General features: G+C 40.2%; 2 protein-coding genes and 3 pseudogenes across 5 annotated transcripts; 1 reads left to right on the plus strand and 4 right to left on the minus strand.

The window, feature by feature from the left end:
- Positions 1 to 24,447: 24,447 nt before the first annotated feature.
- Positions 24,448 to 24,779, minus strand: LOC308529210 (synaptophysin-like protein 1; annotated as a pseudogene). Its single transcript has one exon. The product of its transcript is annotated as a synaptophysin-like protein 1 (transcript).
- A 17,888-nt stretch (positions 24,780 to 42,667) lies between these two features.
- TFAM (transcription factor A, mitochondrial) lies at positions 42,668 to 55,565 on the minus strand. Its single transcript, XM_081105133.1, has 7 exons — positions 55,353 to 55,565; positions 54,707 to 54,825; positions 52,693 to 52,763; positions 52,140 to 52,289; positions 49,222 to 49,317; positions 44,473 to 44,529; positions 42,668 to 43,799 (listed from the first exon to the last, which is right to left on the minus strand). The coding sequence occupies exons 1-7, from the start codon at positions 55,451 to 55,453 to the stop codon at positions 43,656 to 43,658; spliced, it is 738 nt and encodes a 245-aa protein (XP_080961259.1). The 5' UTR covers positions 55,454 to 55,565; the 3' UTR covers positions 42,668 to 43,655.
- Positions 55,566 to 73,185: 17,620 nt separating this feature from the next.
- UBE2D1 (ubiquitin conjugating enzyme E2 D1) lies at positions 73,186 to 107,704 on the minus strand. The gene is made up of 7 exons (XM_081104807.1): positions 107,440 to 107,704; positions 84,857 to 84,920; positions 84,732 to 84,763; positions 82,395 to 82,472; positions 80,988 to 81,093; positions 75,889 to 75,982; positions 73,186 to 75,200 (listed from the first exon to the last, which is right to left on the minus strand). The coding sequence occupies exons 1-7, from the start codon at positions 107,461 to 107,463 to the stop codon at positions 75,155 to 75,157; spliced, it is 444 nt and encodes a 147-aa protein (XP_080960933.1). The 5' UTR covers positions 107,464 to 107,704; the 3' UTR covers positions 73,186 to 75,154.
- Positions 76,237 to 77,808, minus strand: LOC308528922 (mitochondrial import inner membrane translocase subunit TIM14-like; annotated as a pseudogene). Its single transcript has one exon. The product of its transcript is annotated as a mitochondrial import inner membrane translocase subunit TIM14-like (transcript).
- LOC308529139 (phosphatidylinositol N-acetylglucosaminyltransferase subunit P-like) lies at positions 85,208 to 85,620 on the plus strand (annotated as a pseudogene). The gene has a single exon. The product of its transcript is annotated as a phosphatidylinositol N-acetylglucosaminyltransferase subunit P-like (transcript).
- Positions 107,705 to 143,003: the final 35,299 nt, after the last annotated feature.

The raw sequence follows: 143,003 nt of genomic DNA on the forward strand, positions 1-143,003 counted from the left end.
TCTGGATGATTAATGGAAGAGAAGATTATACAATTATTTGGAGAGGGCATTGAGAGCCAAGCTGGGGAGTTTGCACTTGATTTCATAAATGATAAAGAACCAGTAAAGATTTAGTGACATAATCTGAGTTGCATTTTGGGAATATCAAGCGTGAATGATTGCCAATTTCACAGACAGTTTTGGTAGTTTCTGCTGAGATCTGAAAAGATAAAGGCGATGGTGTGTGTGGCCACAGCACCTGGCCAGTCAGGACTTCGCCTTCCTTCCTAGGGATGATTTACCTACAAAGCAGGCAGCATATATTTTTCTGAAGCAATGCGAAGTCTTCTTCTTCCTTTCTCCCTTTGCTATATTTTGGCTCAGAGTCGTTCTATGTAAACAACCTTTGAAAACATCCCAAACCAACTCATTCCAGTGAGTCTAAGAGTTATCTAGGAATGAGAGGGATATATTAAGGCTCATTGAGATAAGCCTGCCTCCACATCAAGGTCTGTAATATCTTTGCCCAAGTTTTGGGGGGGAAACCAGGTCACTAACAATAACTTTTCACATTTCTGATTATCTTATGTAAGAGGCAACGTGGGGTGGTTTTTGTTTTTTTTAAGTTTGTTGACACATGAAGCAAATAAGCTGTTGGAGAAGTCTGTTGCAAAACTGGAAACAAAACGTATCTCAAATAGTTTACAACTGCTGGGAATCGGGGTTGGGAGGTGGCCCAAAAATTCCTGCTTCCTGCCGAAAGCACATTCAGCTCAGTGGGATACGTTTGTCTGGTGTGATATGTAAATGATCTCCGTTGTGTATTTACCCTTTAAGTTTTCACCGATTCCTGTTATTTCAGACCACTTACGCCCACACAACTATGGTTACTTGGAATCCTTAACTGGAATCCATCAAGAGTAATTGGATTGGTATGCCATCTTTTGTTGATAATTGGAAACTTTTGGACACAACACAAGAAGTTAACAGATTTCCCTGAATTTAGCAATATGTTTGATGAGTTATAGCAACAATTTTCTGCACATTCCTCACTGGAACTCAAGGACTTTGTGACTACTGCACAAGTCTAGCCCTAATGGTCTCCAGAATATTATTCATAAACAGAAACAAGTTTCTTGTCTCATGAATTATTCATAGACCTCGTTGAGACCCCCAGATTGCACAACATCTACTCAAAGGGCCTTTCTCTTATTGAACTACAATCGGGCCGCAGGGCAAAGATAAAGGTTTCCACTGCAGAGCAAATTAAATGCCCCCTTGCAATTTATCACGTGTACTGATTTAAACTGGAGGGTCCACTGGGATGTTAAATATTTTCCACATCTGATTATAACAAATGAAAGGAGAAACACAGATGGAGATGATTGATTGTGCTTTGGATAAATTTGGAAAACCAAGGAGACTTTATTCTTCAATATACCATATTTTTCTCCCCTAAATGCCTAATGAAAGAGATATTTCCTTAAATCTATCAAATCATAACTAGTCAGTCAAGCCCGTGGCTCGGTGGTTGAGTGTCGACCTATGAATCAGGAGGTCAGAGGTCACAGTTCGATTCCCGGTCAGGGCACAGGCCCAGGTTGTGGGCTCTATCCCCAGTGTGGAGTGTACAGGAGGCAGCCAATCATGATTCTCTCTCATCATTGATGTTTCTCTCTCTCTCTCCCTCTCCCTTCCTCTCTGAAATCAATAAAAAAATATATATTTTTTTAAAAAACTAGTCAGTCAAGATGAGGAAGCAAATTTGAGTTACACACATAAAAACAAAAATCTAATTAAACAGTAAGGATAAACACAATAAAAATTTTCTTAAAAATACCCCCAATATTGGGTATACATCAGAGAACGCAAACTTACATAATGAAAACATGGTGGAGGAATTGTGCATATAATGTGAAGTAACAGCATTCTCAATATGAGATGAGGTCAATGAAAACCGGAAAGGTGAAAACTGTACTTAGGTCTGGAGTAGGGTCATAAGTTAGTGGAAGGGAGGAACCATCATTAGTCTAGTAGACTAATGTAGAGAGAGTTTGGGACTGACAGCCAAGAGACAAAGCTTCCAGTCTTGCTTTGCCTCTAACAAGCTGTGTGATATTGGGTTACTCACTTATCCTTTCTGAACCTCAGTTTCCTTCTCAATAAAATGAGGAGGCCAGGGTACATGATCTTTAATCTCTCTACCCATGCTAAAATTTAACTTCTTTCCCTCTCCCCCTTTCCTCACATTTCTTTTTTGTTTGTTTGTTTAAAGTATTACAGATAGTAGTACAGATGTCTCCTTTTTTCCCCCCATTGACCTTCCCCCGGCCTCCCTTACCCCCTCACACTTCTTAAAAATAAATGTTTTTAAGAAAATCAAGAGTGTATCATTAATAGGATTTTATATTGCAAGCTGTGTGCAAACAAATGGCTTCTTTCATTCCCGCATTTTATTCATTCTTTCAATCATTTAACAAAAAATTGATTTCAAAACCAAATGCCTACTGTAAAAAACTAGCTACTGTACTATCCCACAAAAGCCTTCCATATAAGGTATAAGAGTGAACAAAATAAATTATCTGTCTTCAAAGAGTTTATACTCTGGTAATGGAGACAGACACATAAACAGATAATTTTAATAAAAGGTTGAAATAAGCACAGAAAGCTTTGAGAGGATACGAAAGGAATATCTTCTCATCTGGAATTGGGAAGGCTTCTTAGAGGAGGCAACACCTGAGCTAGAGAATGAGTGGGGGTTGGCTATTCTAAGTAGAGAAGACCAACTTATAGAAGAGTAGAAGTAGGAAGAATTACAAGCTGTTAGGAGTTGCCAGAATGTACAGCACAAGGTGATGCCAGCATAGGAGGGAAGTAAGAACTAGATAGTGGCCATCCTGGAGCGCCTTGTAAAGGGGCTTCATTCTATGCCATGGATCAATGCGTTTCAAGAAGCCTAAGAGCAAATTCACCAGAATTACCTGAGACTCTTGTTTTTAAAAATATGATCTGTGGTCTTAACCTAGGTCTACAAATGCAGGATCTCTAGGGATGAGGTCCGGGGTTCTATATTTTAAAAGAAGTATTCCAGGTAGAAGAAGGTAAAGGGAGGATAAATGGTGTCGGAAGGAGACTTGACTTGGGGTAGTAAACACAATATACAGATGATGCACTGTAAAGCGTATACCTGAAACCTGTATAATTTTATTCACCAATGTCACCCCAATAAGTTCAATAAAAGAGAACTATCCCAATACTTTAGATTAAATGTAAAGTTTGAGAATAGTTTGTAAATGTTTTTATAACCATTATTTTTATTTCATTTCCATTATAATCCTCTAAGTTATAAGAGTTGGAATTCAAAGCAAGATTTCATTCCCTAGAGAACTGATGAGCACAAGATGGATATTAAATGCTGAATAAATATTGGGATAGATATATGGGTAACTATCTCATCAACAGACAATAAAATGGGGATGTGGGTGCCAGAAATGTTTCAAAACAGGGAATTAATCTCCACAGCAAGGCAGACTATCAAGGCTGTAAACTGAAGTAAAAGATCAGCTATAATAAATACTAGAAGTTGAAAACATCTCCTCAAGTCCCTGTTTCTAGTCTATAAAGTGGGAATAATAAAATCTTTCCAAGGACTGTGTAGAGTCCCTGTTTGCAAATTAATAGGTCAGCCTGCCACAGTTTCATGCATGCTAGTAGAAGATACAAGATTCCTGGGTCAGAGACAAAGGACAGCTTATGACACATGGCAACAGTAGGAGCCAGAGGATCAGCATTTCTGTGCTGGCTTCCTGAGTCCTATTCCCAGAGAGATGCAAAGTGGGCTGTGTTACCAAAGGGAGCCCAGAATTTAAGGAACCTGAATCTTTTCTAATGGTCAATAAACATGCCTGTCCTTTGCTCTGACAGAAAACACTATCTCCATCTTTCAAAGCTGTCATACAAGCATCCTTCAAAAAGTCATCTGGAGAAAAAAAAAATCACTAAATTTAATAAAAATAACTAAACCCTGAAAAAAAAAAAAACAAGTCATCTGGAACAAAGGGGAGCCAGTGCCTCATTCAAAAGGTGTGCAGAAATGCAAGAGAAACACAGAGAACTGTCTGTCCTTAATATATGCCTCATAAATTGATATAATAATTAAATAGAACAACACATACACATATTTTTAAAGTTTTTAGAACACAGAAAGAGCTCAGAAAAAGTAATTGCTATTATTACCATTACATTAATTGTCATTTTGGTTTTTGTTGTTGCTGTTAAACATTACAAATTAAAGCTGGCTTGTGGTTTCCCTACTTACCCTGCAACTTACCTAACCAGGAAGAGGATTGGTCCAAAAGCCTGGAGTAGGTGAATCCTGCAGGTGGGGCCAAATGGCGAAGGCAGGGGAAGGAGAGTAAGAGAGATGAGGTCATTAGAGATGTGGCCCCTGGGAACCTCAGTGGAGGCAGCAAGTTAGTCCTCTGCAATCTGTGGTAACGGAATAAATGATAAAGCTGGTGACTGTTGTCCAAGGCTTCGACTTCTGCTGTTCTGTTTCTTTCTCTGCCCAAAGAGAATCTGAAATTTCCTATCACAGCATCCCATCCCTGGAATGTCTTTTCCTCACCTGTCTACCATCTGTTTTCTGAAAGGTGACATACTGTGAAAAGAACCCAAGAAGTCCTAGATTTGAACCCAAGTTTTGCAACTTATAAAAACTTTTTAAAATATATATGTAAAACAGAATAACTGATATTTTAATCTTTTGTATTTCCACTAACCCAGAAGAAGCGTTAGGGGAAGTGATGAGTTTTGACCTAGGGCTTCCGTCTCTTTGAAGTGCAGCCTTGGTGGCCACTGCCCAGGTGATGGTTGGCCTAGAATGTAGGTTTTTTTTGTTTGTTTTTTTTTTTGTTTTTTTTAAAATATATTTTATTGATTTTTTACAGAGAGGAAGGGAGAGAGATAGAGAGTTAGAAACATCGATGAGAGAGAAACATCGATCAGCTGCCTCCTGCACATCTCCTACTGGGGATGTGCCCGCAACCCAGGTACATGCCCTTGACCGGAATCGAACCTGGGACCTTTCAGTCCGCAAGCCGACGCTCTATCCCCTGAGCCAAACCGGTTTTGGCTAGAATGTAGGTTTTACTGCTCTTTTATCTGCCCAGGCCATTTGGAATTTGTAGTCCTTGCTTAGCTTCTCCACAGGATTTAATCCTTGCCATCGAAATACGCAATGGTGCTTTCAAATAGTTCAGGACCCACCCCAGAAGCACAGGCCAATTGCTTGGCGATGAGCTGGCCTATTTACAATTTAAGGACTGTCACAATGTATTATTTTCAGAAGTTATTCCTGGACATGTAAGTCATTTCCCAGTGGAAATGGTTCTTTTCTTCTGGCTGCTCTTGATTCATCACCAGATATTTGCTTGTTCTCCCCTTTGCATACAGCAGAGTTTGAGGCTGGAGTAGTATGACATTTTAAAATGGCAACCACTGATCGGCCGGTGTGGCTCATGGGCTGAGCATTGAACTATAAACCAGGAGGTCACAGTTTGATTCCCAGTAGGGGCACATGCCTTGGTTGTGGGTTTGATCCCCAGTAGGGGGCATGCAGAAGGCAGCCGATCAATGATTCTCTCTCATCATTGAAGTTTCTTTCTCTATCTCCCTCTCCCTTCCTCTCTGAATATAAAATTATTTTACATATATTTTATATATATATATAAAATAAAATGCAACCACTAGGCTTGGGGTCAGACAACCTGGGTTCAAGACCCAGCTTTATCACTTCCTACTTCTCTGGGAGGCTGCTCCTAGGCCGATGCCCTCTGTCAGCCCTGGGTTTGAACAATAGCTATTCACTAACTAGATGACTTCTGGCTGACCACATACACTTTCTGAGCCTCACTTTTTCATTTGTAAAATAGGAGTGATAATACCTACCTGGTAGAGTTTGCTGTGAGTAGTTAACGAGGTATCATGCCTAGCACAGTGCTTGTCACACTATAGAAGCCACTCAACAAGTGTGACATCCACTCCATCCCCCTGAACTTACAGCACTCGAGGACCCCAGCAAGGATGGAATACTCAATGCCCATGGGGCCCAGCACACAATTAAAATCAATGAGTATAAGAAAAATAATACTGTGATGTTCAGCATACAAGGCAATTGGGAGTTGGCCTTAGCAGTGGGAAGAAAATGGGGAGTGCTAAAGAGTGTGGAAAATTGGGCATGTGTGTTTCATATAATACACCCACCACTCCAGCCCGTAGTTGACCCATATTATCAGATCTTCAGGTGTTTCTTTGTTTTTGTTTTTTCAAAAGAAGTCAGAAATGTGGAGGATAAAGTTCTCAATTTTTAAATATTGGCTCACTAAAATAACAAACACAAACATAGGCAAAGTTGGAGCCCAAACAAAATATTTCTGAGCTTAGTCCAGCCCACAGACAAGGAGACTGTTCAATTGCATGTACTTGCTATCATTTAAACACTGAGCGTCTATCGCCCCTTCGCTTTTTTTATCTGATTGTGTAATTTTCAGGGCTCCAGTTCTGTCTCCAATTTTGAATGAGACCTTGAGAGCAGGGTTGGTGTCTTGCTCAGGAAACTGCTGCAGCGGGTAAACTCTTTGTGGGTTATAGCCTTTGAGCTCTTGAGACGGCTTGCTTCCCTCCAGAAAAACTTATTGATGTCTTTCTGCCATGACACAGGCATACAACAGCTGGCTGCCTCCGGGAGGTTGAAAATAAACAGGTTCAGGAGCTCTGAGGACAGCAAATGGGCGTTATAGGTGAAGAAACAGCCCAAAATAAATACAGCTGTTGAGGCGGAAAGCTCTATTTACTTTGGCTCTTTTGAGGTCTACGCTGGGAGAGGAAGAGTTGCTAATCCTGAGACTTTTCATACACCGACAACTAAGACCCCACTTAGGGCCTGGCCCCCAGCGCTCCGCACATGTGTACAGTCAGTCAGCATATGTTTGATGATTAACAGATTCACTAGGTATATCAAATGATGGAGGACCTTTTAACAAAGTGATGAGTTCAAGTTCTCTGCACTGGAGGGCCGTGTTAATCTTTTCTGGTTTGGAATATAACTCACGTGGAGCATTCTTCAACAACCAGCTTTTGTTTGCCACGTAGACATAATAGAAATGACAACTAGCTTGGGAGGCAGAAGTTCTGGGCTGTAGTGGCCGTTTGCTATCTAGCTGTATGACCTTGGTAAAGCATTGCAGTGTTCTGAGGCCCAGGTTCCTCAACTCTAAAGTGAGGGATTCAGAGAGAAGATCTCCAGGAAGGAGTGGGAGCAGCAGAAAGGGCATGAGATGAGGAACCAGAAAGTCCATATTCACACCCCAGCTCTCATAGCTCCTCCCCGTGTGAACTTGGTTGGCAAAGAACCTAATTTCTGACTCTCTGTCTCTACCTCTGCCGGGCAGGACGAATCACAGTCTCCTTCCTAATGTTGCAACCATGAATTAGAGCACAGAACTCACATGAATGTGCTTTGCAAAAGGATATACAAACAATGACATTGGAATCAGACCAACCCAGTTCTGAATCCTGACTTCACTACTTCCATGTGCTTATGGAAAGGTGACTTAAGATCCTTAAGCATCATTTCCTTAATTTACAAAATGGTAATAACATCTACTTCATGGGGTTGTTGTGATGATTAAATTAAGTGGAAAAATGTAAGGGAAGTGCTAGAAGAGGGCCTGGCACAGAGTGCCAGAAACAGTAATTATTACTGTTAGTAAAAGACAAATAACGTTGATAGATCTCCATTCTCTAAGTCTATGACTGATTAGTTGAATCCCAAACCAAACTTCTCTTTTACACTTTGATCTGAACCCAAATTGTTTCTCTTCCTTTACAGAAAAAAAGGGGGGAGGGGAGCATCAAACAACAAAACAAAACAAAACAGAAACAGTGATAGAGTTCAAGTTGAGCATGAACCTAGTTGTTTTCTGAAGCCCAGGAACCAAGACACACAAACATTCTGGCCCAAGGTTGAGCCTGCCCGGCATGGGCCTGTTGCACTGAGGTAAAGAGTGATTGGAAAGTTCCCTTCCGAAAGAAAAGGGAGCCCATGGAAATACTTGGGTCTGTAGTGGTCCAGGAAGCAAAAGCAAAAATCCCAGACAGATACTGTTGCAGATTGTGTTCTCAGGGCGACATTCCAGATTTCTGTAAAATCCAGTTCACAGGAATAACTCTTTATCTAAATGGCTTTAAAGACCTTGCCAATATCGCAGGGTACACTTGAAATCCAACTGCATCCTGCACCAGATGGTGAGAAATGAGTGGAAACTCTCCTCTCAAGGCAACTGAATTAATCATATGTTTATTCATTGATTTATTAATTCCAAACAAGCTATTCTGAGTCTAATAATAGGCACTGTGCTAGATGCTAGTTGCTATGACCATAAACAAGGCAAAGTCCCTTCTCTCAGTAATGACCTGAAATACAAATGATTCTCACATAGATCACTCTAAGGGCTTTGCAATGTCAGGACTCTAGAGAGTACATATTTAGATAGATGGAACAATATTAAATGGATATACTCTATCATAGTATCTTACTGCTGACAATCTATCCCCTGCCCCACAAAAGGGAAAGACTAATTTTATACATAAGCATGTTCATGAAACATTATTTATAGTGTTAATATCAATATAAATGTCCAAAAAATTGAATAATAATTCAAAAAATTAGGGTGCATGAAATAATGAATACTATGCAGACATTAAAATGGATATAATTATGAAGACCAGTGAGAACTGCTTATTTGTGTGAGAACTGTTATCTTTACAAGATCATGTTTTAGTATGGAAACAGCCCAAGTGCCCATCAGTAGATGAGTGGATAAAATGGTGGTGGTACATATATACAATGGAATATTAATCAACCATTAAAAAGAAAAAAAATATTATCATTTGTGACAGCATGAATGAACTGTAAATAGCCACAGACATGTTCAGGTCACATATTGCTAGGTGAAATAAATCAGAGAAAGACAAATACCACATGATTTCACTTATATGTGAAATCTAAAGAACAATATATATATAAAGAAACTAAACTAACAGACTCATAGATACAGAGAACAAACTGATGGTTGCCAAAGGGGAGGGTTTTAGGGACTGGGTTAAAAAAAAAAGTTGAAGGGTTGAGAAGTAGTTTGGTACTTACAAAATAGTCATGGGGATGTAAAGTACAGCACAGGAAATATAGCTAATAGTCCTATCTAATAATAGACAAACATGGTAATTGACCATACCTTCACTACGCCTCCCATTGGCTAATCAGCGCAATATGCAAAATAACCGCCAACAAAGATGGCGGCTAATTTACATACTGCAGGCAGGGCGGGTCACCGCCATCCTGCTTGCCCTGCCGCCATTCGGGCCTGCTTTTAGCCACCCGGGGAGGTGGGGCGGGACAGTTCCATCCCGCCTGCCCTGCCGCCATCCGGGCCTGCTATCTCAACCCGGGGTGGCAGGTGTCCTGTGTGCGACCCAACCTGGGGCAGCCTGGTGGGGCAGCAGTGATCCACCCGCCCACCTGGGTGTCCCGTGTGCAACCCGACCCAGGGCGGTGAGGCGGGACAGCGTGGCTCTTCTGTCACCCCAGCTTCCTCATCACAGCTCCCTTGGGGGCCTAAGCCTTTAGTCGGACATCCCCTGAGGGCTCCCTGGCTGCCAGAAAAATGTCTGACTGCAAGGCCTGACATCCCCCGGGGAGTGGGCCTAAGTCAACAGGTGGACATCCCCCAAGGGGTCCTGGACTGCAAATGGGCGCAGGCCGGGCTGAGGGACCCTCTCCCCCCCACCCCCCACCCCCCACCAAGTGTACAAATTTGTGTGCACCAGGCCTCTAGTATTAACTATGTATGGTACCAGTTGGATACTGGAAATATCAGGGTGGACACTTTGTAAAATATAAACACTACACTGTACACCTGAAACTAATACATAATAATGTTTTAAAAAATAAGACATTATTGGGGCAATTTGAAAAACTTGAATGGAATCTGAGGATTAGATAATACTGTACAATGCTAATTTCCTGCTTTTGATGGTCATACTGAGGTTATGCAAGAGGACATTTTTGTTTATAAGAAATACATACTAAAGAATTTCGGACTGATGAGGCATTATGTTACCAATTTACTCTCACATACTTCAGAGGGAACATTTCAACTTTCCTAGATATTTGAGTGTATTTCAAATTTTTAATGGAAAAAGAAAGTCAGCCACAACAAGATATGTAGTGTGTGATTTCATTTATAAACAGCCGAAACCGGTTTGGCTCAGTGGATAGAGTGTCGGCCTGCGGACTGAAAGGTCCCAGGTTCGATTCCGGTCAAGGGCATGTACCTGGGTTGCGGGCATATCCCCAATAGGAGATGTGCAGGAGGCAGCTGATCGATGTTTCTCTCTCATCGATGTTTCTAACTCTCTCTATCTCTCTCCCTTCCTCTCTGTAAAAAATCAATAAAATATATTAAAAAAAAAAAGTTCAAAAGCAGACAAAAATATATTGTTAGGGATGGATAATTAGGTGGTAAATTTAAAATAAAAAACAATGAAATTAATACATAAAAGTTAGGTTAGTGGTCACCATGGGTGAGGACTGTGATTGGAAGGGAAATGTGAGGGGTTTCTTGGGTGTTGGCAATATTGCATTGTTTGACCTGGGTGATAACTCAATAGATATTCATTTTACAACCATTCATTAAATCAGACATCTGTTTTATGCACTTTCCTATAAGTTTTTTTGTATTTCACAGGGCAAAGGTCCTGAAAAGGAAACTTAAGAAACAGACAAAAAAAGGATACTCTCAGTTACAATAAACCATTGGGGAGGGATGAGTTTCAAATTTTAGATTATTTTTTCAGATTTCAGAAATATAATATGGTGCATGTAATCTGTATAATTTTACTCCCTACGCAGGTTTGAAACCACTCCCTGTAATCAAACAAATCAAAATTTCTGCAGCATAGCATCCAAACAATCACACCAACTGGTATAAAAACTGGTATAAATAAAAACTGTAAGTAGCCACAGACATGTTCAGGTAACAGAGTGCTGTCAAATAAGTTCGTTACCAACATATAATTTTGTTTTATTTTGTGAACCTGGCCCTGGCTGGTGTGCACAATGGTTAGAGCATCAGACTACATACCGAAGGGTCATGGGTTCATTTCCTGGTCAAGGGCACATGCCTGGGTTGAAGGTTCGATCACCAGCCCCAGTGGTGGTGCATGCAGAAGGCAACCAATCAATGTGTCTCTCTCACATGGATGTGTCTCTCTCTCTCTCTTCCCCTCTCTCTGTCCCTGTCCCTAGTTCCCTTTCTCCTCTTCTCTCCCTCCTTCCACTCTCTCTAAAAATCAATGGGGACAATATCCTCAGGTGAGGGTTAACAAACAAACAAACAACAAAAAAAGAAATTGTGAATCTATATTAACTTCGAAAATATGCAGAAGAGGAAAAGTAATCATCGTATTCCATGCAGTTCAGCTATGCAAAGCATTTATATAGTAACAATGACATAAACATTGAATATTATCCAACTCAAAACAACGGTATAATCATATTGGGAAGCTTGTGCTAAGAGTACACTTTAATAACTTTCATTTCCTGAAATTTGGAAGTTTGCATGTATGTAAAGAGGGCCAAGTCCCTCACTTCCCTGTATAGATATTGCCTAAAATTGAAAAATCAAGAGGTAGTAATGCATTCATATTGTTTAGCAACATGGGTTTAGCAACCAAATTCTTTGGTTTTAGGAAGTGGGGAGAGTTGTAGGAGAGAGGAATAAGGCCTGTTACTTTTTATGAACAAACCTCAGGGATTTATTTGACTTTGTATTGTGTAAAAGAAATGATGTAAAAGTTCCTTTAAGTAATTGTTAAGTACTGAGTATGTGCAGGGTACTATACATAATCAGATATAGAAACTATTTTCAAAGCACTTATACCTTGGACATTCTACCTGGGGTGTCAGCCAAGTATCCATAAATAAAATGACCAATAATGCCAGGTGTGTGACAACTGTCAATGAGGTTTAGTCAACAGGAGTTCAGGAGAGAAGGAAGGAGCTCACAAAGGAGTAGGCACAGAGGTGTTCCTGGAGGGAGTGGGCTTGAGTTGAACCGTGCAGATGGGTAGAAGCAATACTTTTTCTCTCAGGTACACCCAGCCCTTGCTGATGAAAGGCCTTCTGCTCTGACCTCAGGTTTGGGTATCAGAAATGAAGACTTGGGTAAATGCTGTTGTCAATGGGGTCTTTCACTGACAAAGGAATGCCATTAAATACAAGTCGAAGGGAAGTCAAAAAACCACAACAAAATTATGTCCTTCTAACTTATCAATTCCAGAAATAGGTAGTTTCCACTTCATTCTTTTAGAGCGGTGGTTCTTACCCGGGGGCTACATTGCTGCCCAGGGTGTATTTGGCAATGCCTGGAGATGTTTTTGACTGGAGAGTGTGCTCCTGGCATCAATGGGTGGAGATCAGGGATGCTAGTAGTGCAGGACAGCCTCACACAACACAGACTATGCCGTGAAACATGTCAGCAGTGCTGGGATAGAAGAAACCTGCGCTAGATCACCCAATCCTGTTCCCTGTGCAGTGGTGGCCTTAGGAAGAGGGGAAACTGGAAGCTACACATACATTATATCTTGAAAGATCCAGGAAAGCCTCCCAAGTACACTTGTCTCCACAGGCTGGTTACAGGTGCTCTCACGTTTAACATTCAAAGCATTCCTTGGGGTTAAAACATTACATCTCCAGAACTTCTCAATTAAAAAGGAAGAGGTGTCCCCTTAAAGCAGTGACATCAAATAAGTTTCATCTTAATGCCAAATCTGATCAGTTGGAAGTGGTTGCCAAGAATACCATGCTAAATGGGATTCTGAAGGCTCATCTGGCTTCAGTATAGAAAAAACACATGGTTGACTCATGATATGTAAACAAATATAGGAGAATAAGTAGGAACATGTCCAACAGATTTGCCTTTTTAAAAACATGAGGTATAATTGACTATATAACATATGTTAATTTCAGTGGTAAAACATAATGATTTGACATTTATATATAGTATGAATTAATCACCGTAATAAGTCAACATCTACCACTACACATAGTTACATTTTTTTCTTGTGATGAGGACTTTTAAGATCTACTCTCTGAGCAACTTTCAAATATACAATACAGTATTATTAACTATAATCTATTAACTATATTTCCCTTTAACATCTTCCATTGGGTTTGATGATCAAGTTTACTTTTCAGCTTAGTAGGGAGGCATTTAAGAACATAAATGTAGCCCTAACTGGTTTGGCTCAGTGGATAGAGCGTCACCCTGCAGACTGAAAGGTCCCAGGTTCGATTCTGGTCAAGGGCATATACCTTGGTTGCGGGCACATCCCCAGTAGGAGGTGTGCAGGAAGCAGCTAATCGATGTTTCTCTCTCATCCATGTTTCTAACTCTCTATCCCTCTCTCTTCTTCACTGTAAAACATCAATAAAATATATTTTTTTAAAAGAACATAAATGTAAATGCTGATAGGATTGAAGGTGAGTGTGGTAGAGAGATGAGTGACCCCATAAAGATGTCCATGTCCCAATCCCCAGAACCTGTACATGTGCTATGTTACATGGCAAGGGGGAATTAAGGTTGCTACTAGCTGGCTTTAAAATTGGGAAATTGTCCTGGCCAGTGTGGCTCAGTTGGTTGAAACGTCATCCCATGCACCAAAAGGTCACAAATTTGATTCCCAGTCAGAGCACATATCCAGGTTGTGGGTTCCATCTCCTACCGGGGCACGCATAGGAGGCAACCCATCGATGTTTCTCTCTTCTCTCTTCTCTCTCTCTCTCTCTCTCTCTCTCTCTCTCTCTCTCTCTCTCTCTGTCTCTCTCTCTCCCCCTTCCTCTCTCTCCAAAATCAATAAAGAAAACATATCCTCAGGTAAGGATTAACAAATAAAATAGAGACAATATCCTGAATTATTCAGGTGGGCTCAATGTCATCACAGGGTAATAAATGAAAGTGGAAGCAGGAAAGTAAGAGTCGGAGTAAAAAGTGATGACAAAAGCAAAGTCAGAGATACACAATCAGAGAAAGACTCAATGGACTATTGCTGGCTAGGAGGGAAGCCTCTAGCCAGGTAGGTCTCCACAGTGAAGTCAGGGCCTCTGGGGCAGTAGGAAAATCCTGAGAACTAAAAGAGAGGAATAATAGATCCATGAAGCGGAAAGGAAGGGGTCCCGACAAAAGAGCCTGTGACAAACCTGACTTATGTCACTGTGTTCCAAACCCTGGACTTGGGTCTCCAGAGAAAGACAGGAGAGAGCAGGTTTTCCTTCTGGAATCTGGCAGAAAGATGGGTAGGTAGAGATCTGCTGAGTAGCCCAAGGGAATCAGTCATTTCATTGTTCCCAGCTGGTACTCTCATTTTCCTAGCATGAGCCCAGACAGCATCTTACCTGAATTAACATGAGGGACAGCCTTCCCAACCAGCGCATGAGCTGCAAATCTGGGACATTTTTGAGGTTTGACTCCAAGCTATTCCTGCAATCCTTGAATAATAGCCATCCCCACTCAAACCAATGCAAGTGTGATTTGTGTAAAAACTCTTAGCCAGAGTCCTTTATTACTCTCAGTTATATGATTGATTACCTTAAACTGTACTAGGAATCGGATAAGGCATCAAAAACAGAAAAATCTGCTTACACAGTCTTTGGATCTGAAAACCAAATGGAAACATTAATATCTTAAAGCTGAAAGCAGTTACTGGATACACTCCTAAGGAACCTTGAACAACCTATTGAACCAAAACAACATCCTGCCCCACAAATGCTTTAAATTCATGTTGTGAAATAAAACAGACATCATGTTTTCACCCTTAGAACATAAAACATAGTATTGAGCTTCCAGCTCTATGAAATAGATATACAACTTCACAAAATAGGATGAGTACCCCTCCTTCTGTTGAAAAATAATTATGGCTTCATGTTTATTTTTTTCAGGTTGAACCTATTAGCAGATAATTATTTCAAAATGAATCTCTTTCCCAATCCCCTGGCAAAGAATGCTTGGTATGTTTTGATTGGTCGGTGTGCCATCATGCATTTTACGAGCTCTTTGCTTAATCTGAAGTTAATGTATTCTTTGCAGGCGAAAGAGAAAGACCATGCCCAGTGGCAACTGAATTGCTCAACAGATCTTCATTTGGTTTACTATGCCAAAGAAAGGAAGACAATTCTGTCCTCTTTTTAAAAAATCATATTCTTCCATGAAGTCTTCCTTGATTGACTAGCTTCAATAGCACCAGGCTCTTCTCCATCATGACCCTCAACGCACACATTCAATGTCTGAATGAGTGATAACCTATTCAAGGTCAGCAAGAGGGTAAGGACCATGTTATTCATATTCTATGCCCCATTCCTAGTGCCTAATACTGTGCTTGGTACATAGTAAATCTATTTAAATATATTTTGAGTTAATGAAAAAATAAAGAAGCAACTACTTCCTTCCCTGAGGGCTGGCCAGTTTAATTCCAAGACATCTAAGTGCTTTTGAAGTAACTCTTTCTAGGCAAGTACAAATGACATGGAAATTTCCTAAATATACTGTTTGTTGAGGAAACATTTCTTTGTTTCTTCTGCCACACTACAAAACACTCTTACCCGGCAATTTCTTCAGCACGTCTACATTTTTTGAACATGTACTTAATATTTTTTCTTTCTAACATTTGTCAAGCTTATATCTTATTGAATCACACTATTTCTATGTTTTTACCTTGTATGCTCTTAGACTTCCTCTCTGCCTCTTCTGGTTTTTGGAGACTGCAGATAAAGTGCCTTATCTGTCCTAGCTTTAAGTTAGCATTAAATGCTGGCATTGGCCCATCCCTGGATTGATTTTAACAGAAATGTTTTCCTCAGGCATTAGACATGAAATAGCAGAAAAAATGCCAAACTTGAGCTTGAAATTCTGTTCTTCAAAAGTAAGTAAATTTCCAACGAGATGACTTATTGATATAATCCTGAGATCAAGAAACAGAGCTTCCAGGGAAAATTATCGGCATGTGTGATGTCATCAGAGGAGGGAATAAAGTAGGTCTAGGCAGAATTGTATAACTGCTCGAAAGTGCTGTTTATATATTTTTTAATATATTTTTATTTATTTCAGAGAGAAGGAAGGGAGAGGAGAGAGAGATAAAAATGTCAATAATAAGAGAGAATCATTGATAGGCTGCCTCTTATATGCCCCACACTGGGGTATGTGCCCTGACCGGGAATCAAACTGTGACCGCCACCCCCCTAACCCCCAACCACTGAGCCACGCCTGCCCAATGCTGCTGTTCACCATATACCACATTTCAACTCTTTCCCTCATCCTTTCCTCCAGTCTTCAAAACTGTGGATTTTGGTAACTCTGTTGGCCTGACCTCTTATTAAAGAAGAAGAAGAAAAAAAAGTCTTGCCATTTAGTTGCTGGAAAACAGTCTGTTGTATGGATTATATTTAAAAAAAAAAAATATTGTCCAGGTGGGGCTAAAAGCACTACTGTATGAGAGTTCACAACTTTGCCTCTCTGTGACTGTGTGCTTGCCTCCAGGCCTTCAGTGAAGCTAATCGGGACCATGGGAAAAAGGTCTGAAAATTGGAAGATAAGAGACAGACTAAAAAAAGAGAAAACCTTATCCTGGGAGAACAAAAAGAGAAAGACCAGAACCATGAGTGCATGCAGGGATGAGGAAGAAATTTGGTGAGCTGACAGTCTTTGGGAAGAGCGTTAGAGTGGGTAGGGAAAGGAAAAAAGATGAAGAAATAATTTTAAAGACTTCTGCTAGGTATTCTTTTGACATTCTTTGAAAGTCCCTGGTAAATATTTGAATTACCTTGTGATTAGTTTCGATTGTCAAACTTGTGTTTATTTGAATGTAAGGCATCATACAGACTGGGCCACATGGGGCCCCATATTTAATGGGCTTTCTCTTTTGCTCTCATCCTTCATCCCTAAATATAGGGAAACCAATATAAGCAGAATCCAACTGATAAGAATTTTCTTAGCTAATTTTTATGTTCCCAGAGAACTCTTAGGGAAAACTAATAAAGGGAATTATACAAGATATTCTGTTAGAACACCCATACACACAACTGTTACAGTATATATACATTCCAACATTTAATACTTTCTATATCTACAACTCTAATCTATAACAATGAACACCCAACTAAAATTCAGAATGATCATCCTGAGATACTTTGGGTGGTAAACACACAATGCAATATGTAGATAATCTACATATATAAAAGCCTAAGCTACCAAACAACCAAACAACTGAACAACTGGTCGACTGGTCACTATGATGTGCACTGACCACCGGGGGCAGACGCGCAATGCAGGAGCTGCCCTCTGGCGGTCAGTGAGCTCCCAAGGCCAACCTCCCGCAGCCCCTCCCCCCCCCCGCCCCCCGGCCAACCTCCCACCTCCCCGATCAGCCCCTATCACTGGCCAGGCCAAGGGACCCCAACTGCACATGAATTCGTGCACTGGGCCTCTAGTGTATATATAATTGTACACTTGAAACCTATATGGCTTTATTAACTAATGTCACCCAATAAATATAATAAAAATATGTTTAATTAAAAATATCTTGCTTGGCCGGCATGGCTCAGTGGTTGAGCATCAATTGATGAACCAAGAGGTCATGGTTTGATTCCAGGTCAAAGCACATGCCCAGGTTGCGGGCTCCATCCCCACTGTGGGGTGTGCAGGAGGCAGCCAATCAATGCTTCTCTCTCATCATAGATGTTTCTATCTCTCTCTCCCTCTCCCTTCCTCTCAGAAATCAATAAAAATATTTTTTAAATAAAAAAAACCTCATCTTTTGTACATACTAAAGAAAAAAAAAATAACCAAAAGACATCCCTTCTAGCTCTGGGCATTGTGGTTCAGGGCAGTTAGGCCACCTTAAAGACACAGCATGCAATCCAAGTAGAGATGGGCAATGAGTCACTTGTGGCCCCATGTATACAAAAGGAAACCTCACCTTGCCACACCAATCATTTTTGCTGTTTCTTTTCTTTAAAGACAGGACTTAACAAGCACCTGAAAGAAGCTCTCCGCACACTGAGGAAACGCTGAAAGGCAAATCAACTAGACTTTTCTCTTTTCCACTGGAAACTTTTTCCCAAAATGACCCATTTCTACCAGCTTTGTTTATACTTCCTGAATTAGGACAAGAGGCAGACCCTCACACCCACACAGCATTTGTAGGCATAACTGTGGCCAAGTTTCTTCTTCTTTTTTTCTTGTGTTGCCTCTTTTCATTTCTGTTGCGAAGAAAGCCCTAAATTTCAACCCAGCTGATGGTTTTCATCCCAGGCCACACAACTGGCAAAGCCCTGAGTCCCAAGACCTCCCAAAAACATAAAGATGCCTGGGAATCTGAAACAGGTACCACTGATGACTTTAGCAGTAGAGGCCTTGTTTTCTCTTGATGGATTTACCCTGATTCTCCTCTCTCCTCAGGCTTTGGCTCTTGGCCTCTCTGCTAGAACTGATATCAACACCATGGCTGTGTTTATGTCTCCCCCAGTGCCAGGCTCACTGATGTGGTGAGTGGAGCTCTGGGAAGTGGAGCCGAGGAGACTGAGTCATCAGGCATGATCTTCTGTCTCCCTGGGTCTGACCGAAATGACAGAGGCTCCTCTCACTACCGTGTCACTGGGAGACCACAGCAGAAAGGAGGCGGAGGACTTGTCCCCTTTCACTCTCACCACTTTAAGAAAGGACACATATTCGGCAGAGTAGTGGAGAGATGATGGTACAGAATTCTCCATGCAGCTTCCATTCCCTTTTGTCCTTCAGGCCACAGCCTAACTGGGACCCTTTCTACCAGTAGATGGATAAACCACTTTGGAAAGCTACCAAGTGGCAAGCTACTAAAGCTGAATGTATACATACTCTGTGACCCAGCATTTCCACTTATGAGTAAGTACATATGCATATGCACATATATATAATATGTTTATAGTATATATCCATATTTCATATCACATATTTAATATATACATATAATTAATATATAATACAGGTAGTATAAATTCATTCATATGTTCACCAAATACATGTGCAAGAATGATCATAGCAGAACTACTTATAAGAGCTAAAAACATAAACTGCCTAAGTACCTGCCAGCAGCATGGGATAAATGAAGGGTGGGATTTTCACATGGCAGAACACCACGCAGCAACGAGAATGAAAGAGCTATAACTATACACAAGATGAATACCACAAACATAATATTGAGCAAAAGAAAGCAGAGAAAAAGAGAGTAAATACTGTGTGGTCTCATTTATTTAAAGTTAAAAACTAGGCAACATTCATCTACGCTGTTAGAAGTCAAGACAGAGATTGCCACTGGGGGTTATGACTGTAAGGGAGGAAGAGGGGGGTCTTCTGTGGTACTGGTAACTGTAGCTTCCTGAACAGTACAATTTTAAATGACTAAAGTGGTGAATTTTATGTTATGTGTAGTTTACCACAACAAAAAGTCATCTTCTCATATACTTTCCTGAATACCTCACAAAAAGAACCATACTTCCAACCATTCCTATCACAAAGTCATGTTCATTTCCACCAGTAGCATTTTTACTACTTGCTACTTCCTTGTTCTTTATCTGTCCTCATTATCTTTATTGTCAATGTCTACTAGAATGTAAGCTCCACGAGGATAGGTATCTTGTCTGTGTTTTTCAACTCGATTCATCTGCCAGTTCGTAGATCTCAAAAAAATGTTTGATGAATCAACAAAATTTCTGGGTGACCTGAAGCAACTTATGAAATACTTCTGTAAACCTTTTATTTTATTCATTCATCCTAGAAGTATTAAGTATTTATATGCATATTGTACGGGATTCAAAAGTGAAATGAGGTAGCATGTTCTTACAGAAATGAAGCTAGCTCTTGCAAACAGCAATGCATTCCCAGTCTTTAAAGCTTGGGTAGATGCTAGATCAGAACAGCATATAGATTTAAACTCATTGTGACAGATCAGATTGTTTAATGTTACCTGCTTCCAGAATTTGTTGAAAAGTATTCTAAAGCCCCATCTGGACTCAGCAGAAAAAAAGAAATTCACCAAAAATGAGTGATGTCTAGTGATACTGTATATAGAGAACCACAAAAATTCCATCAAAAAAATTACTAGAACTGATAAGTGAATTCAGTAAATTCGCAGGATACAAAACAAGTATTCAGAAATTCACTACATTTTTGCACACCAATAATAAACTATCAGAACTAAGAAAATAATCCCATCTACAATTGCATCAAAATAATAAAATACCAAGGAATAAATTTAACCAAGGTGATAAAATACCTGTCACAAAATAATTATAAGACACTGAAGAAAGAAATTGCAGAAGATGCAAATAAGTGGAAGTATATACTGGGAGAGGAAGCATTAACATTATTACAATGTCCACACTATCCAAAGCAATCTATAGATTCAATATAATTCCTATCAAAATAACAATAGAGTTTTTCATAGAACTTGAACAAATAAACCAACAATTATTATGAAACCATGAAAGATCCTGAATAGCCATAGCCATCTTGAGAAAAAAGAACAAAGTCAGAGGTATCAGGCTACCTGATATCAAACTATACTGCAAGGCTATAATAATCAAAACTGTATGGTACTGGCATAAAAAAACAGACATACAGATCAATGGAACAGGGTAGAGAGCCCAGAAATAAACCCATGCCTATATGGTCAATTAATATATGATAAAGGAGGCAAAAACATACAATGGGGGTAAAGATGGTAATTTAATAAATAGTATTGAGAAAATGAACAGACACATGCAAAAAAAAAAAAAAGAAACAACCATTTTCTTACTGTATATACAAGAATAAACTGAAAATTGATTAAGGACTTAAATGTAAGACTCAAAACCATAAAACTCCTAAAAGGAAACATAGGGAGTAAAATCCATGGCATTTCTCTTAGCAATATTTTTTCTGATACATCTCCTCAGGCAAGAGAAACAAAAGAAAAAATAAACAAATGGGACTATATCGAACTAAAACATTTTTGCAAAGGAAACCATCAACAAAACAAAAAGACAACCTACTAAATTGAAGAACATATTTGCCAATGATACATCCAATAAGGGCTTAATATTCAAAATTTATTAAGAACTCAAACAACTCAACACCAAAGAACCCCAAACAATCCAATTAAAAAATGAGCAGAAAACCTGAACAGACACTTTTTCAAAGAGGACACACAAATGGCCAATAGACATATGAAAAAATGTTCAACATCATTAATCATCAGTGAAATGCAAATTAAAACCACAATGAGATATCACCTCACACCTGTCAGTATGGCTATCATTAATTCATCAACAAAGAACAAGTGCTGGCGAGGATGTGGAGAAAAGGGAACCCTCATTTACTGTGGGTGGGAATGCAGACTAGTGCAGCTACTATGGAGAACAGTACCATGGCAGTCAGTGCCGTGGCCTCAACCTGCAGGATGTGGCCAAGGATTGAAATAATAAGCCCTAGAAGTTAGGCTTGTTCCTAGAGATACTAGTCAAAGGGCACAGAGACTCTGGGGTGAGAGTTCAGTGTGTCAGCCTAAGATGTTCTTTTCATGCTTTCTTGCTGGTGGTGACCCTCAACCCTAAGCAATGCCACCATTCTTCCCAAAAAGGAGGGAAGCCATCCCTGCCCCTACTGCTTCTTGAAAGAACCACTGCCTTCATTACCAGCCATTCATCAACTTCTGAGACCTGGGTTGGCACAAGTGGATCACTGCCCCCAGACGGTTCATGGCAAATTACTGCCACGGAGATTGTCTTTTCTCAATGACCACCTCCCTCAGCAGCTCCACTTGTACTTTCGTGGAAGCACCAATACATGCAGTCGACCCAGTGACTCTCCAGGCTTCTGTATTCCCACCAAACTGTCCCCCAAGTCCATGCTGTATCAGGGTGATGATGAGAATGTCATTCTACAACATTATGGAGACATGATAGTTGATGAATGTGGGTGTAGGTAGGTGGCCAGAAATAGGAATTGAAGGAGTGTTCTTAGGGTACACTTTTAATGAAACAACATATCTGGTTTAAAAGTGGCGTGTGTGTTTTGGTGTTTTTTTTTGTTTTTTTCTTTTAATTAAATCTTTATTGTTCAGATTATTACATTTGTTCCTCTTTTTTTCCCCCCCATAACTCCCCTCCTCCCAGTTCCCGCACCACCCTCCGCCCTCACTCCCCACCCACTGTCCTCATCCATAGGTGCACGATTTTTGTCCAGGCTCTTCCCGCATCTCCCACACCCCTTTCCCCCCCCAAGAATAGTCAGTCCATTCCCTTTCTATGTCCCTGATTCTATTATAATCAACAGTTCATTCTGTTCATCAGATTATTTATTCACTTGATTCTTAGATTCACTTGTTGATAGATGCATATTTGTTGTTCATAATTTGTATCTTTACCTTTTTCTTCCTCTTTCTCTTCTTAAAGGATACCTTTCAGCATTTCATATAATCCTGGTTTGGTGGTGATGAACTCCTTTAGCTTTTCCTTATCTGTGAAGCTCTTTATCTGACCTTCAATTCTGAATGATAGCTTTGCTGGATAAAGTAATCTTGGTTGTAGGTTCTTGGTATTCATCACTTTGAATATTTCTTGCCACTCCCTTCTGGCCTGCAAAGTTTCTGTTGAGAAATCAGCTGACAGTCGTATGGGTATTCCCTTGTAGGTAACTGAGTTTCTTTCTCTTGCTGTTTTTAAGATTCTCTCTTTGTCTTTTGCTCTTGGCATTTTAATTATGATGTGTCTTGGTGTGGTCCTCTTTGGATTCCTTTTGTTTGGGGTTCTCCGCGCTTCTTGGACCTGTAAGTCCATTTCTTTCACCAGGTGGGGGAAGTTTTCTGTCATTATTTCTTCAAATAGGTTTTCAATATCTTGCTCTCTCTCATCTTCTGGCACCCCTATAATTCTGATGCTGGTACGCTTGAAGCTGTCCCAGAGGCTCCTTACACTATCCTCGCATTTTTGGATTCTTTTTTCATTTTGCTTTTCCGGTTGGGTGTTTTTTGCTTCCTCGCATTTCAAATCATTGACTTGATTCTTGCGCTCCTCTGGTCTGCTGTCGGGAGTCTGTATATTATCCTTTATTTCAGTCAGTGTATGCTTAATTTCTAGTTGGTTCCCCAATATAAGATCGAGGGTCTCATTAGTTTTCTTGTAGATCTCATTAAGTTTATCGGCGGCTTCTAAACAGTTATTGAGAGACCTTAAAAGTGTGGTTCTGAACTCTATATCTTCCATTGACAATTTTGTCCTGTTTCTTTGTCTCCGCATTTTGTTGTGCTTTCTTGGTGCACCCCCTAGTGGTCTTTGTTCGCAGTCTTATAATTAAATCTTGATTGTTGTAGCTAATTCCAGGGAGGGTTTGACCTCCAGGCCAAGTGGCTATGAGAATCAGCTGTGTCAGCAGTGAGAGAACTTCTGTCCTCTAGGGAGGTGCTAATCTGGCGTTTGCCTGAGGCTATCCGGCAAATGCCTGTGTGCAGGGCTTGGGCGGGGCAGGTCGCACAGGATCAACAGGGTGGGCCAGAGAGAGCAGTAATGGCGGTTCTCAGTCCTGTCCCCAGGGGCTCTGCCTCTCTGAGTCCCAGCAACGGCTGCAAAGCTCGAAGAGAAAGCTGCACTCGCTCTGACCGAAGCCAGACAGTCCCGCTTCTCCCGTTTGAGTCTGGGCCCCTAAAGACTCGCCCGGATCTAGAGCTCAGAGTCTGCAACTCCCTCCCGATTGAAAACGCCAACCGTGCCCTCCGCCGCCAGCCCGCTCCGCGCTCTCCGCACCTCAGAATTTGACTTCAGCACGGCGCCTCCTCTGAGTGTCCGTATGCGTTTCTCTTTCCTCCTAGTTGTAGGACTTCCACTCAGCCAGCGTTCCTGTGGTTTTGGGTGATGTCCCTTCTGTTTTTTGGTTTCACTTTTGAAGTAGTTGTTCAAAGCAGCAAACTCCGGCGTTAACCTATGCCGCCATCTTGGTTCCGTGTTTTGGTGTTTTTAGAAAGCCATTACTGGTACTTTTGTTTTTAATTCTCACCTGTGGATATGTTTTTATTGATTTGAGAGAGGGGGGAGGAAGAGAGGAGAGAGAGAGAGAGAGAGAGAGAGAGAGAGAGAGAGAGAGAAACATTGATGCAGTAGCCTCCTGAACGCGCCCTGACTGGGGATCGAACCCACAACATTTTGCTGTACAAGACTAAGCTCCAACCAACTGACCCATCCGGCCAGGGCCCATTTCTTTTATTAGAAACAAATAATGCTTCTGAAGATGTTGGCCACAGGTCATAGTATAGACATACTTTTAATATAGTGTACTTCTCCCTTAATTATATTCCGGTAGTAAGTGAAATACCTTCTTGGCTATGAGAAACAGAAGTATTTGATGGACAATGTAAGCTGGTCTCTTCGTACACAAACCATGTATTTCTTCCCAAAATATCATATTCAGAAAGCCAAAGATCACAGATACAATTAAGGATCCCATACTAGTCACAGAACCAAAATAACACATCATTCTTTGAAGATTATAGGGTGCAAGTCCCTGGACAATATTGTGACCAGTGGCTATTTTAATATCTGTCAGAGCTTTAGCCCAGGCTGAAGTGCTTACCAGCCACAAGAAAGTGGCAACAAGAGTAACAACAAAGTCAGCCACGGGAAGTGTTTAACTATCCCAGTACAGGTTTGGGGAATTCCACAGAAGAAGAAAATTAAAAACGGAACTGCCTGATGACCCAGCAATTCCACTTCTGAGTAAATATCTGAAGAAACCCAAAACACTAATTCAAAAGAATATGTGTACCCCTAGGTTCACTGCAGCATTATTTACAATAGCCAAGCTATGCAAGCAACCCAAGTGCCTATAAATTAACAAGTAGATAAAAAAAAAGTGATGGTACATATTTACAATGGAATATTACTCAGCCATAAGTAGAATAAAACCTTACCATTTGTGATAGCATGGATGGAGAGAGACTTATGCTAAGTGAAATAAGTCAGTCAGAGAAAGACAAATATTACATGATTTCACTTATATGTGGGATCTAAAGAACAAAATAAATTAACAAACAAAATAGAAATGAACTCTTAGAGACAGGGAACAGACAGATGGTTGCCAAAGGGGCAGAAGTTGGGGGACTGGGTGAGAAAGAGATTAAGAACTATACATTGGCAGTACAAAATGTTCACAGGACTGTGAATTGCAGCATAGGCAATATAATTGATAATGTTGTAAATAACTATGTATGGTGCCAGGTGGGCACTCAAAATATCAGGGGGGGACACTTTGTCAAGTATATGATTGTCTAAGCACTAAGCTGCCTTAACTTGCAAGCTAAAGCCATGCTCTCCCAAAGCCTGGCTATTTCTGCATATTCCTCTGACGTGCAATCTGCTATGGAGCTCCCTGTTGAGTTGGCTGAGGTTCTGTCAAATCGGAATCATGGTCTGAGGCTCTCCCTACCCAATCCTGCCTCCGCCTCCTCTCCCTTCACAGGTGTCAGAGCTACATCACAAATCCCGCTTCTTTCCCCGCTTATCTTTCACAGATACGACCTCCCAATAAACCTCCTGCACCCCAAACCTTGTCTCGGGGTCTTTTTACTCTAGGACCCAAATGACACAAACGGTTTCAAGTAGAAGCTCCAACTTTCATGCCACAAGGGCAACACTGCAAATTACAAGTGCTCATTTGGAAACAACTTATTTGTTTTCAGGGATTTACCTGTTCAATGATTACAAACAATCCTTTCGAGAAATGTAAGGAAGGCCAGGTAGAAATAAAAATCACAGTTGAAATCTACTGAAGAGTTGCTCTGTGCCAAACTCTTCACATGAATTCCCCACCTATTCCTCACATGCCTCATGAAGTGTGTAGACTTTCTATTATTTCCTTTTACAGAGAGCAAATAGAGATTAGTTTGATTGTCCAACGACATAATTAGTAAGCGAGAGAGTCAGCATCTGTCCCCAGGAAAGCCTACCCTAGTAACCAATACACCATTCCAGTTATCCACAGTTGATTTATGTTGTTTTCAATGGAAGGATCCTAACACATATGAACATTGGTTCCAGGGAGCAAGGTGTACGGCAGTGATGGCCAACCTATGACACGTGTGTCAGAGGTGACACGCGAACTCATTGTTTTGGTTGATTTTTCTTTGTTAAATGGCACTTAAATATATAAAATAAATATCAAAAATATAAATCTTTGTTTTACTATGGTGGCAAATAACAAAAAATTTCTATATGTGACACGGCACCAGAGTTAAGTAGGGTTTTTCAAAATGCTGACACGCCGAGCTCAAAAGGTTCGCCATCACTGACCTATACAAACAAATTTGGCCTTATCTAAGAGCATCTATGCTTCTGAGCCACACAAAAAACTGCAGTTGCTGATATAAATTAGCCAATTGCTACAATGCTTTCAGAACATAAACTTTCTTTTGAAGTGTCCAGTTTTGCCTATGATCCCAGGAAAAATGGGATCTAGTCCTAGTCCCCAACCGGCTGAAAATAGATGTAGCATGGAGGGGACCATTAGCTTCCTCCTGGAAGAGAGTCTCAGGTTGGCAGAAAGAACAGTTTCTGGAGATAAGGAAGGTAGAACTGCTTATGCAATAGCATTCCAATGGTGTGTGGAGGGATGTTTTTTATATGTTTTTATTGATTTCAGAGCGAGAGCGAATCATTGATTGGCTGCCTCCTGCACACCCCACACTGGAGATTGAGCCCCACAACCAGGGTATGTGCTCTGACCACAAATCAAACCGTGACCTCCTGGTTCATAGGTCAATGCTCAACCACTGAGCCACACCAGCCGGGCTCAATGGTGGGTTTTTAAGCGGGATTTGAGTGCTTGGAAATCCCTGAGTCCTTTTCCAATTCTTACAATAATCTTAGCCCCATAGTTACAAGACTCAGAGATTCTTAGTGAATGCTGGTCATAGAAAAGTGAGGAATTTCCTTTTGTGACTCCCTGAAAATCAAACTCTAGAGGTTGACTTTGTGGGCTGTAGGTTGAATTAGCAGTCTTTCCACGTATCTTATGTAGAAAGTGTGCTTCTCAATATACCAGCTACAGTAACTGGGTGCCATTCTAAGAGTGGTGGTATCCTGGGGGTTCATGTGAAAGACCCTTGGACTTCAAATGCCCCAAGAAAAGCTGTTGAGCCCAAACCGGTTCGGCTCAGTGGATAGAGCGTCGGCCTGTGGACTCCAGGGTCCCAGGTTCGATTCCGGTCAAGGGCATGTACCTTGGTTGCAGGTACAACCCCAGTAGGGATTGTGCAGGAGGAAGCTGATCAATGTTCCTAACTCTCTATCGTCTCCCTTCCTCTCTATAAAAAAAATCAATAAAATATATTTTAAAGAAAGAAAGAAAGAAAAGCTGTTGAAAAGCACAGATAAGCAGATGTATTTTGTTGAAAAGCTATCCTGTGAGGTCAGATGGGTTTTCAGTGGTTCTCAACCTTGGCTGCACATTAGAATCACCTGGGAATCTTTTTGAAATCCTAATTTCTGGGCCTCATCCTCCAGAAATTCTGTTTCTTTGTTACTAATGTTGTGGCCCCACCCCACAACAAAGAAACAATTTCCAGAGGATGAGGCCCAGAAATCAGGATTTTAAAAAGATTCCCAGGTGATTCTAATGTGCAGCCAAGGTTGAGAACCACTGGTTAAGATAGTTGTCCTGCTAGTGTGTGAGTAGTGCCAGTGAACTCACCCCAGCTGTGCCTCATCCACAGAGCATGTACGTAGAACAGCTGAGGAAGCCGGCAGGCAGCCCTGGATCTGTAGGTGCCTCAAGCCACGGATTTCACAACCCGTCAGGCCATTTGTACCTGTGGGACCAGGGAAGCTGCCCTTCTTAGAACGGTTCCTATTAAGGCTTTCGAACTGTCCCGTGTCATCTGCTGGGGAAATGATGATTGAATGAACTACAGCGGTGAGCCTGATAACCCCCCTCACACCCATTACACTAGTGGCAGTGGTGGGGTCACAGTCACTTGCCTTAGAAGTGGGACAAGCCACACGGGAAGAAGAAACTTGTCACTCCAGAGGTTCCGGGGTGGCATTGCATTTCCATTCACCTGGTGGCTACGAAGATCAGAGAGAGAGCGGGATCACGGTGCTGAATTTAGGCTGCAGCTGTTGCTTACCTTCAGCCAGGGCATCATTCAGGGGCCAGTTAGAAAACAGAAACCACTTCAGCTATTTTAAGCAGGGAGGCATTTAAGAAATGCAGAGAATTGCGCGCATATAAAATATTGGAAGGGCTAGAGAAAGCAAATTTGAAGTGGCTCCCAGATGGCAGAGCTGGCCTGCCAAGGAGCCAGCTACCCTGCCATAATCAAGAAGCCAGAGAATCAGGACACTGCTCTGGAATTGATAGCTCCAGAAACTCACCGCCTAAACAGCAACTGGAAATCACCAGGCCCCAGGGCTGCAGCTGTTGCCTTCAAAGGCGCACTGCTCCTGCTAGACCGGCGTCAGCCAAACCTGCATGCCCAGCGCCCGCCTGATGCCCTGGCGCCCATGGAGCTGGTGACTGGATGTTGTGAAGCCACGGCCGAGGGCCCAACCCTTCCACACCACGCCAGCCCGCAGCAAACGGAAGCAGCAACAGTGCTTCTCCGTGCACACATTTGTCTTCCAAATTCCCACAAGTGCATCTGATTGTCCACGCTTCAACCTTAACTACCAGGAAATCGAGTTTTTGGCTTTCCAGCCTGTTTGGTACAGACAGGCATCCTGAAAGGAGGGAGGAGGGAGGCTGAGCACTGCTCCACTATGAACCAGCCAGCTCGCTGTGTCCTGGAGGAAGAAGGGGACAGGGCTAGCAAAAAGCCACAGGGGAAGGCATTTCCTGGCTTGAAAATGGAAGTGGAAGCAGGAAAAAGGAAGGGAAGGCCTACCTAGCCCAATGGAGCATGCAGGCAGGTTTGACCTGGAGAGAGGTTCGGACTTGTGGAATCCTTGTCCAATGCTGCCCTCTGATGTTTGTGGGATAAACTGCTACCGAGAGATGCTGAGGCACCGCCTGAGAGGGGACGCATGGAGATGTCGTTTTTCTGGAGTAAACAGCGATGGGTGTCTGAACTTCACCAAAATGGAAAAACCCACTGAATTGGACATCAAAGCTCTGCCAAACGATGCAGCCAATGGCCATCCAGGTCAAGTTTACCAAGCTGTTCTTGACCCAGACCTCTGGACACAGGGTATTTTTTTTCCTTCGTAATCAGAGTGGGAACGTTGTAAGTATTCCTGGGGGTTCGCGCAATGATCAGAAAAGCAGATGATCAATTAAATTATGACTCATTTACACAAATGATAGATAAAAGTGTAGACCTCAAACCAAAGAGTTTAACTGTCAGTATCGTTAATTTGACTTTTCTTAATCTATCTTTACATGATGCTTGGAACATGCCTTCCCCCAATACTGCACTCATGGAAGTGTGCTTCTCTTGTCTTCCTTCCAAGCTGTTAAAACGCTAAGGTCCAGGATCTATGCTCACAAGAAGTAAGTCATAGTCACCTCCCTCTCTTCCCTCTTCCTTCCTCATGGCCACGCTGCAGTAAGCCAGAACTGCAGTTTGGGATCTTTGGATGAGAGAAGCTGGGTTAGAATAGGCCTACTCTTTAGAAAACTTCTTTTGAGTTGTTTATATTGGGGTTGGGGGGGTCAAAGCATATTTATCCATCAAGCATTACTATTTTCCTTTGCTTACTTTCCTTGACTATATGACCTTATTGGTTATTCGTCAGTAGGATTTAAATATGCATGGGTCTCAGGCCAAAATAATTTCTAGTAGCATCTCAATCTCACTCTGATTTCTAATTGAGAAGCCCAGGAGAATCATGAGGAACGGCCATCATGGCTGGCGTTGTAGCACTCTTTCCCGCAAACTCTCTCTACCTAAGGCCGCCATCTTTGAGAACCTCTAAATATTTGGGAACTCTTTAACAAACAGTATGAAACCATCCAAGTTTGAGGCTAGAGAGGAACTAAATATGACAAGCTGGAGATGCTCAGCAGGAACCACTTCTTGTATTGTTCATACTGATAAGCCTTCCGCTCCCTGGGGCCAGCGCTGCCCCCTTCCCACTTCTCTGTTGGGTCCTCTGGCATGAAGGGAACGGGATTTACAAACAAGTCACTGCGGAGATCAGAGAGCTCCCCCTGGCCCAGCCTCTGGACTGGACGTGCATCATGCTCTTCCCACCCCACTGTTTGCTTTCCCACTGGGGAGGAGAGGGGCTCATCTTCAGGATGCAGGGATGAAAGGCCGTGGAAAACAACAAGCTTGAAGCTGTGTGGGGTCAGGGCTGTGTGTAATCAGTCATTAGGGGGCCCTGATCTGCTGATCTGCTTCAAAGCTTTGGAACTTGACTTGAGGGATGTCATCCTGCTGGGTTCACAGAAGAAAGTCCCAGGGGCGAGAGGCGAGGTGTTGCCACAAAAATGAGATCATAGATGGAGAGACATTTAGAAAATAGTTTGCAGCGCTGTTGTTATGATAATGACAATAACAAGTCAATGACAAGAATCCTCCCAAGACTGTCCAATCCCCCATGTTGAATAGTTTGGTCATAATAGAATAAAATAGTGTAGCTTTGAAAGCTCAATACATGTAGGTTGGAGAATCAGTTTTAATATTCACAAACAGGAGACAGAAAATAAATTATGGTAATCCCTACAATAGAATAATATACAGCCATTTAAAAACTATGTGGTAAACACATATTGCTAGCAGGTATGTAACTGGTACTACCTCAGTGGAGGGCAACTTGGCACCACAAATCAAAATTACAAATGCCTATACCTCTAATCCAGCATTTCCACTTTAAGGAATTTATCTTACAGACATATTCACAGAGGAACAAAATAACATGTACATACAGGTACAACTCTATTTATGGCAGCATTTTTTGGTAACAGCAATCATTTAGAAACCATCTTTAGGGAACCTGTTTAAAAAGTTATGGTATAACCCAGCTGGTGTGGTTCAGTGGTTGAGCATCAATCTATAAACCAGGAGGTCATGGTTCAATTCCCAGTCAGGGCACATGCCTGGGTTGTGGGATCAATCCCCAGTTTGGGGTATGCAAGAGGCAGCCGATCAATGATTCTCTCTCATCATTGGTATTTCTATTTCTTTCTCCCTCTTCCTTCCTCACTGGAATCAATAAAAAATATATATTTTAAATAAAAAATTATGGTCTATCCATACAATGGAATAGAGTGCAGTCTTAAAAAAAAAAAGTAGCAGCTCTCTATGCCTTGATATGTGGCTAAATGTAAAACAATACCAAAAAAATCAAGGTGCAGAACAGCATGTATATTACACCACCATCTGAGGTTGATAAAGTGAGAGAGAACCTGGGGTGAACATTCGCTGGATGAAAGACACCCAGAGTCCAATCCAGCTCGCCATCTGCCTCGGATGCCTTCAGCCTCCACCAGTGGGTACTGACTGGTCCCTGAACTGCGCAGTCTTATCAGAGGAAGAGGCATATGTGTGCTCTCTGTTGCGGTAGATTTAAATATCAGTGGACATGGCATCATCTGGATTAGTTGCTGAAAATGAAGATTGAAAAGATCTATCCTTAAGAGATTGTGATTCAGTAGGTCTGGGGTTGGAGCCTAGAACTGGTGGGGGGGGTTGTTTTTAAAAATAGACTTTATTTTGCCGAGCAATTTTAGGTTTGCAACAAAATTGAAGGTACAGAGATTTCCCATATACCCCACCCCCACCCAGGCAAGGCTTCCCCCATTATCAGTATCTCCCACCAGAGTGGTGCATTTGTTACAACTGATGAACCTAAAGGACGCGTCATTAGGGTTCACTCTTGGTGCTGCACATCCTATGGGTTTGGACAAATGTACAATGGCATGTATCTATCAATATCGTATCATATAGAGTGGTTTCCCTGCCCTAAACATCCTGTGTGCTCCACCTGTTTATCTCTTCCTCCCCTTTAACCCCTGGGAACCACTGATATTTTCACTGTCTCCATCGTTTTGCCTTTTCCAGAATGTCATCTGGTTGGAATCATACAGCATGCAGCCATTTCAGATTGGCTTCATTCACACAGGAATATGCATTTAAGGTTCCTCCACGTCTTTTCATGGCTTGATAGTTAATCTCATTTCAGCGCTGAATAACATTCCATTGTCCCACTGTCCCACGGCGTATTTATCCACTCACCCACCTCAGGACACTTGGTTGTTTCCAGGTTTTGGGCAATTATTAATAGCTGTCAATCAACATCCATGGCCAGGTTTCTGTGTGGACATCCATTTTCAACTCCTCTGAGCAAATACCAAAAAGCACGATTGCTGGATTGTATGGTAAGAGTAGTTTTGTAAAAAACAAACAACTGCCAAACTGTCTTCCAAAGTGGCTGAACCATTTTGCATTCCCACCGCACCGTATGAGAGTCCCTGTTGCTCCACATCTTTGCCATCATTTGGTGTCATCAGTGCTCTGTGTCTTGGCCATTCTAATAGGCATGTAATGAATAGTATCTCGTTGTTGTTCTACCTCGCATTTCCCTGATGACATGCGATGAGGAGCATCTTTTCAGGTGTTTATTTGCCATCTGTATACCTTCACCCCACCCTTAATTGGGCCATTGGGTGGGACCTCCTAGAGACTGTTGTCTACTTGATTTGTTCCAGAGTTCAGTAGCCCCTTTAAATGCAGACAATCACCCTGCAACTGGGCCAGTTTCTCCTGACCCGCTTCTGGCTTTCCGCTCCATTTCTCGGGTTTGGGTGCTTCATGTAAGCAACACGGAAATCTACTTAAGCTATGACACTTTTCCTCTGATTTGGAAATGAGAAGGGTTCTGAGAAACTGTTCAGTGGTGTGACTGAAAACACAAAGCTCTCACGTTACACAAAGAAAGAGTTGAAATGTAACAGAAGCCGCACCGGAAGGTTAACCTCCTTCCCCCACTCCTCCTGCTTCCGAGTTGTCTCCTGCTTCACATCTGCTCTACTCTTTTTTTTTTTTTTAATATATTTTATTGATTTTTTTACAGAGAGGAAGAGAGAGGGATAGAGTTAGAAACATCGATGAGAGAGAGACATCGATCAGCTGCTTCCTGCACACCCCCTACTGGGGATGTGCCCGCAACCAAGGTACATGCCCTTGTTGGGAATCGAACCTGGTACCTTTCAGTCCACAGGCTGACGCGCTATCCACTGAGCCAAACTGGTCAGGGCCTGCTCTACTCTTTTGGTTTATGTGAACAACCAACTATTTAGAGGCTGTAAGAATTTGGACCCTCCCTAATGATGCTGCATGTACTTCAAGTTGGAAAACTCAGCACATCTTTACAGCCCATCCTAAATTTGCCTTCTCTTAAATGTACTTTTCCTCCAGACTTTGGCATTCTCATTGCAAGGAAGAAGAGTGCTTAGCGTCACAGAACTCTGCCTCATATTTAAGACCCTGTGTTTTCACTGAAGTTAGTTCATCCCACGGCTATGCTGAGTTCTCCTGAACTCCATTGAATCAACCTCTTTGAGCTGAAGGTTTTCTCTTTTTATTTTTGCTTCAGACAGGGTACCCTCAGAGAAATCCCTTGAGAAGTTTAAAATGTTTAATGAGGGATCTTATAGACACAAATATATACTAACTTTAAAAGTCTTCCGTTTTAGCCCTGGCCAGTGTGACTCAGTAGTTAAGTGCTGGCCCACACACCGCAGGGTCACGGGTTCAATTCCTGGTCAAGGGCACGTACCTGGGTTGGGGGTTCCCTCCCCACACCTTGGTTAGGGTGTGTGTGGGAGGCAATCAGTCAATGTGTCTCTCTCACATTGATATTTCTCTCTCTCTCTCTCGCTCTCGCTCTCCCCGTCCCTCCCTTCCACTCTCTCTGAAAAGCAATGGAAAAAAATATTCTCTGGTAAAGGTTAACAAAATAAAGTTAAAAATTCTTCAAGTCTACTTTCATTCATTCCTTTATTCAACATTTACTGAGTGCTGAGTGTGTGCCAGGTACAATAGCAAACCAAACAAAGCAGACCTGGTGGAGTTTATACCTAATGGCAATAAGTACTAAATGTAATGAGCAAATGACACAGTATTAAAAGGTGTTAAGATCTACGGAATAAAGAAAAAGAAGAGTGAGCAGACGAGATGGGAGCATGAGGATGGAGGTTCATGTTACCATTTTAAAGGGTGTCAGGGAGGGCTTCACTGGAAAGATGACATTTGGGAAAAGACTTAAAGAAGAGAGAAGCATGCTGCAGGAGTGGGCACATGGCCTAGCGAGTGAGAGGTGGGTAAGATGAGCCGAGTAGAATAGGAAATGAAGTCAGACATGGGGGTGGAGGGGTGAGTCGACAGCAGCCCTATTATCTTTGGTTCGAAATTGAGAGATTTTTACTATTTTGAGTAGGGATTTATTCTTGTTCATATTTCCAATAAAATTTTGCTTTTTAGTACTTATAAAAACTTGGAAAGTATTTTACTGACTTTATTGACATCAAAGGGTGGAGCAAAAGTGGGTTTACAATTGTGAATACATGAAACAGAGTTTATTCTTGTATTATTATCAATTATTGTATTATTTTCCACGCAAACTACAAACCTGCTTTTGCTCCACTCTATATGTAATAATTCTATGAATTTTGATAAATGACTAAATCTATAAACTCACCATCTCATTAAAGTTATAGGACATTTTCATCATCCCTAAGAATTTTCTCATAACCTTTTTCAGTCTGTCCCTCCCTCCACTGCCAGTCAGTCAATGACCAGTCTGCTTTTTGTCACTATAGATTGGTTTGCATTTTCTAGGATTTTTATATAAACGGGATCATATAGTATATACTCTTTTATGCCTGGCTTATTTCACTCAAATGATGCTTTTCAAATCCATCCATGCTAATGTATATATATTTCATTCCGTTTTTTGTTGCTGTACATCCTATCATATAAATATACCATATTTAGTTTATTTTTCACTCATTGATGAAAATTTAGATTTTGGTCCCTCAAAATTATAATATATTAATGTTGTTTTTAATAATTGTGTTCTAATAGTTATTATCCTGATCACACAATCTAGAAATTTTCAGTTCCTAAAGCCTCGAGGCCACAGGAAATTTTAAAATTTAAATATATTTTTGCTGCAGAGAATTACGAATGGTAATTATAAGTGGTAACAAATAAAAAACAGTTAAGCATGAAAACATCTGACATTGGTAGGACAAAATTTTACAGGGGAAGTGGAATGGAGAAAAACGATGGGAAATGTCCCAGTGCTAAGAAGTTACGTGGTAACACTGTGGTATTTACAGCCCATTACATACATTTAAAGAAGTCATGTGACTTTTATCTTTTTAAGTCAATATGTACAACATGCTAGGAATTTAATGCTTTACAACTCGTTAAATTATTTTACACGTCAATTTTAAAGTGTGAATGTGAAAAATAAAAAATGAAAGGAGAAATGCTGGAGTATTCCTTCTCTCAGGCCCCACTCCCAGAGGCTGTTCTTTAATTGTTCTGGGGGAGGGGGAGCAGGAACATTATGGTCTTCAAAGTTCCCCAGATAATTCTAATGTGCAGCCAAAGTTCAGAACAGCTGGTCTAGCAACAGTAGTCACTCTCAACAGAATGACACTTGAAAAAACAACAGGCATAACACTTACCAAGGAATAGAAAAAAATGAAAGCGGAGTTGTTTACCACTTGCCTGGGAGTGTCAGGGATCTAGCAAGTAACTATCCGAAAGGTTTATAAAAACATCAACAGTCCTTATAGAACTTAAGCACAAAAAACATGAACTGGAAACCATGGCTGATCACTATGATGCCTTCCAATGATGAAATGCTATTATTTGCAAGGCACTGTGACAGTTGTTGTAAGCACATGGAATTATCTTCATTGTAGATTGTTTCAGGCCTGGGACACTAAACCAGAGTATGGTAACAAAGAAAGACCTCAGAAGGGTATAATTATTAACTGGTAATTGCCCCTGGACTGATCTATCGGCCTCCTTTCACAGCGGTATTTCTTTCTGCTTACTGTCAGAGGTCGTCTGCAATTTAATTTTGTTTTCTACTTCCCTATTTCTCCTCTATTCTGTTTTTGTGCCTTAGCTATTTTTTCCTCTCACTCTTGTTTTCTGTTATGATTTATAGTATAGTGATAAAAGATGGGACGAGGATTTGGGCTCAAGGACAAATTTCACAATTAATTACAGTGACCTGGTAAGACTATGTAAAATGTGGGTCATTGTGATACCAGTGTAATTAGCTAGTTATTAATAATAGGAGGGAGCAAAGGGAAGGCCAACCATTATAGAAGAGAGACCAGACATGTCATTTGGAAGCTGCAACTTTGTACTCCCTGGGGCAACCACTGGCCCATTCCCTGCAGAATTACTGGGGGAAGGGGTCCAACGAAGGAGAGACAGATGCATGTGCAGTGAAGCTGGGGTGAAGTTACTTGCCTGTCAGTCAAGCCTGGGGAACCATGCATTGGCCACAGTGGGCAAAGCCAATGCAAACCCGAGAAAATTTGGGACTACATAATAGTTCACGCTCTTGTTGCTCTGGGCTCCCTCTTGTTCTCCTGTGTGGCTCTTGGCTTGTGGGTCTCTCTTGTACCTGTTTCCTTATATTTGCCCTTATGGCCATCTGGACCGCACATGCAATAGACTAACGGACTGCAGCTAAGCTAGCCTGATGCTGGACTGGACTGTGCAAATATGGAATGAAAATTCTGGACACTGGCTCCGATTTTAGCCCTGCTAAAAAGGGACTATTTCCTTGGCGGGACTGGGGGAAATGAAACCTTTGAAACTCAGGGGTTTGACACCACAGAAATAAAACTCTCCACTATAACTCATCCTCCTGTGCAAGTCTCAGAAATTTCGTTTTCTCAGGCTATTGCAAGAAATCCACCCCCACTAGCAACCGGTGTGCGTTGAAGGGCTCTTTAATCCTGTGAAGTGGGCCGACTGGTACCTCTAGAAGGAAATGTTCCATCCTAATCCCTGTGAATAGTACCTTTTCCAGCAAAAGATGTGATTACATTAAGGATCTTGAGAGGAGAGCCTTATCCTGGGCTATCAGCATAGACCCTAAATACAATCACATGAGAAAGGTGGAGTGAGTTTTGAGGCACAGACACAGAAGAGAAGGTGATGAGAAGACAGAGCAGAAAGAGATGCAGCCACCACATGCAAGGAATGCCGACAGCCAACAGAAGCTGGAAGAAGCAAAGAACAGACTCTCCACTGAATCCTTGACGTCAGACTTCTGGCCACCAGTACTATTAGAGAGCAGATTTCTATGTGTAAAGTCACCAAGTTTGTAGTAGTTGTTACAGCAACCACAAGGAATGAATACTCTGGTAATCTCTTCAGGCAAAGAATAAGCTAAGGAATGTGCAAGTGCTTTGTAAACAGAAGTGCTATACAGATACAATCTCTCTTTACTGCTCTCTTTCTACACAAACCTCTAAGACCATGCAAATAGCCATCATCATGAATCAGTATTCATGGAACAGATGGAAGGGGAGTTCCCAATGTTGGTGCTCCTTCTCCAACATTTCCCATCTTGTTGTCTAAAGAAATCTGGGAGTAATTTTTTATATCTTTCTCCGTCTTATCTCACACACTCCATCAATTATCAAGTCCTGTGGATTCAACTTCATATGAATCTCTTGAATTGTCTATTCGTGTCACCCTGAACATAAGGCCTTTGAATGTGCTGTTTCCTTGGCCTTCCCACCACAATAGAAGATTAGCTGCAGAGTGGCCATTTCACTGTTAGGTTAACCCATAATCATGCTCTAATTATGTAGATAACAAGTTTATATATCTGCCAGGTGCAAGTTAATATAAAGATGGCACTGATGACACAGAAAAATAGAAACTAATATCAAAAAGCACCAATTTTACTACAGATTCAATGAAATCCCTATCAGAATCCCAGCTGGCTTCTTTGCAGAAATTGACAAGCTAACCTTAACATATGGAAACACAAAAGATCCAGAATAGCCCAAACAATCTTGAAAACGCAGAACTAAGTTGGAGAACGCTCACTGCCAGTTACAAAACTTACTACACAAAGCTACAGTGTGACGGCAATGTGGTACTGGCATAAAGATAGACATATAGGTCAGCCTAAAAGAATTAAGACTTCAAAAAATATACCTATGGTCAACTGATTTTTTACAGGGGTAGCAACAAATGGTGCTCGGACAACAAATATCCATATTTGAGAGAAAGGAGCTGTACCCCTACCTTACACCATATATAAAAATTAACTCAAATGGATTATCAAAACTTAGAAGAAAACGGGGTAAATCTTCATAAACTTAAATTTGGCAACTCTTTCTTAGATATGACATCAAAAACATAAGCAACAAAAAAATAACATCAAAATTAAAACTTCTGTGCTGCAAAATGATACCATTAATGAGTGGAAATGGGCTTAATCTCACTATTTTCAAACTTTTTTTCCTCATTACTTGGTCTTTATAGAGAAGAACGGCTAGTTCTAATTTATTTTTGTTCTTACATTTTCTTGTTCTTACTATTCAGCAACAAATTGAATTAACAATCAATTCCCATTTTTCATAAAGAGGAATACTTCCCTTCTGAATCCAATATAACGCTTCAATAATAGTATTGGCCAAGGGTTGTGACATGTCTCAAAGACATTCAGGTTCTTATTACAAATGAAAAGTAGAAGCCCTACAAAAGCAAAAACTGAGGGCTAGGAGATAGCTTTGGGGAAATATCCTGAAGTTTTTTTTTTTCTGTTTCTTTTTTTTTTTTTTTTTTTTGTGCCGAAACCCGGGAGCGAACTGTTTCTTTTTTTTCCCTCTTGATTCTAAAGAGTGAGGGAGAGGGATAGAGGAACATTGATCGGTTGCTTCCCACACATAATATCCTGAGTTTTTTAGGTCAAAGTAATATTTGATACAGTTTATATAAATTCAGGTATTATTCAAAATTAAGACAAAATTTCTACACTTTTAACAAATCTCCACTATCCTCACCTAAGTAGTCTTATAGTCAGGGTATAAATTCCAGCTTGGAAAAAACTACTGGGCATCTGTACGTACCAGTAAAATTCCTATTCACTTTAGTTACGTAAGTATTGAGGATCTGTTCTGACTGGTGACCAAGGGGAAAAAATCCAAAATTGAGTAGACTGGTCCTAAGGCTTCAACAATTTCTGAATAATTAATAAAAAAAATTTGGAGCCCTGGCCAGTGTTGCTCAGAGTGCAGGGCCATGCACCAAAAAGGGCCAAGGGTTCAATTCCCGGTCAAGGGCATATACCTGGGTGAAGGTTGGATCCCCAGCCCAGTAGGGGCACATTTGGGAGGCAACCAATTGAGGTCCCTCTCACATTGATGTTTCTCTCTCCTCCCCTTAAAAATCAATGGAAAAGTATTCTCAGGTTAACAAAAAATAAAAATAGTAACTTGGAGCCCTCTTCTCATCACATAATCCTACTCACGATTCATTGCACAAAATTTCTAATAAATATACAACCTTAAAGATGGGTATAATCAAATCAAGTTTTCTAATGTAAAGGCCAGTAGCTGACAGGCGGTAAGGTCAAAATTATGTATTCCCTTCTTCCCCTATCTTTTATACATGATGAGTGCGGGAGAATGAAATTGGACAAACTTTAAATACAGGCAAAAAAATAATACATTCAAGTATTTTCTTACACACCACTTATATAAATCAGAAACCATTATGTAAGGATGATTTAAATATTAGGGTGATTTTAAAATGTTTATTTAAAATCCTTATTTAGAGCTAATTGTATTTAGCTCCTTAGCCAGTAAAATATATACATTCATGTTTTCATGTAGTAGGCCCTCCATTATCTGTGGATTCTGCATGCATGGGCTAACTGCATTAAAAATATTTGGAAAGTTCTTGTTGCTGATATTGTGCTAAGCAGTTATAGGCCTGGATGGTTGTGTATACTAAATATGTACCAATGTTTTGTCATTATTCCCTACACAATACATTATAACAACTATTGAGTATAACTATTTTATATAAGGGACTTAAGCATCTACAGGTTTTGGTGTCGTGGTGAGAGGTCCTGGAACCAATTCCCCACAGATATGGAGGGTCAACTCTCCTAGAAAATGTTTTGTTTTACGTATTTTCCATTAAATATAATTAATGATCTAATCAATTACCAAAAGGACTTTGTGAACAATGTGAAAAGTAATGATAATATGTTCATTTTCTTAGTCTTTCCTTCCCAAAGGTTCAATTTTAAAAAGAATATTACTGCTTTAAAACTTCAACAGTTTGTGCTTATAATATTTTCAAATTTGTCTGTAAGAGTTTGGTGCTATAAAAAGGGCGAGTGGCTGTGAGAGAAAGAACGGAAGAGAATATCCTCACAGTTAATACTGATAAAATTGATCCACCGTGTTAGCAAGAAACATCAATGTTTCTTGGGAAAATCAATGGGTACTATCACTTAATATATAAAAACTTCCTGGTGGTGATTAATTTTATGTAAGGTAAATGTCAGAAAAAAAATCAGTAGAATTCGCTAGTTACTTTAAATCAACTTATATTTTAATTCAGAAATTTAAATACACACATTTGTAGCAACTATAAAAAATACACCCTGTTTTTTAAAAATGGCATTTTCAAGAAGGGAGTTTTAGCCAAAAGCAATAGCAAAATTAACATGATTACGGTAGGCTGAATCTTCACACAATATCCTTTAAACATCAGTAAGTAGAATTATCACACAACCCTCTCCTGCCATCAAATTATTTCAAACCTAATACTAGTCTAATGAACGAAAGTATAGAAATCTCTTTATGTCTCTGAACAGCATATGCTCAGAAAAGCATAAACACCACTTTCAATTCTTCAGCATCTTTCCCTGTAGCAGACTCTTCTTTTAGCTCCTACAGCAATTACTCTGTTAAGTCAACTTAGGTCTAAAAAGTAAGGCTTTAGATGAGTGGCCACTGGTGACTGACCTAATTGCTTATTCTTCATAATAGAAAATTTGGACATACTGTTAAACTGGAAGGCATTTGGTATACGCACACCAGTCTTCAACATGTACTTAAATTTACTAAGCAAGGCGTGGACTCAGATTATCTTAATATTTAAAGCATTAAAACTGACATTCTTTTAGAAACAAAGGAAACCAAATAAAATTTGATGTTATCATAAAATGGTTTTGCTCTAGCTCTTTTCACACTTTTTTTTCCCTTTATTAAATTATCAATACTTGAACTTACTCATCACTGAACTTCCTAATATAACTGGGAAGATATGACTTGAATGTTTTCTGTATAAAACAGTTTATGTAGTTGGATGCTAAAAGAGCACAGAAAAAAGTAATAGCAAAGATGTTTACATAACTCATATCTTAACCTCACCCAACCTACATCACAAACACTGACTCCCACATGCTCCTTGGGCTCATCTGAAGCACAGAACACAATATACGACTTGAATGAGTTCTCCATTCTCCTAAATATGGTACATAATCAGTACCATTCTATATGCCACAGGGAATTAGGGCTTAATCTCTCCCGGAAACCCCGTTGAGGAAGGCTGCAATAGACACTAGCACAACTCTTCTTCCCCAACTCCTCTCCTCACAGTATCTATTTAATTCGTAGCCAACTTTGTCCTGTATTCATAACCACAGGAGAAAATTGTTTGAAAACACCTAACTTCAAATATTTAAATCTTAAGCTTCCTCTTATATTTTTCTCTTCAGTACATACTTTTGTCAAGTTCAGTATAGAACAAGTCATGACTTTTTACTTATTTTCTATCCACAAACAACAAAAATCCTCAAAATTTTTCTGTAGATCTAGAATCCAGAATTCCTAAATAGTTTGCATAATATAAGATACGTATAAATTTTGGGTTATCCTATTCTTATGAACTAATGATGAAAGATGAATTGTTTTGCTCAAAAAGGAAGTGTGAATTTTGAAAACTTTTGCTGACTCTCAAGAGGATAAACAAGTGGTAAAAGATGGAAAGGTTTTTGTGATATGTTCTAACTGGAAAACTCTTAAGATTCACTTACTAAGTCATAGGAAATAACTGAAGAGAATTTCATTCACACTAAATGGAACTCTATTATCATACAAAGTAATTTGAAACAAGATTATTTTTCTTGCTAACACGGTGGATCAATAGTTTGTTTAGCTTCTTCTGTGACTTGACCTTTTTCCTCTTAAGACAATGGTGACAAAGATTCTAAAACAAGAAACCTCTCAATCAGTTAAAAAACCTATCCCAACATATTATCATACTACACTATACTGTAGATCATGGGTTAGCAAACTTGTTCTGTAAAGAATTAGACAGTAAAAATTTTAGGCTTTGCAAACTAGTTTTTGAAGCAACTCCTTAACTCCGTCACTGTTGCACAAAAGCAGCCATAAACAACAGATAAATTAATGAGTATGGCTGTATTTCATACTCATTCATTATGTATGAACATTGAACATATTAATTTTCATGTGTCTTGAAATACTCTTTTTTTAAAATGGCCAACACCATTCTTAGCTCATAGGCCATGAAAAGCAGGCAGTGGGCTGGATTTGGCCCATGGGCAGAGTTAGCTGTCCCTTATATAGTCTTTTATCTTATATAAAATGTTTTAAAATTACAGGTTGTAAGTCTAAAGACTTTGGAAACTTGTTTCTGGATCTCTCATTTTAAAACTTACCAAACAAGTTCTCTCTGGATAAATATACTCACATGAGAGAGAAAAAATAATTCAGAATATAAATCCCTACTTAAAAAAAAAAAAGACAGAAAGAAGCTGTAAATCAAATGTTTTACCTTAAACATATAATTAGGAAACAAAAATTGTATTCTATGAAATATAAAACAATATGTATTGATTTAGTATATACTTCTTAGTTTTTTTTTACTTTAGGAAAAAAGACAATGAAGAAAAGGTTCACAAATCTCTCCATCTTTTGTACAAAAAATTACAACTGAAACCAGCAAGCCCTTGCCTGTAGAACCATCAGCTCTGAATATAAAGTACACCTAGGGATTGGAGCTTACCTAAATGAGCTCTGGGTGCTCTTTAAAAAATGCACAATTAATCATAGAACACTCTGGCTTTACAACTTGGGACACTTCTGAATAGGAAACCCCTGCCTCCATAATATAAGGAAACAAGAATACTCTTTCCACAATCATCAAATATTATAAAAAAACTTCACAGTCTGACTCACCTTTATCAAAGGTAAAATGTTACTGATACATTTCATGATTATTTTGATCCTCAGTAGTTGCTAAACACAAAATAAATTTTGGATGAACTTTTCTATGTTTGAGTTTTCCAAAGCAAGATACCAATACAAAATGTACTGAACTGGCAGAAGTCCATGGGCTAGAGAAAAAAGAATTATAAAATGTTGACCAGCTTTATCCTTTTAATTTTATAACAGTTTCAGATACTGAGACCTAATTGGTTTCTTGTGTCTATCCATTATGGACATAACTCCATCTTCTATTTAATATTCCTCAGAGCTTTTTGATTGGGGCTTCACTTTGCGACGAAGAAGATCTTCACGTCCAACTTCAACCATTTGTTCTTCCCAAGATTTTATTTCACTGTAATAACGAGCTTTATCATCTTCAGCAAGTTGAATATATACCTGAGAAAAAGTGTAATTGTTAAAATGATTTCTTCAGAAGAATCTTCACCATTGATGTCTGAAATGCTTCCATATATACTATGAAAATTACCTTCTTCTTCTACATGTATAAAGGGGGACTGGAGAAGGAATGTTTTTGTGAGATAAGGTAAGAGTTAAAGATTTGTATTAATTAAATTGTTACAATTTTAGGGCTTGAGCTGTGGGGAAGGAGCAGAGGCACAGTGTGACTGTCACTGCATACACTGGACACTGAATTTGGTGTGACATTGTTTTAAATATCAATTTTATTTGCAGTTAAAAACTACCAAAAGAAAAAAGCCAAATTGATTCTAGGAATATGAAATTATTTAAAAATACTTTAACTGTATTATAAGTAATATAAGGTCGTTTTCACATGAATCAAGCCTTGCCCTAATACAGCGGTTCTCAACCTGTGGGTTGTGACCATCAGAAAACACATATAGCATATCAGATATTTACATTACGATTCATAACAGCAGCAAAATTACAGTAATGAAGTAGCAGCGAAAATAATTTTATGGTTGGGAATCACCACAACATGAGGAACTGTAGTAAAGAGTCGCGGCATTAGGAAGGTTGAGAACCACTGCTTTAATACATTCTCTCACAGATATTCTAACTAGATATTTGAGACTAAAACCATACTTACTTGCTTTTCAGCACTGGAGAGATTTTTCCAGCTTTCATGTATAGATTTCAGCCTTACCTGTAAAATAACATATGTTTAAATAGCAGATCCAGGGACTTAAGTGATTAAAGAAAATTTATTTTTTATTACTCATTTCAAAAAAACTCATAGATACTAAAAATCATCATTTTTACATCATTTTATCATACTCAGATATTAATGCCTCATCAATTCTTAATATCTTCTTTCTAAATTAAACTTAAAACATACAAAATGACTGGAATAAAGATACTTATCTTTTTTACTGAGATATAATTTTCATATAACATTGTATTAGTTTCAGGTGTACAACATGATTCAATATTTGTATATATTCTAAAATGATCAACACAGTAAGTCGTTAACATTTGTCACCATAATTTTTTTCTTCTTATGAGAACTTTTAAGTTCTACTCTCTGAGCAACTATCAAATTTATTAACTCTAGTCACCATGCTGTACATTGCATCTCCAAGACTTTTTTATAAGTGGAAGTTTGTACCTTCTAACCACCTTTACCCATCTCATCCACCCCCATGCCTGGCAATCACCAATCTGTTTCCTTATCTATGAGCTCAGTTATTTTTTTAGATTTCACATATAAGTGAGATCATATGGTATTTGTCTTTCTGTGGTCTGATTTATTTCATCCTATATAAGAAAAGCCTAATATGCTAAGTGTCTGGTTGACCAGCTGGCTGTTCAACCAATCAAACCATAATATGCTAATGATATTCTAAGGCCACTAAACTGCTCGCTATGAGTGCACTGACCACCAGGAAGCAGACAGTCCATCAGTCGATCAGTTGCTATGATGTGCACTGACCACCAGGGGGCAGACGCTCCAACTACTAGATTAGCTTGCTGCTGGGGTCTGGCCAATCGGGACTGAGCAAGATGGTCCAGACATGCATGCCCTGGAGCCCTCCCACGATCCCTCCCCAACTGGCCAACCTCCCGCATCCCTCCCCCGGCCCCGACTGCGCACCAGTGGAGTCCCTCAGCCTGGCCTGTGCCCTCTCGCAATCCAGGATCCCTCGGGGGATGTTGGAGAGCCGGTTTCAGCCCAATCCCACAGGCCAGGACTAGGGACTCCACTGGTGCATGAATTTGCACACTGGGCCTCTAGTTTAGTATAATGCTTTCAGGATCAATCCATGTTGTTGCAAATGGCAAGATTTATTTCTTTTTTTTATGGCTAAATTACTTCATCTAATGAACATTTAGATTGCTTCCACATCTTGGCTATTGTAAATCACGCTGCAATGAACATGGGGGTTCAGATATCTTTTCAAGTTAGTGTTTTCTTTTTTCATTGGATACATACCCAGAAGTAATATTGCTGGACATATGATATTTCTAATTTTAAGTTTTTCAGGAACTCTTTTGTCTTCCATAGAGGGCTGCCGCAACTCACATTCCCACCAACTATGCACAAGGGTTTCCTTTTCTCCATATCTACACCAACACATTTCTTTTGACACCAGTCATTCCAACAGGTGTGAGGTGAACTGTGGTTTTGATTTGCAATTCCTTGATAATTAGTGATGTTGAACATCTTTTTCATATACCTGTTAGCCATCTTTATGTCTTTCTTGGAAAGATGTCTATTCAGATCCTTTGCCCGTTTTTAATCAGATTTTTTTTTGCTGAGTTGAATTCTTTATATATTTTGCATGTTAACCACTTATCAGATATATAATATGCAAATACAATAGAACCCACCTACATAAGCACCTACATCACTCACATGGAGCACATACACAGCAGTAATGAAATGAAACAGTAAAAAATTTAAAAGATAACAATTCCTGACCTTTACTTGTGGTAAATAAATAACAAAAAACATAAAGCACATATGTACATACGTCAAAATGATGGTATATTTCTTTTTATAAATAAATGGGAGATGGCGACGCAACCACAAAATGACATACATGGAGTCTGACGTAACCCGAGGACTGCCTGTATTTATTCCCATTTGATAGATTGCTTTGCATTTTGTTGATGATTTCCTTTACTGTGCAGATAAAATTTATCTTTTTTTAAATTCAGAAATACTAATATTCAAGTATATTACGTTGTAGTCTAACTTCTTGTAACTTAATGTTTTGTTCTAAAATGGGTGCCAAAGTGTTTAGGTGTAGTCAAAAGAACAATACAACACATCTTCAATTCTACTTAGCTAAATTTAATTAAGTGACTCAGAAAAAAAGACCTATTACCTCCCTTAGGCTTGGTTCTTCTATAAAATTAAAGGGATACAGGGACCCCATGGCTGGAAGAGAGGCAAAGACGAGTCAGAGTCAGTGTACATCACGCTGCCTATGCTATTGCTCCCAGAGCTCAGAGAATAAAGGGAAGGTGGGTGGGTGGCAAATGAGGGGCAGAAGGAGGGGAATGTGAAGGAGAGCGGGCCATTATTTCTGAGCAGAACTTTGAATGAATTTTATTTTCCTATTGACAAAAACAGAGGTAACCTGCCCTGACCAGTTTGGCTCAGTGGATAGAGAGTCAGCCTGCGGACTGAAGGGTCCCAGGTTCGATTCCGGTCAGGGGCATGTACCTTGGTTGTGGGCACATCCCCAGTGGGGGGGGGGGGGGTGTAGGAGGCAGCTGATCGATGTTTCTAGCTCTCTATCCCTCTCCCTTTCTCCATGTAAAAAATCAATAAAATATATTTAACAAAAATAAAAAATAAAACAAACAAACAAAAAAACAGAGGTGCCAGATAGTACCTCAGACTACATAACCGTTATGTTCTGAACATTTTTAACTGATCTTCATAAACATTTCTAATATTCAGGGACAGTTAATCATGAAATAACTGCTCTGACTCTTAGATTTGGAAGGAATTACTTTAATGCTTTCAATTTTTTCATATTCTTTTTCTTTTAAAAAATTTTTAAAGTTATATATATATATTTTATTAATTCTCACCCAAGGATATTTTTCCATTGAGTTTTAGAGAAAGTGAAAGGGAGGGGGAGATACAGAGAGAAAGGAACATCAATGTGATAGAGACACATCAATCGGCTGCCTCCCCCATGAGTCCGGATCAAGCCTGCAACAGAGGTATGAGTCCTTGACCAAAATCGAACCCAGGACCCTTCTGTCCACGGGCACTCTATCCACTGAGCCAAACTGGCTAGGGATATATATACATTTTTTTTAATTGATTTCAGAGAGGAAAGGAGAGGGAGAGATAGATACATCAATGATGAGAGAGAATCATCAATCAGCTCCTCCTGCACGCTCCCTACTGGGGTTCAAGCCCGCAACCCAGGCATATGCCCTTGACCATATCGAACCCTCCTAAACCCCATTAAATGAGCCCTTCCACTACGTAAGGACATACTGAGAAGGCACCAGCCAGGAACCAGGAAGAGGGTCCTCATCAGTAGGCAACTGTGATGGCACCCTGACCTTGGATTTCCCAGCCTCCAAAACTGTGAGCAATAAATTTGTTATCTACACTAATAAAAGAGAAACATGCAAACTGGTGTCACTCCGCTAAGCCCACCAGCCAATCAGAGCGACTATGCAAATTAACCCAACAAAGATGGCGGTTAATTTGCATACGCAGGCACGGAGCAAAGACTGAAGGCTCCGGCTGGAGTGAAGACTGAAGACTGAAGAGGCTTGGCTTCTCCGCTGCGGCCGGAGGGGAGAAGCCAAGCCTCACTGCGGCAGGAGAGGAGAAGCCAAGCCTTGCTGCGGCCCGACCAAAGGCCTGGGTCCCGGGTGCCGGAGGAAAACCGGTGCCGGCAGCCAGGGGAAGGAAGGTCTATTGCGCGAATCTTCGTGCAACGGGCCTCTAGTTTTAAAATAAAAAACATTAAATGAATAAACAAAAAAATTTAAGGCATAAACCCACACAGACAAAGAAAACAGGAGAGAGCACTACGAACACAAAAGTTTGGAAGCTGAAGAGCAGATGCAGCCATGGTTCCTGGCTTACCTAACTCATGAAAGCTATTCATTCCCAAACCAGCAGTGGGGAAGCCAAAAATGCAAAGTGTTTTACAACGTAGAATTCTGAGGTAGCTCAGGAACTGGCAGCACCAGATAGGTATAAAATAGAGGTACGGTTAGGAGGCCTGATAGAAAGTGCTTATAAAAAGGTTAAATTCCCACTATGGGCAGATTCTAGGACATTTATCCTCTCACAACAGTAAAATATGAGGTACTCAGTGGATACCAGGTAAGGTAGGGGTGGTGATACCATGCTGGAAACAGGGAGATTACATGGAAATGTATACTGTATCCCAGAAAGAAGGGCAAAAAAGGCTAAGAAAAAACAATACAGAGAAGACAAGAAAATTAGAGTATCAATTCAGAAGATGCATAAACAAACAGTAAAAGTTCTAGAGTCAGAACAGAGAAAAAAACAAAAACAAAACAGATATTCTAAAGGCCAATAATCAAAATGGATTTATACTTCTCAAAAGCAATACAGAAGTTATAAAAGGAGTATTTTTTTTTAAGTTTTCAAAGAACATAAAACAATTCTATGCCCAAACTATCAAACGTGAAAATATAGACATTTTCAGACATGCAAGAACTCTAAAAACTAATCTCCCATGTATCCTCACTGGGGAAGACTCTATAACAGAATCAGTAAACCAAGAAAGACAATGATAGAAGAAGCAAAAGCACCCCTAACATTTCCTGTCTAATTTTTTCTAAAACTAAAATAAACATTTAAAAAATAAATGCAGATCTATTTTACCTGTGTTGAACCATTCTTAGCTCCCTGGAAGCATTCAGATATAAAAATGTTATAAGCTGAGCGAGGTCTTTTTGGTTTTCCAAGCAGTGTTAACTCCTGAGGAGTGAAAATGGAAGAGTTAGATACAGTTTTAACATCTCTGAGACTTAATTTTACTTACAGAAACTGTATTCACTACTATGCATTATGCAGAATGTTCTTTAATGTGAATGTTCTGATTCTTATATAAAGTATGCAATTATTCCCTTGTGAGGTCAGAATTTGATAGCATTATTTTGAAAAACATAATAGATTTTGAGTTATTTTCCCTACATTTCCTTTACATATTATTTTCATGGTCTCCATGAACTGACTAACTGAGCACATATGTACAAATCTTTTTTAAAAAATAAGACAATCTCAGTTTCATTCTTACAGGGCACTACCATTTCCTTGGCCAAACTACTACATGCTTCCACCACAGCTTGTGAACACTAGACTATCTGTTTAATAACCTCTCATTTCATTTCCTTCCCTGCATGTCTCTCAATCTTTAACCCCCAAAGATGGGCTAAGAGAGAAACATGGATGTGAGAGACACATGGATCAGCTGCCTCCCAAACACACCCCGACCAGGCTGGGAACGAAATCTGCAACCCAGGCCCATCATCACATTTAAATATGATATTGGGAGAAGTGGGAGAAACTGTGACTACTATAGAAATTGATGAAGAAATATATGAAGAGATATATAAATCAACAAAATGGGATATTCCAATGCTTTCTGCCCAGGGAGATGGTGTTGTGCTAGTTGCCCCTCCATTGAGAGTTGGCTGAAACAAAGAATATATCCTGTATGGAAATTAGGACTTTATATGATTGTGTCTTTAAAGATAGAAGATATTCAAAAAGAAACCTGTATACATTTTGATATTAAGAAATGACCAAAGATTCTTCTGCTCCTGAAATGAGTTTATTTGTACATAACTCATAAATTCTTTTATTTTTTTTAATATATTTTATTGATTTTTTACAGAGAGGAAGGGAGAGATATAGAGAGTTAGAAACATCGATGAGAGAGAAACATCGATCAGCTGCCTCCTGCACATCTCCCACTGGGGATATGCCCGCAACCCAGGTACATGCCCCTGACCGGAATCAAACCTGGGACCTTTCAGTCCGCAGGCCGACGCTCTATCCACCGAGCCAAACCGGTTTCGGCAACTCATAAATTCTTAAGCTAAATGGCATTTTTATGTTTCTCCAACCCTTCCAATAAATGTGATCACCAAAACGCGAAAGAAAAAAAAAAAAAAAAGAAAAGAGATGGGCTAAATTCTTTTTACTCCCTTTACTAAAGTAGAGGAAGAAGCCCAGCAGACATGGTTGAGCATTGACCTATGAACCAGGAGGTCATGGTTCAATTCAGCTAATGGGCTTGATCCCTGGTGTTGGGGCATGCAGGAGGCAGCCAATCAATGATTCTCTCTCATCACTGATGTTTCTATCTTTCTCTCCCTCTCTCTTCCTCTCTAAAAATCAATAAAAATATATTCTAGAAAGCAAAAACACTGTAGCTGAAATAAAGGATGCCTTTGATGTGCTTATTAGACTGGACATAGCTGATGAAAGAATCTGAGCTACAAGACATATTAATAGAATCCTTGAAAACCCAAAAATAAAGGGAACAAAGATGAGGAGGTTAAAAAACCCAGAACACTCAGGACTATGGGACAACTAAAATAGGTGTAACAAAAACATAATGGGAATGCCAGAAGAGAGAAAGGAAGAAATATTTCAAAGGGAAACCCTTTCTGTCTAATCTTCATTTTAGTGTTCTCCACGCAGCACTGGCTGCATGCATTAAGAAGAAAGGGAGAGTAAATTTTAGTACTCACCCCTCCAAATACCGTCCCTAAGGCAGAGGCTGTATTTCTCACTATTGGTACTTTACTCAATCCTTTTACTAACTGGATCAGCAACCTTAGATTACTGACTTGAAATTGGCTGAGTCCTTAGGGGGACTTAAAACATTAAGATCAGGAATACATATCTTGGCATCTGACATTAAAGGTTCTAACCTACTTTTTCAGAGAAATAGTTTTAATTCTGATGACCATTTTCTATACTATATGAACTAGATAGCAAGCTGACCGCTTCATACCTAATTCTGGTTTTATACAAAAATGTCTAATTTTCAAACGATGGAATTTATGTGGATTAATACTTAAATTAGGAACCACAAAATTTGAACCATATGGATTTGGGGTTTTTTTTTTTTTTTACTGATTTGAGAGAGAGAAAGAAACATCGATTTGTTGTTCCACTTATTTTATGCATTCATTGGCTGCTTCTTATTTCAATTCCCAGTCAATGTGCCCTGACTGGGAACTGAACTCACAACCTTGGTGTATCAGGACAATGCTCTATCCAACTGAGCTATCCGGCCAGGGCCCTGTGTAGGGTTTCTAATGAGGAAAAATAGTATTTCATCTTAAAGGGACTTATTTGATTAGCTACAATAGGCACTTTTCCCTGACATGCTAATAAATTTAGTCTATTCAGCAATATATAGAATCACATTCACTATTACCTTTAGAACAATTCAAATCAGTAGGCTATTCTAGACAAAACTCAGAAACAAAGGTTTTTACTATCCAAGATTTGGCTGTTCCTATAGCTTTCATGCCAGTCCTAACTATGTATTTTAAAATCAGATACATCCCGAAGTGGCAACAAGAGTTTCCAAGACAGACTCAATGACAGATGGTCCTGGTGGCGGAAGAGGATGATCCCACTGTTCCTAATTAGAGTACACCTGACATTCTACCATATAGTACCACACACAGCATCAAAATAAGAGAAAGCTCCCTATATTCATGTAGTTATGTAAATTTCAGTTCTTTGTTAAAGGAAAAAAATATTTCAATGATACTCACTCTCTTTTTTAATATCGATTTCTTTTTTAGACGTTTTTGCATCATTTCTTTTTCCAAAGACACTTTCTGACTTGGAGTAAGCTGTTCTTGAATTCTGTTTAGCTCTTCTTTGTATGCCTGCCAGTCTGCCTTGTAAGCATCTTCATATATCTATAAATAAATAAAAACAGTAAGTCAATAAACTGTTGCTACCAAGGAAAGACAACTTGCATGACTTCAGATAAAGACAGACTGAACCATCATGTGGAAAATGTGCTCTGGGATCACATTATATGGACCAAAATCATGGCTTTTTCATCATATACATGCTAACCAACTTGAGAGTTTAGCAAGTAGTCTTCAATTTCACATTGCTGCCAACCCTTCATCACCACCCCACGCATCCATATTATCATCATTTATGTAGATCAGAAGGTATGAAGTTCCTCTGTATATAATAGATATTTAAAAATCAAACAACAACAAAAACATCATCTCTGGGTCATTTGGTCCTTTAAAGGGCATGACACCTGCAGAATAACTGGCCAGCAATGTTGAAAACCTACATGCTTACCTTTTTCTCTGATTCAGGAAGTTCCCTCCATACCTCCGCGATTTTTTTAATTAGTTCTGAATTTTTCGCTTCTATGGATTGGAATGAGAAAAGATGTCACAACTTTATGTCTCATGAATAACTCCTAAAGATTTCCAGGAAATCATAACACATCAGCTCTAAAAGTAAGTTTTATTAGACAACTCTATACCACACACAACTTAATACAATGATTTAGCTTTTCTTTAACCAATTTAAATAACTTTAACCCTAGCCAGTTTGGCTCAGTGGATAAAGCATTGACGCAACAACTGAAGGGTCTCGGGTTCGATTCTGGTCAAGGGCAATACCTCAGTTGCAGACTAGATCCCCATCCCATCCCTGACTCTAGGTCGGGGCACCTGCAGGAGGCAAACAATTGATGTTCTCTCTCTCTGTGTCTCTCCCCCTTCCTTCCACTCTTAAAAATCAATGGAAAAATATCCTCAGGTTAAGAATTACAAAAAATAAATAAATATATAACGTTAGTGCTTTATCCAAATTGTTAAAGTCTTTTATCTAATAACCAAGGAGTATATCACATATCACCAAAACAGTACTCAGAACTTGATTGCTAGTTTAAGCAGTACAGTAATCAATTTCTTCAAGTTCTTTACTTCATATTTCAGTCAAACATTTTTTTCGAGCCTTTTAGGAATTAAGTTCATAACATCTGAGTAAAGAACAAAATACAGTCTTGATTCATATACCACCATCTTGGATTTGAATTACAGAAATACCAGTTGCAAACAAGCTAAACTTTTCTAAAATCAAGTCATTATTCCCCATGTCCTTCCTCCTCTTAACTAAAAAGGGTATAAATACTTTAACAAACCACTTACTAATTTCAACTCCTACATTTTAAAAAGGTGTGAGCCCTTAATTATGTCTCATAAACCAATTCTTTATGAGAATTTTTATTATATCTCATTTGACTTTCAGAAGTGCCCTGTGATGTATTGTTTGTGAATGGGCTTTAGAAATCATAAGCAAAAGTTAGCTATTATTAATTTAGTTATTATCCTGACACTACAACCTCAAATGAAGGCCCTATTAGCCTTTCTAGGGAGTCGTCAAACATTCAACCTGGAAATCTTTCAGTACAAAAGCTCTTGCGTTAGCAGTGATTTGTATAGACTTTTACAGTTTACAGAACACTTCCACAGAAGTTATTTCATTGTCACTCCCATTAAAAATTCCCTGTGGCAGAAGGGGCTAGGCAAGAGATAAAATGATTCACGGTGTCCTCTAAGCCAATGGCAACTAGGCCCAAAATTAAGCTTTTTCATAACTTCTTCCCTAGTTGCTTTGTATTCTACATGCTGCTATTTTTAAAATATCTTTCATTAGTTCTTTTTTTAAAAAATTTTTTTTTATTGATTTCAGAGAGGAAGAGAGGGAAAGAGAGATACAAACATCAATGATGAGAATAGGCTGCCAAAATTCTGGCATGTGCCCTTAACCAAAATCGAACCCGGGACCCTTCAGTCCGCAGCCTGATGCTCTATTCACTAAGCCAAACCAGCTACGGCATTAGTTCTTAATTATATTTAAAACATTTCTGCCCTGCTGGTTTGGCTCAGTGGATAGAGCGTAGGCCATGGGACTGAAAGGTTGTGGGTTCAATTCCGGTCAAGGGCACAGACCTAGGTTGCAGCCTCATCCTGGCCCTGGTTGGGGGCATGTGGGAGGCAACCAACCAATGTGTCTCTGATCTTCCTTCCTCTCTCTCTGTCTCTCCCCCTCCCTTCCACTCTCCCTAAAAAACAACAACAACAAAAAATCAATGGAAAAATATCTTCAGGCGAGGATTAACAACAAAAACATTTCTACTCGGTGAAAAATATGTTAGACCTGCTATTTCACAGACCCTCAAATAGAAGGTTATGTTCCTGCAGTCAAGGGATGGTTGGCAGTGAACATCAAGTTTACGGCTTAACTGCTCAGTGAGCTCTTTATTACATCAGAGAAGGGCACCAGCCCCCCAACTCCTTACCTGGGTTCCGAGCTTTATATATGGCTAGCTGTTCTTTAGAAAATCGAACGTAAGAAGTCATTGGCTTCTTTGGATAACTACTCAAAGTGGATGAAAACCATCTGGGTATATACACAAATCTGCATGTAAGTAAAAAAAGAAAAGAACCAATGTCAAGGATTTAAGCGCCAATCATATTCACATGTATATCAATCAATAGGCCCCAAATAAGAGGTGATGAAGATGCTAGTGACACTGACAATCGTGCCCTAACCAGAGGGAAGAGCCTGCAAAACTGAAGACCTCCCCCCCCCCACCCCCACGAAGGGCAGAGAGTGCAGAAATCATGTACTTCAGCTCCGGGGCCCCGCCTCCTCAATGCCTAGAAGAAGGCGGGAGACTGTCGGCGCGACTTTACAAAGAGCGGCCGGGGAACCAGGTGCGCGGAGGCAGCATGGAGGGGGGAGGGCGCCGGAAGCAAGGCGCGGGGGTACTCGTCCTGGAGTCAGGCCTGCAAAGGCACCCTTCCCTTGGCAAGGTCGAGGTCTGAACCACAGGGTCTGAGCGTCCCTGACCTCCTGGGAGGGACAGAAGGTGGGAGACACCGTCTACATCCCGGCCCCAGGGCGTCGCGCGCCCCGCCGCCGGGTCCAGGCGAGGGTCCTACCTGAAGGGTGCGCACAGCCGAGTCCCGCAGTCCGCGCAGAGCTCTGCTCCGGACTTCCCCAGGGCGCTCAGCACTCCCCACACGCCCCGAAGAAGCGGCATGGCACCCCGCGAGGCCGTGGCCGGACCCCAAGCTCGCAGAGCTCCCTGGCACAGCAGAGCCACCCCAACAAAGGCAACCCGCGTCCAACCTTCCCAGCTTGTTATCAAACCCGGACTCGCGAGGCACTATGGGAAGTTTACTCCGGTTGGTAGGTAGGGGACGGGGTGAGGCAGCATCGGCGCAGGCGCCGTAGTGACTTCCGCCGGAGGGCGGGGCTCCAGGAAAGGGGGCGGTGCCCGGGAGCGGAGCGGGGAAGCCGCAGCCCGGCGAGCCTGCCGGGGGCCTTGCCTCCAAGGGGCGCCGCTGAGCCGCCTCGGCCCCGGCCCCCGCCTCTGCAGTCGGCTCCGCAGCGGGGCCAGGAGGTGGTGGAGCGACGGCGGCGGCCTCACCCGGACTGGGCACCGCCGTGCGGCCGCCAGCGCCTGCCTAGGCTCGTGCGTAACAGACGGCTCTGCCCAGGACTGCACGGCCTGCGCCCACGCTGCTCTGAGGTCAGGTGGGCGGGCGTCGAGCGCCCTGCGGAGCCGCTCGGGGCCAGCAGGTGCCAAAAGTGCCGCCGAGGAGTGGAGGGGAGCGTGTTTTCAAACCTAAAAATGCGTGCTTCCGGACCGGACCGCAGCGCCTGACTCAGTGTGGTGCCCATGAATCTGCGTTTCGTTTTGAAGATTATGATTTATTGACCTTAGAAAGTCGGGGGAGAGGGGCATCGATGGGAGAGAGAAACACCGAATGGTTGCCTCCCGTTCATCTTGGGGATGGAACCCGCAACGTAGGCGTGTGCCCTGAGCCGAACTGGCAGCCTCTGGTGCAGGGGAACCGCTCCAGCCCACGGAGCCACACCTGCCAGGGCCGAATCTGCGTTTTTAGCCCGCACCTCAAGGTTTGACAAGTTCTGGTGCAGTGGTCACGGGACCACATTTGAAGCCACACTGGCCTAGACCGGCGTCCCATGTATGCGGCTAATGCAGACCTAGCCCTCCAGCCTGGCAGGCCACCTGCTGACGCTGTGGGGAGGCGGCTGGCCAGTTGGCTGACGGAAGGAAGATGCGAGTTCTAGCCCCAGCATTGACTCTTGATCCAGGAGTGCCGCACCCCTGCTCTGAGATTCAGTCCCCCCCCCACTGCAGATGAGGATCTGTACTCGGTCAGTTTTCCCAACCAAAGCCCCGAGAACTTGGGACAAGGACACTTGGAGATTTTGATGGATGTGCTGTACGATTTCCTGTATAGGCAATGGCATGAAAAAGACTGGGAGGACCTAACTAAAGGTATCCAGGGATCCTCACAGCTTTTACTTTATAGTTACTTCGAAGGCAGCCATCTCCTGAGACAGCCTGCCTTTCCTCTATTGGGTAGCTGCGATGGTTAGGAAATTCTTACCTGTGTGATGCTGAGCTGAGAGCCTGCTTCCTCTCCGTGTTAGCTGTGAAACATTGGCCCTTTGGTGCTACAAAGAACTAAGCTCACTACTTCTTTTGAGTGGTGAGGAACTCACAGCTCCCCTGTTCATACTCTCAGGGTTGAAAGGGACCTTCCAGATCATCTCTTTCCAAACCTCCCATCCTGTCGTTAAAGAAAGTACCCCCCACCCCCTCCTGAGTACACACTATTTACAAGGCCCCAAACATACATAAAAGACACAGCATTTCCCTACTCCCAGTAAGATTTAGTGGCAGAGGAAAAGAAACACACAATTACAACCTAGTGCCAAGAGAGAAGTATGTATAGAATTCCTTATAATTACATTTTGGAAATACCTTGTTTTCTCTAGTTTTGAAGAATGTTTTTGTTCTTTCAGATGTTTTATATGTTAATCTTTTGGATTATAAAATATTTCGTTTTAAAGTGTCATTTTGATAAATCTTGTTGTGAAGATCTTATAAATCTGGTTTATCACATGCCTGTTTTTATCAAATACCAATATTCTTAAAACTACATTACAGTGATTTTATTCCAAATGCAGTATTTACAAAGAAAATATAATTCTGCCTACTTTCTCAGTCTTTGAACAAAAAGATATATGGTTTCATTTATATCAGCGGTTCTCAACCTCTGGGTCGCGACCCCTTTGGGGGTTGAGCGACCCTTTCACAGGGGTCGCCTAAGACCATCGGAAAACACATATATAATTACATATTGTTTTTGTGATTAATCACTATGCTTTAATTATGTTCAATTTGTAACAATGAAATTGGGGGTCACCACAACATGAGGAACTGTATTAAAGGGTCGTGGCATTAGGAAGGTTGAGAACCACTGATTTATATTTACTTTATAAAACATGAAAACTTATCACAGCCCTTCCCAGGGTCTGTCCCTTTATTTTGTGTTAAAAATTTATCTACTTCAATGACTTCAACTATCAGTTATATATGCTCATGTTCCCCATATTTTTAAAATATATTTTTTTATTGATTTCAGAGAGGAAGGGAGAGAGAAACATCAATGATGAGAGAATCATTGATCGGCTGCCTTCTGCACACCCCCTACTGGGGATGAAGTCTGCAACACAGGCACATGCCCTGATCTGGAATTGAACTATGCCCTCCTGGTACATAGGTTGATGCTCAGTCACTGAGCCACACCAGCCAGGCCATGATTCCCATATTTTATATAGACCTCTCCTTTTAGTCCCATCTATACTAATAAAAGGGTAATATGCCAATTAGACCAGGTCTACCGGACATCTTCCGGTTGTCCTGCCTTCCTTCTGGACAAAGCCACGGTGGTGGGGGCCAAGGCAGAGGTGGTTAGGGGAGATCAGGCCAGCAGAGGAGGGTAGTTAGGGGTGATCAGGCAGGCAGGCAGAGGGGTTAGGGGCGATTAGGCAGGCAGGCAGGTGAGCACTTAGGAGCCAGTGGTCCTGGATTGCGAGAGGGATCCCGGATTGGAGAGGGTGCAGGCTGGGCTGAGGAATGCCCCCCCGCCGCCCCGCACGAATATCATGCACCAGGCCTCTAGTATCTATATAACCACTATCTTCCGGACAGCTATACCATCATGTCCCACAGATACTTCTTTTTCCCTGAACAGAATTCACTTTCCCCTATTTTGAACTCCTTCTGTTAAGAGGTACCAGTATCATTTGACTCATCTTAGCCAATCTATATATATAAAAGGCTAATATGCTAAGTGTCCGACCATCCGACTGGTCGCTATGACGTGAACTGACCACCAGGGGGCAGACGCTCAATGCAGGAGCTGCTGAGCTGCAGTGACTTGGCAGTGGCGGTTCTCAGGTGACGCACCCCGAAACCAGAGAGGAGGGAACCCAATTCCTCGCAAGGCCATGTGATTCCACCTTCGGCCGTGAGTTATGTTGTTGCTGGGGCACTGTCAGCCCCAAATCTGGTTTACTGCACACTCGCATTTGCGTTCCACACCCTGTATGACAGCAACTTTGCAGAGTGCCTTCTCGCACTCCGGGGGATGTCGGAGAGCCAGTTTTGGCCCAATTCTCACAGGCCAGGCCAAGGGACCCCCACCTGCTGAAGGGACCCCGCTCACTCTGCAAACGTCGGGGAGGGACTGCGGGAGGTTGGCTCCAGGACGTGTCCGGCCCATTTAGCCCAGTCCTGCCTCACCGGCCACCTTCTAATTAATTTCCTTTCAATGCGCACAAATCTGTGCACCGGGTCACTAGTTTATATATATAAAAGGCTCATATGCTAAGTGTCCATCCAACTGGTTGCTATGATGTGCACTGACCACCAGGGGGCAGACGGTCAGTGCAGGAGCTGCTGTGACGCTCACTGGCCATTTATGGAGAAATGGCACTGTGGACCTGACACCCACAAAGCAACACTCGGCTTCCCCCAAGTGAGACACAGGCCCCACCACCACCCCGAGTGATACCCCACCAAATCACAGCCAATGCTGCCGAGACCCCCCATGACACAAAATGCGGCCCACAGCCCAGCCCAGCCCAGAAACAGCCGCTGTGTGCGCCAGGTAATGACATAGCAACACCCGGCTTCCTCTCCCTAGTGACTAGCCTCCTTGGAGTTTCTTCAGCCCAGGAACACGGCTTGCTTTATAGCCAGGTGGAAACATATCACACTGTAGCTAAATGTCTGTGAAGTGTTTTCCCGTGCCTCATCTCATTTGATCCTCACAGAAGTCCTGGAGTAGGTAGATACAAGACTCGGTGGAATCCTATTTTCTTTTCATTAGCCAGAAAACAGAGATTTAGAAAGTTTAGAAACTTGACCCGACTGAAAAGAAGAAATGGTGGACCTTGAAAATGACTTCAGGTTTTCTCACAGCACAGAATATAGTCAAATACTGCTGTAGTTAAATGTTTTACCCTTAGTTCTCCCTGCGTGATCTACAATAATACTCTGCTTCATGTTGATATTTATTGCTGTGTTGCTGACAATTACCTGAAAGAGAAGTTGGGTGCCTCACTGGGCTGGAAAGAGTTTAGCTAAATCAGAAAGCAGGTCTAATTAAGCACGTTTTTTCTCTATATATAAAAGGCTAAGTTGACTCGTGCATGCGTGATACATATAGAGCTCTGGCTGGCGCCAATCACACATTTCGATCTGTCATTGTCGATCGTGAATTTGGTTGACACTTGTATCATAGAGAAAGGGCGAATAGCGATATTAAAAATTTCTTCTAATTAATTTCCTTTCAATGTGCACAAATTTGTGTACAGGGCCTCTGGTAACTTGATAAATCATAATCCCCCCATTGACGCTCCTCCCCCAAACCAACTGATGCTAGGTATTGCCGATTCCTCATGAACCCCTCCAATAAATATTTCCTCCTCTCCAACCTTTTGTTCAGGCCAAATGTGTTGGTAAATCAACTCTCAAAAAAAAAAAAAAAAAGACCTACTTTGTAGTGTTTGCCAACATCTGTGGCTTAAATACTCCCACCATGGCTGATTTCAAACTATCACCTTGATGTCACTGAACCCGAAGTTGGGCAGATACACATAATTGGTTCTCCAACCCAGTACCAGCCAGCTCCTGTATGCCAGCAGTTCAGGCTCTGCCATCTTTACCCAAACTCTTAACAGTTGTCCTACTTTCAGTCTTACTTCCCTCCAAACCATATTCCACATTGTCTCCAGGTCACTCTTTCTAAAAGACAAATCCCGTTGTTCATTAGGTATGTATGGAACTCACCTCTGTGCCAAGCAGGCGATGATTACATTTCTGTACCTCTTCAGTGGCTCCTGATTACCCACAGAAGCAGTTTAAATTCTCAGACATGGCACAAAAGTCTTCCAGGAACTGGTCTTTCTGTTTCCTCTATAACTTCATTCCTTACTTCACCTTTGCTTAAAAAAAATTATTATTTAAAGACCTACTTCTGATTTAATAAACACATTGAACCACTTCATTTGGCTCAGAGTTTACCATTGCATTTTGTGTGATATTCCCAAGTCATGGGAATTACTGGTTTAGAAGTTAGGCAGATTTAGGTTCAAATCCTGCCTTGCTACTGACTAGCTGTGTGACCTTGCCAAATGACAACCTCTCTGACCCAAGTTTTCCCCTCTATGAAATGGGAACAATAATAGTTGATTCTTAGGATTGTTGTGAAGATGAAATTAGAAAATGCATAAAAATCTCTTAGCAGAGTCCCTGGCATATAGTAAAGGCTCAATAAATAGTGGCTATAATTATCCTTACATCATTCATAACAATTATTATTAGCTTCTAAATAATTATAGGTATAGTATGAATTGTCCCCAAACAAAAAAGTCAGATTTGTATCACAGCCCTGTCATTAATTTCCTCTCCCTATTAAATAATATGCATCCATGCATACTATATGTCAGCATTGCTCCTCTCTTCCTATTGTATTTTCAACATTTCTTAGTGTTTCAGCGTAAATACTATGGTATTGTATTGGCCTGTGTTGCTCAGTGGTTAGAGTGTTGGCCCATGCACCAAAGGGTCTCAGGTTCGAATCCTAGTTAAGGGCATGTACTTGGGTTGCAGGTTTGATCCTCGGCCCAGATTGGAGCACATACAGAAGGCAACAAATCAATGTTTCTCTCTCTCTCTCCCTCCCTTCCACTCTAAAAAAAAAAAAAAATCAATGGAAAAAATATCCTCGGTTGAGGATTAACAAAATAAAAATAAATACTATGGCACCCTAACTGGTTTGGCTCAGTGCTGGGGGCCAGCCCCAGCGGGTCCAGGGGTTCCCAAAGGTGTGGATGGAGTCGGCGAAGAATGTTTTACACGGAGACAGCGTTCAGAACTCTCTAGCTTTCCTTAGTCTCTGTGGATCTTCCTGTGCCTGGCTGAGGCCACAGAGAAAAGATCCAAAGGCAAGCTGAGCCTTTATTTTATAGTGAGAGGTAAACAAGGTAGTGGTTTCCAAAGTTACACTGTTCTTGTGAGTTTCACTTGTTTACACTGTTCTTGTGAGTTTCACTTATTTACACCATGGTTATACTTCCGGCACTTCCTCAACCCATTAGCTTCCCAGATAAGATCTAGGGAGCCTCATAAGGTCAAGCCTAATTATGCTAAGAGGACTGTGCCCTCTAAGCTGGGAATTGTTTGTGACTTTGCCCACAGGTCAGTCCGAGGCTTAACCCTATATCAGCTCCCTACAGCTCAGTGGATAGAGCGTCAGCCTGTGGACTCAAGGGTCCCAGGTTCGATTCCCGTCAAGGGCATGTACCTTAGTTGTGGGCACATCCCCAGTAGGGGGTGTGCAGGGGGCAGCTGATCAAAGTTTCTCTCTCATCGATGTTTTTAAATCTCTATCCCTCTCCCTTCCTCTCTGTAAAAAATCAATAAAATATATTTTTTAAAAAAATAAATACTATGGTATGTAATGAAAAATTAAAAACACATCCTTAGGCTGTAATCATATTTTAATGTTTTCAAAAGATTTTATATCATTTTATTTTATGATTTACATATTGAAGTTAAGCAGAAAAGATATCATCATCATGGTTCCCAATTTACATCCGAGAAAAATCAACTTCAGAAAGCCCAAGCCATAAGGTTACGATAGTTAGCATGGGGTGGTACTGAAAACCTGGTCTTCCAATTCATTGTCTTGCCCTTTCCCCATTATATCAAACTATCCCTCAGGCTCAGTCAAGAAACCACATAATTCCAGTCCATAATATCTTCCTTGGATCTTCTATAGTGTGTAAGCTTGTATTATTTACTTGTGATATATCATATACCACTCTGGGTTGTAATGCTTTTTAAAAAATATAGTTTTATTGATTTCAGAGAGAAAGGGAGAGGGAGAGATAGAAACATCAATGTGAAAGAGAATCATTGATCAGCTGCCTCCTGCATGCCCCTTACTGGGAATCGATCCCACAACCGGGCATGTGCCCTTGACTGGAATCGAACCTGGGACTCTTCAATCCGGCTGATGTTTTATGCACTGAGCCAGACCGGCTAGGGCTGTAATGCTTTTTTATGTGTACATATTTTTTTCTCACTAGATGGTAAACTACTTGAGGACAAGACCAAGTGTTTTATTTCTTTCATTCTCCTATAATACCTATCATGCTACATTGAGCATGACAGATGGAGAGAGGCAGGGAGGGAAAGAAAATATGAAAAACTAGTGGCCCAGTGCATGAAATTCATGCACATTAAAAGGGAATTAGAGGAAGTATTTTAATATTGCTATTTGTCCTTTCTCTATAATAGAAGTGTCAGAGATGAAAGAAAATTAGTAACATGTATATGAAAAATCTCCCTCCTTTCAGAGTCTGGGATGTGCCGTGGGACCCACAGTCAAGTTCCCGCCTACTCACGCACACCTAGAAATCACGTGAGACTCAGACCCAGCTGGTCCCACCCCCTTCAAGCCCTGCAGGGTGGGGAGTGCAGCCTCAGGTTCCCCATCAAGCCCTGTTGGGCAGGGGGCGCAGCTTCAGGTCCCCCAGTGCAGTCTCAGGCCCCCTGGCCCTGGTGCTGGGGCGGGGGTTGCAGCCTCAGGTCCCCTGGCCCTGGTACAAGGGCGTGAGGACCATTTGCATATTAGCTCTTTATTATATAGGATTGGTTTCTGCACAAATTAGTTATGTACAAATTTGACCCCACAGAAAATAGCAACTATCTATTAAAAGTGTTATTTGCCCATAGAAAGCACAGTTTTGTATGAAGATGGAAACCATGTGAATTTTTGGAATATACATATGAAAGTAATAAGCATGGTTCATTGATACTTGCACATTAGTAAAGCTGAAGGTAGCACCAATAAATAGCAGCAGCAGTCAGAGACCAAGGTAATTCCCCGCTGAACAAATGAGTTAGGTACATAAGATGCATAGCTATCACTGGGAGAAAAAACATTCCTAAAAGAAACCAGTAATGCTTTTGTAATTACAATGGATAAATAATTCAGCTATAATTGAAGCAATCACCTAATAGGTTTAACAAGAGGAATATATGTAATTCTGAACTCCTAAGTAAAATATATTTCTAGAAATAAGATTATACTGAAAACACCATATTTAAAGACAATTTACACATCAGCAATTAAGTAGTACTGTGATAGGCATTGAATAAGCACAAAAAAGTAAGACATTGTTCCTGTGGGAACAAACAATAAACATGCAAAAAATTACGAAAGTATAATAATTTATTGCAGCAATAGAGGGAAAAAATTTATAATCTGAATATTTCCTACCTTATCTTTCCTGTAAATTTTACTAAAATGTATGATTTTCCCCCCTTCACTTAAGGTCTGTTATCACTTCATTGGAGTTTGCCTTTTAAATCAGTATACAAAATAGGGGGGGGGGCAGAAAAGAAATAAAATCCGTATACAAAAGGATGGAAGGGAGAGAAAAATTAGAAAGAGCCATCAGATGTTAATAGTTCCCAGATATTCAAATTAGTTTGAGTGATTTCTCAATTAGAACAAGTCTGCATGCAGCCTTAATTATTAAGAGCATGTCAGTTATTTTTAGACATTGCTGTAGCAGCATTATGCAAAATAAATATAGCTCTCTATTTTAAAGCTGATTCTATGAGTCAGCAGGAGGTAGGACAAGCAAAAAGGGTAGCTATAATTTTATGCAAATTTATAAAACCCAAATTCATGTTGCTGGATATTCCTGAAAGCTAACTTAAAGAATGGAGAAATCCAGAATTATATTGATGGAATAATGCTATTAATAAACAGTATAACCTACAGCGTTTGCCCTCATGTTACTGTAAAACACCCGATCAATACAAATAATAAACTATATTTTATTGCTCAATTGCATGCCAAACATTTTAGTACATTATCTTTAATCCTTTACACATCCTATGAGGATAAATTATTTCTGTTGTAGAGATATGAAAACTGATATTCAGAGAGATGTAGAGGAAGAAATAACTTTGTTGCACCTTGTTAAAAATGTTTACCTATGAATCCAGTTTGCAGCCTTGAAATTATATTTAACTCTATGTAAGCATAGCATAGAGAAACCAGCCATGAAGTTGCAGTTTTGTTTTTCTAACACTTGCTCACATTATATCATTACTTTTCTATTCCCATAAAGACTCTTTCTTGACTTTAATGAGTGGATTGTTTAAATAACATCTTAAGTTCCTTTATTCACTCATTCATTCAAACACTTAGGCTTGGGTTTTTAACAATTACACTCACATATGCATGGGTGTGCTTGCATAAAAAGTGAGCAAGGTAATACACACAAAATTAGGTTTAATGGTGATTATACCTGAGTATTTCAGGAGTGATAGATGGTACTCGTCTTTTATTTTATATAGATCTGTATTATTTTTTTTTCTAAAATCAATAATATTCATCTTTTGTCATGAATTTTAAAAACTCAGTTCCTAGTAGAAGCCAGCACCATAATAGATACTGTAATACTGTTCTAAAAATACAGGAATGACTAAGGTCTGATCCATCTGCTTGAACCTGCCTAGGAGAGTAGAGGGTGGCTTCATAGAGTAGGTAACATCTGAACTGGCTTGTCGTTTTTCTCAAATGGGGAAGGGTGGAGGTGCTTTTCAGAAAAAGGAAACAATATGTGCAAGTCATAGATATATATAAGAACAAGGTGTACATATACATATATGTACATATTCATGTGAAAAGGAGTGATACAAGACAAATCCAAACAGGTTGGGTGGCATTAGGTTGTGAAAGGCCTTGTATAACATGCCAAGGAGTTAGCCAAGACCAGTAACTTTTTAGGCAGGCTAAACTTGTTTTCAGAAAAATCTTTGGTAGGAGCACAAAGAGTGGGGGCGGAGGAGACTGTTAAGAAGCTGAATTAGGAGGCTACTGCTATAATACAGGGAAGAGAGGCTGAAAATCTGAACTAAGATACTGGTTCACACTCCAAAAGCCTTTCTAATTTTAATCAGCAGAATTTCATTGACCAGTTCAGCATATGGAAGCCAAGAATGACTCTGAGGATTTCTAGCATGACAGGTTATTTCAATACAAATTCTCTGCTGAACAAATATCCCTAAACAAATGCTGTCCTCTCATCACTTTGCTGGTTAAAAATTTACTCTGAGAAAGTAGAGGCTATCAAATCAAGATTTCACACCCAGTAGATCTGCCTTTCCCACCTAATCTTTTCTTTCATTAATTGCACACAGACCTACCAAGGCTATTTTTACTTTTCTTCTACTTTATTATCTTTGTGTGGTTTCTCTCATTTTAATTAATGTCTTCCCACTTCAGATCCTTTTTTTCCAAGGCCTAGATCATTCATTTATTTATTCAATAAATACTTGAGTTCTTATGTGCCAAAGACTGTGCTAGGTCCTAGGGAGTCAAAAACGGGAAATGCAAAGGATCTCACAATTAACGAAACTGACAATACAGCATGGAAAGGGCAATTACACACACGGAGGGTAGAGTGACATCGGTGCTATGAGAGAATAAGCTACCCCTCGTTCATGCTCCGCTCCCAACAACCTGGCATCCATCCTCAGACACAAATGCCTCTGTGAGAGCCATGGACTCTAGCACCAGCTGCCAAGGACCCAGGAGTCTTGCCCACCCACACATCTGGTAAGAGGCATACAGGTTTTGGTCCTGCAGTGGCCCGTAAACCAGCTCCAGTCCCTCTTGTCCAAAGTCCAGGAACCCCTGCAAAACACTCACTGTCTTAGACAATCATTTACAGATGAAAGAGCCGTTGTGGAAGTCCATGTTTCCAGCAGAGAACTCCAGGACAATGCTGAAGCAAACTTAAGTTTAGACACACTGGAGAAGTGAGATGAACAGTTTGACTTTACCCATATCACCCATCTGCCAAAATGGCACAGCTTAAGGCCGAGAGGTCTTCTGAGGCTGTGATTTCTCCAATGAGGAAAAGTGAGAGCGTGGGAGTGAGCACCCAGCTTCCCCAGCTGTGTGGAACACTGCAAAAGGGGCTCATTTCTCTCTCAGCCCATCCAGAATGTCAGGAAACGGTTCTAAGAGGGAATCTTATAGTGATACATGCATATATTAAGACAACAGAAAGACTTCAAATAAACAACCTCTCTCAGGGAACTACAAAAAGAGGAACAAACTAAGTCCAATCAAGATACACTGTCAACACTCAATGAGGATCAAGAGAAGGCATACTAGCTTAAGAATTCTGCCACAAGAGGGAGCAAGAAGCATGGAGCAGGTGTGCCCAGAAGGTGGGAGAAAGCCTCAGAATGCCTAGCAGAGCTGATGGAAGTTTCCTCTCTCCTGAAGGCAACTAGTCAAGACTAGAGGAGGTGCTACTTTAAATCAAGGAAACATGATGCCATCAAGGATCACATCCTTCCAGGAACCCATCTCCAAACATAGAGATCTGAAATTTACCTGATTTCAAAATAGCTGTTTTAAGAGAACTCAGTGTGCTACAAGACAATTCAATAGAGAAGCAGCGATAAGACTGTCAAACCTCAGAGGGAAAGTCGGGGAGGGTTGGGGTAAGGGGAAGAGATCAACCAAAGGACTTGTATGCACGCATATAAGGCCAACCAATGGACACAGACAACAGGGGGGCGAGGGCATGAGTGAGGGAGGGGGTCATGGGGGGAAGTGAGGTCACATATATAATACCTTAATCAATAAAGAAATTAAAGATTGAAAAAAAAGACAACTTGATAAAACCAAAAAAACAATACATTTTCAAAACAAACAGCTTAATATAGAAATACAAATATTAAAAAAGACAAACGAATTCGGAGCTAAAGAACTCAACAAATAAAATACAAAATGCAATAGAGAACATCAAGACAATGGAACAAGCAGAAAAAAGAATCTGTGAGTTAGAAGACAAGAACTTTGATATTACCCAATCAGAAGAGAATAAAAAAAGAGAATAAAAAAAGGAATGAAGAAAGCCTATGTGATCTACAGGATAACACAAAAGAAACCATATTAAATTATTAAGTTCTCTCCCCCTGCCTCCCACTCTCTCAAAAATAAATGGGAAAAAAAATATCCTCAGGTGAGGATTAAAAATAAATACTCTAAATATAAATGGATTACATCCAATTACGAGTAAAAGACATAGAGTGGCTCAGCCAGTGTGGCTCAAAGCATTGACCTATGCACCAAGAGATTGCTGGTTTGATTTTGGGTCAGGGCACATGCCCAGGTTGCAGACTCGATCACCAATAGGGGTTGTGCAGGAGGCAGCCAATTGATGATTCTCTCATAATTGATGTTTCCATCTCTCTCTCTCTCTCCCTTCCTTTCTGAAATCAATAAACATTTTAAAAATAAAATACATAGAATGGTTAGATGAATTTTTTTTTTAAAAGACCCTACTATATGCTGCCTAAAGAGACTCACTTCAGCCATAAGGGTATACATAGGCTCAAAGTGAAGGGATCAAAAAAGATATTCTGTGCAAGTAGAAACCAAAAGAAAGCAGGGTAGCTAGTTATATCAGAGAGAAACTTTAAGCCAAAAACTGTAACAAGCGACAAGGTCATTGTATAATGATAAAGGGGTAAATTCATCAAGAATATATAACAATCTGAAATATATATGCTCCCAACACTGGAGTATATAAATATATTAAGCAAACACTAACAGATCTGAAGGGAGAAATGGACAATACAAAGATGGTAGAGGAATTCAAAACACCACTTTCAACATAATAAATAGATCTTCCAGACAGAACATCGTCCAGAATAGATCACATGATAGGTCACAAGATAAATCTTAGCAGATTTCAGAAGACTGAAATTTTACCCAGGATCTTAGACCACAATAGTATGAAACTAGAAATCAATAACAGGAAGAAAGCTAGAAAATTCACAAAGATTTATAAATAAACAACACACTCCTGAAAAACCAAGGGTCAAAAGAAAACAAACGTGAAATTTTAAAATATCTGAAGTTAACAAAAATGGAAACAGTTCTAAGAGGGGATTTTATAGTGATAAATGTGTATATTTACACAACAGAAAGACTTCAAATAAACAACCCATCTTTACACCTCAAGAAACTACAAAAAGAGGAACTAAGTCCAAAGTTAGCAGAAGGAAGGAAGTAACAAAGACTAGACGTAAATGAAATACAGACCAGAAAATAATTTTTTTTTTAAATCAATGAAACTAAAAGCTGGTTGTTAAAAAGATATTAAAAAATGACAAACTGGCTTGGCCAGTGTGGCTCAGTGGTTGAGTGTTGAGCTATGAACCAGGAGGTCATGGTGTGATGCCTGGTTGGGGCACATGCCCAGATGTGGGCTCGATCCCGTGTGGGACGTGCAGGAGGAGCTGATCAATGATTCTCGCTCATCATTGATGTTTCCATCTCCCTCTCCCTCCATCTTTGAAATCAATAAAAAATATACATATATTTTTTAAAGAAGCATTCATGACCATGTGTGGCTAAGGGAAATAATCAAGACACAAAGTATCCTGAGAATGTTAAACTGCCCAGAAGCAGCCTCTTTGAGCCTCTAAGTATGTCTGGATGATCAGGTTCAATGGAAGGAAATGCCCATAATTATTATTGTACATGATATTGAGTTAATTCAGCTTTCATTTGGTGGGCACCACAATCCAAATATTTGCATTGTGGGTCATACCACTTCTCTCATGAACATAGATGCAAAAATCCTCAACGAAGTATTAGCAAATGCAATCCTAAAATACATTTGGAATAGTCGACACAATATCGTAAAAGAACAAAGTTGGAACACCCACCCCTTCCGATTTCAAAAGTCACTACAAAGCTACAATAATCAATGCCAGCTTGGTACTGGCATAAGGTGAAGAAATCAATAGAACTGAGAGTCCAGAGATAAACCTCTATGGTTAGCTGATTTTGAAGGGGGTACCAAGACCTTTGAGGGGGAAAGATTTGTCTTTCCAACAAATGGCACAGACCTGACCTTTAGAAGGCTTTGCTTCCCAGATTGGCCCTCAGCTGGCATCTAGGAACTTGGCTTTTGCTGCTTTCCCTATGTGGCATTGTGTCTGCTGTGCTGACTATAGACGTTTTAAATAATGTGACTTATGAGGAACACTTACTTTTCTTCTGAAAGATTAGAATTTTGAAGGGCAGAGTATCTACATGATTTAGTCCCTCCTTGTCCCGAACCGCCCCCCCTCCCTCCCCCCCCCCCCAAAAAAAAAACCACCAAACAACAAAACCTGGACTTAGCATCTCAAACAGACTTTCCTGGACAGAAACACTGTGCTGTGTTATTGCATTTCAGAGTCCCTCTCTGTGCCTCTTCGGAGAGAACATAGGAAGCCTGCACATGGATTCCTCCAGACTCTGCCTATCTCCGTTCCCGTTACTGACCCATCCAGCTGCGTGTCTTTGCTGTGTCACTACAATAAATAAAACTGTGAGTGCGACCATATGCTTAGTCTTGCGAATTCTTCTACGGACATAATGAATGCATGGGTGGTTGTGGGACGGCAAAAACAAGTGTATCTGAAGTGATAACACAAGTGGTGTTATCTGTTCCTCACTTTACATATAAAATATTTCATACAAACTCACAATGATCTTTTGCACTAGAGGGCTTACACAATCACGTACCTATGGGGAAAGCATAGCTCGGACCTTGTGCCAATAAAAACAACTTCCTCCCGAGGTAAGAAAGGCACGTCCCTCCCTCTAGAACAGTAGAACCTAAGGGAGTGTTAAAATAAATTTTTAAAGAAATGTATCTTATTATACAAAAATACCCCCAAATGCTAGTAATTTTGGGTGAATATTCCCTCTTTTTATTAGTTCAGTTCATTTATACCTTAAAACCACATTCCTAACATAACAGGACAATGGGAGCAGAAATTTCCATGTGACATAAAACCACCACGACTAATACATTACAATTGATTTCTACAACCAAAAATATCAGCTGCCCACTCATGTCCAGTTACCACCACTCCCAAAAAAACTCCTGGTGAAAGTACATCAATTACAGTTTAAGGGAAGTTTGTAGCTATCACTCCATATAAAAAAAAAGTAGAAATGACAATGCATAGGATTTTTCACAAGTGAAATGAATCTCTACCTGCTGCCTTATGTTTGTATCATACAACTGTCATAACAGTAAAAGAGAAGCCCTATAAAAAACGAGAACTTTCACAAATAATCTGCATTACATTTTAGGGCTTTTAAATTGCAATTAAACTTCTGCTTTAAAGAAAATATTTTTGAAAGTTCTAGTTTACAGTTAATAGTTATAGAACTGAACTCTAAACATTCAGATGTTATTGTTTTAATAATCACTTGAAAGTTGTAAATAAACTTTTTTTTTTAAAAAAAAGCAGTGCTCTGTTATATCTTAACAGACCAAGGTCAACAGTTTGAGTCCACTGAAGCCCTGTTTATATGGTCACGGCTAAAGCATTAATCACATTTTCCGTGGTTGGTCCTAATAAGAATAAGTAATAGGACTGACGATTCTACTGCAGAACTCAAATTTTAAATCATTCACTGGACTGGATTTTGAGTCTATTTCAAGTTGAATACTAATAAATAAACATTATATAAATAGCTTGAAGACCAGGAATTTCTTTTAATCTTAGAGAAAAGAATTTGCCCATTTCCTTTTTCTTTTCTAATCCTCGCCCGAGGATATTTTTCCATTGATTTTTGAGAGCATGGAAGGGATGGGGAGAGACAGAGAGAAACATCGATGTGAGAGAGTCGCATTGATTGTTTGCCTCCTGCATGCACCCCAACTGGGGATTTAGCCTGGGAGCGGGGATCGAGCCTGGGAGCGAGGTATGTGCCCTAATGTTTCCATTTTAAAATGGTGTCAGATAGGTACTAGATTTACTGGAGTGATCACTTCATAAATTATTTAAATGTCTAATAACTGGGCTAAACATCTGAAAATAATATAGTAGTGTATATCAAACGTAATTGAAAAATAAAAACGTTATTTAAAAAAATACAGAACTGTGAGAGGGCAGGATCCTGTGAAACATCAATGACTGAATAATGTACAAAGATAAATGGATCATCCTACCTAATAGACAAACATGATAACTGACCGTACCTTTGCTACGCTTCCCATTGGCTAATCAGTGTGATATGCAAATTAACCACCGACAAAGATGGTGGCTAATTTGCATACTGCAGGCAGGGCAGGCCAGTGGGAGCCGCCATCTGGGCCCTGTGTGCTGCCTAAGCCCCACCCCCAGCCAGGACCCCTGTGTGCGGCCCTGGGTGGCAGAACGAATGGGCTGCCTAAGCCCTGCCGCCAGCCTGGACCCCCGTGTGAGGCCTTGGGCAGGCGGGACCCCCGTCTGTGGCCCTAGGCCGCGGCACTTGGCAGAGCGATTGGCGGGAGGAAGCCCTATTCTTGCAGGAATCCTCCTGCAATGGGCTTCTAGTTGTAATAATAAGAGCAATGAAAACAATATGTAGTACTGTTTTCTATCAAGTTTTTTTAAAAGTCACTCATAAATATTCTTAGGGTTGCCTTGTGTACTATTTATGTGTGTCTACTTAATACCTGTTGAACCTTTGAAATTGATCAGTAGTTGATTTAAAAAGAAAAATTTTATTTTCCCTAACAAAATTTATAGTAGGATGGGCAGTTGGGGTGGGGATGGGTGGGTAATTTAAAGCAAAAATTAGTAATATATGGTTTACATAGGCATGTGTAAAATCCATATTTCAGAAATCATATGCTTTGAAGATAGTTGGGGGACGAGGGTGAGGTTGCCCTTACAACCTGTCTTGCTGATTGAGTGTATGGGTCAATTACAATTTAACTATAGTTTCCTTTTTTTTTCTTTTCAATATATTTTTATTGATTTCAGAGAGGAAGGGAGAGGGAGAGATAGAGACATCAATGATGAGAGAGAATCATTGATCAGCTGCCTTCTGCACATCCCCTACTGGGGATTGAGCCTGCAACCCAGGCATGTGCCCTTGTCCAGAATCAAACCCAGGACCCTGTTCAGTATGCAGGCCGACGCTCTGTCCACTGAGCCAAACCAGCTAGGGCTTAACTATAGCTTTCAACTAGATCGCGAAGCATCCAGGACTTCGAGTAGGATCCTAAATCTCCAAAAGACTACTCATTTCCTTCACTCTAAGGAGGTCCTTCAGTTAATGGTTTGTCTGTGGAGGAAGGCCCCTGGCTTGGGGTTTACAGTTATAAACGTTAACTGGTGTACTCTTTGTTAGAATTAAGCAAAAGCAATGTACCAAATGGTGATTTGACTGATCATTATACCACCGATGAACTCTGAACATTTTAGTTAAGAACTTGTGCTCACTCCTCAGGAGTCTGGCTGTACCATTCAGATGTAAGCAAAGGCAAACAAGAGTTAGGCAAGTTTCAAAAACTTTAATAAAGAAAAAAAAAGACACTTCCAAAAATAAATGCCACACAAATGAAAGTTTATAAAAAAGTGTAAGATATTCATGAAACAAAATCCCTATCAAAATATCCTAAATACTAAAATCTAATGATTGAGTGTTCAAACTTTGGGAGAATGCAGCTTATAATAATATAACTGGGAGTGTTCTTCATAATATGCCTGTTTCAAGACATCACTTAATATAATTACTTTTAAACCTATATTTTCTTAAACATCCATTTCACAATTCATTTAAATATTTTACATTCATTTATAAAAACACACTTTCTAACAACGGGTTATTCTGTGTTTTAATAATAATGAACCATGGTAAAATACTTCAGTGATTTAAATGTCTTGCTAATGACTACATCCGTCACAGATTCTTGCACACTTATATAGCTACCGCATAATCAGAAGAGCTATCACTCTTCTTAAAAATGACACTCACCCAAGTTTAGTAAACATGCTAATAATTAGAGATGTATTTTTCCCAAGTTAAAATACTTTCAAGCTTTCTTTAATATCTGCAAAGATAACCTGCTTATTTAACTACTTTTTACTGGCAATTTATAAAGCCAGGAGAAGCATCATTTTAGAATTTTTGCCCTAATTTCTATAGTAAAAAAGAAAAAGAAAAAAAAAAGGATGCTCTTTTTCAAAGTGGATGGCACTAAAATTCTATTTTGGAAATTATAATTATAAAATGTGAAGAAATGCAATGTCAGTTACATCTAGAGTGGTATTTTAATGAATTAACCTACTTATTCTTCAGGTCTATACAGATTTTTCTTCAGTGTGGGTGACACTATCTTATACACACACATCTTAGTACTTCAGTAATTAATCCATTTTAGTTGTGATCCAAGACAAACCCTAACTTATTCTAAATTCTCTTCTATAACAAGGGACCAATCTATATCACCTTTAGACTGACAATTTAGTGAACAGATAAAAAGCTAAAGCAATAAAATTTATATAACTAATGGTGGTTAATTAGCCAAATCAACAGACCTTAGTCTCACAATTTGGAATTAATTTTCATGCAAAATTTAACAGAGTTTTGATCCTTTACTTATAAAGTATTATTTTATCTTTTTAAGTAATCAAGACAAGTAGTAGAAAAAGCGTTTTATTTATATGGAAAAGCTACATTAAGATCTGTAAAAGGTGTCATTATAATATTGCCTATACAGAAAAAAATTCAAATGTGAATAACAACAAATAAAAGTTACACATCTTCCTACTTAGCAGTGCAATTAATTCACATTGCAATAAAGTTAAGTCAAGTATAACAAAATCAAAACAAGTGTTTCTCCATAATCAGTATACTGAGAATTACAGTGTAAAGATCATTCAGGTTTAAGAAATCTGCAATTGATCTACACAGAAAACCCTAAGACAAGGGAGACAGACAGTTAATTCATTTAATTATCAGCTGTTCGGTTTTTTTCAATACTGTTCACAGGAAAAAAGTAATGGGTTGACATACATGTAAATAGAATATATTTAGTCTATACAGTAAAAAAATACAAATTATAAAGTGAGCTAACAAAGAATGAAATCTGAATAGATTTATAAAACTGACGACACAGACAACACATACAGTATTTCTCATGTAAAAACATCTAATTTCAGCAAAAAATAATTTGGTTACTTTTCAGATGTTTTGTAGATCTTGTAAGCTGAAGATGCAGATGTCCAAGTATCTTAAAATCCATAATAAATGTCTTTCTCAATGCATACAAAAAGACTTTCATCACAGTCTTAAGGGTATTTTTGGAAGTTTGTTTAGTCTTGCTTCAGAAATACATTTAAAATGGATAAAAATCAAAAGATTTCATGATACAATGAAACAGTAAACAGTGCTCAATTTACTGCTAATATTGAAAAAAACCTAGATTTTACAGTACTCTGGTATATATGAAATTTATTTTTATTTTACATTGCATATTTCTGAGTCCATTCTCTTGCGTGTCTGTTGTATCTGTAGGCATACAAAAGGGATATAGTAAAAACATACAAATTGAATCTTGTAGAAGATCTATCTACATAAAACAGTATACTCTACCCTCCCATGCTTACTTGCAGTAATCATACTTATACCAATTATTGGTTCAATGTGACTTCGCCTTATGCATAAATAAAACAGAAAACTTAAGTCAAATTTTTACCTGATGGATTTGTCTACAACCTACATGAAAACATACCTAAATTATAAATAACAAAATGAAAAAGAAAACAATTTATGGTAATAATCTATAAAAGGCAATGAGCATTATTTGTAAATTGCAAATGAATCAATGGTATCAGTAAGATGAAACAGCTTGAAAACTAGGTCAGTTTGGGTGGGTTAGGGATAACTTCTTTTCCTGGGAGATTAGGAATATAATATCCAACACTTCCCAATCACCAAATTCTTTCATTTTTAAATTTACTCCCTAGAATTATACATCATTCTTCCCTACCAAAAACATAACCCACTGTGCAAATACAGAAGGTGTACTATTAAAAAGTAAAGGATTGAACAGTATGTGAAAAAGAACAATATTTTACTTTGTAAAAAAACAGGGTTTAAAAAGAAAGGTTTACTACACTGGAAAGAAAAACAAAATCAATGTTAAGTATAATAAGCATAACTAAATGTACTTATTAAATATATTGGTAATACTTACTTTTCTTTGTCTGATTTATAGATTTGTGCAATATCTGGTACTAAGGGGTCATCTGGATTAGGATCACAAAGTAGAGAACATATGGACAATAAAACTATCGAAAAGAGAATACCATATTAGATAATGATCTTTCTTCTTTATACAATTACATATGTGGAAATAATTTCATTGAATATAGACAATTAACTTACAAAGAAAACAAAACATTAAATTACATTTTAGACTATAGCTGGTAGCAAGTATTTTTAATTTTTAAAATTATAAAATGACCGTATTGTATACATAATATGCAAAATTATAATTTTTAAAGATTTAAATTCTATTTGACTTTCTATTTATTTTAAAAATGTGGACCTCTAAAGTAGCTATTATAATCTTTAAACTCAAGTGTTTTCTACAAAAATATTTTGGTAACACACACATACCCCAAATGATACATAATAAAAAACTTTTCAGAATAGCATCCTAACTTTAGATGTCTCTTAGAGATACTTCTGTAGAGAAAACTGTCCATTTTATTCTATTTTAATACAGAAAATCTGTGTTCTAATCAATTCAAGGTAAATCAATCAAATTACAGTTAATAGTCCAAACCATTCGGACATTGTGCTCATGTACTTTTATACTCTGGCTTAGTGATATACAGTGTCCACAAAGAAGAAAGATTTGTAAGATTTTTCTCAACGACTCTTTTATTCCATGTATATTATTTGTATCGCATGCATGGAAAAACAATGTGAATAGTTACTCTGTAACTTGTATATTTTTAAATATAGATGAAAATTTTAAAAGTAGTTGTTTCTTGCCACATTACATCAAATACTAATACAAATAGCCACACACACACACACAAATCTAAGAATCTGAAAAAAGAGGGAACAAGACTGGTTCCTCTTTTGCCTCAACTGCATGCCACCACTTCTGAGGGGGTCCGTGGACTCTTTGGAACAGCCTTGCATCTTCAGCCTCCTCTACGATGCTCCCTTATCTTTTCCTATTCTTCAAATTCCACAGGTGAATGTAGAAAGCAAAGTTGATTCTTACATGACACGCAAAGTGGGTGCTAAGAGCGCTAATATTAAAACTAATATTTAATTTATCTTCCTTAGCTTCCATTGTATATTAAACCTAGGCTAATGTCTCCAAAAAGTTTCCAGATAAAAATCAAAATAAGACATATTTTAAAATAAGACATTAAAATAGCTGTATTTTAGGTAGCAGGTATAAGCTACCTTACAAAATGAGCAAGAGGCAAGTTCCTCATCTCCACAGGCCTGCTGCCCAGCCATAAGCCCTGATTTCACTATTATGCACGAAATCAAATGTTTTAAGATAAGTAAAACGGAATGTTGACACTCATTGTGTGATAACTGTGTGTCAGGTGCAGAGTGACCCTATATTATTATAATTCCCACTTTATAGATGAGGAAACTGAGGCCATTTGAAACTGTTACTGAAGACGGTTACCAGAAGGCATCAATACTAATTATTATTATTATTTTTTTAGTTTGTGCTAAATCATTTTTAAAATGTGTAGCTTCAGGACATTTATTATAAAAAGCTGTTTTCATATACATGACTAACAACTTAAAATTCACCATACATTTACTTCATTTTTTGGCTTGACCGTCTAGTAAATCTTTAGCTTCATTGATTTTGGCTGCTATATAAGGAGATCCTCCCTTGTCTGGGTGATTTAAAAGCATAATTCGTCAGTGAGCATCTCTTATTTTTCCTTTATTGGCAGTAGGGCTCTGTAATAGCCACCAGTGGAGGCAGATTTTGGTAGACTTTGAAAAACTTGTTTCACTTGAGGCTCCATATGCTTCATGGCTTGCAAAACATAACGGCCTGCAAATCCTGCAGCAGCAATGGTCAATCCAATTGCTATCACAGTACTGGCCATGGCTCCGGCTCGGCTCTCCTGCCTCCACCGAGAGCGCGGTTCATCCCAGCCTGAAAGGCCACGGCCACCAGCTCCCGGCCGCTACCAGAAAGCGAGGGCACCCAGAACACCCGGTAGCAGCCAATACTAATTATCCTATCTAATAAAAGAGAAACATGCAAGTTGACCGTATCTCAGATACACCCACAAGCCACACCCACCACCCAATCAGGAGTGGGTATGCAAATTAACCCAACAAAGATGACAGGTTAATTTGCATATGCAGGCACCCAGTGGCCTAGGTCCTGGGAACATCCTAAGGACCCAGGCAGCTCAGAGCCTGCAGGTCCCAGCATAGGCCCTGAGCGACCTTGGTCCCAGAACACCCCTGGCCACTCCTGGCCTACTGACCTTGGCGCCATGGGGGTGGGGCAGCAGAGGCTTGAGCAGTGTCAGAGAGGAGCGGAGGGCCCTGCCCAAGCCGCGGCAGAGGCTTGATCGGAGCTGGAGGGAATCCTACCCAAGCCCCGGCAGAGGCTAAAGCAGGGCCTGAGCAGAGGGGAGGGGAGGGAGGTGGTCTTGCCCAAGCCTTGGGCAGAGGCTTGAGCAGAGCTGAGGGGCCCTGCCTAAGCCGCACTGGAGGCTTGAGCAGTTGCGGAGATAGGGGATGTGCCAGCCTAGGCTTGCCAGCAGTCCTGCCTCTGCGGGTGAGCTGCAGGGGAAACACCTTTTCTGACAGTTCATTGGCTAAGCTCCCTGTACGCCACTGGTAATGCTCTTGGTAACTTGTAACAAGAATCCAAAAAGGTGATCTAGGGTTTTTCCACCTCACTCCTAGAGGAAAAAAAGAAGGTCTGCTGCTGGAGGGCTAAGAAATGTCATGTACTGCCCTAGCCAGTTTGGCTCAGTGGATAGAGCCTCAGCCTGCCCACCGCAGGGTCCGGGTTGATTCTGATCAAGGGCATGTACCTAGGTTGCAGGCTCCTCCCTGGCCGGGGCCCAGGTCAGGGCTCATGCAGGAAGCAACCAATCAAAGTGTCCCTCTCACATTGATGTTTCTCTCTGTCTTTCTCTCTCTTCCACATTCTCTAAAATTCAATGGAAACATATTCTCAGGTGAGGATTAAAAAAAAAGAAAAAGAAAGAAATGTCATATCCTATGAAAGAAACATCTTGAAAATGCCTAAAGAAAGTTGTCATTTTTTTCATGGTGAAGGGACTGGAGTCCGTGTTGATGAAAACACCTTGGCAGCTGCAGTGGCTGACAGTGGCTGCAGCAGCAGGGTGATAGGGCTAGCGCCTTCCCCTAATCAGCCAGGTCACCTCCCATGGAGGAAGGTCAGACCGCGGCTTAGGCCCACTTTCAGCGGGCCTAAGCCATCAGTAGGACATCCCCTGAGGGCTCCCAGTCTGTGAGAGGGGGCAGGCTGGGCTGAGGGGGAACCCCCACCCCCAGTGCACGAATTTCATGCAGCAGGCTCCTAGCTCTTTATAAAAAGCTACCAATATCAGAAGATAAATGTTCAACATCTGGCAGTCTGCCATTTCTTTTACCAGTATATGTGTAAGTGTTACCTGCTTATGCCAAATGAATTATATTTTCCGATACCATTCCAGGAAAGAACATATGAATTTGAGTAACCATTTGACATAGACTCTTTCCTACATCTAGTGCATAACAGCTACACTACCATGTGTAAGATTTTTTAAAGGACAATGGAATCCATCAACATTTTATACAAACATTTTAGGTCAGAAAAACTTCCATTTACAAATAACTAACTGACATAAAGGGCTATTATTAACCTAATACTTGAAAAAATTATGGTTGTAGACTCTGTTTCCTATAAACCTCATCACTTTTAAAAACAAGTCATATATTCAGATAGCATTTATTTCTTTTGTTTTAATTTTTAAATGACCATGGATCTCTCCGTGAATCCTTCAAGAGAAACAATTTTCTTGAATTTTATAAAAGGAAAATATACCAAGTTACTTCAGGGGCAGATGCTTCTAACTCAAAACAATATTTGCCAACTGTCAGGTGCTCTTCTGTTTAGAGAAACAAGACTTGAATTAAGAGGATTCACACAGCAAATAGTATTTGCTAAAAAAACAAAAAGGGCTTCAGATGTACCCATCTGATAATTTAGCAAAGAACAATGTTACAGATTACGTTAAGAATCTACATGGCGTATGTATTAGTCATTATGATAATGCTATTGATTACTCAAAGTTTAGAGCAGTGATTTTCAACTGGTATGCTGAAGAATTTTAAAACACACAATACCAGACTATTTAGTCAGGGGCACTGACATCTTTTTCCTTAGATTATCAAATAAAAAATGACAACAGCCAACACAACAATATGTTGTGTTGAATGAATCAAAATTATATGTATTTTTTCTCAGATCAGGAAAAATAATATTTTTTGGTGTGCCACAGGATTTTAATAATTAGTGTATGTGTATCGTAAGAGGAAAAACATTGAAAATCACTAGTTTAGAATAATGTTAGATGTACTGCATCATTCTAAAATGTGAAATATGTCTTAAATCATTTATTTTATCAACCTAATCTGATATTTCTTCTTAGATGAAAACAAATGTAAACCTTTAATCATTATGTCAGTAATTCCATTTAATAAATGGGACAATGGGCCCTAGAATCATATATTTACTTCTCTCTTCTTAAAGATAAGCTAAAACTAAAGGGTAAAATGTCGAGAGGCTTATCCCCAAATTTCTAGCTCTAACATTTTAAATTTCTCTTACTTCATCATTTAGATTTGCTTACCAACACCACCCCCACTAAATTAACTGTTAAAGGCTAAAGAGGCCTGGCTGGTGTTGCTCAGTGGTTGAGCATCAACCTATGAACCAGGAGGTCATGGTTTGATTCCTAGTCAGGGCACATGCCTGGGTTGTGAGCTTGATTCCCAGTAGGGGGCATGCAGGAGGCAGCCAATCAATGACTCTCTCTCATCACTGATGTTTTCATCTCTTTCTCCCTCTCCCTTCCTCTCTGAAATAAATAAAAACATATAAAAAAAGCTAAAAAGAATACATATAAGAGCTATGAAAGCAAAGCAAAATCAAAGCAGGATAAAACACAGTAGATTGTTTTGTTTTTGTTAAACTTTGGGCCTTAGATACTTCTGTATTTTTCCTGTTTCGCTATTATCAGTTGTCATATATCTGATAAATGTAATTACCTTTTGATACAGTCAGAGCTGGTGACCATTGTGACCTCAGGATATCAAGACAAATACTTCCATTACTGTTTATGTTTGGATGATAAATTTTTGTTGTGAAAGCAATCTAAATATAACACAAAACAAAATAAAAATGTGACAATCCATGAACAATGAGCAAAACAGAGCCAACTTACTCTAGGGTAAAATGTCTTTAAATTCTAGCACCCTAGTAGAGAAATGTATTCAACACAAATTGAAAGAACATCCACTTTGTGTGCACAAAGTTTTAGCTACTAGGCATGTGAAAGCAGATAAAGTAAGTTTTCCCACTCCCTCGCTTCCCGCACCGCTCTCCCCCGCCACCTCCAGCAAGAACCTGAGAAATATTTTGGAGAGTGCAGTATGAGAGCTGATATCACTGCTGAGTAGTAGCTGAAGTAATTAACCATGGCTTTGATGATCCCCCAAAGTAATCCTTTTCTTCATTTGCTTATCAAGGATACCTGGAAGTGAGACTAGGGTCTAAAAATAGGGTGCTGACCCTGTTCTGGGGGAAAGTGGAGGGGCCTGAGTTTGTAACCTGTCCTAAGAAATCCACCAGGAATCCTAATCTCCCACAAGACTTTTTGTTATACCGTTTCATGTGTATATAATGCTATTCAGGTATTTTTAAAAATCTAAAATAATTATTTGCTCTTCCTCTCCGGAGCACACTGGCGCCTTTCCCTGGCCCTTCCGCCTCCCCCAGGTGTGTTACATCTGCCTTTCTCTCTCCTAAGCTCCACGGGCCGTCTTTTGCTCCTGTAACTTGTTTCCCAAGCCTATGCAGCCTGGCTGGCTCACTTCTACTACCTGTGTAAATTTTCTAAATAAGCTTCTCTTATAATTTGAAAAAATTAAAATAAATTGAAATAATTGTTTCCTGAATGACAGAAGTTGTTAATGATTTTCTCCCTCCTGATATCCCCATCATTTGTTCCCTCTTTAGATCTAATTTAAATTAAATTGAATAAGAACATGTTTTTATCCCTCCCACCACACTAAATAAAAGGCCTGTGGTCTTATTTACTTTTGTACTCTCCAATGTCACAGAACATGGTAAGTGTTCAATAAATGCTTGTTGAATACTTAAAACTGAAAAAAAAAGTCAACTTTGGAAAGATAATTCCCTAAATGAAAAAGTCTGATTCCTGACCATAAAACCCAAACTACAGAGATCTAATGAAGAGGAAAAGAAAGGAACCTAGTTTACAGCATAACAGACACTGCCTTTTGTTTTACAAACATAATACAATTGTTTGAGTAAGAAACATACTTTAGACTCAGTAGTTTTACAGAACAGTTGAACACGCTAACCTGTCTTGGACATAATAAAAATGTCTCTGGCTATACCCCTTTTGTCATCAATCACAAAAATAAAAATACCTTTGGTGGTTTAAAAGGATAGTCTGTTGGAAAATGTACAGTGAGAAAGAAGACTCCGCCTTGATATGCGCTATCAGGCTGAAATCACAAAACATTTGCATCAGTGTTCGATTATTACATTCATTTAATAACCTCAAATGATCCCCCTCCCCACCAAGATATGTCAGTTTGAAAAACATGCCATCATTTTGTCAAAAGTTCAAATCATTTACCTTAAAAACAGACTTTCTTTTGCACGTATGAAGGAGGATTTTCCAATTATCATGTCAACATCATAGAGTTAAAGCAAATAAAAAATAGGACACACACACAGTTGTGTGACTTGCCCAATCAAATCTGTTTACGAGTATAGATTTTTAAATATCAGTATACACACAAGACTGCTGTAAGAAAATAATAATTTTCTGTGGCAGTAATCAGTATGAAAAAAAGGGCTGGGGCTAGTATTTACCTTCTAATTTATGAAACTTAAGTCCTAATAGTCCTCCAAGGGGCAAGAATGGAGATGAGCCCAGTCGTGTGGCTCAGTAGTTGAGTGTCAACCTATGAACCAGGAGGTCATGGTTCCTGGGTCAGGGCACATGCCTGGGGTTGAGGGCTCGATCCCCAGTGTGGGGCGTGCAGGAAGCAGCCGATCAATGATTCTCTCTCATCACCAATGTTTCTATCTCTCTCTCCTCTCCCTTCCTCTCTGAAATCAACAAAAATATATTAAGAAAAAAAAATAATGGAGATGAACTGAAGAGAACAAGTTATGAAAAGGATAGGCTAAGGAACAGCATTACACAATTTAGACTGCAAATCTTCACTCAATAATAATTTGTAAAATAATGTGAAAAGGTTCCAAAGAAAACTAATAAATTCAATATTCATGAAATTATCAAATTAGGAATCAACAAGAAGAATCTACATTTGGCCAGGAATGTTTATGGCAATTAGAAAATATGCTACAAGCGAGGGAAAAAAGATACTTTTTTTTAAAAGGTAGCAAACAATAGCTAATATTTTATTTTAATTCCCTTATATTTAATTAAATTAATCATGTTATACTAACATTTTGGTTATAATAGCAAGCCTATCATTACTTCTTCCTTAATTTCTGCATATATATTAGAGGACTGCACTGTATAATTATTCTTACTACATGTATTGCTTAATTCTAGATCATAAAAAATAATAAGGAATGTAGAAAACATAAGTACATTACAATTGACAGTCATGGTCTGCTTAGATTTTCAAGTAATATGACAGAATAACATGTTTACATTACTAAAATAAAGGGACTATGAGTAACATAATTACAACCATTTGCTACATGTAATTCACCTAAGAAATATTTTTGAAGGGCTATAATTCAAGTGGTAAGAACGGGTCTTTCAAAGATAGTATTTTGAAGGTTCTTAGTAAGCAATGGAAAACAAACAACCAGATTCTTAAACGTTGTTTAAATAAATATGCTGCATTTTACCCTTTAAAAAAGGCAAACCTAACAATTTAGCAACTGAGATACTTGCCCAGTACTCCTTCTCTGAAAAATCAGTAATTGTTTTTTTTTTTTAAGTTAAAGACAAGATAAAGCTCTTTGGGGGGAAGAGAAGAGAGAAAGATGTTCATGGAAACATGTTACTATGTTTCCCGGAAGGCATCTTTGAGCTATCAGTGCCCATTCTTATGCAATCAGATTTTTGCTCATAGAAAGGAAAGCCTCTTTCTAGTCATAACTGCCTCTTGGATGTAGAAACAAATAATCTTAACAAAAGCAGTTAAGTGTTGAGAAAGCCATTCATAAAATAGCAGGTAATTTTGACTTCAGGATAATCCAAGAAGACTGAAAGCAGCAATCTCATGAGGTGGCAAAGACAGACCCACTACAGTATTTTATCAGTTCTCTCTCACAAATAGGAAGTGATAAAACTTAGCGCAAACTGGTATTTGTTACTTGTAGTGATTCATTACTGGGTTACTCACACTTACTTCTGACCTACTAAACCTGTTGATGTGGGAATAATTATGCTTAGTTCTGAACCACTGTTTTTTTGTGTTAAAAAAAAAAAAAAAGACAAGGAAACACACAGCCTGGTTACAAACTGTGGGTGATCCAGAACTATACGTAACTGATCAAGGATTTGGCAACGGAAAACACACGACAATGATCCTACAAGTATTCGCCATCAGTGCTGTAGACAATTACCATAAACCCTGTGATTACATTTTGCTTCCTGGGTGATTCAGATACAAGAAAATTCAACCTGAGCCACAACTATTTGATCAAAGGTGAAACGGCAAGAATTAAGTATGGCTGAGGGGACTAATTTCATATATAGGAATCATACTTACAGGTCCCATAATAGTTGCTTGCCAGTGGAACACTGAAACAAATAAAGGAGTTTTGGAGTTATTAACAAATGTTGGAACCTGTATTATTAACTGTAGCAAAATGCTAGCAATAAAGCAAAGCTTACAGTCGTCTCCCACAGGTCCGGCGGAGCAGTGAGCGGGTGGGTCACGCTGTAGATCACTTAATTCCTGAAGCGAAACAAAATAGTTAAGGTTAATTCTTTTCCAGTGAAACAGCGTAATAATCCATGAAGACACAAATTATCAACCTCACTATACAACCAGCTTAGGCACCTAGTTCAATTCAAAATATAAAAACAAACTGTGGCCTAAGCCCGGGGCGGGGGGGTGGGGGTGGGGGGAGCCGTGGTCACTGAACCTCCCGCTCAGTGTTTCCTCTCTCGCCCCTGGGCTCCGGGGTTGGGGGTCCGTGCCTGCGCAGGGTCTCCACACTGATGACCTAAAGTCACAGAGAAATGGTGGAAAATTCACCGTCCCATTCCCAGAAAGATTAAGTTATGGCTTTGTTCTTTTCTTAAGCTCCGAATTTGGCTTCATACTATATCTCGTATGGGCTTTTATTCCCGAATCTTGGCCAAATTCCTTAGGTTGAACCTACTGGCCTCTAAAGTATTGGGCAGTTGCACTGCCCATCTACCTCCTTATTACTGTAGTAATCAGTCATGTACTCTTATTTGGAGTAAATATGATGAGTACCTGGCCACAACTCCATTCAAACAATCACACATAACTATGCCAAAAATTAAGAGCAGAAGAAATACCAAAAGAGGCCATCCCAGCATTAAGAGATATTCCTATCAGTGAAGTAAACCAAATGTTCTATCTAACAGTCAAAGAACTTTACATAAAAGTATATAGATTAACATAATTTCTTATAATTTTTGATATATTTTTGAAATATGTTGAAAATGTTAAGCTGAACTTCTCTTAGACTAAGTTCCATTAATACTGTAAATGTTCTCAAATATTAGTTATTAATGGACAGAATAAACAAAACATTGCATTAGCATAAAAAAGACAACAAAATGTACTCTGTCACTCATGGGAAGAAGAGTAATTCATGACACAGCTCCAAACCTTGAAAAGATTAAATGGATTAAAATAGTTCTTTAATGAGTATCTACTATAGGCAAGGTAATTTATATAAGTACTAGGTATATAATCTATATGAAATAGGTCTTACTTCAACAGGTTTGTAATCTAATATGGGAGAATGAAGGCTCACACAGAGATGGCTATTAAAGGAACAACCCACAAGTTAAATGAAAAGAAGGCCACATTTTGAAGCCTAGCACACTGATTCATACTCTCTTTTTTGCCATCCAGGAAGCAAAGGAAGGACCATGGAGATAGCACAGCTTTAGGTCGGCCAGTCCTGGATTGGCATTCCAGTTTTACCACAACTAGCTCTATGACCTTGGAGAAATCACCTCATTCCTTTACCTTCAGTTGGGGAGGAACTGATCACCTCCAAGTACAAAAAGCATATATACATTATAAAGAACTATGCATTATGCCCAGCCGGCGCGGCTCAGTGGTTGAGCATCCACCTATGAACCAGGAGGTCACGGTTTGATTCCCGGTCAGGGCACATGCCCGGGTTGTGAGCTTGATTCCCAGTAGGGCTTGCAGGAGGCAGCCAATCAATGATTCTCTCTCATCATTGATGTTTTTACCTCTCTCTCCCTCTCCCTTCTTCTCTGAAATAAGATAAAATAAACATTTTTTTTTTTTAAAAAAAGAACTATACATTAGGACGGAAGAACCTAATTTAATTTGGAAGATCAAGGAAGAGGGACCGAAGCTGAAATCTAACCGAGTGGGAGTTTGGGGAGAAATGAGGTAGAGTGGCATCAAATGAGGCTGAAAGTAGGCAGAGGCCAGGTATAAACTGAGAACAGTATACCCATGTTAAGGACTTGGGGTTCTATACCAGTGCACTGGGAAGGGTTTTAAGCAATGGCATGATCTGATTTAAAAGATGGCTCTAGCAGTCTAAGTACCTGAATGGATTAGAGACGGGAAAGAGTAGAAACTACAAGATTAGCTACTACAGGCAAGGAAAATAGGGGCTTGGACTGGAGAAGTGGCAACAAGATGAAAGTGGAGGGATCTGAGATACTCTGAAGGACCTACCTACCAGAGGGTGTGATGATGAATTAATTACATGTGCAGAGTAAGCAGAGAGGTCACAGATACATAGGACGGTCAGGGGCAGCTAGCATGCACTCGATGTTTTGTTGTCCTCACGATCAATCCTCAGAGGTGGGTGTGATAACGCTCCCCACGTTACAGATGAGGAGCACGGTGACTCGCTCCACCGTGTGTTCACAACACCGGTCTGTACGGGGTGGAACTGGGATTCAAACCCTGGAGGCCGAACTTGTGGCTTTTTAGTTCACAAATGTACTAATGTAGATGCCGTTTTCTGAGGTGAGGGAACACTAGAAGACAAGCTGACTTGGAAAGTAGACACAGAATCTGTGACTCCGGAGACAGCAAGGGAAATTTTATAGGACTGGAGCATAAAACAATACTGGGCTAGAAACTGGACAATCACTGTCTATACCTGGTATTTAAACCCATGGGGAAGATGTAAACATTTTCTTGGGAACACATGTAAAACAAATACAGTGGGGCCCTGACTTAGGAGTGTCCCGACTATTTTTTGCATTGAGTTGACAGAGTAATTTGAGTTAACGAGCTCCTTAATGAGCTCGGTCTTGGAACGAATTAAACTCGTAAGTCAAGGCCCCACTGTACTGCATTTGGTCAAATCTAACATGCCACCATAAGTCACATCCTTATTTTAGGCACCAATAATTAAGGAGGAATGCTGTCAATTAATTTTACGATAAGATGCATAAGGATTCTACTTAAAATAAAAATGATGTGCGCCTTAGAATCATTCCAAGATGGTGATTATTGCAGCGAGTTTAGCATTTTTATAGAGACAAACAAGAGGAGGAGGTGGTAGGGACAGGCTTTCCGGAGAAAGTGATAGGAGCTAAGTAACTGAGCCAAGTGCAAACTCAGGTCTCCCTCTTCCAAGTCCTCCAGCCCACTTGGGTACTTTCATTTTTGGTTTCCTTGCTGTGGTTTCCACAGCTGGTCAGTGCTTCTCTTCCCAGCAAGAATTAACTAGCAGAGTTAGCAGCTCCTTCCGTCCAGGTATAGTTAAGCAATAAAGAGGAAGATTTCAGTCTCTGATTTCGCAATAGTGGTTAAGAAGCAAGGCTGTGAAGTTCAAGTCCAGGTCACACACTTGCAGCGTGACCTTAGGCAAAACATTTCCCCCCCCTCTCCTAATCTCAGTTTTCTTTCCTGTAAGGGACACTGCTGCTTTCATCCGTCGTTTCTATGACCAACAAGTGAAATGACACATGTAAAGTGTATAGCAGTCTCTGGCACACAGGAAGCATTCAAATAAATGTTAAAATAATGTAAAATTGGTAAGAACCATCCAATTCTCTTGAAGCAGACTATAACTATTTAACTAGTTTAAATGATTGGGGGAGGAGCAGTTCCCAAGTCACAGCCCCATTTTAGAAGGACTGTGCTTTATTTAAGTTTTCTAATTTGGGCTCTTAAGAGATTGCTTCTAAAAATATTCATCATGTGGCGTTTTATAAACATTAGTATATATGGGTAAATGGGATTTATTTGCCCTTATTTTTAACTAGAAAACTAGTTCATTAGAAATACAGTCTCTCATTGTGGTTTAAAAACTAATGATTCATATATATATGATTTATTCACATGCATACATATATATATACACACATATATACATATATATTACACAGATAATGCATGTGAATAAATCATACATCATACGTAAGTACATACAAATTTATTTTGTTTACTAACAAAAAATAAAATCCAAACCATATTTTAGTTGAATCGTGTTCAGATTTCAAATGTGAAATAGTTCTTGAAATCCCATTAAAATATTGCAGAAAAATACAGGTTATCTTGTTCTTATATTTTTGTGCCCTGATTCTACCTCTTCTGTAAAGAGAAGTTAGAGCTAAGGACCAGAGAGAAAAATCTCACAGTGGAACTCCTGCAAAGGCCCGGTTCGGAAGCTCACTTACAGGAAAGAGGCAGCTGATGGTCCATTAACATTCTTAATGGTCACATTGACCATTACTAATAATGGCACTAATGCTTTGGTGAGGAACTTACACATCCTAGACTTTTTAGGAGGGTCTCAATTTCTAATATTCTTTCCCTTTGTCAAACCATGCCTGGAAATATGCCATTACACTGTTTGGAAATATGTAACTAAAACTACAGTGCTTAGGTACAGACAGAATGACAAAAAAAAAAAAAAATCACAGTATATATATAATACTCACCCTTAAAAATACAGATCTTGAATTTGAAAAAATAAAAATAAAGAATTCTGAGATGTGCTAGGAAGGTAAAAATATAAAACAAACAAAAACTCCAACCAATCAAACAAAACCCCACCTTTTTGGCCCTTAGTCTGCGGAGCAGCCAGTGTATTTTTAGATAAGACTTAAGAAATCAAGGACCACACCCGGCCAGCGTGGCTCAGTGGTTGAGCGTCCACCTATGAACCAGGAGGTCACAGTTTGATTCCTGGTCAGGGCACATGCCCAGGTTGGTGGCTGGATCCCCAGTAGAGGGTGTGCAGGAGGCAGCCAATCAAAGATTCTCTCTCATCATTAATGTTTCTATCTCTCTCCCTCTCTCTCTCTGAAATCAATAAAAATATTTTCATAGTTGAGAAAATATAAATCAGATAAGGTAGATTCTGAAAACCTGGAATAAATGTATTAAAAGGGAGAATTTAATGAGTATAAGTGGTCCTTGAAATCAAACTGTGATCTCCTGGTTCATAGGTCAATGCTCAACCACTGAGCCGCACCGGCTGGGCATAACTAGCATTGTTATTTATCCAATTCTAGCATCACAGATAAGAGTATCAAAAATAATTCAGTGATTCTTATGTTATTCCAGAAGGAAATGTTAGGATAGTAATCCCTTCCTCTATTCCTCTCTCCACTCTCTGTAAGAAATAACACTGAATTACACAAACTGCTCAAGTCCATAGGATCCTTATAAGAGCCAACGATGAACTCCATTCTACTCACAGCTAATGGAAGCCCCTTCCAAAGAACAATTCATGACACCGACACTCATTTCCTGAACACTTCTTATTATCCCACCACTACCCTGAAATCCAGAATGCACCCCTAGATAGCCTCCAATAACTGTTTCGCTAAACTCTCGGGCCTCTTGTCCAGGCCTTCATGGCCATGCTTTTATCCCATGACTGAAAGTAAAAAGTCTGAAAGACAAAATCTTTAAACTGGTTAATTTTTCATTAAGTATTGTATTAGTGTGTGTTTGCTATAAAAGCAAAACCGTGTTTTGTAGGGGGAAAAATTGGAAGAGCAATGTATAAACAGGTAAACACCCACGAGACCACTACCCAGCCAAATCATTGCCAGCCTATCGGAACACTTTCATCCACAGCTCTGGTAGGAAAGAAGCATGCCATGCACTGTTGGAGGGAGTGTAAGTTGAGATACAACCTTTTGGAGGGCAGTACGGTAATAACTGTGAAAAGTCTCTGACCTGGTCATTTCACCTCTTAGTAATAATTGTCCAAATAGCCCAAGATACATACATAAGAATGTTTAGTGAGGTGTTTTGTATAATTACGAAAACCTGAGAATAACCTAAAGGTCCATCAATAAGGAAAGGTTTCATGAGATAGCCGTATTAGGAAACACTGTGCAGTCACTAAAGAGAATGAGCAAGATCTCTATATAGTGACATTAAAGAATGTTGTGTGAATATCATATCAACTGTCACTATAAACCTAATGATGAGATCTGAACAGGTATAAAACAATGCAACTCTACTTTTTTGTTGTTGTTTTGGAAAATATAGTTCTTTTTAATAAAAATGTTATTTAGGTTAATATGTGATGGGTTTATCATTATTTCTAAATTCTAAATATATTTAAATTTGTTTTTAGTTTTCATATGGCAAACATTAATGCTATAACCCATACAAACTCTTTGGGGCCCTCAATACTTTTAATATAAGGGGGGTCCACAGACCAAAATGTTTGAGAACCTTTTTGTGAAGTCAATGTTTCAATCTCACATCTATGTTTCTCTCTCGCTCTAAAAATAATTTTTAAAAATCTTAAAAATAAAATACATGCTATTGCCACAACTCTTTTCAATTTACAGAATATGTGAGATTCTGTTAGAAATGTTTGTTTTGGTTTTTCCAGTTTAGAAGACCTCAAGACTCTAAATAGTCTGTCTTTATTGTTTACTTAGGATGCTGTGACCTGCTTTCAGGACACAGCTTTGGGTTGCTTTTCTTAGAGGAGTTAGGGGTTTGTGCTGAGCTGACCCAATCTTCCAACCACCGGCAATCCTTGGTGACAGAGCTGCAGTTTGTGACACAGAGATGTTTTGTTTATGTTGTTGTTCCATGCTCAGTTTAAGCAGCTGTACTAACCATCGCAGAAGTTAATGAAGCACTTCCAGATCCTTCCTAACAGGGATCAGGATTCTGATTTATACTCTCATCCCAACTCTACACTCCCCTATATTGCAGAGGTTTAATTTAATTGTATCCGATTATGATGCTAATAAAGATTCTCACAAATCACTGGTCAGGCACATTTTGTTGATGATTAAACTGGGCATGAAATTCAAGGAGAACTGATTTGGGGGGTGGGGGTTATGGGGGCATAACTTTCTAAGATGTGATTTAAAAGGTATAGGAAAGAGGCCCTCTGGATTCTTAGAAACTTAAAAGTAATTGTATCTCCAAGAAAATACATGTAAGAGAAGCTATAAACCCTAAGGGTCATCATTTGAATGTGTTCATTACAGTTCAGATACACTTGGGAATCCAGGAAAGAAAGCTCCCCCTAGGATAGAAATGTGATGCAGTAAAAAACTGGTATAAATACCTTCGCTGACACAAACTACCTTCTAAATAAAAAATACACACAAATACGAAACATTAAAAAGTAAAGTTATCAGATATGGTCAATTCTGAAAAGCCACACGGAACGCCTCAGAATTCATTTCCTACTCTACCCACACTACACAATACCGACCTTAAATAAAAACAACCCGTATTTGTTAGCAGGTAGATTGCTGGAGCACAGTAAAAGTTAATAATTTTTTTTTTTTTGTATTTGCCAATTATTACAAATAGCATTCAGGGCTGCTGCATTCTGTCACACAGGCTGTGTGCGCCAATTCCAAGGGGTGCCATTCAAACAAACCTCAATATGAGTGGGGCCCTCTGGGGCTCGACAAAGCTCCATTACTGAAAACCACACGAAAAAAGAAGTAGACAACATCACCTTTAGGCCCAACCTAGGATGGTATCACTGTTTTGAATGAACACATAGCACTTTTGATGTAGAAGCAAGTGACAGTGTTTGACATCTGAGTGGAGAATAAGCACTTATTTTAACTTGATTTCATCAATGTGCGGAGAATGGAAAGAAAACAATGGCAAACGTGGAATTCAAAAAGTAAAAGTAAAGACAATGACATTCTAGTGAAGGAAGAAGGAACATTTTTCCAGTACATGGTGTTAGGGCGACTGGGTATCCATATGGGGGAAAAAAGTGAACCTTGACCTTCCTCCCTACCTCAAATCATACAAAAAAAATCAATTCTAACTAGATTGTAGGTTTAAATATAAAAGGTAAAAAAATAACGCTTTTGAAAGAAAACATAAAATATCTTCATAACTTTTGGGAAGGCAGAGATTTCTTAAAGAGGACACAAAGTACACTAATCATGGGAGAAAAGTGGAAAATGTGGACTTGATTAAGATTCAGAACATCTGTTCATTAAAAGACACATTTAAAGTGTGAAAAGGCAAGCCACCAAATAGGATCTATCTGACAAAAAAGAATTCCTGCAGATCAATTTTTAAAAGGCAGACTTGAATAGGCACTTTATAAAAGTGCCTATTCAAATGGCCAATACACAGGGTTTGGCCAAAGTAGGCTTACAGTTGTTAACATTGAAAATAACACAGGAATAGATTGTTTTTGCATACTCTCAACTGTAAACCTACTTTTGCCCCACCCAGTACTTATCGGAAGTGGCTCAGCTTCATGAGCCATCAAGGAAATGCAAATTAAAACCAAAATGTTATGCCACCACATATCCAACAGAATTGTTAAAATGAAGAAGACAGAAGATTTTTGCACAGCAAAGAAAACCATCAACAAAATGAAAAGACAACTCACTAAATGGGAGAACATATTCAGCCAATGATACATCTGATAAGGGGTTAATATCCAAAATTTATAAAGAACTTATACAACTCAACACCAAAAAAACATCAATCCAATTAAAAAATGAGCAAAGGATCTGAATAGACACTTCTCCAAAGAGAACATACAGATGACCAAGAGACATATGAAAAGATGCTCAATGTCACTGATCGTCAGAGAAATGCAAATTAAAAGCACAATATCACCTCATACCTGTCAGAATGGCTATTATGAATAAATCAAACAAGTATTGGCGAGGGTGTGCAGAAAAGGGAACCCTTGTGCACTGTTGGTGGGAATGCAAATGGTACAGCCACTGTGGAAAACAATATGGAGTTACCACAAAAAAAAAAATTTAAAACTAGAATTGCCTTATGACCCAGTAATTCCACCTCTGGGACTATATCTGAAGAAACACAAAACACTAATTCAAAAAAATGTATGCGCCCCTATCTTCACTGCAGCGTTATTTACAATAGCCAAGGTTTGGAAGCAGCCCAAGTGCCTATCAGTAGATGAGCAGATAAAAAAGCTGCAGTACATTTACAGAAAGGAATACTACTCAGCCATAAAAAATAAGAAAATCTTACCACCTGTGACAGCATGGATGGACCTGGAATGTATTATGCTAAGTGAAATAAGCCAGTCAGAGAAAGACAAGTACCATATGCTTTCACTTATATGTGGAATCTAATGAACTAACAAACACAATAGAACAGACTCATAGATACAGAAAACAGACTGACAGCTGTCAAAGGACGGGAGGCTGGGGGGCTGGGTGAAAAAGTTGAATGGTTTAAGCAAAAAAAAAAAAAAGAAAGAAAGAAAAAACTTAAAGACACAGATGACAGTTTGGTGATTGCAAGAAGGGGGTGGGGGTAGGTAGAAGAGGGTAAAGGGAGGATAAATGGTAACTGAAGGAGACTTGACTTTGGGTGGTGAACACCATACAATATACAGATGATATATTATAGAATTGAACACCTGAAACCTATATAATTCTATTAACCAATGTCACCCCAACAAATTCAATAAAAATTAAAAGGAAAAGGCAGTAGAAAGTACATTTACAGAATGGAATACTACTTGGTAAAGATGTGAAGCAACTGAAGCTCTCACATGCTGCTGGGGGAAGAGGAAAAGTTTGACCGTTAACACTAAATGTGAACATAGGGATACTCCAGGACCCAGAATTCTACAGCCAGGTACGTACTTAAAAGAAATATGTAGAATTCATACACTGTCAAAGATGGCTATCAAATAAGGAGACTAGTTCTAAATCCATATAGGAAAAGGACTTGTTATAGTAAACACACTGTGTATATGTACATATATTGTGTGTGTGTGTGTGTATCTGTGTTATTTCTAGTGACTTTTAAAATCTAAAATGGAAATACATAGCTGATCCAATTTCTTCTTCTCTGAGATAAAGTAAACTTAAAATCAACCAACCTTACGCCTAAACATAGATCAATCAATAATTATCATCAAAGTGGAGAACGTATGCCCCAGACAAAAGCAGTCTGTGTCAGAGAAGCAATTTGCTATTCTAACGTGATTAATATTCAAATAAAATAAAATAGAAAACTAATAGGGCATTTAAATTTTAATATATATATATATGATGTAGTAATTAAAAATAGATTATAAGTTATTGTCCCTGAATTAGAACCGGGACCATAAAAGCACTGTCAGTCCTCAAAAATGTGTACTTCATGGACTGTTCTAGTTCAGATTTCTATAACCAGATAAACACAAAGAAAAGTACTGAAAGGTCTGAAACTGAATTTTAAATTGGCACAGATGGCATGTTTATAACACCCCCCACAATATGCTGAGTGTTCTCCATAAAACCAACCTAGACACAGTCCCTGCCTCTGGGGACTTAAAATCTAAAAGTAGATGAGGCAGTCTAATTCAAAGAAAGTAAACAAATAAAAGGAAACAAAGAAGGGAATGTCAGAGAAGAGAGGCCTGCATTAATCTCTCGGCTCCCAGAAGGGTAACAGTCCAATCTGAACAGTGGAGAATGAAAGCTAACAAGTCAGAGCGGCCTTATTTACCATCAGACTTCGTATGACACTATCCAGTAAATATTTTCTAAAAAACTATGCTGACCACACTGAAAATGCTTTGTTGTTCTGTAGCTTCAGCATTCAGAAGGTCTACATCTCTGCAGTAGGTAGACTATATACCCCACTGGGTGTGTGGGAAGGACGTTTAACAGCCCATGCAGAGCGAATGATTTACAGTCCATAATCTAAATTACTAAATCCAAAGCACATGAAGGCATTATTTCAAAAATCCTGGCTCAACAGGCAATTAATTAATATGACACAACCATCAAAACTCCTCAAACAAGGCAGTGATTCTTACTGGACTGCATTTTTGATGTGTCTCTAAAGGGACATATGAGCTATATTTGGTTGTCTGTAAATAAACATTTCATGGGCCTACAGCTCAGACTCTGATCTCCTTATCCAGTTGACGAGAGCTATTTAAATAGAAAGATGTTCAACAATGGCCTGAAATGTTTCCAAACACAGACCCTCTATAAGGCCTTGAAGTAAAGAACATCTTTATTTTAAACCATGTAGATTCTTCCTGGAAGACTTCAAAATGCTGACGACATCCAATTAATTAAGTTATAGGAACCAAACTCCCTTCAACAAACTGGTCCTGGCAGCTTCACTGCCTCTTTGGACCCAATATCTCTGGAAAAGACTGTCTATTAAAAATAATAATGATGATGATGATGCAGCCGAATTCCACACAAAAGAAAGAAGATGGAGGAAGCAATGACACTATTGAGTTTGCACATCAAATTAGTATCTACTGAATCTGAACTATAGAGAGCACAACTTAGAACAACGGTTTGAGGTTAGGACTAGGGACATTATCTTCCCAGTGCCTCAGACCTGTAGCCACTTTCCCCCGGTGCTCTCTACGGCAGCCACGGTGACTTTTCAATTTCCCCAAAGACTATCTTGCCTGTAATTTTTATATATATATATAATTGATTTCAGAGAAGAAGGGAGAAATAGAAACATCAATGATGGGAGGCTGCCTCCTGCACGCCCCCAAGTGGGGATAAAGCCCACAACCTGGGCATGTGTCCTTGACCAAAATTGAACCCAGGAACTTTCAGTCTGCAGCTCTGACGCTCTATCCAGTGAGCCAAACCAGCTAGGGTTTGCCTGTAATTTAAAACATGGCTTCCTTTTAAAGAGAACATTCTCAAATTACCTCTTTTTTTTTTAAATATATTTTATTGATTTTTTTACAGAGAGGAAGGGAGAGGGATAGAGAGTCAGAAACACCGATGAGAGAGAAACATCGATCAGCTGCCTCCTGCACACTCCCCACTGGGGATGTGCCCGCAACCAAGGTGCATGCCCTTGACGGGAATCGAACCTGGGACCCTTGAGTCTGCAGGCTGACGCTCTATCTTCTGAGCCAAACCGGTCAGGGCAAATTACCTCTTTTTATATATAATACTAGAGACCCGGCGCACAACATTCATGCACTGGTTGGGGGTCCCTCAGCCCATGCTGCGCCCTCCTTAGCGTTGCTGTGGAGGTGGGAGAGGCTCCTGCCACTGCTGCTGCGCTCGCCAGCAGTGAGCCTGGCTTCTGGCTGAGTGGTGCTCTCCCTGTGGGAGCGCACTGACCAGCAGGGGGCACCTCCTGTGTTAAGCGTCTGCCCCCTGGTTGTCAGTGAGTGTCATAGCGATCGGTTGTTCCACCGTTTGGTCAATTTACATGTTAGCCTTTTATTATCTAGGATCTCCATCACAGAAATTACATAAAAATACACCTTACACAAATCCAGGATATTTCAATAAAAACTGTATTTGAGTCTACTTTATTAAGTATTATAGTAAAAATGCACTTGATCCAGTAACCCAAACTCTAAACCTTGGACTCACCATCTGATTCCTTCTTCCCTCCAGGTCCCACCTTGCCTTCCCTCCTCCTCACATTAATCAGTAACCAGGTGTTCAGATTCTCCTTCCATCCAGATCCCTCGCACTGAAAGGGTCTCAGGAGTAAGCCCACCCCATAGAAAAATCGAGGTCTACTACAAACCTGGAGGTCACGGTTCAATTCCCGGTCAGGGCACAGGCCTGGGTTGTGGGATGGATCCCTGATGTGGGGCATGCAGGAGGCAGCCAATCGGATTCTCTGTCATCATTGATGTTTCTCTCTCCCCCTCTCCCTTCCTCTCTGAAATCAGTAAAAATATATTTTAAAAAATAAGTATTAAAAAAAAATCGAGCAGCCTAAGTGCCCATCAGTAGATGAGTGGAATAAAAAACTGAGGTACATCTACACAATGGAATACTACACTGTGGTAAAAAATAAGGAGTTCTTACCATCTGCAACAGCATGGATGGAATTGGAGAGCGTTATGCTAAGTTAAGTAAGCCAGTCAGAGAAAGATAAATATCACATGATCTCACCCATTTATGGAATATAATGAACAACATAAACTGATGAACAAAAACAGATCCAGCAACAGAGAAACATCGATCAGACTGTCAAACCTCAGAGGGAAGGTAGGGGAGGGTGGGGGTAAAGGGGAGAGAGCAACCAAAGGACTTATATGCAAGCATATAGGCCTAACCAATGGACACAGACAACAGGGGGGTGAGGGCATGAGTGGAGGGGGAGGGATGGGTGGGTAATGTGGGGATAAGGACACATATGTAATAACTTAATCAATAAAGAAATTTAAAAAAAAATCGAGGTCCAAAGGGCAGAAGAGTCTGAGAAAAGCCAGAGGACACACATTTCAGGCTAAGACAAGACAAAGGTTCAAACCAGAGAGACACTATTACAGTGTCTGGGACAGACTGGAGAAAGAGTCTGAAGAGACTGCCCAGACCACTGAGCCTAGAGCCTTGACCTAAAGTCAAGGATTGGGTGGGTCAGGCCAATTCAAAAAGGCTATGTGGAATAAATACACTATTATTTTTCTCACATACCCCTCTTTCCAAATATCCTCCGCCACCATCCTAGCTCACACCCTCTTTAAATCTCACTTGAACAAATACAATGACATCTTCACTGACCCTTTGTCCTCTTATATTTCTTCTACCAACAACATACTGTGGTCAAAATCATCTTCTTAAAGTACCATGTCAAAAACTTTCAATGTTTTTCTTTAAAAAAAAAAAAATACACACACACACACACACACATACACAGATATCCTCCTATACAATAAAAGGCTAATATGCAAATTGTCTCCATGGGCAGGAGTTTGACCGGGAGTTAGACGTGTGCTGACCACTAGGGGGGCGGCGTGGACCATGGCGGGCGTCAGCGACGCAGTGTGCGGCAGTGGAGGCGTTCATGTCCCATCTTAAACATCATTTCCTTAAGTAGGTTTTCCTTGACCCTCTTCAAAGGGTCCCTGCTATATTACCAGAGTACTATGCTACACTTCCCTTTTCATGGCATTTATCAAATTTATAATCACAAATAGCAAGAATGCATCCCTACACTGTGATTACGGTAAGAATGTTACTTCCTTATTCGAAAACCTTCTGCTGGCTTCCCCAAACTTCTGCATTAAGTTCACATTTCTCAGCATGGATCTTTCAAGGCCTTCCACAGTATAAACTTTTATGGTCTACTATTCCCAGAAGCAGGGTTATCTGTTTCTTCCCAAATAAACCACATACTCTCTAGTGCTGTCATTTCTGTAGCTTTCTCTATGAACCTGGTTGTCCTGTCTTTAAAACTGCTACCCTTTCTTCCAAACCCATTTTCAACTTCTCCATAGAATTTTTCCTTATTTTCCCCAAATAACTTTGTCTCTCCCTCCTTTGACTTCCTTCCTGCTCAAAGATGTTGTATTTTCCTTGTGGCACTTTCCTAAAGCTGCATAGTTGTTATGGGACTCTTCTTACCCTTGTTTTCTATTCCTTAGGTAATGCTGGTTATGTTATACCTTACTTTTCTATATATCTCATTTCATTTTGTATAGGCCTTGTATACAAAAAGTGCTCCATAAATGCATTAACTTGTATGGCAGTTGTCTAAATATATGTATAAAACAATCTTTCAAGTACAAAAGACACCTGTGAAACAGATGGAAGCTAAATGGAATTAGAAAAGGATGTAACCAGTAGAAAAACAGAAATATACCTTATTTGCATCACAAATCATTGCTCTTTAATCAGGGAGTAATACATCGTTACGGACTCATTAATCTTATACATTAAGACGTCAACATTTATTTCAATTCTGACATCTCAAAGTAAATAGAATTTTAACTCAAGTTTCCTACAGCAGCAGACACAGTGCCACCGCTCAATGCTTATTTTGTGATCATTTTTGCTGTTGGCTGAACAAAAACAAATAGCAAATAACATTATCTAGGTGTGCCTAAAATTATAACCCACACGAATTATCTAGTTCATTAAATTTCTAGATCAAGAAAATAAAGACAGTGAGTTTCATGACCAAAGTCACAAGGCTAAATCTAGGACAAAGGCCCAGGACCATCTGACTTGCACTGCAGCACTGCTCCCACCCAAAACAATAGTCACCTGAAGGCTATAATAACTAGAGCACATTATTCTCAATCAACATGAGAGCCAGCAGGGGTCCAGTACTGAATCACAGTCATTTGCACATTTCCAGCCACGCTCAAGAGAGACAAAAGTGTGATGAGTGAAGGAATGAAAAGGAGTTCTTTTTTATCTTTCCCAGGAGCCTTATAACCTTCTAAAGGGTTAGAAAGGAACACTACTTCCTAAGTTCCTGAGGAGTGTGTTTGTGTTCAAAGACCTCTGAGAGGCAAGAAAAACATGATAGGAAATTACATAAAACTTTTCAAAATACATAATAGAATTTTGACACATAACAGAACGTGCAACATACAGCGTTTTGAATGAAACATTATCAAAAGTTACTATTTACTTCATAGTGACCAAGAAAGGTGGTGCTTCAGAAAAAAGAGAGAAAAGAAAACGAAAGAAAAAAAGCTAACAGGCTATTTCTTTAAACCTACTTAAAACACAAACAAACCTGCCAATATTTAGCAAATATTTGATAGTATCACTTCTTATAGCTCTAGTCCTACTAACTGGCATATAATGGTCATTTATAAGCATAATAAATTAATTAATCTCTCTTAGTATCACCCAGTACTATTCTTGAATACTATAGTTTGTATCAGTAACTGTAAACTACTGCTACATGTAGTAGAAAGGAATTGGCATTGACAGTTTGTATCGAACAAAAATGTTCCTAAGGCCAGAACATTTTACATTAAGCGTATGTATCCATGTAAGTATATAAGTGTAAGTGTGTTTGTGTGTACAAATATGTTCATTTGCTCTCTCTATATACATATATGTATAAATATATGGAACGTGTTTTGACAATATTGATTTTAACTAAGGAACTTATGAATGGAACAGTAATTTTCAAACTTTCCTTATAGCAATTCATAAATAACTAAAACAAAAGTTTCATGCCCTAACCGGTTTGGCTCAGTGGATAGAGCGACGGCCTGCAGACTGAAGGGTCCCAGATTCGATTCCAGTCAAGGGCATGTACCTTGGTTGCGGGCACATACCCAGAAGGGGGTGTGCAGGAGGCAGCTGATCGATGTTTCTCTCTCATTGATGTTTCTAACTCTCTATTCCTCTCCCTTCCTCTCTGTAAAATATCAGTATTTTTTTTAAAAAAAGTTTCATGAGATAACACCACCCTTACTACACCCAAAGCACTACTATTTTACATTTCATTTTTAAAAATGCTGTTTGTGATCCACTAAACTGACTTGTCACCCTGTTCTGGAAGCTCATAAAAGTGCAAAAAAGACACTGGGAAGGTGTAAGCCTTAGTGTGGCCTTCATTCCTTAGAAATAACCTAGGCCCCATAGACAGCAACCAGAAACTGGTAAGATGAAGTCTAGAAATTATTTAATATTATTCATTCAAAAGCTATGTTGAGCACCTGAAGGGCACTATTATTAAGTAAAAAAATACAGACCATATTCTGGGCCATAAAACAAGTCTCAAACATTTGAAAGGAGTAAAATGATAACAGATCTTCTCTGATAACAGGAGAATTAAATTAGAAATCAATAACAGAAAACTATCTGTAAAATCCCACATATCTGGAAAATAAATAATATACTTCTAAATAACCGAAGGGCTGAACAAGAAGTCAAAAGGGAACTAGAAAGTATTTTTAACTAAATAAAAATGAAAATACAACACATATTGAGGGAAGCAACATCACAGGCAGAGTGTTACTGGTTTCTAGGAGAATGGGCCCAGCCACCAGATCCGCTTGGTTCCTTCTAGAACAATCCAAACTGTTCACATAAGGAGGGTGGCCATTTGGAGTGAAAACCATCGATTATTATTACTGAAGGTTAAGATGAAAGAACCAGCCCTAGCCAGTTTGGCTAAACGGATAGAGCATCGCCCTGCAGACCAAAGGGTCCGAGGTTCAATTCCGGTCAAGGGCACGTACCCTGGTTGCAGGCTCCTCCCTGGCTAGGGCTCTGGTCAAGGCTCGTGCAGGAGGCAACCAGTCCATGTGTTTCTCTCACATTGATGTTTCTCACAGTCTTCCCCTCTCTCTTACACTCTCCCTAAAAATCAATGGAAAAATATCCTCGGGTGAGGACTAACCAAAAAAGAAAAAAAAAAAAAGAAAAAACCAGTCCCCCCACCTCACCCCTGTTGGAAAGGGTTTCCTAAATCGGAAAGGAGACTAGGACTCTAGTAAGCAACCTGGTGTCACTGAAGGAGGAGGCAGCCACACAAACAGGATAATCTGACTAGAGAGCAGTCGGGGACACATCCGGAAAGAGGCAAGAACAGAAGCTACAGCGCGTGGTGGTGAGCCGATGGGCAGCATTACTCTGCAGGCTTCAGCATGGTGGCCGCCTCCCCATACTGAGGACAACTCCTGGAACACAGTGCCTCTTACTACTGTCCACTTGAAGCTTGTAATTGAAGCTTCATAGAGTCACCCAGAACCAAATTAAATGCAGGAAAACCTCAGCTTCTCAGAGGCCAGCTAGACTAAGACAGGCCAGAAAGAGAACCTCTTCTGCCCTCAGGCAGATGTTCTGAGGTGGCCGGAGGACCCCCCCTCCCCAACCCCCAATCTTGCAAATCTGGGTTCTATTATATATCCTAGTACTTTTTATTCCAGCATCACAGGGGTAAGAGAAAGGGCCGTATCTCAATACCTGTTTTAATTAAATAAAATATCAGTTCATCCACTGTTTAGAAAGGGGTTGGGGGATAAGAGAGTGTAGACAACCATTAACTCAGCTTGATGGGGAGTATTAGTCTTACCATTTTGATCAGTGGCATTCATTAAATATGTTTTCTCTGTGTTTTTTCAGGGAACTAAAGTGAGTAAGGATGCTACTCTGCTCTTCTGAAGGCAATTCCACATCCTAACCTTGGTTTTTCTAATATGTGCTTGGCTTCCTAAAGCAAGCATAAAACAACCTTACTTAGATCTATGCTATTTATTTCCACAGAGAAGGAACCTCAGAACTTCTTAACTATTAATAGGCTATCTCGTCCTTTTACACCTTTTTTATGTTAAAGAAAAATGCACGGTACAGGGGAAAGGGGACGAAAGACGGAGTTTAATTGCAAAGATTTAAATGCAGAAAAAGTCACATGGTGGCTTTCTAAAAAAAGAACACTTCCTCCCCCTCTTTTTTTTTTTTATCTACCAAGAAGCATAAATAGTATGTTACTCCTTTAAAAAAATATTTTTTGAAATTATATCCTTCTTTATTGAAAGACCCTAGAGTCTTAGATTTAACCTTGTAATCTGAAAGTCTTTCTAACATACATGTGCAATCTAAACAGTTGACTACTACTTAAAGCCACCATAGGAACTAAACAGCTATATAAATTCATAAACAGTTTCCTCACATGAAAACCCCACAGAAAATGATGCTTTTGACAGAACATCTTTTCTAAATCCTTTTGGAGGAGAAAAATTTTAAGTGATGGAACAAAGTGAACAAAGTTATATTATTTATTCACCATGTGAAAAGACCCAGTGTACATTACTTCAGAACAGAGATTTACAATGTATAATCAGCATACTGAGTGATGAGCCAGAGAGAATGATTAAATATGCCAAGGTCTTAATTATAATACCGCTTTACATCTGAATGGAACAGTCTGCAAAGCACTTACATCCATAAACTCATTTGACTGCATGTCCTTCAATTTAAGTACAAGAGATAGAAGTCCATCTGAGTAAGAGAAGTTATGTACTGAGATGTTTAAGAATGTGGACTATAGAGCCAATTGCCTGGTTTGGAAACCTAGCGTTGCTGTGATTCTGAGTACATGACTCAACATCTCAGTGTCATCATCTATAAAATGGGGGTAATAATCATTTCTACCTCTTGGACCCACTAAGGATTAAACCAATTAATATATGTCAAGCACTTAAAACAGTGTCTAGCACAGAGTAAACATTATGTATCATACAATGTAATTGTACTTATCAGCAGCATCACTGTATGAACAAGGAAACAAGCCAGTAAAGTCACACACAGAGCCAGGAATAGAAACCAGATCTTCTCCTATTTGAAGCTCCATCCAGAGAGCGCTGGTTTTGTTGTTGTTTTTAGGTATCCTAAGGTTTTTCTACACTGATATTAACAGTTTAATGTGGAATTATACTAATCAAAACAATTCAGCAGCTCAAAAAATGTATAAAGTTGTGTTATAATCTATGTTTATGAATATCTTAAGTCAAATTTATTATTTTAAAAAACAAATATTTCATTTTAGGGACAGAACTGTACATTAAGGAATAGTTATATGTTGCTCTATTTGCAGAACAAAACTTTTGCTTCACTTTTCAAAAGACAGACCAAAAAGGCAACAGTCTATCATATCATATCATGGACATTAATTCAACTTCTTTAGCAAATAAAAAATAATCTAGAAGGAAATACAATTAACCCTTGAACAATGCAAGGGTTAGGAGCACCAAACCCTGGGCATTTGAAAATCAAATACACACATGAGTTCTGACTTTCCCAAAACTTATGTTGCCCCTCAATATCCGCGGGGGATTGATTCCGGAACCCCCCACAATACCAAAATCCACTGATGCTCACATCCCCTATATAAAATGGCATACAGTCGGCCCTGCACATCCATGAGCCCCTAACTGTGGATCAAAAACATTACAGTATTTATTGAAAAAGAAAAAGAAAATCCCGCATATAAGTGGACCTGCACAGTTCAAACACATGTTGTTCAAGGGTCAATTATATGCTAGGACGATGACAATGTCTGTACTACGATTTCCTTTTTTTTTCCTTTCTGGTTTTCAAAACATTAAGTATTGTGATGTAAAATGATTTTTAAAATGATTTCCAAAAGAGTTTATCAAGATTTAAAAACAGCATTTATAGAACAAACACTTAGAAATTAATTCTAGAAAATAATAGATGGCCAGCTGAAACTGCCTCTTTTTTTCAGACTTGTTTTAGGTATCTTTCCTCAGACTTTGTTTAAACTTTTTCCCTTTAGGGATTTAGGTGACTGTGATAACATGTTCCACTGGATCTAAAAATAGGGCATGGATGTGTAAATTTATAAGCTGACATGCAAAACTGGCACTAGATGTCCAAATTAGAGCGTTAAATCATTTAGCATATACTCTAGTATAAAAATGTACTTTAAGCATTGATACGTACATGCTTTGTAGATACTGGATATACAATTTTAATTCAAGCATATTTAATATTTGCTTGTGAAGAGCTATGAAGTCATAAACATTTTAACATTCTCAAATAGTCAAATCACTCCTTAAGAGATTAACTTAGACAAAGTACTCCTCCGCTCCAGGCCTTTGAATAACGTGCGTAGACTAGCACATCTCCGGTTCTCAACGTTCTTTCACCCCAACCCATCTGAGGGATGCAACTTCTCTCCATTTGCTGCAGTGGGGACAGCCTGAAAATGTCCCAAAAGTGATCACATACACCACCCTAGAAGCTGTGCCCCTTGCCCCGCCCTCCACTCCACTCCCTTCCTTTCCACTCCACCCACCCCTGCAAGAGTTCTCCGAGGTTATGCACAGCTCCAATGTCTGCCACTTTAGGTACAGAAAAGTCATGCCATGACCTGGAATGTATCTGACAGTGTTACTTTAAAACGCTTATAAAGAAGTGCTAAATGTTAACATGTATCTTCTTTTGTGGGAACATGCAAGGTTCAAACAAGAATCTGTACGCTGATGATATCAAGGAGGGCTTCATCACTGTGCAAATGGCAAACAACACACCTGCCCTGGAATTGGCTTCGAATCAAGGAGGGGGGTAAAGGGAGAGGAAAAGTAGGGTATCAAACAGAATAATGCCCCCTCAAGTCTGAGGAAATGGTTGGAACATGTGATTAAAGGAAAGGCGCTTTGTGTAAGTCAAGTTTTCTGATAACAGAAAAGGAATGCCAAAATACAACACGTAGAGATGTGATGTTATATGGTCCCCAATTTCTTCTTCCAAATATCAATTTTTGCAGGACTGACATCAATTCTAAGTGATTTTTTAAATCAGTCACTAATAATAACCAATAGCTATAAAAAATATGGTTTGGGCATATATTATAAATACAAGTCAAATACACGGGCTCAGCATGATTCACAATGAGCCTGTATGGTATTTACAAATAGCGTCCTTTTTCTTTGAAGGTCTACTTACTGTGGACAAAATCTATACTATTTAAAAGCTATTGTATGTGCAAAATCTTTATGAAAAATTCTCATACCTAGGAAAAAAAGGAAATGGAATTTTACAACGTTTTGGGGAAAATGTGTGTTGTTGCCGATATGACATCATCATTAATAAGTATAGAAGGCATGGCAAAAATTCCGGCTGGGGCTTCGAAATTGCGGTTAATTATATGGGGAAAAAATGTGTAACTATATCATCTCCAAACCAGACAACATATTCATCAATAAATGCTGATTATTAGCTATGGTTTATAGGAAGAGGACCTCTAAATGGCACAAAAAATAACACTGATCCACAGGTTTGAACAACAACAAAAACTGACCAGGTCTGAAAGTTGCCGTCCTCTGTGCTAGAAGATGCCACCAGTGGTGACTGAAAATAGAACGTATGCATCTCTGCATACGTACTGCGCTATTGATTCATGCCAGAAAGAGTTGATAAAATGTTTCGGTGGGCATCAATTTCTTCTAAAACCACTGACAAAACATGCTGTCCACTGCTGGCTTAACTCGCTGAACACAATTAAAAAAAAAAAATTCTCAACGTTCTCCACAGGAACAGGAACTATGAACTGTAAAACCTAAAACTTGTGTTAAGGGAACAGACCGATAACTCAACAAGAAATAAAACTGAAGAGAAAGAAAATGCTCCGACCCCACTTTTGTAAGATGTTCACATTGGAAACAGCAGCAATACATACGGTGCGAGAGGACAATCCCTCACACAGAGCTGGAATGGATAAATATTTCTTGAATGAATATATACATTTCTTCCTCATTCTGTGCCCATGTGTCAAAGCGTCAAGCAATCTAATTTGGGCCCGTTTCTGCTGTGTCTTGAACTTTATATATAAGTTTTATCATGAGGGGGGTAGGAAACCTGTTTGGCTTGCCTCGCCATGAATCACAGCCAGGAGGTCATCTTGTTGTGTACCAGCAACTATGTTTTCACGACAGCTATGTGACCTAAAGTGGCAGCAGGAGAGGCACCAAAATAGAAGGAGCAGCAGGCTTCTCCTGGCTTCTCGGCCCCAAACGGGCTTTTCCAGCCCATTCTGGTATCCGAGCAAGAGCCAACCGCAAAGGAGAGAGAGAACAAACCCCACAGCTCCGAGGGAACAGGCTGCAGGCCCACCACACACCTCCCCTGCCCTCCCCGGGAGCCCGGGGAAGCAAGAGCAGAAGGGGAACGGGCTTAATAAGAAACAGCGAGAAGACACGGTGTGACAGGGGCCGAAACGAGCCCCGTGTCGGGCAGAAGCCCAGCGGTGACCGCGAAGCACAGATTCCGGGCAGATCCGGAGGCGAGGGGGCATCTGCCTCCCCGCGGGGGCTGGGAGCGCAGGTCCGGCGCGAGCACAGCGCGTCCCCTGCCCCCGAGCACCTCCGGCACCGGGACCGGGACCGGGACCGGGACCTGCCCCTGCCCCTGCCCCTGCTCCCGCCTCACCTGCCCGGCGCCCGCTGGCCCGGCCCGCGTCTCCCGCCGCGGGTCCCGCCCCTGCCCACTCGCCCACTCCGCGCCCTCCCGGTGCGTCGCTGGAGACCACCGCCCGCGCCCGCGAGCGAAGGGGCAGCCGCCCGCCCAGCTGCCCCGGGCCTGTCCCCGGCACTCACTTTCTGAATCCGCTTCAGCGCCATGGGTCAGGGAGGACGGCGGGGACACCGGCCGGCGGGGGGCGGCTGCGGGACTCGGGGGGCGGAGGTCGTCGCGGGCGCGGCTCGCTGGCTCCTTGGCTGGCTCCGCGCGGGGGGTCCCCGGCTCGCCGCTCGCTGGCTCGCTCCGGGCGCCCGTGCCAGTTCCGTGTGCGCCCGAGCGCGAGTGTGCGCGAGTGTGCGGGCGGGGACGCCGGCGAGACTCTTTTGTTTCCGCTTTTGCTTCTGGGAAGGAGCCGGGGCCCTCCCCGCCCGCGCCCCGCCCCGCCTGGCACACTGGGAAGTGTAGTTCCAGCCCTGTCCCCGCGGCCAGCCCCGGGCGGGGTCCGGTGACTCACCGCTGACCGCCACCCCGCAGCCCGGCTGCCCGCCGCCAGGGGCCGGAATCGGTCTCTGCAGGCTGATCCGGGTCCAGATGCTGACCACGGCGTGCCCCATCTGTAAAATGGGGGTAGTAAATGAGCTCATAAAGCGCTCGCAGGAATTTGTAATGGGCTGCAGCTGATCTTGTTATTCTTACAGACTCCATTCTCTTCTCAAATATACGAATGTCTCATCCTCCGCACGTGCACGGATTCACCCCTACTCAGGTCCTATTGCAAAAGGCGCCTCCTCTACCCGATGCTGCCCTCGCATTCTGCTCCTCCTTGGAGCTCCGAATTCCGAATTCCGAGCCTCGCCTTCACCATGGGCTCCCTCCCTTGCGTTGACAATCCGTGTCCGAGGCAGTCTGCTCACACTGCTCAGTCCTTCATTCTCAGGAACGTGTGCGCTCATTAAAACTTGGCTTCTGCTTTCAGCACGAGCAGAATCGGTTTTCACCAATGTCACGCTTGAGCTTTCCTGATTACCAAACCCAATCCGCTCCTTATCCTCCGTGAGGTTTTAGAGCGCTTTGACTGTGGGCCGCCTTGTGCTTTTCACGAACACGCGCCGCCTCTGGCTTCCATGGCCCCCTGGTAGTTGGGTCTTCCCCATCACCAGCTTCTCTTCTCAAGAGTTGGAGTGCCCCAGAATTCCAAGCCTGGGTCCCTCATCGCCAGTGTCTTCCTGCAGATAATAGAAATTGAATGGAGGGAAGCATTTCCATTAGAAGAGGAATAGAAGAAGAATTTTCTAACTGAAGGAAATGGAAATTAGCATGAAATCTTCCACAGGAGGCTAAGTTTCCTATTGGAAACTAACAAGGAATACAGCTAGTATTGGGATCAAATAAAGACATTGACTGCTAGGTCTAGAAATATGAAGTTCAGCCTAAATGCAATTAGAGGAGGTTTTCATCATGAAAGTAGTAGCGTGACAATGATATATTGATTAACAAATTAGTCTAATAGAGGGACATAGGATGGTAGATGAAGAGAAAATAGAGAAAGGGAAACAAGTTTTTAGGGCCAAGATTACAAGGGCCTGTATAAGGATGACAGGACTAGAAACACAAAGAAAAATCTTTTGAAAAAAGAAGCAAGGGAACTCAACTACAATTAGATAAAGAAATTGAAAAAAGAGGAGTAAGTCTGAACTGAAATTTATGAGAGAGAGAGACTGGGATAAAGACTAATATTGATGATCTTTTGGAGAGGAGATGATAAGTTGAGTTGAGGACATATACAGTTTGAGGTTATCAAACATATAAGGTTTCAAAATTAACTCAAAATGGATTAAAGACCTACTGGTAGAGACATGGGCATGGAAATACAGATTTGAGAGCAAGTATATGAGAAGATGAACTTGAAACTATAAAATATAAATAACTCCCCAAAGGACTAGGGGGAAAACAGAAATGAAACACACTAGAAATTGAATTCTGGGAAATAGCTATAGTAAACGAGTAAGAGGAAAAAGAAGGGTTCGTGGTGGAAAAGCAGGTAGAAAACCAAGAAAGTATTGTGTGGTGGGAGCCAAGGGAAGCAAACAAGAAGTCAGGTGACTGCTTCAGAAAGGCTCAGGAAATGAAGCTCTGGTTCCTCGGAAGAAGACAGTGGGTACTGAGAAGAAGGAGATAAAAGTGTGTATAAAAGCCCGTATAAAAAGGGTCTATATAATCCTGGCCAGTGTAGCCCTGCCCAGTGTTGCTCAGTGATTAGAGCATCAGCTCACACCAAAGGGTCACAGGTTCGATTCCTGGTCAAGGGCATGTACCTGGGTTGCAGGTTCATTCCCCAGCCCTGGTTGGAGCAAGTGTAAGAGGCAATCAATTGATGTGTCTCTCACATGCATATCTCTAAAGAAGATATACTGATGGTCAACAAACATGAAAAGATTATTAACATCACTAATCACCAGGGAAATGCAAATCAAAACCAAATGAGATATTGCCTCATCTATGAGGATGGTCTCTATAAACAAACAAACAGACAGAAAATAACAAGTGTTGGGAAGCATGTGCAGGAAAGGGAACCCTTTGCACTGTTGGTGGGAATGTAAATTGGCATGACCACTATAGAAAACAGAATGGAAATTCTTCAAAAAACGGAGGAAAAAAGAACTACCATATTATCAAGCAAACTCACTTCTGGTTACATAGCCAAAGGAAATGAAAACAGGATATTGAATACATATCTTCACTCCCATGTCCATTGCAGCACTATTTACAATAGCCAATATAAGGAAACAATCTAAGTAGTCATTAATGAATAAATGTATAAAGATATGGTTATATATCATATATGGAATATTACAATGAAATTTATATATTACAATGGAATATTATTTGGCCACGAGAAAGAAGAAAATCCTGCCATTTGTGACAACATGGATGGAATTTGAGGCATTTTGCTAAGTGAAATAAGCCAGACAGAAAAAGGCAAAAACTGTATAATCTCACTTATATGTGGAATCTAAAAAAATAGAAACAAAGAGTAGAAAGGTGGTTGTTAGGGGCTACAGGTGGGGGAAACAGGGAGAGGTTGGTAACAGGGTACAAACTTTCAAGTATAATTTGAATAACTTCAAAGGATCTAAATCAGGGGTGGGCAAACTTTTTGACTTGAGGGCCACAATGGGTTCTTAAACTGAACCGGATGGCTGGAACAAAAGTATGGATGGAGTGTTTGTGTGAACTAATATAAATTCAAAGTAAACATCATTACATAAAAGGGTACAGTCTTTTTTTTTTTTTAGTTTTATTCATTTCAAACGGGCCGGATCCGGCCCACGGGCCGTAGTTTGCCCACGGCTGATCTAAATGAACAGCACAGTGACTATTGTTGATAATTCTGTGTTGTATAACTGAAATTTGCTAAGAGAGTAGACTTAAATATTCTCACATAAATCTATATATATAAAAGGCTAATACACAAAGTGTGCCCACGGGAGTTCAACTGGGAGACGGGGAGTCCGATCACTCATTATGACATGTGCTGACCACCAGGGGGCGGCAAGGAACAAAGGGAGGCCCCGGCTGGCAGCCAGAAGGCCCCGATCGCCAGCCAGGCCTAGGGACCCTACCCATGCACGAATTTCATGCACTGGGCCTCTAGTAAATAAATATAAATAAATAAAAGGGAGATAGTGGATTAACTAGATGGGAGAATCCTATCACAATGTATACATACATCAAATCATCACAATGTATACTTTAAATATTTTAGAATTTTATTTGTCAATTATACCTCAATAAAGCTGGGGGGAGGAAAGGCATAAAACAAATGGAGTTAACCATGTTGGAAAAGTTTGCTAGTGAGAGAGAAAGGGGCATGAAATAGGAACCAGAAGAAGCCTGGTGTTTTTTCCAAACAAGATCTCTTTATGTTTGAAGGTAGACATGAAAAAAATTAGGTCTCTTGTTTATTGCAAAAAAATAATAATTTAAAAAAAAATAATAATAATAATTTAACACAGCTGCTTAGGTCAGCAATCATTTATTATCTTGTAGTTTCTGTGCGTCAGGAATTTGGGAGCCTCTTAGCTGAGTGGTTCTAACATAAGGTCTCTCATAAGATTGTTGTCAAAATGCCAGCTAGGGTTTCAGTCATCTGAAGGCTCTACTAGAGGTAGAGGATGGTTCATCCATAATGGCTCACTCACATGGAATGCAGCATTATCTTTGTTTTTTTGGCCTAAGAAAGGGTTTGGTGAAAAGATTCAGGCATTCCAGGCTGAGTGTGAGATGGTAGAGCACAGCGTATGCCAGGAGTCCTGCGTTTGCAGTCCATGAACTTGGCCCTGGCCCAGTGAAGGCAGCTGAAGGTGGCTGCCCTGCCGGAGCACCACCAGCTCTGCTCTCTCTGGAATGGATGTTACCTGATTTCTTAGGCACTGCTGGGGACAGGCTGCTGATTGCCATTTCGCTTCTCTTCCACCTATTCTCCACATGAATACGTTTGTCTTTGCAAATGTAAGAAGAGCTGCTTTTGTTTTTTTCTTTGTGCATTTATGTGTCTGTGCTCTCCACAGTCCTTGTCTGCCCCTCAATAGTCCTTGTCTGCATAGGGCCTCCCTACCCAAGAACGCCCAGGTCTTTTGAACTGTGAGTGCTTTTTGGGGGGGCGGATGAGAACTCTCACGTGTCCTGGGAAAATTCTGGGCATGGTGGCCATACAATCTTCAGATACAACAGGCCGCTTCCAACCCCTGTGACTATATTGCCCCATAACTATAAACCCAGAATGGCCAAGAGATGGAGCTCAGTCACGAGTGTTGGGATGGCACAGAACAGGTATTTGGCACACATATGTAGTTCAAGATTTCTTCATTGTGTAGTATTTCCAGAATAGCTGTCTGGGCTGTTGGCTTGTAGATTGTCCTTATCCCCACCCCTACTAACCTTGTCCAGCTACAGGCCATAAGACTTCAGGAGGGCCATTCCCCGGCCGGGGCCTGTGGTTAATGCAGGAACTTCCTTATCCCCAAGTAAATATCCATAGGGTTAGGACCCAGTGTTGAGTGAGCTTTTGCTTGAAACTGGGCTAGCCCCATGGTTTGAGAAGGGCACACTGGGAGAGCCTCAATGGTTGTGAAGGCAACCATAAACTTTTCAGAAGCAACAGACAGGTGCTTCCTTCAAGGGTGTTTCTATTATGTGTAACCTTCTATGACATACATTTCCTTCCAGGCTGTTTCTGTTCATATAATAGCCTATTTGTTGTCATTGTTAATAAAAAACAGTTTTGAGCATTGAACAGCTAGCAGAAGAATGCTTAAACATTTTTTGTTTGTTTATTTGACAAGTTATGAGAAGAAAAAGCCTTCTGTGGTTATACTCATAATCTATTTGAATAAAGTTCTGAGTAGCCCTGGTGTGTATTAGTGAGGGTTCTCCAGAAAAACAGACCAATAGGATATACACAGATATGTAAAAGGAGATTTATTATGGGAATTGGCTCATGTGATTATGGTCAAGGGCACATACTTGGATTGTAGGATTGTTCCCTGCCCCTGCTCAGGGTGCATGTGGGAGGCAACCAATCAATGTCTCTTCTCTTCTCTCTCTCTCTCTCTCTCTCTCTCTCTCTCTCTCTCTCTCTCTTCTTCCTTCCCTCCCTCCCATTCACTCTCCCTCTGAAAAGCAATGGAAAAAATATCCTTGGGTGAGGATTAACAACAACAAAAGAGATAAAAATGTTCTGGAGATTGGTTGCACAATGTGAATGTATTTAATGCTAGTGGACTGTACACTTAGAAATGAATAAGATGGTAAGTTTTCCATGTTTTTTTTCTACATCACAATTTTAAAAAATAAATGTCTTATTAAGGACAAACAAGTGCAGGAGAGGATGTGGACAAACCAGAAGTCTTATACACTGTTGGTGAGAATATAAAATAGTATAGCCACTTTGGAAAAATATTTTGGTGGTTTCTTAACAAAAACATAAACTTTACCATATGACCCAGCAATTTCATACATATAAATCTACCCAGGAAAAACAAAACATATGCAAAAAGGTATGTACATAAATGTTCATCGCAGCATTATTCATAATGGCCAAAAATTGGACACAACCTAAATGTCCATCAACTGGTGATAAACTGAGTGTGGTATGTCCATACAATAAAATATTAAAGCAATAAAAAGGAACAAAGTATTGGCACATGCTACAATACTTTTGATGGCTGAACATCAAAAACATTAGGTTAATTGAAAAAAGCTAGATTCAAAAGACCTGCATATCATGATTCCATTTATATAAAATGTCAAGCAAAGCTAAATTTATAAAGACCAAAATAAAACAGATCATCGGTTGCTTAGGCTTGGGAATGCAATTAAAGATTAACTGTAAGCAAGCACAAATGAACTTTTTGGGGGTGATGAAAATGTTCTAAAACTTTATGGTGGTGATGATTGTATTCTATAAATTCACTAAAAACCTTTGATATGTACATTTTAAGTTGGTGAATTTTATAGTGTGTAAGTTTTACCTCAGTAAAATAAACATTGCCCAGCTGGTGTAGCTCAGTGGTTGAGCATCGGCCTATGAACCGGGAGACCACAGTTTGATTCTCGGTCAGGACACATGCCCAGGTTGCAGATTTGATCCCCAGTGGGCAACGTGCAGGAGGCAGCCCACCAATGATTCTCTCTCATCACTGATGCTTCTGTTTCTCTCTCCCTCTCTCCTCTCTGAAATCAATAAAAAATATTTTTTTAAAAAATAATAAATAAATAAATAAATATTAAAAACAATGCCATGCCCCACATATGGGAGCCATCTAGGAAGCAGATCCCCCAGCCCTATTCAAGTTGCTTTCTTAGCTGAGCTCTGCCCAACACGAAGATTTTTGAGTAAAATAAAACCATGCACATACACAAACCCACATCCTCAAAAAGTAGCAATAAAATCTCATGTTGCCACAGATTCTAACATGCCTCCTCTACCTTCTTGAAGAGACAGTGTCTATCATGAAAGAATTCCCGCCAGTGAAGTGCACTTTGCACACACAATCACCTTTCATCCCCATGGCAACCCTAGGAGGTATGTACCAGTGTACATGTAATATAAAACAGCACAGATGGTCAGCTATCCCAACTTCATAAACACTGAAATACAAAAACATCAGCCTTTCAATTAAGGAAACACAGTTGACCCTTGAACAATACGGGTTTGAACTGTGCAGGTCCACGTCTACGCAGATTTTATTTTTTCAATAAATACACATAATATTGTAAATGTACTTCCCCTTCCTTGTGATTTTCTTAATAACATTTTCTTTTCTCTAGCTTACTTTATTGTAAGAATACAGTACATAAAACTTATAATATACAAAATATGTGTTCATCGACTTATTGGCAAGGCCCATAGGTTATTAGTAATTAAGTTTCTGGAGAATCAAAGTTATATGGGATTGATTTTCAACTGCCCGGCAGGTGGTACCCCTAACCCCCATGTTGTTTAAGGGTCAACTCTACTTATTATCCCCATTTTACATATATAGAAACTGAGATTTAAAGAGAAAAAAACAATTCCACGAGGTCACATGGCCTGTATATGACCGAGTTAATAGCCATGCTATTAGCTATGGTACTTTACCGCCTTCTACCACACTATCATATGCTTTTCCTAAATATATATATATATATATATATATATATATATATACATATAGATATATAGATATGTAGATATGTAGATATATAGATATATATACACACTCCCCCAACAAATAACCCCCTTTCTTAAGAATAGTCGATCTCTAAGAGGGTAGGATTTGACAATCGCTCTGCCAACCCTGATGGGCCCTGGACTGTCAGGCCAAAAACGCTTGCTTAGCCCTTCTATTACAGAGAGAGCAGATGGGTGACTCTCAACTCTGAGCCAGTCCCTTTGAACACCTGCCTCTCTGGCTTTTCCTTGTCAAAGCAACTCCATCCGTTGCTGTCCTGGGGGGAAAGGGGCACACTTTTAGATGATCAGGAAATAGAAGGAATGAGAAGAGATGGAAAATGAGGGGGACAATCCACTTGTAAAACTTGAAAGTGAAAAGAGTACAGCTGCCTGGGAATCGTGAAGAGAAAGTACATTTGACCGGGAGAAAAAGCAGGAGACTTTGGGCGTAAGCCCTTTGCAAGGGGCTAACTGTGCTGTTTTGATGCTCGCCTGCTGGGAAATGGAGAGAGGGCAAGTGAAGAGAAAAGGTAAAGAAAGTCACAGTTTCTAGGTTTTGACAAAAACATCCCATAAACGGTGCACTTGCATAAGTGACTGCCATGTTAATTTCTTAAGTCTCTCCAGCCCACCACCCTGGTGGGGAAGGGAGACAACTGAGTCACACCTTAACATTAACATCCCACCCACCTTAAAACAAAGCCAACCTGGGTGTCTGGACTGAAGTTTCTCTTGCCTTTGCAGGAAAAGACGGTAGAATTAGTGTGAATGTAGATGTTAAAGCTACACAGCTGCTGTAGACTTCATACCTTAAAAAAGAAAAATCACCTTATTCTGTTGGTGTTAAAAAGTCTCAGGCAACCGACAAGTTTAAGAACATAAAGCTTCTTGGAATAATTTGCAGATATTTCTAACAGAATGCTGGGAAGGGGAGAGGGAGAGAGGGAGAAAGAGCGAGAGAGGACAGAGGAAATGCAACAAAGACAATTCAGTATCAGAGGCAGGGGAACTGTGAAGTCATCTCTGAGTAGATCATTTAATGCTGGATTCCACCGTCCTCTGGATGACTGTGTGGTTTAGCATCTAGGCACCATAACATAGCTGCCCCTGCGTTTAGAGCAGGGGTGGGCAAACTTTTTGACTCGAGGGCCACAATGGGTTCTTAAACTGGACCGGAGGGCCGGAACAAAAGCATGGATGGAGTGTTTGTGGGAACTAATATAAATTCAAAGTAAACATCATTACATAAAAGGGTACGGTCTTTTTTTTCAATAGTTGTATTCATTTCAAGCGGCGGGCCGGGCCATAGTTTGCCTACGGCTGGTTTAGAGCCTGAAAGAATAAAATGTAATAGCAATAGAATTATAGACACACAGATGGAGCCAGTGGTGAGCTAAGGGTGCTGTTTGCCCTGGGTACAAACTATATGGGGATCATTGGAGAGAACTGAAGAATGATATAAAACCGCCAGTAATTCTAAACAATGTTTGTGATAAAACACTCCTACCCCCAAATCTTTCATTGACTTAAGTTCTAAACCATTCCTGCAGTTCCTCTTAAGTTTTTTTTTACACCTTTATTGTGATATAATTCACCTACCATAAAATTCACCTATTTAAAGTATATGATTCTTTGGCTTTTAGTATATTCACAGAATTGCACAGCCATCACCACAACCTAAATTTAGAACATTTCCATCACCTGTTGGGTTTTAGTAATACACATATAAACTTCTAATTAGCACATTTTCATTACTAATCCTTTAATAGCTTTGCATGCTACATGGAAGTTAATTTGGAGAATTTCCACTTATACTGTTGGCCTCTGACCCAACAGAATTAAACTACATGCCATTTGTTTTGAAAATAAGTTCATAATGATCTAGAATTATTTTAGGTCATTGGGAAGTTTTTGCCTCCAAGTGCTGTAATTTACATATTTCTATCTTTAACCAATAGATTCAAAATAAACAATGATAGATGTAAGCACCTTTCTTTTTAGTTACCTTTTTTCCATATATGAAATTTTTATATGAGGTTAATTAAATACAAAAATATTTACAAAGAGCTAGAATCAGCCTTGAATAATGTCTGGTGGAATACCAAACTTTAAAATTGTTCCCTGAAGATCTGTACATAGAAATTGAGGAGAAGGCTATACAACCAAAAAAATGCAAGGAAATGGGACTTTTACATTACAAAGGAACAATAAAAGTTCAAAGAACAATGCCAAGAGAAAAAAATGAAAGGTGCAGACCTTACCTTGCTAGAAGAAATCAAAAGTCAATGTCTGAACTTCAAACAATGGACACCTATTTTATTTATTTAATTTTAATATTTACTTTTAGGGAGAGAGGAAGGGAGAGGGATAGAGAGAAACATCGATGAGAGAGGAACATCATTGATTGGCTGCCTTCTGTAAGGCCCCTACTGGGGATTGAGCCTGCAACCGAGGTACACGCCCTTGACCAGAATTGAACCTGGGACCCTTCAGAATGAACACCTATTTTAAAGCAAGAATCAAAATATGCCAATATTTATTATTGTTCAGTCATTTTCTCAGATTTTTTTAATAAAATGAAAAGCTAAGGAAGTTTTTATTAAATTACGGAAAAAGTTATTTCTGTTAAAATTAACATCTTAATGGAATTTTTTTTATTGTGGAGACATTTGAAAGTCTAAAGTCAATCATGACGATAGACATGAAAAGTATTGCAATTTCTGGAATTCTTGTTAAATCCAATTTTTATGACTGCCAAATTTATCTTCATGTTTAAGACTTTCCCTAACTCTTTATTGTCTATTGCTTTTGTGTGAAAGGAACCTTTCCAAGTTAAAATTATTAAAACATGTTGCTTGCTCTGAAGATATAGTGATAAATCTGGCTACACAATCTATCGAATATGAAGATATGAACAAGGTCAAATTTGATTGTCATTGACAAATTTTTCAAAGTAACACTCAAAAACGGAAAACATAATGTTATTCATTTCTGTCACAGACTAATATGTAGGTATTTCCCCCTTCTTTCAAAAAATACATAAAAAAGCATTGGTGCTTTCATTTATCCTTTATTTTATTGAAATATTTAACTTTTATTTTTATTTTTATCAGCATGCTTATATATAAAATTAAATAAAAGAAGATTTTCTCCATCTGCATTTTTATACTGGCCATAATTATTATTTATTCACTTTTCTGATATTACTGAAATGAATTTTGTCTTATAGAATGGGGTTAGGGTGGCTTTTAAAAACAACAAAATAGCCGAAACCGGTTTGGCTCAGTGGATAGAGCGTCGGCCTGTGGACTGAAGGGTCCTGGGTTCGATTCCGGTCAAGGGCATGTACCTGGGTTGTGCGCACATCTCCAGTGGGAGATGTGCAGGAGGCGGCTGATCGATGTTTCTCTCTCATCGATGTTTCTAGCTCTCTATCTCTCTCCCTTCCTCTCTGTAAAAAATCAATAAAATATATTTAAAAAAAAACAACAACAACAACAAAATAATCTGCTCTATGTGTCAGATATGCAAGATATCTGACCACTACATTGGTCATCTTTGAAAATTACTTTTATGTTTGATTTCTTTTTTTCCAATTTTTAAATCATTTTTTATTTTCAATTACAGTTGACATACATTATTAAATTAGTTTCAGGTGTATACCCCAGTGATTAGAGATTTCATAACTTATTAAGTGATCATCCTGATAAATCTTGCACACATCCCTGACACCATACATAGCTCTTAGAATATTATTAACTATATTCCCTATGCCCTACTTTTATATCCCCATGACTATTCTTTAACAACCAATTTGTGCTTCTTAATCCCTTCACATTTTTAATCCATGCCGCCAACCCCCACCCCATCAAGCAACTGTCAAACATTCTCTGTATGTATGAGTCTCTGTTCTACTTGTTTATTTATTTTGTTTTTTAGATTCAATTGTTGATAGATATGTATTTATTGCCATTTTGTTGTTCATATTTTAAATCTTTTTTTCTTCTTATTTCACGTAATACTGATTTGGTGATGATGAACTACTTCTTGTTTGGCAAGCTCTTTATATGTCCTTCGATTCTAAATTATAGCTTTGCTGGGTAGAGTTATCTTAGTTGCCTTTTCATCATTTTGAGTGTTTCTTGCCAATCCCTTCTGTACTGCAAAGTTTCTGTTGACAAATCAGCTGATGTTCTTATGGGAGCTCCCTTGTAGGTAATTAATTGCTTTTCTCTTGCTGCTTTTAAGATTCTTTCTTTGTCTTTAACCTTTTGAATTTTAATTATGATGTAACTTGGTGTGGACCTCTTTGGGTTCATCTTGTTTAGGACTATGTGCACGTTCTGGATTTGTATGTCTAGTTCCTTCACCATCCATGTTAAGAAAATTTTCCATCACTTAAAATATTTTTTTTAATGATTTCAGGGAGGAAGGGAGAGGGAAAGAGAGATAGAAACATCAATAATAAGACAGAATCATTGATCAGCTGTCTCCTGCACACCCACTATGGGGATTGAGCCCTGACTGGGAATCAAACCATGACCTCCTGGCTCATAGGTACATACTCAACCACTGTGCCACACTAGCCAAGCCGTCAGTTTTTTATACAGGTTTTCAATTCCTTGCTCTCCTCTTCTTCTTCTTCTGGCACCCCCATGATGCAAATGTCTGTATGCTTTAAAATGTCCCAGAAGCTCCTTACACTACCCTTATTTTGGGGGGTTCTTTTTCTTTTTGCTGCATTGATTGGGTGTTTTTTGCTTCCTTATACTCCAAACTAGAGACCTGGTGCACATTTGTGCACTTGCGGGGGGGTGGGGGGGGGGTGTCCTTCAGCCTGGCCAGCACCCTCTCATAGTCCGGAAGCCCTTGGGGGATGTCCGAGTGAGAGCTTAGGCCCGCTCCCTGGCCTAAGACTCCCTTAGTGCTGCTGCAAAGGTGGGAGAGCCTCCCGCCACTGCCACTGCACTCGCCAGCCGTGAGCCTGGCTTCTGGCTGAGTAGCGCTCCCTCCTGCTCCCTGGTGGTCAGTGCACATCATAGCGACTGGTTGTTCCGCTGTTCAGTTGATTTGCATATTAGCCTTTTATTAGGATTACTGATTTCAATTTTGGTTTCATCTAGTCTACTGTTGATTCCCTGTTATCTATTCTTCATTTCATTTAGTGTAGCCTTTATTCCTGCCTGATCCTTTTTGTATGGCTTCCATGTCCTTTTTTTTATGATGTTGGAGTTCTCACTAAGTTGATTGAGCATCCTTATAATCAGTGTTTTGAATTCTGCTTCTAGTAGATTGCTTGTTTCCATTTAGTTCTTTTCCTGGAATTTTGTTCTGTTCTCTCAGGTGGTACATGTTTGTTTGTCTCCTCATTTTGGCAGCCTTTCTGTGTTTGTTTCAATGTATAGAGGAGAGCTGCTACTTCTCCCAGGTTTGGTAGAGTGACCTAAGGTAGTAGATGTTCTGTAGGGTCCAGTGGCACAGCCTCCCTGATCATTCAAGCTGGGCGCTCGAGGTGTGCCTCCCATGTGGGCATTTTACAGATGAGGTTTAGCAAAGTGTCAGGGCTAGGGAAACTTTCTCCTTACCCTTTTAGTTCTTCTGGTTTGTCGAACAAGTCAAATGACATACAGCGGATTAACAGCAAACCAAATTCTAACATGTGCACATGGGGAAATCACCTAAGCATGGAAATTCCAAAAACAGAGCGGCAAACCAAGGTATATATGTCATTTTGGACTAAGGAGAGGGAGATAGGCAACTCACAGATAGATGAGAAAGAGCAAACATTTGGTAAACAAAATCTTGCAGGCCCACCCAGAAACAATGGGATACAAAGAGAAATCTAGTGAAGAGATTTTTTACTTGGATTCTTTCTGTCTGCCAGTTAATTCATGTATACTAGGAAGCAGGTTTTTCTATCTAAATCTCTTTGGTCAGGAAAAGGGGAGGAAAAAAACCACACGCCTCTTCCTTTGTTTTCAACTCGAAATAATCTGCACGCCAGGGTGGCACATTCTGGAGAGACTCTCCTGACCCCCACAGTTCCCTCCTCTGAAAGTTCCCTGGAAGTTTCCCACATCAAAATCTGAGCTGGTGGCTGTGGAGAGAAGAAATGAGTTAGTAGCTGAGTGGTAAGAGATTGTAAAGAGAGAGAAGAACATAGGTTAGCACGAGGATAGACAAATCAAAAAGAACCAATCAGAGCATATCCCCACATTCCATTTAAACCAGTTTCCCATTCTTGGGAATAAGTCAGTCTGATAAAATGCCTTTCCTTCATTTATCAGATGGAAAATAGTAGTCCTTTCTTTTAACAGAATTAAGTTAGATACTACTTATCCTGTTTGGTTTATATAGAGACAACACTTCACCAATGATTGCGCAAGTTCCTCCTTGTTGGGCAGTCTGTGTTTCTAGGACACAATGATTCTGGAGAACCACAGAGGCTAAGCTGTTAACTTCTGAATAGAGTATCTTCAAAGTTTACATAGTGGTATTGAACTCTTGTTCCTTTACCATAGAGACATTTAAGATTGCTTTTTCCAATTTGTAGTCTTTAAAGCTTGGGACTAAGACCCCTAATGCTGAAAACACACACACAAAACACAACCCTTGGATTTGTGATACACAAGCGGATTCTTTTTTAAAAAAATATATTTTTATTGAAATTTAGAGAAGAAGAGAGAGGGAGAGAGAGATAGAAACATCAATAATGAGAGAGAATCATTGATCGGCTGCCTCCTGCACATCCCCTACTGGGGATCGAGCCTGCAACCCAGGCATGTGCCCTTGATTGGAATCGAACCTGGAACCCTTCAGTCCACAAGCCGAGGCTCTATATACCCTAAGCCAAACCAGCTAGAGCCACAAGCGGGTTCTTTACAGTTTCTCGCCTAGAACGTTTATGTGGCACAACTTGATGAGCAAAGAAGTTTGTTATTGGCTGCCATTTAGGATGGAGTGTTTGGTGACAGGAGCGAGGTATCCAAATCCACATCGTCCTGACTATTTAGGTGAGAACCTTTGTCCACCGTGTCTCCACATAAGATGAAAAGGCCAGTGTGGTTTACACACAGGGTGAAAGTAGAATCTGTAATTCCTAGGCTCTGAAGTGTTCCCTGGCCTTTGCCGCTGGTACTGTTAGCATTCACACACCTCTGCTTTCCATGTGCTCCTGTCAATCCGTGAGTGCAAAACAGATTGTGAAATAGCTGGTACAGGAGGCCTGTAGTCTGGTTTTGGCAGTTGTAAAGCTTGGTTCTGTCACTTAGCCAAGTAAGTCCAGGTTTTTGGTCCGCCCATATATAGTTTGTGGTACTGGACAACTTAACCAGGGGACAGCTGCAATACCCTAAGTTGTACAAGGGTGGCTTGTGAGCCATCCAGGACATTTTTTTGGCAGGTATTTGTGCCAAAAAAAGTAGTGCTGGAGTCACTTATAATTTCCTTGAGAGGTTTAAAAATACCTTCTGTGGAGTCTCACTGCAGAGTTTGTTTGCAATATTGCCCTGATATGTCACCCACGAAGGTCCAATGTTGTGTCTGTTTTCAATTTAAAGGACTATCGCTTGTCTTTATGAGCTTTTTTTAAAAAATATATTTTTATTGATTTCTGAGAGGAAGGGAGAAGGAGTGAGAGATAGAAATCATTGACGATGAGAGAGAATCATTAATCAGCTGCCTCCTGTATGCCCCCTTCTAGGAATTGAGCCCACAATCTTGGCATGTGCCTGACCAGGAGTTGAGCTGTGACCTCTTGGTTCATAGGTTGATGCTCAACCACTGAGCCACACCGCTGGAGCTTCTATAGATTTTTTCTGGGGCCCAGATGACTCACCAGAAGAAGTGGACTGATGTTTGTCTTCTCATGGATACATGGATACCATACTCTTCTGTTCATTCATCTTCCATACTCAGTTCACTAGGTGTTCACATTGACCCGAATAAAGACTACTTCAGGCTCTTTTGCACTATCTAGATGTTGTCATAACCAATAGTTAGATTGATCAGTTAACAAAACCAGGGTTTGGTAAACTGGCATAAGGGGGTGTTTGGTCTGTGCCATACCTATTGAAAAAGAGAGAATTAGTAAGAGCAAGATACAGGTTGAAATGGAATCCATAGTGGAAGCTGAGAGACAGCGAGAGAGAGAGAGAGAGAGAGAGAGAGAGAGAGAGAGAGAGAAGATAGAGACAACCATTGTCCAGTCAGCTTTCTAAAAAATTGTTCCTTAATAAGAGGAGGTGTGTGGGTGTTTTTTGTTTTTTTTTTAATGTCTGTATTTAGGGAGTTTTAAAAGCAGGGACTGGGTTGGGGAGAGGTAGGTGATCATGATCTTGGAAAAAAGCTGTCTACTTTGCAGTGCTGTCTGCTTCTGGGGCCTGAGAATTAACTCTGGAAATCCTTAGTTTAAGGTCACCTATAGGGACTACCTTCCAGTTGTCTTGAGAGCTATGATATGGGTCTACTCTGACATAGCTTGCATGGATCCAAGAGGATTTTTAAAGAATTTTTTGATGGCAAGGTAGGTGCTTAGCAGTGCCTCATAAGGTCCTTCCCATCAAGGGGACAGCACATGTTCTCTTCTGAAGACCTTAATGTATACTTGGTCTCCTGGTCAAAAGGGACGACAAGACTTGCCAGTTGATGGAGGCCATGCCTTTTTTAGCTGTTGGTGATATGTTTCAAACATACTAGTTAGTTCCTGTATATAGCCAGTCATAGTATCAAGTTGTTTATTTAAATTGTCATAATGTTTGCTTAATCCAGTAATGGAAGGTTTAGAGAAGCTAGAAGGCATTGGGTGTTCAAAAACTATTTCAAAAGGAGTTAACCCAATGCCTCCTATCTGGAGTATTCTAGATCTTTATAAGGGCCAAGGACAAAGCTTCTGGTATTTAAAGTCCAGTTTCTTGACATCTTTTTTAAAGTCCTTCTTATGTCTAGATTTTTACATTCCACCTTTCGTAATGATTGAGGATGATATGGGGTATGAAATTTTAAGGAGTACCCCAGAATTTTTGAAAGCAGGTTATCTATCTCTGTTATAAAATGATGGCCTCAGTCTGATTCAATCCATAAAGGAATGGCAAAATGAGGAGTATCTCAATTATTGGTTTCTTTATACCATAGCTGTGGCATCATCATGTCTAACTGGATGGCATTACCCCACCCATTAAACATGCAGACAATACCAGTGAGAATAGCCTAGTTGGAGGTAACTGTATAAAATCCATTTGGGGTGATAGGACAGTATTGGCTTAAGAGAATTTCCTGAGCTACATTTATTTCTTCCAGAAAGTGCCATTCTCCTTTCCCCATGTTCAGTTACCCCAATTCCTGACTATCTGTAGAAGTTTATTTATTTTTTTTTAAAATATATTTTTATTGATTTTTTACAGAGAGGAAGGGAGAGAGATAGAGAGCTAGAAACATCGATGAGAGAGAAACATCGATCAGCTGCCTCCTGCACATCTCCCACTGGGGATGTGCCCGCAACCCAGGTACATGCCCTTGACCGGAATCGAACCTGGGACCTTTCAGTCCGCAGGCCGACGCTCTATCCACTGAGCCAAACCGGTTTTGGCTATTTTTTGTTTTAATATTTATATTGAGATTTTAAAACAATTTTTATTAATATGTAAAAGTTAACAAATAACATCATATATGACTGTTATACTTGCAAATATACTCCCATCCCCAAGTTCTTGTTAGTCTTTTGATATTACTTATTGGTATTGGTCATGCAGAGTTTTTTGATTTTTTTAAAAAAAGTCAAAAGTGGCTTCTGTTTTTTGAGTTATAAAAGTCTTTCTTACTTCAAGAGTTAAAAGATATTGTCCTGCCCAGCTGGTGTGACTCAGTGGATTGAGTGTCATCCCATGCTCCAAGAGGTCATGGGTTTAGTTCCCAGTCAGAGCACATGCCCAAGTTACAGGCTCCATCCCCAATAGAGGGTGTACAGGAGGCAGCCAATCAACATTTCTCTCTCATCGATGTTTCTATCTTTCCCTTCCTCTTTCTTTAAAAAATCAGTAAAAAAAATAAAATTTAAAAAATATATCCTATCTAATAATAGACAAACAGGGTAATTGACTGTACCTTTGCTATGCCTCCCATTGGTTAATCAGCGCAACATGCAAATTAACCACCAACAAAGATGGCAGTTAATTTGCATATGTAGGCTCCAAGCCGCCAAGCGAAGACTGAAGGTGAGCCAGAGTCGCGAAGACGGAAGACGGCTCCGGCCAGAGCGAAGGCCTGGGTCCCGGGTGCCGAAGGAAAACCGGTGCCGGCAGCCAGGAGAAGGGAAGGCCTATTGCACAAATCTCTTCATGCAACAGGCCTCTAGTATATATATAAATATCCTATCTAATAAAAGAGAAACATGGTAATTAGCATACAACCGCAACCCTTCCCATTGGCTAATCAGCGAGATATGCAAATTAACTGCCAGCCAAGATGGCGGCCGGCAGCCAGGCAGCTTGAAACTAACATGAGGCTTGCTTGCTTCAGTGACGGAGGACTCCAACGTTCCCCGCCTGCCTTGCCGGCCTCTGAGCTTGCAGTTTAAGAAACATTGTAACGAATATAGAAGCTAAACAAAACCCCAGAAACCTGCTTTCAGTGAGCCGGGATCTCAGAGCTGGAGTTGATACAGAGTTTCGATTATAGAACCGAAACAAACCAGCTACCTGCTTTCAGGAGCGGAGGCCTAAGAGCTGGAGCCTCAGAGCTAAAGCTGGCCCAGAATAAAAAAGAAAAAAGAAAAAAAGGAGCAGTTGGGAGCTTCAATCCAAGCCTGAAAACAGACCTCAGCCCCTCACCCAGACTGGCCAGGCACCCCAGTGGGGACCCCCACCCTGAAGGGTGTGTGACCAGCTGCAAACAGTCATCACCCCCTCACCTAGGCTGGCCAAGCACCCCAGTGGGGACCCCCACCTTGATCCAGGACACCCTTCAGGGCAAACCAGCCAGCCCCACCCATGCACCAGGCCTCTATCCTATATAGTAAAAGGGTAATATGCCTCCCGGCACTGGGATCAGCATGATAGGGGGGAGCTCCCCAACCCCCTGATCGCCCTGCGGCTCTGTGTGTGACAGGAGGCGGGACCACAACCTCCCTATCTGCCCTGCTCTGTTCCTGACAGGGGAAGGCGCCCCAACCTCCTGATCAGCCCTGCTTTGTGCCTGATACGGGGGAGCTCCCCAACCCTCTGATCGCCCTGTAGCTCTGTGTGTGACAGGGTGCGGCGCCCCAACTCCCCCACCCCCACGGGCCCTGCTCTGTGTGTGACAGGGTAGAGCCATAACCTCCCCATTGGCCCTGCCTTGAGTGTGACAGTGGCGGCGCCCCAACCCCCTGATTGGCCCTGCTCTGTGTGTGACAGGGGGCGGTGCCCCAACTCCCCTATCGGCCCTACTCTGTGCGTGATAGGGGGGAGCTCCCCAACCCTCTGATCGACCCTGCTCTGTGTGTGACAGGGGACAGCGCCCCAACCCCCTGATTGGCCCTGCTCTGTGCGTGACAGGGGGTGGCGCCGCAACCTCCCCATCAACCCTGCCTTCAGTGTGACAGTGGGCGGTGCCCCAACCCCCCAATCGGCCCTACCCTGAGCGTGACTGAGGGTGGCATCGCAACCTCCCGATCCGCCCTGCTCTGTGCATGACAGGGGCGGCGCCCCAACTCCCCAATCGGCCCTGCTCTGAGCCCGACCAGGGGTTGCACCTAGGGATTGGGCCTGCCCTCTGCCACCCGGGAGCAGGCCTAAGCCAGCAGGGCGTTATCTCCCGAGGGGTCCCAGACTGCGAGAGGGCACAGGCCGGGCTGAGGGACCTCCCCTTCCCCCCGAGTGCACAAATTTTTGTGCACCGGGCCTCTAGTATATATATTTGTTGTTAATGCTCACCCGAGGATATTTTTCCACTGATTTTTAGGGAGAGTGGAAGAGAGAAGGAAAGACAGTGAGCTCATGCTTGACCAGGGCTCGGGCCGAGGAGGAGCCTGCACCCAAGGTTTGTGTCCTTGACCAGAATCAAACCTGGGACTCTTTGGTCTGCCGGCCGATTCTCTATCCACTGAGCCAAACTGGATAGTGCAAAAGATATTTTTTAAAAAATATATTGTCCTGCCTTTTCTTCCAGAAATTTAGTCTCTCACTGTCTTTATACTTTTGGGGAGGATTACCAATTATCCGGTAGTAATAGGTATTTGACGTTGTTCTTTCTTTCCAGTTGGCTAGTTGTTTCAGCACAATACTTTGAATTATTTATCCTTTTTTTAAAATATATATTTTATTGATTTCTTACAGAGAGGAAGGCAGAGGGATAGAGAGTTAGAAACATCAATGAGAGGGAAACATCGATCAGCTGCCTCCTGCACACTCCCTACTGGGGATGTGCCTGCAACCAAGGTACATGCCCTTGACCAGAATCGAACCTGGGACCCTTGAGTCCACAGGCCAACGCTCTATCCACTGAGCCAAACCGGTTAGGGCTATTTATCCTTTTTTATGATTAGAAATGCCACTTTTATTTTTCATTCTTATTTGTTTTAAGGCCCTTTCTAAGCTTCAATTCTTTTTCAAGGTTTTTTTTTGTGTGTGCAAATTCATGCTCCATTATCACATCATTTCAATTACTGTAGTTTAATAACAGGTTTAACTCTCTGAGGCTGCTAATTTGGGGTTTAATACCAGGTTTTGCTACCCTCCTACAGCAATCTGGAGAACATCTCAGTAAATGCTCAGGTCAAAAGCCTTGCAGTAATTCTCTGTATCTCACATACTACAGCCAATCCATCAGCAAATGCTACCCCTTCTACTTTCAAAACATATTCTGGCCCTGGCCAGGTGGCTCAGTTGGTTGGAACATGGTCCCACACACCAAAATGTGGTGGGTTGGATTCCCATCAGGGCACATACCCAGGTTGCAAGTTCCATCCCCATTCAGGGCACGTACAGGTGGCAACCAACTGATGTTTCTCTCTCACACTGATCTCTCTCTCTCTCTTCCTCCTTCTCCTCGTCCTCCTCTTCTCCTTCCTCCTCCTCCTCTCTAAAAATCAATAAACATATCCTCAGGTGAGGATTTAAAAAATTTTAAACAAAACAAAAATACCCATATTCTGAATCTGAACAATTTCTCTCACTCCATCCTAGATAAAGCTGCCATCATTATGCATTATTGCAATAGCCTCCCATGGTTTTCTTGCTTCTGTGCTTGGTGTCTCTACATTTAGTCTTTGTACAGAAGCCTATGTTATGTGTAAGTTAGATGCCAGCCTCCTGCTCAAAGACCCTCCAGTAGCACTAGATCTTAAAGTAAAAAGCAACCTCTAGCCAGTTTTGCTCAGTGGATAGAGCATGAGCCTGTGGTTTAATTCCAGTCAAGAGCATATACCTGGGTTGCAGGCTCCTCGCCAGCCCAGGCCCTGGTCAGGGCTTGTGCAGGAGGCAACCAATTTATGTGCTACTTTGACATTGATGTTTCTTTCTGTCTTTCTCTCTCTCTCTCTAAAAATCAATGGAAAAATATCCTCAAGTGAAGATTAAAAAAAAAAAAAGCTAATACACAGCCCCAATGACTTCTCTGACCTTCACCTTCCACTTCCTCCTCCAGCCCCAGGGGCTTCCTTGCTAATATATTAACTGATTTCAGAGAGAAAGGAAGAGGGAACTAGAAACATCAATGATGAGAGAGAATCATTGATCAACTGTCTCCCGCATGCCATCCCTGGGGATCGAGCCCACAGCCCAGGCATGTGCCCTGACAGGGAATCAAACTGTTGATTCCTGGTTCACAGGTTGATACTCAACCACTGAGCCACATCGGCCAGGCCTCGTTGCTTTTCTTGAAACAAACACATAAACAACAACAACAACTTACCATAATTTACCCCACGTCTTACAGTTGCTGTTCTGCCACCTATCACTTGCTTCCCTCTGATAACTATTTAGGTTGGTGGCAGAAAGGGCAGAAAGGAAGAAAGAAGTGCAAATACACTGTTATAATTTCTGAATAGATGTAATTAGACACTATCCAAACAAATAGAAAATAGAGCATATTTCATAATAAAGATAAAACAAAAACAAAAATGCAGCCCTAGCTGGTTTGGCTCAGCAGACAGAGCATTAGCCTGAGGACTGAAGGATCCTGGGTTCAATTCCGGTCAAGGGCACATGCCTGGGTTAAAAAAAAAAAAAAAACAAGCTTCCCAAATTGTCAGCAGAAACACATATACTGACACAAAACAAGTATAAAAGGCATAGTGAAAATTTATTTTTAAAAATCTAAAAATAAGAAATCATTTAAAATTAGTAGAATCAAAACATCTAACTATGATATCCACAAATGTAAATATACTAAAACCTATCTATTAAAAAAAGGATTCTGCACAGAGAAAAGACAGATGGTTGCCAGAGGGGAGGATGGTTGGGGGATGGAAGAAGAGATTAACAAGCACAAATTGGTAGTTACAGAAGAGTCACAGGGATATAAAGTTCAGCATAGGGAATATAGTCAATAATCCTTTTAATAAAGAGCTAATATGCTAATTAGACCAAACAGCAGAATGACCATCCAGATGACCATCCAGACAATCTTCCGGATGAAGCCGGGGCTGCGAGGGGCTGCAAGGGGCTGCGAGGGCCAAGTCCCTTGCATGAATTTCATGCATCGGGCCTCTAGTATTGTAATAACTATGTACAGTGCCAGGTGGGTACTGGAAATATTGGGAGGCTATTGGAGTCAAACCACTATGCTGTACACCTGAAACTAATACAAAATAATATTTAATGGGAGCTATAATTAAAAAATAAAAATTTAAAAAGAAATAAACAAGAGCCCTAACCGGTTTGGCTCAGTGGATAGAGCGTCGGCCTGCGGACTGAAAGGTTCCAGGTTTGATTCCAGTCAAGGGCATGTACCTTGGTTGCAGGCACATCCCCAGTAGGGAGTGTGTAGGAGGCAGCTGATCGATGTTTCTCTCTCATCGATGTTTCTAACTCTCTATCCCTCTCCTTTCCTCTCTGTAAAAAAAATCAATAAAATATATTTTTTGAAATAGAAAGAAACAAGAAATAAATACATAAAGGATTCTGGTTGAATTATAAAACAAAGAACATTCTACACTGTATATTGCATACATTAAAAAGAGCACTAAATTGGAATTACTTAATTTTTGAAAATAGAAGGATAAATAAATATATTCTGGGAAAACACAAATAAAAGAAAGTAGAGGTTGTGATATTAATATCAGATGAGATTAAATTCTGGAAAATAATTACCAAGATAATATTTTATAAAGGATACAGTATCACATGAAAGTCTTACAGATATGCCTAACTTATATGCACAATTTGACCAGAACTGTTGGAAGTCACAGGTGAGGATGGAGGTGGCCAGTGGTAGAGAATCTGGAGGTCCTTGTGTTGTTTTCTGTGGCCTTGAACCATCATTAAGTACCACCTTCAGTTTTTAGGCCATATCCAAGTACTGCCTGTGCAGTTATTTACCTTATGTTTTCCTTTAAAGTGATTTATTTTTTAACTGAAATATGTTTATTTAATATAAAACTTGGTAAATGCAAAAAAAGTTAATGCCTTAAAAGACAGCTGTTCCTCAGTTCTGAGAATGCAATTCTTTTTTTAAAATATATTTGTATTGATTTTAGAGAGGAAGGGAGGGGGAGAGAGAGAAACATCAATGATGAGAGAGAACCTCTGATCAGCTGCCTCCTGCATGCCTCCCCACGGGGAATCCAGCCGGGCATGTGTCCTCGATGGGAATTGAACCTTGACCTCCTGGTTCATAGATCGATGCTCAATTATTGAGCCCTATCAGCGGGGCAGAATGCAATTCTATGTTACCAAATTACTCAAATGAAGCCAGAAATCCATCTTATTATATAAAAACTTCTGATTTTTCAGTGTTAGCTGAAAAGGACAAACAAACCTGCCTGTGGCTTTTTTGGCCATGATCTACTGATTTTCAGTCTTTGTGTCAGTAGGTGCTGAGGACACATAAAAGGAATCTGGTTCCTTGTCAACTCCCTCCAGTCCAGACAATGGCTCCTACAACTCAATGTCCTCTTCTTCTCCCTCTGTTATCAGGATTTACCACTTATGTCTGAGCTGGAATGTAAACTCCTTCAGAGCAAAGATTATGTTTTACTATGCCCCTCCTCCCCCGCAGCCTATCAAAGGTTCTGGTACCTAATATTCATTAATTCACTCAACAAATGTTAGATAGCAGGGAAACAGAAAAGACTTCATAGCTTAAGTGAAAAGACTTAAAATAAGGGTAATAAAGACTCAGACAAAAATAAGCAGAGTTCTGTGGGCTGCAAAGAAGGGTCACCTAATTCTAACTAAGGGAGTAAGAACAGCTCCCTGTAGGAGGAATTATTGAATTGATTCAGTGATTCTTGAAGAATTTGAATTTATTTACATACACAGACACACAAAGTTTGGGGAAGCATTTTAACACAAGAGAGTGGCTTGGTATGGATCTAAGTTAGGTTGGAGTAGCTGATTTCTAGACTATAGGTTGGGAATGATGAATGATGGTGACTGTGGGAAGTCAGGCTTGGTCATGAAGAATTGCATTGAATAACTTCATGCAACACTAGCAGGCAACCTAATGCCTCTTCACTTTTTTTTTTCTCAGTGGGGTTCTCCCCTCCCACCCACCTCCCCAGTCTATACTTTTTTTTCTTATTATTTTTTGATTAAGAAAATCTCATTCATCCTTATGTACCAGTTCAAAGCCACCTTCTCTGGAAAGATGGTCTCCCTAGAACCTCCAAGAACAGATTTTGAATTGATGGAACCACTGTACTTTGTACGTACTTTTACTTTAGCTCTAATAGTTTGTTTTATAGTTATCACTAGAGGCCCGATGCATGAAATTCATCTAGGTATGGCAGGGAAACAAATAGCCCCACCCCCGATGGCTGTCTTGGCCCTCACAGCCCCGGCTTCATCCAGAAGGTCATTTGGAAGGACATCCGGAAGGTTGTTCAGCTGTCTGGTCTAATTAGCATATTATGCTTTTATTATTATAGATTATTAGTTTTCCAGCTAAGCTGGATTGTTTTAGAGTCAATGAGTGTTTTAAAGTTCATCTTTATATCAAGAGCATCTGTAAGCTATCTCATACTTGTTCCTTGAATGAAGAAAAATATCTGCATATTAGTGCTTTGGGAATGCAAAAGGAACAAGAAATGTCACTGACTTCTCAGAGGAAATAGCATTTGAGATGGATGTTGAGAATTACAAAGCAGGGACAATGAGCGTGAGGGAGAGTATATCATGCAAACAAAATAGGAGGAGCAGAGATACGATTTCTTATGAAATCATTGGGTTAAAATGATTGCCCAAGTGTTAGTGGGGATAAAGAAAATTTGATGGCATTGGCATGGGAGGAAGGTCGTCAAGAAATTCCACTTTACACTGGGCTCTTTTTCCATTGCTGTGACCTGTGTTCAAACTTTTTTGAGGGGTGGGGCTATTTGTTTCCCTGCCATAGCTAGTGCAGTTGAACAGGCAACTGTGACAAGTCTGTCTTTCCCTACTGTGTGTATTTTAAGACCCAGGCCATAAAGTCTTTCCCAACTATTAAAACCCAAAGGTCTCCTTTCTTTTTTCTGAATCCCTCTGGATTTTTTTTTTTTTGCTAATACATCTTCCAATACAAATTATAATCTCTAAGGACGTGTTTACTCCTTTTGTAATTGAATACTTTATACTTTGATTTGTTTGTAAAGTGACTATTTGGCTTGCTGTTGATATGTATATATCTTCATTTTATCCTCCCAAAGAAATAGAAATAGAAGGGATTCTTATTACCAAGAAAATTAAAAACAACCTCATTACTCTTCAGAAAAGTAGATTAAGACTAGAGAAATGTGCTTCACTTAGGAGGTGTATTATTTTAAATATTTCTTATCATTTAAGATGTAGTATTTGAAGGCAATGAGAGATCAAAAATTTTATTTAAATTGAGTTTCTTAGAGTTCTTACCCTGAAACTGTGCATTTTTCTGTGTGTACTGATAAAAGAACAGTCTGAGGTTCGCTTGCTTTGAACTTTTTCCTGCGTGGAGTTTGATGCTGCCCTTAGGGTTTACATTCTCTTCTCTCTACCTCCCACCCCCGCCCCCTCCAACACAAATAAAAACAGCTGGTTAAAACTGCTTCTTTGAAGTCAAGTGGTACACTCCCATCAGTCAACAGTACTGCAGTTTTTCTAATCTGAAATGTTAATGAAAAACTACAAAAGAAGGGACTTTACCTATTGCCTTGCCATAGAAAGGCGTGGCCAGGACTCCCCCTAGTGGGCGTGGTAACAAGTACTTGGGAATCTCCAGAACTTTGCTTTTCTCACTAGGCTTTCATCCTAAGGAGCAGATATTAACAGAAGAAGCCAAAGGAAAAAAGGGGAGAAGAAAAATGTAGGAAAGGCTGGGTTACTTCTCTCAGTTTAAATGTCTAATCTCACCACTTTGTGTGGTGTATTTATTGCTTCTGTTCTTTACCAGTTTCTTCTTCTGGGTCGTTAGACAATGTTGATAAATAAAGTATATAACAATCAAAGCAAACTTACACTAAAACCAACTACAATTGATTGATTATAGTTCTGATCCAACTATAGTTTCTGATCAAGAAAAGGGCTTCTTTGAATTGCGATGGTCAGGGCTAGGCAGCAGTGAGGGTTCCTGGAGCATTCCAGTGTGCTGTTTAACCGCTGAACAATGACAGACAACAATGACTAGCCGAGCATACTTACCAGGCGTCGGCACAGTGTAGAGTGCTTCATATGCATTTCTTCTTCCATGAAGTCCTCTGAGACAGCCAGTCCTATCATCCCTGTTTTATAGGGATCACATAGGTTAAGTGATCTGACCGAGGGCACACTGTGGAAAAGGCAGAGTCCTTAGCTCGTGTTTGTTGGGAATCCTCCAGGGTGCTCACTGATGTTCAGTGAATACTGAGAATGGTTTTTGTACGGATACTCACGTAACCCCTTTCAAAATTACGTTATAGGTTAGCTTAAATGAAAACATGACTATGTGCTCTGGCCAGTGTGGCTAAGTCGGTTGACCATCGTCCCATACACTGAGAGGTTGCTAGTTCGATTCCTGGTCAGAGCACATGCCCAGGTTGCCAGCTGGATCCCCAGTAGGGGGCGTGCAGGAGGCAGCAGATCAATGTTTTTCTTTCCTCCCTTCCTCTCTCTCTAAAAATCAATTAAAACATATTAAAAAACAAAAAACATCACTACTTGAACTGAGATCATAAGACATTTCCATCCAGATCCGGTATTTCTTCATTAGGCAATGACAATACATGACACCATCGATTTAACTTCTTAGCCTCTCTGGTGACCTAATGAAGGTTGAATACAAGATCTTTTAAGTTTTGGCTGAAGCAGTAAGGTCCATCCTCTTCTGCTGGGGTTTAATCCTGACTTTGTCTTGCTTTCACCTGATAGGTAACAGATGATGACTGAATTTCATTGTGCACATTAAAAATCAGGGGAAAGCCCTGGCCGGGGTGGTTCAGTGGCTAGAGCATCGGCCCATGTACCAAAGAGTCTCAGGTTCGATTTTGGCCCCTGTTGAGGCACACGAGGGAAGCAACCCATCAATGTGTCTCTCTCACAATAATGTTTCTCTTTCTCCTCTCTCTCTCTTTCACTCCCTGCCCCTCCTCCTTTCTACTCTCTAAAAATCAATGGAAAACATATCCTTAAGTGAGGATTAAAAAACAAAAAAGTTGGGAAAAATACTATTAATGAGATCATTCCACAGGAAGGAGCACTGCAGACCTAAGTGGAAAGACCAATCAGGGCCATTTCAGAGGAGGGGCAAGGTGGGCTGAATTCGTCTCTCAGTTCAGAAACTTGGAACTTGCTTGTCCTCCTTCCCCTTCAAACATTTACTCACACTGCAGCTCTTACTGCTCTGACCTCTGGCTCTGGATTTGGGTCCCTTGCGTTCTTCTGCTTATGTACTTATCTCCCTCACCTGATATGTCTAAGCATATTAATAACAGCCTTACGTGTGTCTAACACTAACCTCCCACACCCCCCTACGAAATTCCCTAAGGGCAGGGGTTGTTTCAGTCTCGCCTGGCAAACAGTAAGTGCTCAATAATTGTTTTTAGAAATTGCTGTAGAAAGACCCTGTGATTTTAAAAACTGGTTCTTCCCCTCCCCCCGCACGTCCTCCCCTCCCCCTGCCATGCAGAAAAATAAGAGCTATTTCAAGAAAATTGTCTTGGGAATGTTAACAAAATTAATTTGCTAATGTCTGATAATTTGTCTATTATTATTTATGTACAAAACAACTCTGAATCTCTTTCTGTACTGCTTTTAGCAGGGGACATAATATTAGGGTCAGGAACCCAAGCTAGTTTGTATTATATAAGATTCCATGATAAAAAAAAGAAATAAAGTCTAAGAATTCAAAACAAGGCCAAAAATAAATAAATAAATAAATAAATAAATAAATAAATAAAATGATTATTTAAACTGCAAAAAAAAAAAAAAAAAAAAGATTCCATGCTAGATGTTTAAATTTACTATCTCTAGCCCTTCTAGCCCTCTCATTGTAGGCACAGTCCTCCTTTTACATGTTTATAAAAATAAAAGGGGTCTGCTTTAGTCAGGAATCACCAGAGCAGCAATAGCACAGTGTGTGTGTGTGTGTGTGTATTTGTGTGTTGAGAAGAGAGAGAGAGAGAGAGAGAGAGAGAGAGAGAGAGAGAGAGAGAGAGAGACAGTGGTGATGATGGGGAGATATGTTACAAGAAATTGGCTCATGAGATTATGGAGGCTAGCATGTCATAAGACCTGCAGGGTGACTCCGAAAGCTGGAGACCCTGGAGACCTGATGGTGTAGCTCCTGTCTGAAGACTGGCAGGCTTGTGACCCTGGAAGAGAGGATGTTTCAGTTCAAAGACAGCCCGGCAGGAAGAATTCTCTCTTCATGTGGGGAGAGCCAGCCTTGTTGTACTCCCCAGGCCATCAGCTGATTGGATGAGGCCCGCCCACATTAGGAAGGACAGTCTGTTTGACATGTCTTATTGATTTAAGTGTTAATTTCATTTAAAAACACCCTCACAGACACATTTAAAATAATGCTCGCCCAAATATCTAGGCACTTTGTGGCCTAGTCAAGTGCACATAAAATGAACAATCAGGGGCCCACAGAAAGTTGTTTCTTCCAGGTTTCAACTAACTAGGGGCAGAGCAGAGATTTGAACGTAAGGGTGATTTAGAAGCCCATGGTTGTTGCACCAGTACCCCACTGGCCCCAAAGAGGTGATAAATGCCATTAGAAAGCCTTCCAGCCCTAGCTGGTTTGGCTCAGTGGATAGAGTGTCGGCCTGTGGACTGAAGGGTCCCTGGTTCGATTCCGGACGAGGGTACATGCCTGGGTTGTGGGCTTGATCCGACGTGCAGGAGGCAGCCAATCAATGATCCAATCAATGATTCCCTCTCATCATTGATGTATCTATCTCTCTCTTCCTCTCCCATCCTCTCTGAAATCAATAAAGATATATTAAAAAAAGAAAAAGAAAAAAGAGAAAGCCTTCCAGATTGACAAATACCAGAAGTATTTTGGTCTTTTTCATAGCAGCTTCCTGTTCTCCCAAAGCCATGTCCACTGATTTTAAACATCCCAAATGCCACAGTTCCCCTCCCACCCCAGGTATAACACATCATGTGCACACTGCCCTAAAACAAGTTGATCTGGGTAGTATTACTATTAGTTTGCTGGCTTTTACACTATAAGTTTAGGCACAGAAGCATCAGACTAAATTACAGCCACTCTTATCAAGATAAGATAGCTATTGAGTAAATTTTCCTAATAGGCATGTTCAAAAGTCTATAATACTGGATGCAGAGGAACAAACTTGAGAAAAAATGATAATCAGGGTTTGGTATAGAACAAGACAGAAATACTTTTTGGGAATTACTTTTGTATTCTCTAAAACTTACATTCAAATCTCGTATGAATTAAAATGAGTACTTATTGAGCACCTGCTGTGTACTTGTAACTGTTCTGGGTACTGAGTATATTGTAATGATCAAAACTGGCAACATTTTCTTCCTTAGGGTTTAAAAAGAAGTGAGTCCTGTGGCATTGCAATGACTTGGCAAACCAGACGCTAAAGGCATGAGGGAGTCACAGAAACTGTAAGCTGTGAGCTGCTGTAAGTGACCAGACTGCTGGGGGTACAAAGGTACTTCAGGATCAGGGCCTTAACTCGAGTGCATACTAATAACTGTAATTTAGAACTTAATACTTTCATTATCAGAGACTATACACTAGGTGGCGCCCAGGGTCAGGATGGAAGTAGTAACCAGCCAATGTTATTTTAGCTTTGTGCTAGAAGCCGCTTCCTGGGGGATCCTAAAAGAGAAAGGATGCAGCTGCTTTAAGTGATGACCAAAATGCTTTGTTGGAATGAATGTGGAGGTGAAGAGATAAGAAAAAGGTCCAACTTACAGGGCAGACTGCAAGTTGGAAAGATGAAGGCTAAGAAATTGTAAGTAAAAAATCTTAAATGGGCCCTAGCTGGTTTTGCTCAGTGGATAAAACGTCAGCCTGCAGACTGAAGGGTCCCAGGTTCGATTCTGGCCAAGGGCACATGCCTGGGTTGCGGGCTCGATCCCCAGTGCGGGGTGTGCAGGAGGCAGCCGATCAAGGATTCTCTCTCATCATTGATGTTTCTATCTCTCTATCCTTCTCCCTTCCTCTCTAAAATCAATAAGAGTATATTTTAAAAAATCGTAATGGCATTGAGGTGAACATAACCTCATTGTGTGGAATGATGGGGTGTAGGGGGAGAGGGTAGTGGAAGAAGCCTGTGTCATGAAAGTCTGTGGTAAAGAGGATTGCTCTGTGGATGGAGGACATAAATTGAAACTACCTTTCATAGTTGGGAGATTTGAAATAAGTTTAACAGATTTAACTAAGTTTAATGGATGACAGAGCCATAAGAGACATCATCTCTCATATCTATCCTGTAAATGGAGTTAGATGAGCCACTGCTTAAGCCAACAATGAAAGTGTTGGTGGTAGTATTACTAGAAAAAACAAACAAACAATTTACCTTGCCATAATGAGCATGCGGGCAATGTTCAAAATTATTTTAAACATAAAATAAAGCTGGGAATCTAGAAAACTCTGTATACTTACAAATGAAAACAACTTTTGAAATAACACTTGAAGATCCAGATCTTGACAGAAACTGACTTCTGCTTATCTGTGACAGGTTGGAAGAACTAGAAAGAAATAGACTGTCCTGAGATATACAGGTCGTTACTGAAAGTGAAGAACATCTAGTTTGCACAATGCCCAGTTGACAACATTCTCAGCTTGGCACTTCTGTTCCATGTTTGTGATTGAACTGCCCCCCCCCCGCCCCCTTTTTTTTCATTCACAGACCTAAGGAGTGACACCCTATCAATACTCCTAATTTATTTATTTATTAAAAAAATTTTTTTGGTTAATCCTCAACAGAGGATATTTTTTCCACTTACTTTTAGAGAGAGTGGAAAGGAAGGGTGAGGAGGTAAGAGAAACATTGAAGTGAGAGGGACATCAATTGGTTGCCTCCCACCTGAGCCCCTACTGGGGCAGGGGAATCAAACCTGCAACCCAGGTACATACCCTTGACAGGGAATCAAACTGGAGACCCCTTGGTGTGTGGGCCTATGCTCTAACCACTGAACCACTGACCAGGGCTTAATACTCCTAATTTATAATCTTAATCATATTCTCTCATTTACTGATTACAATCTTATTGCCAGTCTTTACTCTTTGGCAGGATTTCTGGAAACTTCAGTTAACACATGCAATTTTTAAATGAAATACTTCTTTAAAATACAGAAAAAATACACTTTTTTTTTTTAATATAGAGAGGAAGGGAGAGGGACAGAAAGCCAGAAACATCGATGACAGAGAAACACCGGTCAGCTGCCTCCTGCACACTCCCTACTGGGGACGTGCCCGTAATCAAGGTACATACCCTTGACCGGAATCAAACCTGGAACCCTTCAGTCCGCAGGCCAACGCTCCATCCAGTGAGCCAAACCGGTTAGGGCGAAAATCAGACTTTTCATAGGAAAGGCAGATGTGCAGCTAACAATCATCCTTTGCAAATTTCTATGTTAAAGTTATAGGTTGTGAAAGGATTAGGACAGATTGGCACTATATTAGTGTGGATCCATGATTGGAAAGTGAAAAACCATTTTTTAACATTAATAATTTTGCATGAAGTCTCAATCCATTGTGCTAATAATCTATATAAAAGCTTCTATATATAAAAATGAAGTATCAAAATCAAACTGTTGTTTTAATATCTTAAAAAATAAGTCTGAAAACTTTATATAGGATCTTGGCTTACTTGCTCCCACACTTAATAATCTTATAAAAATTAAATTTTAGTTGATAACCTTCTATGAGGTGTGTGTGTGTGTGTGTGTGCGCGCGCGCGTGCGCTGAAATTTAGTTTTGGCCTAGAATTTGGAAACAATTGCTTAAAATGCCATTTAGTCCAACTACTTCAATTTCAAGGCTGAGGGGTGAGTGGCTTTGCCTGCAATCAGTGTTAAAATCAGGGAAAGCATAGCTCCTGACAACTAGTAGGGCAATATGCCCTCACAGATAACCAAGCACTAAACATGTTGCTAATTAGGAACCTTGATTGATGTTTATTTTAAAAAATCAAATGCATAATCAAATAAATCCATCTACTTTGTAGTAGACTTTGTAGACATGACTGTAGCTGTTACTTGTCAAGGAAAATAACATCAAATTATAAATTATATAACCCAGGTCATAAATGATGTAATCTAAATTGTGAGCTTTTAATTCTCCAAATGTTGAATTCTCAATTACAGTCTATAGTTATATGCTTTATACATGTCTGTTGCATAAACAGATAAATGTCATTCTAAATCACGGCAGAATTAAGTTTCCTCATAACATTAGAAACTTCTCAACCTAGCCCAAAATCTTATTTTGGAAATCACTGGAACATCAATGGTATAGAGGATGAAAAGATGGTGGTGGTGTGGTGAAGTTCTACTTCTCTGATTTCCCAATCAATGAAAATTTAGAAGCTTTAGGGTGCTTAAATGAGAACAGTAATTGCACACGACTTTTGTGTGAAAACATCTCACATTACCTTAGCCACACCTACTTGACCTTTTAGGTTAAGTAACACGAAAAGGTTTTAATATCCAAAGAAATCCTAGTTTAAGAGTATGGACTTGCCAAACCGGTTTGGCTCAGTGGATAGAGCGTCTGCCTGCGGACTGAAAGGTCCCAGGTTCAATTCCAGTCAAGGGCACGTACCTCGGTTGCGGGCACATCCCCAGTAGGAGGTGTGCAGGAGGCGGCTGGTCGATGTTTCTCTCTCATCGATGTTTCTAACTCTCTATCCCTCTCCCTTCCTCTCTGTAAAAAATCAATAAAATATATATTTAAAAAAAAAAGAGTATGGACTAGCCCAGCCAGCTCAGTGGTTGAGCATCGACCTATGAACTAGGAGGTCAAGGTTCTATTCCAGGTTGGGGACTCAATCCTGTGCAGGAGGTAGTCGATTTCACAGGAAGGTGATTATTTCCAATTTCACCATAAACACACACACCCACATTTTTCCTATGCCTTTGAAAAATAATTTTGAGAACTGGTGCTACTTTTTCCCCTCCACTAACTATGAAAATGTGTAATATAATTTCAAATTCAAGATTAAGAAAAGTTTGGTCTATTAAGAGAATGTCCCTTTATCAGACTTTATTAATTCATGGATTTTTCTTCTTTGAAATAACCTTTTAAAAGCAAGATGTGTCCAACCGCTGTAGCTCAGTGGTTGAGTGTCCACACATGAACCAGGAGCTCAGTTTGATTCCCGGTCAGGGAACATCCCCAGGTTGTGGGCTTGATTCCCCATTGGGGGGTGTGTAGGAGGCAGATCAATGATTCTCTCTCATCATTGATGTTTCTCTCTCTCTCCCTCCCTCCCTCTCTCTGAAATCAACAAAACTATATTAAAAAAAATAAAAGAATGATGCTTTTTGCTGACCCATTCATACTTATTTTAAAAGGGGGGAGGGGCAAAGAAAAAATTATCCTAAGAAACTGATAGGTAGAATCTGGGTTTGTGATATTTTAGATTTTGTGAGGATGTGCTTTAAAAACATGTCCAATTAAGTCAAATGGGTTACTTAAAACCAGCACTCACAATCTGGGGATCAACTTTGTCTATCATAATATGCAAAACTGTATATTTAAAACATATCAGTGATCATACATAAGAACGCTGATGTCTGGTTCCATTGATTCTTGTGACTTCCAAGGTGATTCTGCATTTTAGCAAGTAGGAGCTTGTGATTGACCACTACTGAGAATCCAGTGACACTAAGAATGTTTACCTGTTACTTTTGTCAATTTCACATTACTCTACATTACATATATATCTTGTCATTTTTTCCCTTCTAACCCATAAAACCCAGAATTCTCTTTAAAAAATGTTAACTATGCCTTTCTTCTTTTATTGCTCCTAATTACTTTTCACATTTTTTTTTTCTGAATAAGTAATGAATGTAATGCCCTGGACTGTCTTTGAAAAGTATGACATACAGAATGGCTACCATCAACAAATTAACACATGACAAGTGCTGGCGAGAATGTGGAGAAAAGGGAACCCTACTACACTGCTGGTGGGAATGCAGACTGGTGCAGCCACTGTGGAAAACAGTATGGGTTTTCCTTAAAAAATTAAGTATGAAACTGCCATTTGACCTAATGATCCCACTTCTAAGAATATATCCTAAGAAACCCAAAACACCAATCAGAAAAAAAATGTATGCACCCACATGTTCATAGTAGCATCCCTATGTTTATAACTAAGATCTGGAAATAGCCCAAGTGCCCATCAGTAGATGAGTGGATAAAAAAGCTGTGGTACATTTACACCATGGAATACTATGCAGCTGTAAAAAAGAAGAATCTCTAACCCTTTCAGACAGCATGGAGGGACCTGGAGAATATTATGCTAAGTGAAATGAGCCAGACAGAGAAAGGTAAGTACCACATAATCTCACTCATATGTGGAATCTAAAGAACAAAATAAACTGATGAACAAAATACCAGAGACATGGAAGCATGGAACAGACTATGGAATCTCAGAGGGAAGGTGGGGGGTGGGTGGGAAGAGATTAACCAAGAAACTTAAATGCAAATATGCATGGGCCATGGACACAGACAATAGTGTGGCGAGGGCCTGGGATGGGGGACGGGGGCAAGCTAGAAAGAGTCAATGGGGAAAAAGAGGGGACATCTGTAGTACTTTCAGCAATAAACATGCACTTTTATAAAAGTGCGACAAAAATATTTGTCTTCAAATTTTGGCTTTTAAGAAAAAGATCATACAATTTAAAAGAGGATGTAATTCTTATTTTTCTCCCCAAAATAGTTTTACTAGAACCAGTCATATGCCTAATTATCAACATGGGAAATAAAAATGTTTTCACACCTTTGATCTGGCCCTGTGATTACTATTTGTCATGGATGTGTGGCTTTGTGTTCGAGAGATTTGATATTATATGCTCCAATTAAATGTCCCCATATCAAGTGCTTGTCACTGCTTGGGCTAGAATCCTGGAACATTTAAGACATTCTTCATGACAACTTATGTCCATTTTCTCTGTGATCTAAATAGCCACTATTGGCCCTAACCGGTTTGGCTCAGTGGATAGAGCGTCAGCCTATGGACTGAAGGTTCCTGGGTTCGATTCCGGTCAAGGGCATGTACCTTGGTTGCAGGCATATCCCCAGTCGGGGGTGTGCAGGAGGCAGCTGATTGATGTTTCTCTCTCATCGATGTTTCTCACTCTCTATCGTCCTCTCTGTAAAAATATCAATAAAATATATATTTTTAAAAATAGCCACTATTGGTTACCT

This window comes from Myotis nattereri, assembly GCF_964212035.1.
Source record: "Myotis nattereri genome assembly, chromosome: 13".
Taxonomy (NCBI): domain Eukaryota; kingdom Metazoa; phylum Chordata; class Mammalia; order Chiroptera; family Vespertilionidae; genus Myotis; species Myotis nattereri.

Coding starts and splice junctions, on each gene's coding strand:
- TFAM (XM_081105133.1), bottom strand. CDS start 55,453: ATGCCGCTTCTTCGGGGCGTGTGGGGAGTGCTGAGCGCCCTGGGGAAG. Junction 49,318..52,139: donor AATCGATATTAAAAAAGAGA/GTGAGTATCATT, acceptor TTCACTCCTCAG/GAGTTAACACTGCTTGGAAA. Junction 43,800..44,472: donor TCTCCAGTGCTGAAAAGCAA/GTAAGTATGGTT, acceptor ACTTTTTCTCAG/GTATATATTCAACTTGCTGA.
- UBE2D1 (XM_081104807.1), bottom strand. CDS start 107,463: ATGGCGCTGAAGCGGATTCAGAAA. Junction 82,473..84,731: donor AAGCAACTATTATGGGACCT/GTAAGTATGATT, acceptor TTGTGATTTCAG/CCTGATAGCGCATATCAAGG. Junction 81,094..82,394: donor ATCCTTTTAAACCACCAAAG/GTATTTTTATTT, acceptor TGTTATATTTAG/ATTGCTTTCACAACAAAAAT.